The 144,179-nt window shown below is 38.5% G+C and overlaps 2 protein-coding genes and 1 long non-coding RNA gene across 11 annotated transcripts in view; 1 reads left to right on the top strand and 2 right to left on the bottom strand.

The window, feature by feature from the left end:
• Positions 1-73,430, bottom strand: part of CABLES1 (Cdk5 and Abl enzyme substrate 1) — a 76,283-nt gene extending 2,853 nt beyond the window's left edge. Inside the window, exons 1-10 of one of the 3 annotated variants that reach the window (XR_014026006.1) lie at positions 72,587-73,430; positions 46,458-46,529; positions 34,550-34,642; positions 31,097-31,174; positions 21,773-21,875; positions 21,312-21,468; positions 20,532-20,635; positions 14,303-14,409; positions 10,154-10,361; positions 7,789-9,382 (exon numbers count right to left, since the gene is read on the bottom strand). Coding sequence is in view for 2 of the 3 variants with exons in the window: in XM_081324438.1 (XP_081180564.1) it covers positions 9,242-9,382; positions 10,154-10,361; positions 14,303-14,409; positions 20,532-20,635; positions 21,312-21,468; positions 21,773-21,875; positions 31,097-31,174; positions 34,550-34,642; positions 46,458-46,529; positions 72,587-73,272 (1,749 nt within the window). In the remaining variant the exon portion in view is untranslated. Of the gene's footprint in view, positions 1-7,285; positions 9,383-10,153; positions 10,362-14,302; positions 14,410-20,531; positions 20,636-21,311; positions 21,469-21,772; positions 21,876-31,096; positions 31,175-34,549; positions 34,643-46,457; positions 46,530-72,586 lie in introns of those variants that run through there. The other 2 variants (XM_081324438.1, XM_081324439.1) reach the window with 2 other exon arrangements.
• Positions 73,431-75,257: 1,827 nt separating this feature from the next.
• On the top strand, positions 75,258-76,567 carry LOC308666002. The gene is made up of 3 exons (XR_014026007.1): positions 75,258-75,327; positions 75,988-76,057; positions 76,557-76,567. It is a non-coding gene; the product is annotated as an uncharacterized lncRNA (long non-coding RNA).
• Positions 76,568-84,200: 7,633 nt separating this feature from the next.
• RBBP8 (RB binding protein 8, endonuclease) lies at positions 84,201-136,367 on the bottom strand. 7 transcript variants are annotated; one of them, XR_014025844.1, is made up of 19 exons: positions 124,717-124,982; positions 122,478-122,696; positions 117,202-117,244; positions 114,481-114,576; positions 108,209-108,321; positions 107,263-107,338; positions 105,768-105,925; positions 103,107-103,157; positions 100,245-100,330; positions 98,691-98,770; positions 97,365-98,178; positions 96,999-97,122; positions 95,509-95,597; positions 91,719-91,833; positions 90,492-90,644; positions 90,178-90,247; positions 89,540-89,636; positions 87,528-87,683; positions 84,201-84,734 (listed from the first exon to the last, which is right to left on the bottom strand). XR_014025844.1 is itself a non-coding variant. In XM_081322997.1 (19 exons), the coding sequence occupies exons 2-19, from the start codon at positions 122,587-122,589 to the stop codon at positions 84,637-84,639; spliced, it is 2,517 nt and encodes an 838-aa protein (XP_081179123.1). In that variant the 5' UTR covers positions 122,590-122,696; positions 136,209-136,367; the 3' UTR covers positions 84,201-84,636. The 7 variants fall into 7 exon arrangements, 6 of the variants coding, with proteins under 6 accessions (XP_081179123.1, XP_081179122.1, XP_081179124.1 ...); XM_081322997.1 differs by lacking the exon at positions 124,717-124,982 and adding an exon at positions 136,209-136,367 and having other exon boundaries at positions 87,528-87,669; XM_081322996.1 differs by having other exon boundaries at positions 87,528-87,669.
• Between the last annotated feature and the right edge of the window lie 7,812 nt (positions 136,368-144,179).

The following is a 144,179-nucleotide window of genomic DNA, read 5'->3' as shown; positions in this document are numbered from 1 at the left end:
GTCTGCAGCATTGCTTCATTTGAATGCAGGCTCTTTCCATAACAAATATTGGTTTTGAATCTCTCTTATCCCAAAATATTTTTGCTGAGCAAAAATGCTCATCATCTGGGTAAGGGGCTTGTTATGGGGCTTTAAGATAAAAATAGTCTTCAACTTACAACAATTCATTTAGTAACCATTCAGTTACAACAACACTGAAAAAAGTGACTTATGACCGTTTTTCACACTTACGACATCACACCATCCACAAGGTCACCCAATCAAACTTCAGATGTTTGGCAACTGAGTGATATTTATCACAGTTGCAGTGTCCTGGAGTCATGTGATCACCTTTTGCAATCTTCTGACAAGCAAAATCAATGGGGAAGCAAGATTCACTTAACAACTGCATTGCTAACACAACAGTTACAGTGATTCACTTAATAAATGTGGCAAGAAAAGTCATAAAATAGGGCAAAACTCACTTAACAACTGTCTTGCTTAGCAGCAGGAAATTTGGGCTCAAATAGTAGTTGTAAGCTGACCTTTATGTTACTGCCATTTTTCAAATCCTCAACAGGACTGAATCATTTGCTTTATTTATTCAAAGCAAAAAAAACCACACCAAAAAAAAAAACAAAAATACACACTACATCACCCCAAAAGTGAAATAATTCAGCCAATACTATGATACTTTTATGCAATCTTGTTGCTAGAATTTGTCAATTTAGAAAGAGAGACAAAAGTCACAACGTTAACCTCATTAATATCTCAGAAAAACCTCATTTTGCAGGTCTCTGAATCTGAATATTACATTCAGAATAAAAATGCTGTTTAGCTACAGTTAGGCTAATACCTGGTCTAGAACTATGACTCCCAAATGAGCAAAATCATATGACTGTGTTTCTTCCTAGAAGGCAAACATTTGAGACATGATAAATACTGCATGTATTCTGATGGAATTCATAATAGAAGTCCTCTATGCAAAAGTTTTTAAGCCTCTCCCCATCAAACATGTAAAAAATCTCTACACCAGAGTTTCTCAGCCTTGGCAGTTTGAACAGAAATGGACTTCAACTCCCAAAATTCCTCAGCCAGTATGCACTTTTGGGAATTCTGGAAATTGAAGTCCACATATCTTCAAGTTGCCACAGTTGAAGAACACTGCTTTATACTCACATCTGTAGATCTGTAGGGACCCTTACCCAGATGAAAAACAGTAGATGGTCTACTGCCTTCCTCAAACTTGAGGCTTATTCAATTGGTATGTATACATAAATATACTGAAACGTTAGACATTAAGCTGTTATGTTACTCCCTTTAGTCCTAGGATGCACTGTCTAAAAACTATAGGACTACATGTGTCTTCCAAAGCCTTGGGTGTGACCAAAGTAGACTTTGCTCAACAACTGAGATTCCAGTCCTGATTGGTTCACTTGTAGATTATTACAGGATAATAAATAAATCAAGGTTCACTTGTAGATTATTACAGGATAATAAATAATAACATTATTCAATATTATTCATGCTGAATTTAAATAACCTTAAATTTAATTGTTTTCTCTCAACCATACCATGTCAATTCCCATCCACTTTTGGGGCTTTGCCTTCTCTCAGAATATTAAGATGCCTCAAAGGTTCTGTGCCATTCCACTACAATCCATGCTGATCTAGGGTGAAGTCTCTGCCAATGGAAGTTTCTAATTAAACTACTGTTGCAATTAAGTCTGGAAATGTGTGCAGGCAAAGTATAAGTTCTTTGCATTCTGTTATGGCCTAAATTATTTGTAATTTAATGTATCATTATAGACATTTTCAATATTATGAGATACAACCACGCAGTATTTGGTTCAAAAGCAAAAACTGATTCAATATGCTTAGTTTTTTCTATTGAGAATATAGTGAAAATTATTAAGAAAAAAGTTTTAATAAGAATTTATTCTTGCCAATGAGTTTGTTGTATTACATATTTTGGACTTTCAATGTTAATGTATTTTCTAAATATACCTTCTTAGTAAAAACAATTGTTTTTGAAGGACAGCTTTATGAAATTGTACTTAACTTCCTCTACATCCTTCAATTTCTCAAAGAAACTCTGTGCAAAATCAATTCACCTACAGTAAATACCTATGAAAGCCTATTTCATGAAAGATTTTTTTAAAAATAATTTTCTAGCAGTCCTAATTATTAGTATTATTTAGAACACATCAGCATTTTTTCCTATAGGTAAACATTAGAAAACATCCAAAATGTAAATGAATAATTCTGAGTCCTTTTAATGAAAAGAAGTGACTATTTTAGATAGCTGAATGGAGTTTCCTAATCCAGTGACGGAACAGCTTTGTCTTGGACTTCTACATCATTAATCAAAATAAGGATTGCCTTAATTAATTATGAAAGATTTTTCTTTGCAAGGATTATCTTCCATACTAAAAAAAACATGGTCTCTCATAATAAAAAAAAGATTTGGATTTTGAAAATTGTGACCTTTGGATTTTCTCATAGTATTATGAGATGTAGGTAATTGTTTTGGCAACAACTTCAAGGAACATACTGCTCTTATTCACATGGCTGAAATTCTAATACTGAAAGAACCTGCTGTGGAAATGATGATCCACTATTCCTTAAATAGTAGATTTAAATCTCCTGAGAATACACTGGATATAAAAATTCTATACACTCATTAAAATGGCAGATTTTTGAAATGTAAACATATCAAACCAAGATATGAATGAACCTTTATTGTCGAAGTACAACCATGTATACAATGAGATTGGCTGAGCCTCCCTTCGTGCCCCCACCCCCAACTTACAGTGACACAAACCCTCCCATCTTATTACACCATGTGAGCTAATTGCACAACACACTGGCCTCGCAAGTCAATCATGCATAAAGTTTATAAAATTATTTCCCATTCAAAAGTCCAGCCCATGGATAAAAGCTGTTCTTCAGCCTGTTGGTACGGCTGGCTATACTCCTATATCTCCTACCTGATGGTAGGAGAGTAAAGAGATACTGTCCAGGGTGTGAATCATCCCTAAGAATTTTCCTCACTCTTCCAAGGCAGCAAGCCCTGGCGATGTCATCCAGTGGTGTCAGGGTACAGCCCACAATATCTTGTGCTGTGCTCACCACCCTCTGTAATGCTTTCCTATCCGCAGCTGTCAGACCAGCATACCAAACCACAATACAGTACAAGAGGACGCTCTCTATAGTAGAGCGGTAAAAGAGGGTCATTAGCCGTTGTTCTACCCTGTTCTTCTGCAAGACCCTGAGAAAGTGAAGTCTCTGTTGGGCCTTTCTGGCCACCTGGGTTGTATTAACTTTCCAGGTAAGATCTTCGCAGAGATAGACTCCCAGAAATTTAAAGGAGGAAACTCTCTCCACACAGTCCTCCCCGATGTAAAGTGGGGCAGGTTCCTCCTTTTTCCTCCGGAAGTCTAGCACCATCTCTTTCGTCTTGCCAATGTTCAGGTGCAAGTTGTTGTTGCAACACCATATGGATAGTTTTTGTACCTCCCCCCTGTATGCTGTCTCATCTCCACCTGTAATAAGACCCACTACGGTGGTATCATCTGCGAACTTAAATATCGCAGTAGATGGGTTGGATGATACAGTCATGTGTGTACAGTGAGTACAGGTAGGGGCTAAACACGCAGCCCTGTGGCGACCTGGTGCAAAGCTTCAGGGGGGTGGATAAAGCAGACCCAACCCTCACTGTTTGTAACCGGTCCCTGAGAAAGTCTTGAATCCAATCGCAGATGGAGGGGGAAAATTTCAAGTCAGTCAGCTTTTCAATGAGAGTGCTTGGCAAAATGGTGTTGAAAGCCGAGCTATAATCAAAAAGACATCCTGACATAGCTTCCAGGTTTCTCAAGATGACTTGCTACAGAGTGTAAAGCAGTAGCTATGGCATCGTCTGTCGACCTGTTCCCACTGTAAGCAAATTGATGTTTATCGAAATCCAGTGGGAGGCATGTCCTGAGATGTTGGAGAACCAGTCTTTCAAAGCATTTCATGACTACAGATGTTAATGCAACAGGTCTGTAGTCATTCAGGCACTCGGAACTGCAGTTTTCTTTGGGACTGGGACAATGGTAGCTGCTTTCAAGCATGATGGTACACATGCCGTTTGCAAGATGTTAAAAATCCTTGTCAGGACCCCTGGTAATTGGTCGGCACAGTTCTTAACCACTATCCCCAGCACCCCATCTGGCCCTGCAGCTTTGCTGGGATTCACAGCCTTCAATACAGTTCTCACTTGGTCTTCAAATAGGGTGAGTTGCTGAAAATCAGAAGGCTGGCCAGCAGAGGCTACGGGTTCTGGTCTTTTCACCTTGTAGCGAGCAAAGAAGATATTCAGCTCCTCTGCCAACGAGGCATTGGTGTTAACCGTGCTCCTTGTACTGCCCTTGTGGTTGGTTAAGTGCTGCAGTCCCTGCCACACTTGCCTCGGATTGTTGTCTGCTAGGTGGTTCTCCACCTTGTATTTATATTGCTGTTTCGCCATCCTAATGCCTCTTCTGAGATTTGCCCTGGCCTCTCTGTATGTGTCCCTGTCCCCTTGCCTTAAAGGCAGAATCCCGGGCTTTCAGGAGTGTTTGCACCTCTGCAGTCATCCAGGGATTGCAGTTCCTGTAAACTCTAATGCACTTTTCTGTTGTTACACTATCAGTGCATGTTTTAATATAAGAGAGTACAGCACCTGTGTATGCATTCAGGTCTTGATCTTCGAATACACTCCAGTCAGTGGTTTCAAAGCAGTCCTGGAACTGACTGAGAGCACCCATTGGCCAGGTTTTGACCCTTTTCGTGACTGCCTGAGTTCTTTTCCTGAGAGGGACATACTTTGGGCACAACAGGAGTGAAAGATGGTTGGATGTACCCAGGTGGGGGAGAGGGAATGCTCTGTATAAATCTCTTTAGAGTTCTTTCCACCTTTAATATAACATATACATTTAAAAACTCAATTGAAAAACAAACTGAAAACTTTGAGGAAAAATAACAATAAAAAATGTACAATAATATGATTGCATAAAAATACTTTGTTGAAGCACCTCTTGATTTTATGACCCTATTCAGGGAAGAAGCCTATCAGCATGGCACATTTTGCCTTGGAAATCTTTGCCCACTCTTCATTGCAAGTGCTCCAAATTTGTCAGATTACGAGAGCTTCTCCAGTGCACAGGCCCTCCTCAGACCAACCCACAGATTGGTCCAGGCTCTGGCTGGGTCAATTCAAACCCTTTCTGGTGAAGCCATTCTTGTGTTGATTTAGAGGAATACTTTGGGTCATTGTCCTGTTGAAATGTGAAAGTCCTTTTCATCTTCAACCTTCTAGCAAAGGCCTGAAGGTTTGTGCCAAATTAGACTAATATTTGGATTTATTCATAATTCCCTCCACCTTGACTAAAGCTTCAGCTCCAGCTGAAGAAAAGCATCCCCCAAGTATAATGCTGCCACTACTATGTTTCACTATGGGTATGGTGTACTTTTGGTGATGTGCAGTGTTGTTTTTGCACCAAAACTTCTTTTTGGAATTATGGCCAAAAAGTTCAACTTTGGTCTCATCAGACCATAACACACTTCCCCACAAGCTTTTGCCTCTAGTTTTTTTCCAAACTGTAGCCAGAATTCAATGTTTAAGAAAAGGCTTCCATCTTGCCACCCTACCCCATTGCCCAGACATATGAAGAATACAGGAGATTGTTGTCACATGTAGTACACAACCCATACTTGCAGAAATTCCTGCAGCTCCTTTAATGTTGCTGTAGGCTTCTTGACAACTTGACTAGTTTTCTTGGTTGTTTTTCATCAGTTTTGGAAGGACATTTAATTCTTGGCAATGTCACTGTTGTGCTATTTTCTCCACTTGTTGGTAACTGTCTTCACTGTGTTCCACGGTATATTCAATGTTTTTTGTTTGGGGGCGGGGAATTGTACCCTTCTCCTGACTGATACCTTCCAACAATGAGATCTCTTTGTAGACCATGGCTTTTGCTGTAAAAGGCAACTGAGTAAATCCTACTCACACAGCTGGAACTTTATATGGGCTTGATCAGTGTCACTTTAATTGATGGCAGGTTTGAATTATTTAACATCAGTTTGTGTGTGGTTGATTAATTCTGAACACAGCCACATCACCATTTACAAGAGTAGTGCAGCCACATTATTCTAGTTTTTGTTATTTTTCCCTCAAAAAGATTTCAGTTTGTTTTTCAATTGTATTGTACAGCTTATATGTTATATTAAAGGTGGAAAGAACTCTTTCTAATCACCTTTGGAAGTTTCTTGTTAACTATTTATCAATTATTATGAACCTTTGGATGATACGTTTCACAGCATATTGAATTCCTATATTGCATTTTCAAAAAAAAAAGACTTGTTAAATTTTGAAGAATTTTGTGAGATGGGGCAAAAAAAAGAGAAAGTTCTTTATTATTTGAAGAGACTAAAAGATCAAAATTGTTAGAAGTAAAAATAAGGAATATAAAGTTGATTTATTTGACCAAGTTAAAATATATTATTATTTTTGTTAACCCTTATTGAACCTTTGCTGACATCAGGACTGAAATGATAATGTTTCATGGATTTGTTTATAGAGGAGATGGGTTATGGCAGGGGTGTCAAACTGCCAGCCCGTGGGCCGGTTGCATCATACAGATGCGATGCCCACCCCAGCTGCAGCAATGCGAAAAAGTCACGATACATTGCAACATGTCATGTGACGCGGTGAGTTTGACACCCATGGGCTATGGGAAGAAGAAATCATTTGTTGCATTTTGAGAGAAGATGATAAAGTTATACTCTTCTATGTTTTCAGTTTGTTTAGTTTTTTTACTGTTGTAATTATAATCTTTAATTAAATTACTATAGAAATTACTAATTGCACTGAAAAAAAGGTACAGAGTAGAATACCATAAGGTCCAGATTTGCTTCTAGTACTCTTGAATATTTGCACAAGGACTGGGACTGAGATGGAAAAAAATACTTATCAAATAGGTAGGTGGCACAAAATTGGGTGAGATAGATAATAACCTTGAAGACAGAAGCAAAAAGCAAAGCAATCTTGATAGAGCAGGGGTGTCAAGCTGCCGGCCCATGGACTGGATGCGTCACACAGAAACTGTGCCCACCCCAGCTCCAGAAAGGGGAAAAAAGTCATGATATGTCGCAAGATGTCACATGACACGGCGAGTGTGACACCCCTGGATTAGAGGAATGAAAATGACAATGAAATTTACAAGAAAAATGCAAAATTCTTAAGAAAAACATGCAAAAGCACATGAGACCTACTTTGGTAAAAATATTACTGTAAGAAAGATGTTAGAATTGTAATTAATCATAAGCAGTAGTATAATCATCAATGACATGACTATGAAAAATGTAGGTTCCATCAACTGAAGTATAGTTTCTGAATCACATAATATGGTTTGCTCAGACTCCACTCTAGTAGTAGATCTCATATATGGTGGCAATGTCCCATTAATCAAAGAAAATAAAATAAAAGTCTACTATTGTTAAGTCTGAAGCCTTAGATTCTATTTTTTCAATATCTGAAATTTAAGGCAATAGATTTTTGTTCTTATAGTATTTTCACTTCCACTTTTCTTAATCCTAATGCTAATGACTAATAAAAAGAGGAACGAGAATAAAACAGTCGTTCAATTAATCTGCATTCCATGACAAACAATAAACACTTGATTTTATTTTAATTATTGAGCCAGTCATAGTCTGTACCAAGTGAATCAGCACTGGAAAAAGTGGGACATGAGCATAAACTATATATATAAATAGTAATTTAATTACCTGATGTTTGTTCTATAGCATGTTATGAAGTCCATCCAGCTGTCATCTTGCAGATCTGTGTGTGTGTGTGTGTGTGTGTATGAGAGAGAGAATCTATACATACATACATTTATTTAGAAAACAGAATACATGGAAATTGAGCAGTTTGTCTAGGACAAGTCTGCTTTTTTTCAGCTTACATGTTGTATTTTATGAACATGCGGTTTATAAATTTTTTTAAGATTTCAGAGCAGTATGAAAAAGTGGCAATTTTAATGGCCCCTAATTTAAATTTGATTTTATACAGTCATTTCTAATGAAAACAATAATTGTTCAACAATAAAAAAATCTTACATTAGGTATCTTACTATGAGGGCCCAAGGCTGCTGCTGAATATGCCCTCAGCGGTACAACTTGGTTTTAGAAAACACTGCTTAAACATAGAGCATCATCAATGTAACTTGGAATGCACTCTAACATAGAGTACAAATTACCAACATTACCAAGTGCAAATCTAACCATCTACATGTAGGGGAAAGTGCAGTGATTATAAATTTGCATGTGGCCTAAAACAAAATCCTCATATAACAGCATCTTTGTTTTGAATGTCTGAATGGCATCACATACAAAGGTGAAAACATAAGATCAGTTATTTGTTTCTTGTACATGTAGCTTTTTTAAAGTACTATGAACTTGAAAAAAAAGTTAGTGTTGGGGTAATCAAATAATCAGGAATTGCAAAATACTATCTGAGCTTACTCTAATGAAGCCATGTGTCTCTCTTCCAGTAGTTTTCGTAAAGCAAACAGAAAAAAGTTGTCCTCTGGTCTTTAGTAAACAATATCACTGCAATGATTCAAGGCTGCCATTGGGTTCCAAATCTGTCCAATATTTTATACACAACTGAACAGTCTACCCACCCACCAGGAAAAGTGCACTTTCAATAACAGTTACAAAAATAGATTGGCACATTGTTGACACAGTGACAATATCAATCACAACCCATCATTGGTTTTGGATCCATTCGTTAGGTGGACATCAGTTCTAGTAGGAAAAGCATCCAGTTCCAAGTGGGTCAACAGGATCATTTTTTTAAAAGAAAAAGTGTAAAAGAAAGGTGCTAATACTCCTCGTTCTTTCGTGAATTATTTGGGCAACCCAGTGAAGTTCTCTTTTGGTCCACAAAGAATTGTATGAATGTTCCACCCACTGTCCACTCACATGCGAACTCATTCAACATTTGCACTTAGTAGTTAAACAGTTTATCTAGCCTGAGAAGTCTTAAGGAATTCACTGTTTTATTTCTACTATCTGGTTGAAAAGCTGCATTGAAAAGAGAAGAAAGGGCACTGGGGTATCTGCATCCCATTTTTTTTCTTCTTTTTTTGCATTTTCAGTAGTAACTTGCTGCTCTTCTGAGCAAAATAGACAATCGTTTTTAAACCCCTCCCCCTTCTTGGAAGGGTAGCCTGTGCTAGGAATTCTGGATCAAACGTCTGTAATGTGGCATCACTTCGTGTTCAGGTAGATGAAGAGCAAATTCCAAGGCCACTAACACCGGGAACTCAAAGGCAATCAACTCTCGCCTATTCAAGCGGAACTTTTCTTCCAGTTTCTGTAACATAGCCAACAATTACAGCTTAGTACCTTAGGATACTAATTGTTATAAAGTACTTACAATAAGTTCCCTAAATTTATTTATACATTAAAATAGTATCTGCCCAACTGGTTTGAGCAGTCAGGGTTGGCACACTCCAGTTTCCATCAATTCAACAATACCACACCAGGACCCTAGAAGTGCATGTTATCCATAGCAGCACATGTCCTCTGGAATCGGCTTCCTCCCAAGATTTGAAAAGCCCCACCCCATGGGTATTTTAAAGGGCCCCGAAGACATGAAAGTTTGCCCAGGATGTTTGGTAAGGATGTTTGACCTTTCTTTCTTTTCCTTCTTGCATGCTCTGTCATCTCTACTCTTTTGTTATGTGTTCATTTTGGTTTTGCACAAATTTATAAACCACCCAGAGTTTCTGGGAGTTGTAGAGCATGCCAATTTAATGATTAGTATTAGTATTAGTATTAGTATTATCAAATACTAAATACTAAATACTGAAGCAGTAGGCGTGAGCTTAAATGGACTCCAGAAGATGGTAGAGGACAGGAAGGCCTGGAGGAACGTTGTCCATAGGGTCGCGATGGGTCGGACACGACTTCGCAACTAACAACAACATTATCAAAATAGAATTTTTGGATCATTTTAATTGTTTTTTCAAGCAAAGGTATTACCTGATGTAATGACCACAGAAGAAAACACAACCCCTTCATCAGAGACATACTTCTTCAGTTTTACGTTTTATGGCAAAAACTAGCGGCCAGAGATACTTACATCTATAAGATGCCTGACTTCATGCTTTTTGATGTCACTGCCAATTTTGGCAGCTAGTAGGACGCATGCTCCAGCACAGAGCTTTCTGTTTTGTTTGTTGAGTTTTCCCTTGAGAGCAAGCTTTTCAAAATAGACAAAGGCCATAGCCACAGTAGGCTCCTCAAACCCACACTCTTCTTGAGCTAGTTTGCGCATTTCTCGCTTCAAGCTGAAAGAGGAAAGGAAGTAGTTATGTTGCCAAAGAAAACTGAAGATAATAACAATGTCTGTAATTTAGAAAGCTTGCCTAAATATACATAGCTGAAATGTTTGTAGTATTATGTTGCACATTATTCTTAGTACATGTAATTATTTATGCCTTCTGAATTTCTGAACATTGAAATGTCCATGTTTGAAATCATAACTATTTACACAGTAATATGCCTGGTATCTTCAAATTTAATTGTGCTGGACAAGGCAAGATTCTAGGTAAGGTAACTAACATAGCAAGGGATTGAATTGCTTAAAAGACTATTTGGCAAGTAGAAATTCTAGTCTAACAGCTCTTTCTTATTCTTGCTGTTCCTACTCTACCTTCCAGAATAGGGTTTCACTGTTCTCTCCAGGCTGAAGGCCACACCTAGCCTTTGGGTCGCATGCTGTGAATCTCCTTGGAAAATATGTGAGGGCCAAGGCAAGAAGTGCTCTTGTTATACTTTCCCCAGTGCAACTGCAAAACTGTAAAAAGGAGGTATATAAATGTATGTGATATGCTGAAACCATTCCAGCTGGTTAACTGGAACTTGGATATAGTCCATGTATTTCCTCAACTATATATAGTGGATTTCTTATAGCTGTTCCTATCATCTAAATGGAGAATGGCCTTTCTAGTAACCAAGTACCGTATATACTTGAGTATAAGCCGACTCGAGTATAAGCCGAGACCCCCAATTTCACTCCCAAAAACTGGGAAAAGTTGTTGACTCGAGTATAAGCCGATCCGCCGTTCTGCAAGCCTCCGCCGCGGAAAGAAGCAGGCAGGCAGGGCGCGGAGGAACGGAGACCTGCCGACGTTTGGGGAGGTTTGGGCGCCTCCCCAAACGTCGGCAGGTCTCCGTTCCTCCGCGCAGACCTGCCGACGTTTGGGGAGGTTTGGGCGCCTCCCCAAACCTCCCCAAACGTCGGCAGGTCTGCGCGGAGGAACGGAGACCTGGGGAGGTTTGGGGAGGCGCCCAAACCTCCCAAAATGTCGGCAGGTCTGCGCGGAGGAACGGAGACCTGGGGAGGTTTGGGGAGGTGCCCAAACCTCCCCAAACGTCGGCAGGAGGAACGGAGACCTGCCGACGTTTGGGGAGGTTTGGGGAGGCGCCCAAACCTCCCCAAACGTCGGCAGGTCTGCGCGGAGGAACGGAGACCTGGGGAGGTTTGGGGAGGCGCCCAAACCTCCCCAAACGTCGGCAGGAGGAACGGAGACCTGCCGACGTTTGGGGAGGTTTGGGGAGGCGCCCAAACCTCCCCAAACGTCGGCAGGTCTGCGCGGAGGAACGGAGACCTGGGGAGGTTTGGGGAGGCGCCCAAACCTCCCCATACGTCGGCAGGAGGAACGGAGACCTGCCGACGTTTGGGGAGGTTTGGGGAGGCGCCCAAACCTCCCCAAACGTCGGCAGGTCTGCGCGGAGGAACGGAGACCTGGGGAGGTTTGGGGAGGCGCCCAAACCTCCCCAAACGTCAGCAGGAGGAACGGAGACCTGCCGACGTTTGGGGAGGTTTGGGGAGGCGCCCAAACCTCCCCAAACGTCGGCAGGTCTGCGCGGAGGAACGGAGACCTGGGGAGGTTTGGGGAGGCGCCCAAACCTCCCCAAACGTCGGCAGGAGGAACGGAGACCTGCCGACGTTTGGGGAGGTTTGGGGAGGCGCCCAAACCTCCCCAAACGTCGGCAGGTCTCCGTTCCTCCGCGCCCTGCCTGCCTGCTTCTTTCCGCTGCGGAAAGAAGCAGGCAGGCAGGGCGCGGAGGAACGGAGACCTGCCGACGTTTGGGGAGGTTTGGGGAGGTGCGCGCGCACCTCCCCAAACCTCCCCAAACTTCGGCAGGTCTCGGACGGCGGTGGCTTGGGAGAGGTGCGCGTGATCCCGGAAGCACCAAAGCCTCGGCCGCGCACAAGTCCTCGGTAAGTTTTTTTGTTGACTGGAGTATAAGCCGAAGTGGAATTTTTCAGCCCAAAAAGTGGGCTGAAAAATTCGGCTTATACTCCAGTATATACGGTAATCAAAATTTGAAACCAGTGATTAAACTTGATTAGTGCTAATCAAAAATGATAAATCATTTTGAGATCTATCCAACCTATGAATCCACCCACCTCTTTCTATGTTTCTGTTGAACAATTCTTACAGGGATTTTTCTCCTATTCTGTTTAAATACTTCTCTGTTCTCCTTTAGTCTAAAGAATCACATCTGTACATTTGCCTAACTATAAGTCTATGAATGCTTCTTTTTCAATCTACATTAGTATTGATTGACTTTATGTTTTTTTCTCCATGTGATTTTCTTGGTAAAAACACAGAAGTGATTTATCATTGCTGTCAACTATGCAGTATGAAATGATACCCTTGCCAATATCACTAAAGTGACCATCTATCTCTGCATCTTCCTATATCAATGCTGCCCAACGTAGGTGTGTAATTAATTTACCTGGGCAGCTGAGATGACCTGCACACCTTGGGTGACTCTGCTAGGAATAACAGCACACACTCCCAACATTCTTCACTTATCCCTCTGAGGAACACTATCAACACAATGAGGCAGCACAGCAGGGGGAGGATGTTAAAAGTAGGGATATTTTAAAAAAGAAAAGTAACAGTGGGATTTGCATGTCAACAAAAAATGAAAAGAAAGCAAGAAATGCACTTTATATCTCGCCTTTATTATTTTTTATAAATAACTCAAGGCAGTGAACATACCTAATACTCTTTCCTTCTCCTATTTTCCCTCTCTGAGGTGGGTGGGGCTGAGAAAGACTGACTATCTCAGTCACCCAGCTAATTTTCAGGCCTAAAGTGGGACTAGAACTCATGGTGTCCAGCCTGGTACCTTAATCACTAAACCAAACTGGCTCTCTACATTTTATATTTCCTGCAATGCTCTTTTTGATCTTTTGCAATTCCCTTTCTTCCCCTCTTACCTCTTTTACCTGCCCAGCAGGCCTTAAAAAAGGCTCCTGCCTGAAATCTGAACTAGCCCTAAGCAAAGGCTTTTGAAAAGAGGCAAAGGGTCACATGCTGCTGAAAGTAGTCATGGTAATCTATTCTTATACATGTTTATATAGGGAAAAATATTTTTTCTATAACCTTTCCTCTGTTAGGTGTGTTTGCGTGCACACATGCACTTGTGGGTGTTTACAGATACAGATGTATATGTACATGTACAGTATATGTATATGTACATGTACATACACACATATATACACATATGCAACATGGAAAGTCTTTGCATAATACTACAAACAACTGAAGACAATCTGCCAATTATCTTGCCTATACATGTCAACTGAAAAGATTATTTACATCTTCACTTTTTCAAACTTAAAATTGTACAGTACAGAAAGTGCTGTAAAATATACTAAAGTAAATTGGTCACAAAAATATTCAGGAGAAACATTCACAGGAAAACATGGGTTTTTGTCAGAGATGAACACCGAAAAAACCCCCAGAAGCTGTGAATTCACATAGAACGACGACAGAATGAACTTAAATTGAGAAAAATGAACAATGGGAAAAATTATATCTGACCTATTTGACAATCCCTAAGCAGTCTTTAATAAAATGCAATTAGGATAAATTGTTCCATCAATTCATCCTGTTAATGAATGTCAATTTTTTGTCTGTCACTCAACTATCCAATAGGAATTTTTTTCTATTTTGTTTACTGCCTTTACAAAAGTCCTCACCTCCCTTATGACTTTCCTTTCAGTATTTATTGTTAATTATTAAAACATTGCAAATCAATAATATCTACTTAGGCCCATGTGCTTCCTATCTTATTTACTCAACATCCTGATCAGGAAGCAGCTGATGGTTTAGTGTCCTTAAAGGTCACTTTGCAGAAAACCTCCTGTTAATGTTTTACCTCCCTATACCAAATGTATCAAAGGGTAGTTCCCTGGGGTTATTACCTTCTTATTTTACTGAGTGTCAACTTGATGTGAGGAAACTTTTCCTTGAAAGTCTCATTCATATCTTTCTTAAGGTCCGATGGCTTCACATAATCAATGACTGTAGTCTGTAATATATGTACAAATACATTACTAATTACAAACAAGATTTAATATCCATTTGGTAGTAGAATCTCTGCCTCTCTCTTTTCCTCTCTTTTTTCAAAAATTACCATAGTAATTATTTTCTAATGCATATCCGTTTCATCACAGAACAATAAAGCAGTTAGTGGCATTTTAAAATCAGTATAAATATCATTGCATAGGCTTTCATAAGCTCAAGATTTCTTATCAATATCCACAAAACAGTGTACATGTGGATGCAGGCATGCATGGACACACACATACACAAATACATTACTAATTACTTTTTCACAATTGGCTGGGCCAAAAAGCAAGGGGCAGCAGTAGGTTTGCATGTAGGCTACTCTGAGTTTTATTGCTGGGAACAATTCTTCAGAGACGTGCCCAGAAGAATTTTTGCAAGGTGTGAAGGTTTTGCTCAAGCCAATCTGGAAGCTGACTATTTACAGTAGCCACAGTGCACTTTGAATGTAAAGTTACTCGTGTACACTCCAGATTGAGTGGTTACAAGACCCTACTGAAGTATTATGTAGTTGAGGATTTATAGGATCTAGTTTATAATTATACTTTAAGCAATTGAATAGATGCCCATAGCGATCAGGCCTATTCCTTGATGCTTCTCTATCACAGCTCATAAGATTTACCAAGAATGGTGGCATGTTAGCTACATATACCTTTAGGAACCCAATTACTCAGACTAGAGGCAAGCAACCTTGTTTATAGACAGAGAAGTCATATTTTTTTAATATGAGATTCCTCAAAGAATCTCATAGTAGCCAGTAATACTGTGTTGTTATGAAAGTGGCAGGGATTCTTGGGAGAAATTTTAGTACAAAACAGATGCATTAAACCTAACAGAGGTTTAGCAAAAGTACTTTATTATTTTCCAAAAAAAAAGCCCCTTACTTCTGTGCTACTGAAAAGGGGTAATTCTGGTATATTTTAATAGCATGATCTTGGATAGTTTAGGAAAACTTTCTACCCCAGGAGGAACTCATTTAATAATTTTTAATACTCAGAGTACTAAATAAAAATAACAATACAAAAATTTGCAATACAATTTACTTCTAACTACATAATTTATGTTTTACAACATCAGAACAATCATTGGCAGGCTAGCAGCAGTCATGGTGCATAAAAATTCCTATCATTGAATGTGTTATTGCTTGAAGCATTATCTCCACACACCCTCCCTCCCTCTCACCCCCCCCCTCACCCCCCCCTCACCCCCTATCTCACAATTTGAGAGAGTTAAGGTCTGCTTTAAGAAGTTGCCAATTTGCAGCTGGTATGTTACATACATTCTGTAAGCCATGGGTTGCTAACCTCTCATCCAAATCCATTTCTAAATCTATCAGCTTCAACCCTGATTATAGTTTTAAATACTACAAGTTATGTATAACAGTAGAGACGGGAATTGGTAGTCTATTGGGAATCATATTCCATGTTGCAGAAGCACCTTATTTATTAATTACTGGGGGTCCCTATTTCAATGATACTAGTCCTACCTGCAGGATTTATAGTGACTTTGGTTCTGCCACATTACTCCTACACAACTAGAGAAGCCACTGAGAACCATGATTTGGATTGTGATGCCATTACTATGTTCATCAGTTCTATCTCTTCACTTTGTCTTAAGAGAAATTCACTGGTGAATACACTGGTGGGCTGGATATAGATCAATACATTGAGTCTGAATCTGACAACTGCTATATACAAATATTATACAAATAGCTCTCAAGTTTGAGAATTAGTGAGAAGGCCTGTATTTTTATTCCTCTAAAGAAACAAGCTTGTACTTTAGGGTCCTCCTTGATCTCAGATAATCAAGAGAGATACATGTATCTTCAATGGTGCTTAGGTTCAGGTTGTCCACTAACAATTATGGGTTATAGTTAATTCTCATATAAATTCTGTCTGTCTGTCTGTCTGTCTGTCTGTCTGTCTGTCTATCTATCTATCTATCTATCTATCTATCTATCTATCTATCTATCTATCTATCTATCTATCACATTCTCCAAACCGAGTGCTCCATTCTCACAATCATTTGGAAAGTTTCTAGTGTTCCCAGATTGAGAAGAGTATGTGAGAAGAGACATACTATTCGGAGAAGAAATGCTGCATGCAAGTTGGAGAATGAGGCCTTCTAAGAACTGGGCTCCTGCCATTCTCCAAATAGTGCAGCCAGTCTTGCAAGATCTGGGGGAACTGGAAGATTTCCAAAGAACCAGAAGAATGCATGTGATCTGGAGAAAGAATGATCAGTGAGGGGAAGAAACCTTAGCATGGCCAACAGATGCCTTGTATACAGTATGTTTAGGCTGGGTGCACTTCGTCAGCAGCAGGAGGAAAACTGTGGAGGTCAGCGGGGCATAGCACAGCCTGCTGAGTGCAGAACAGCAAGGAAACTGGGGCTTTGCACAATGGTGCTGGGGCACCAGGTTGTGATGTGAGGCTTGAGGCAGCATTTATCAGTGGCAGCTGTAACGTTGGAACTGAAGTAGAAGCCACAGATGTAGTGGCAGCTGGCTGAGACTGCTGAAGGCCATGGTCCTCTGCTTCAGCTGTAGTCCCAGTGCTGTGGCTGCCAAGTGCCACTGTGCAGGGCAGCCAAAAGATACAGTCCTGGGGTGATAAGGGGGAGTTGTAGCGCCCCTGCAGTCAATTTGATAAATAACACATGTTACTACATCTGTGATTATTGCCCTTATATTATTGGGAGAAAGAGCAAAACAGAGTTGCCAGAGATTCTTTATGAAGCGCTGAAGTATGCAAAACTTCTCAGACTACAGCTGTAAATTGTATTAATCTTTAAAATATAAAGGGCAAAAAAATATCAAATGACCTGCCTAGTTTTTCATCCCTAAACAGTGTTGAATGTGGTAGACTGTTTACTTTTGAAGACATGAAATATGTTGTTAGCACTTAAATGAAGAACAGCTGGCCAGAGTCCATTGGAACTGGTGGCTATTTATCCTGGCAAACATTCAACTGTTCAGCCAGACATAGCGAGCAGACTAATCCCCTTCAGTGGAATGGAGAAATACTGTAATATGAGGTGCTCCCCGAATGGAGAAATAATATGAGGTGCTCCCCTGCAGCTCAATTTAAGTCCTTTTGAATTTCTGCTGTAACTCACTATTGAGACAAGTCACCACGGAAAATTTCTTGACTATGAAAGCAATTCTAAGTAACTCCTGAGTAAGTTGGAAACAACCTGAAGCAAAATCAAATGCTGGATGTAGTTTCCTAATTTTTTTCAATAATGTTCAAGCTGGAAAAAGATGAAACACAAACTGTAATTTAAAAAAGCATCCTATATGTAAGCTACGTGCAGAGGCTTCTAGATCTGCACAACTATTTCTTTATTTTCCGAATTAATCAACATCAAAGCATTCAGACATGCTATGGTGCAAGAAATTTGTCTATAAATACCATCCTTATATTTAGGTAAGCCTGAAATAAAGTGATGCTACTTTAAAAGCTCCATTAATTTTAGTGCTGGGATTTCTTAAAGCAGTGAGATCTTTTTTCAAGCTTATGTGACATCTAAAATGGTCAGCCTACTTTAACGGATTGCTCAGTGATATTGCCCTTGCATGAAGTCTGAAAAGCTTCCAAATTTCTTTCAGAGTTTTCACTCCTCCATGGCACTTTAGAAAGACAGAATAACGCAATGTATTAATTTTCAAAAAATCATTTTATCCCAAGCAGAAGCCTTTCAGGACTGTTTGCCTGTGTCAGTTCTTGGGTACCTCATCATCTTAAATGCTGTTGTATAATTTAGTGCCAGGTAAAGCTACTTCAGGAGAAATCCAATGTCATTTATTGATACACCTTCCATTCTGTTCTTCCTTCTTCAGAATCCTGAAGAAATGTCCTTCCTCAACATTTGTTGGAAACATTCTGTTGTGATTCAGGGTCAGCCTGTGGGTCCGGCAGCCGGGTCGGATGACTCGGATGACTCAGACGAGGGGGAGGAGGAGGGTGTTGAAGACGAACTTGCTGATGATGGCTTGGAGGCTTCGCAGAGCCCCCAGCCAGGCCCCTCTTCTCAGCTGCGCGAGCCCGACAGTGCGGATGATGATGACCCACAGCTGGCCCTGTTCAAGGACGCCCGACGCAGGAGGCAGTCAAGCAGGAGCAAGCAGAGAAAGGCTGTGGGACTCCTCGGAAGGAGGCACAGGGAGGCCACGCCCTGAACTCTAATAAAGGGAGTGTTTGGGGAAGGGCTGGTTGCTGAAAGCAACCGCTCCGTTTGAGGATCAAAGTTCCGGTATCTTGTTTCATGTTTTGTTGCTTGTTTGTATAATAAATCTTGGCAGACGTTTTCCAGCCTCAGACGCTCTCCAGCCTCTGCCGTTTGTACAGGGGTTGCCTTTCTGCAAGGCCGGTAGCAGGCTGGTACAGAACACATTCTCAATCTACAAGAGTAGATTTGGAAGCAGGGGAAGATGGAGCTGCAGGAGGTAACGTAAATTGTATTCTTCCCCGTGCATCTGACAAACTATTCTGTAATGGAATGGATAGAATGGACTACACTGGAATATAACCTTCTGCCAGATTGTAAACAGATGTATTTCTCAGTACACAAGCTGACAAATACATAACTTTGCCCAAAAATTCTGTTTTTAACCTAGACATAGATTGGTTTAGCTAGCAGCAACTACAATCTATTTTCCTGCTCCTCAAACCCCACGCATAGAGATTTCATATTCCTTGAGAAACAAGTAGGAGAGAAAGAAAACACAGTTTGCATCTGTTGTTTCCCTTTTAAACCACTGTTGAAATGATACATCCCGGAGTGCTATATTCTTAGTATGACTAGTGGAAATACTTTATATAATTTCCCTTCCAAAGTATGCTCCATAAACCTATGCAGTGCCATCAAGGAACATTTCTTTGAATAAATCCAAATGCCTCAAATTTTAAAATTTTGTGGGGTTTTTTTGCCAAATTCTCAGTCCTGATTTTGTTAGACTGCCAACATAATTCTACTCCTCAGACTAGGAACAAAAACTATGAAAACAAGAGTGCAAGAGTGGGATGCTTGAGTACATTGTACAAAAGATGGTTTTCACCACTATTTCAGACCATTCTGTATATTCTACTTCGATCCACCCCATGTATGTATGTATGTTTCTGTCCTCACCCATGAAAGAGAACAATTTTATAAGGCTGCAGCTGCCAAGCTGTAATGACATAAGCCTGCCAACAAATGACTGCTTAATTACAAACCAGATTTCAGCACACAGGGAACAAACTGTTCCATGCTGACACAAGGGCCACTCTCAGTTCAGCACCCTTCCGAAATGTATCAATTAAAATAACTGTAGTCTCCTCAATGTTGCAGATTATTTTGGCTGTTATACAGTGAGCAGAATCCATTGTCATGCTAGTCAAAACCTCCTTGTGCAAGATTTTTTTTTCTCCTCATCCCTGCAGCTTTCTTTCACATATACACCCTCAAGGTCTGCTCCTGATGGCTGACAACTAGAAAGCCAAACAATTTGAGTTAGTTTTATAACTAACTGCTTATACAAATAGATCTACACATAATGCATGTAATAGTAGCTACAATGGAACGACTCATTATCACAATTAGGCCTATGTACACTGTTGGATGTCCAGCTTGTAACTATATGGTATGATTTGCTGGAATATCACATGAACCGGCTCTCAATATCAGCATTTTGATTGTTTTTCTTTTAAAGAATGGTGAGTTATAACTCTTGGCAGCAGCAGAATTTTCTGAAATCTAAATGGATGCTGAAATATGAAATATTACAAGATGCCGATAAACAGAAAAGCAGTATCTCAAGAGTAATAGAGGGCATATAAGAAAACAGGAGAGCAGCTATGCCATAAAAATGTATTAAGTCACACTTGATGTTGCTGAAGCATGAAGAAAAATCAAGTGATATTTCACTGTCCTTTTCTTTCATTGTGAGCACAGTTCTACAAGTGCTATTCCAATTTCAATACAATCATAATAATTTGTTATCCACAGACATAATAGTAATCAAGCCACATAAAAGTCAGAAGTATAACCAATTATTATAACTGAAATGTAACTATCTGTCACGTTATTGAGTATTATACTCACCATATAGGAAGGAAATATCAGTACCCGCTTGTGCTTTCCACATGGCCACTGAGGATCATCTAGAAGATCAGGGTTGTACTCAGTATAATCTCCCAAGTCACTGCCTATGAAGATTATTAATAAAAGGAAGCAACTGCATGAGACCTAAAACAGCAGCAGTCAAATGGATAGTCAAATTATATAATATTGTCTGCCTTCATTTTTGTATCTGAAATCTTTAATACTAAATGGGGTGAGCTAGGGTATAAAGCTGATATAGTTTCCAATAACAATTTAGAAAAGAGCTGAAGTAGATCAGTGGATATAGGTACAAGAAATGTTAAGTAAAAAAATCACATGATGTAAATCGGAAAAAGAAGGCTTCCTAAATGATAAACCATGAATTTCATATCAGCTCTATTATTAGATCAATGTAGAGGCTAACAAAACTAAGATATTTTTTCACATCATGTTTGAGGAAAATAAACTTACTGGAGACTGTATAATATTAGTGAAATGCTTGATCTACAAATAGCTTTGCTACAATAAGTGAGCATCTAGAATGAGCAAAGTTGCTTAGACACAAAATGCGTTAGCTTTTGGCCATATGCTAAAGCAAGGCGTCCCATCAATATCAACAGCTCTTGCAAGATTCATGAATGATATCATGATTTGATTTCATACTATAACAGAGGAAAAACACAATGCATGAGGTATGTAGAATGTACTCAAAGTAGCTTTGTGACATAAGTTCATAAATGGCCAATTAGATCATGTGTGCACATACTATTAATAGGCTACCTGTATCAATGCTCCCTTGGGTGCTATTAGCTCTTCCCAATGAAAGGCTACGATGGCTTGCATTACGAAATTGTGAAAAGGATGAGGTCGAGTCTATCGTGTTTCTCCGTGCCCCCAATGCATTGGTTGGAAAGAGAAACTGGGTATAAGAAACAGTCTAATCAAGAAGAAAAGAAAAAATATTCAAGTTGAGAGAACACATCATAGAAGATGAACAGGAAGCTATTTATAGAAACATACTTCTACACAATTCAGCTTGACTATATCGATAGTTAGCAGTAAATTCCATTAAATGCAGTGAAGCTTACTCCCTCTGGAAGAGGATTAATGATTTTAGCATAAATTAACAAATGAACTGAATAATCTAATGTTGTTTAGTAATAACCACTCATTTCTCCAAAGATGATAATTTGAATGTAGTTTATAATTTCAGAGATTATATTTTGAAGAAGTACCCATACCTTTCCATTAGCTCCTAATTCCACACCTTCAAGGCCAACTATATCTTTCAAGCAAACACCTGCAGTAGAATGACATTGCCTTCCACCTTCTGTTTTCATATCTCTGTGAAATAAAATCAGCAATGAATATAGTTTTTAGAATTATGTGGAAATGCTGAATTTGAAAATGACCCTGTTTGTTACTTCTATAGTTTTGTGCAAGAGAAAAATGAGGGAAATAAAGAATGCAATAAAATATCTTCAAATTCATGTAAAATTTCAGTCAAGGTCAGGAAATGTTTGGAAGAAATATATAATCTATTAATTCACAACAGCCATTCATAACGTCTGCTATCTCCAGATGACAACATGGAGTTAAAATAAATACTTGTAGCTCTTTGCTACTATATCTTGGTCATTTTGTTTTTTGCTACCAAGTTATAGTAATTTTAGTGGGTTAAATAGATTACATTTTGTGCAAGTTATAGATAGAAATGCAAAAGAAACAAACAACAGCAAAAATTCAGTAATATATTTACATATCTGGAATATTTTTACTAAATGTTTCACTATATACTTGAAAATGGAAAATGATTTATTTTTACAGTAAAAATAAAAAAACCTTTAAAAAACCCCAAAGAAATCCTGTTACATATCAATACCACAACCATGAATTCTTCTAAAAATTGTTATGAATTTAGGAACTATATTGTGTGGATGTAGGTCTATTCACAAATATTTTCCATTTAACTGAAGAAATAGCAAACACTCTTATAAAAATTTCCTTTGTGCCTACAGATATTTCCCTTTACTGGAATAAATGGGGATATTTAATTTTTTTAATTTTAATTCCATTTATATCCCGCCCTTCTCCGAAGACTCAGGGCGGCTTTACAAACTTAGCAGTAGCCTTCATTCTATGTATATGCCTCCTTATTAGGGCTTTCACACACACACCAAGCGGCATTATTACAAAGTCAGCTTAATTGCCCCCAACAATCTGGGTCCTCATTTTGCCTACCTCGGAAGGATGGAAGGCTGAGTCAACCTTGAGCCTGGTGGGATGTGAACCTGCAGTAATTGCAGGCAGCTGGTGTTACTTACTTAAGGAGGCATTAGCCCACTGCTCCACCAAGGCTCATATCTATACATGAGCATCTACAAAGGACAGGGAAACAAATGACTAGAATGCCAACTCCACCTCTTCATGCAACATTGTGATGCAAGTATGAAAGGCCAGAGCTTGTGCTGAGACATCAAAGCACATGACCATTTTGCTATATTGTTGCTGGCTGATGACACCTATGTATCTATAGCCAGAGGAGCATATATTGATTGGGTTCACAGATCAGGCTAAACCATGGTGTGAATTATTTTATTTTGCTTAGTGTTCTGTGCAAATTCAATTAAATGCCCAGAATCATTTGCTATGAGATGGGCAGCAAATAAATTCAATATATAAATAAGGTTAAAAGTCATGATTTACTGTTTTCTATATGTAAAGCCAGCTTACTGATAAAGCAAACTTTACATTAGCATAAATCAAGCCACTGAATGACAGCCTTGGTGGAGCAGTGGGCTAATGCCTCCTTAAGTAAGTAACACCAGCTGCCTGCAATTAGTGCAGGTTCGCATCCCACCAGGCTCAAGGTTGACTCAGCCTTCCATCCTTCTGAGGTAGGTAAAATGAGGACCCAGATTGTTGGGGGCAATTAAGCTGACTTTGTAATAATGCCGCTTGGGGGGTGTATGAAAGCCCTAATAAGCAGGCATATACATAGAATGAAGGCTACTGCTAAGCTTGTAAGCCGCCCTGAGTCTTTGGAGAAGGGCAGGATATAAATGGAATTAAAATAAATAAATAAATAAAATATGATGAAAAAAAGAACTTAATTAAAGGGAATTGGGTGTTTTTTGGTTAGTTAAGGCCTCCTTAACCTTAGTTTTGTGTTACAAAACAGCTTCATTAGGTAACTAATGCCCATGGATAGACCCTTCCCTTGAAAATCACATTTTAAATGTTCTACTGTCATCAGATTTTATGGTATACTTGAAAAATAGCTCTTGATCTAAACCATTTTGTCATTATTGTGATAAAAGATCCTGGCAATTACTGTTGGAGGAAAAACCACACACAAGGGAATAGTAAACACTTCTTTTCGCTGTCTAATAAAAATGTCCCCCTTCTGAGACTACTTCATACCTCATTCATTTCATTTGACTAAAATACCACATGTTTTGTCCTTGTTCCCTAAATTACTTTTAGGAGGCCATAGTGTTACTTTCATTTGTTGTTGTTAGTTGCGAAGTCGTGTCCGACCCATCGCGACCCTATGGACAATGTTCCTCCAGGCCTTCCTGTCCTCTACCATCTTCTGGAGACCATTTAAGCTCACGCCTACTGCTTCAGTGACTCCATCCAGCCACCTCATTCTCTGTCGTCCCCTTCTTCTATTGCCCTCAATCTTTCCCAGCATTAGGCTCTTCTCCAGTGAGTCCTTCCTTCTCATTAGATGGCCAAAGTATTTGAGTTTTAGCTTCAGGATCTGGCCTTCTAAAGAGCAGTCAGGGTTGATCTCCTCTAGGACTGACCGGTTTGATCGCCTTGCAGTCCAAGGGACTCGCAGGAGTCTTCTCCAGCACCATAGTTCAAAGGCTTCAATTCTTTGGCGCTCAGCCTTTCTTATGGTCCAGCTTTCACTGCCATACATTGCAACTGGGAAGACCATAGCCTTGACTATACGCACTTTTGTTGACAGGGTGATGTCTCTGCTTTTTAGTGTGCTGTCTAGATTTGCCATGGCTTTCCTCCCAAGGAGCAAGCGTCTTTTTATTTCTTGGCTACAGTCCCCATCTGCAGTGATCTTGGAGCCCAGGAAAATAAAATCTGTCACTACCTCCATTTCTTCCCCATCTATTTGCCAGGAATTGAGAGGGCCAGATGCCATGATCTTGGTTTTCTTAATGTTTAGTTTCAACCCAAGTTTTGCACTCTCCTTCTTCACTCGCAACAAGAGGCTCTTTAGTTCCTCTTCACTTTCTGCCATTAGAGTGGTATCATCTGCATATCTTAGGTTGTTGATGTTTCTTCCGGCAATCTTAATTCCAACTTTTGATTCATCTAGCCCTGCCTTTCTCATGATGTGCTCTGCATATAAGTTAAATAGGCAAGGCGACAGTATACAGCCTTGCCGGACTCCTTTCCCAATTTTGAACCAATCAGTGGTTCCGTGTCCAGTTCTCACTGTTGCTTCTTGGCCTGCATATAGGTTTCTCAAGAGACAAATAAGATGGTCTGGTATGCCCATCTCTTTAAGGACTTGCCAGAGTTTGTTATGATCCACACAATCAAAGGCTTTAGCATAGTCAATGAAGCAGAAGTAGATGTTTTTCTGGAACTCTCTAGCTTTCTCCATGATCCAGCGTATGTTAGCAATTTGATCTCTAGTTCCTCTGCCTCTTCGAAATCCTGCCTGTACTTCTGGTAGTTCTCGATCCACATACTGCTGGAGTCTAGCTTGTAGAATTTTAAGCATAACTTTACTAGCATGAGAAATGAGTGCAATGGTGCGATAGTTTGAACATTCTTTGGCACTGCCTTTCTTTGGAATTGGAATGTAAACTGATCTTTTCCAATCCTGTGGCCACTGTTGAGTTTTCCAAATTTGCTGGCAAATTGAGTGAAGCACTTTTACTGCATCGTCTTTTAAGATTTTGAATAGCTCAGCTGGAATACTGTCACCTCCACTAGCTTTGTTGTTGCTCAGCTTTTCTAAGGCCCACTTCACTTCACATTCTAGGATGTCTGGCTCGAGCTCAGTGACCACCTCATTGTGATTATCAGGGACATTAAGCTCATTCTTGTATAGTTCTTCTGTGTAATTTTGCCACCTCTTCTTAATCTCTTCTGCCTCTGTTAGGTCCCTGCCATTTTGGTCCTTTATCATGCCCATTTTTGCATGAAACGTTCCCTTCATCTCTCCAATTTTCTTGAAAAGATCTCTGGTCCTCCCTATTCTATTGTTTTTTTCTATTTCTTTGCATTGTTCATTTAAGAAGGCATTCTTATCTCTTCTAGCTATTCTTTGGAATTCTGCATTTAATTGGGCGTATCTTTCTTTTTCTCCCTTGCCTTTCGCTTCCCTCCTTTCCTCAGCTATTTGCAAAGCTTCCTCAGACAGCCATTTTGCTTTCTTGCATTTCTTTTTCTTTGGGATGGTTTTGGTTGCTACCTGTTGTACAATGTTGCGAACCTCTGTCCATAGTTCTTCAGGCACTCTGTCTATCAGATCTAATTCCTTAAATCTATTTGTCACCTCTACTGTATATTCAACAGGGATATGATTTAATTCATACCTGACTGGCCTAGCGCTTTTCCCTACTTTCTTTAATTTAAGCCTAAACTTTGCAACAAGAAGCTCATGGTCTGAGCCACAGTCAGCTCCTGGTCTTGTTTTTACTGACTGTATAGAGCTTCTCCATCTTTGGCTGCAGAGCATATAGTCAATCTGATTTCTGTGTTGACCGTCTGGTGATGTCCATGTGTAAAGCCGTCTCTTGGGTTGTTGGAAAAGAGTGTTTGCTATGACCATCGTATTCTCTTGACAAAATTCTATCAGCCTGTGCCCTGCTTCATTTTGTACTCCAAGGCCAAACTTGCCTGTTATTCCAGTTATCTTTTGGCTTCCTACTTTAGCATTCCAATCTCCCATGATGATAAGGACATCATTTTTGGGTGTTAGTTCTATAAGGTGCTGTAGGGCTTCATAGAACCGGTCAATTTCATCCTCTTCAGCACTGGTGGTTGGGGCATAGACTTGGACTACTGTGATATTGAATGGTTTGCCTTGGATTCGAACTGAGATCATTCTGTCATTTTGAGGGTTGTATCCCAGTATTGCTTTTCCTACTTTTTTATTGACTATGAAGGCTACTCCATTTCTTCTGAGGGATTCTTGCCCGCAGTAGTATACCTGATGGTCGTCTGAATTAAATTCACCCATTCCTGTCCATTTTAGTTCGCTGATACCTAAGATGTCGATGTTTAGTCTTGTCATCTCTTGTTTGACCACGTCCAGCTTTCCTTGATTCATGGATCTTACATTCCAGGTTCCTATGGAGAAAGAATCTTTACAGCATCGGACTTTCCTTTCACCACCAGACATATCCACAGCTGAGCGTCCTTTCGGCTTTGGCCCAGTCGCTTCATTCTTTCTGGCGCTACTAGTACTAGCCCTCTGCTCTTCCCCAGTAGCATATTGGACGCCTTCCAACCTGAGGGGCTCATCTTCCGGCGTCATATCGTTTTGCCTTTTGGTACTGTCCATAGGGTTTTCATGGCAAAGATACTGGAGTGGGTTGCCATTTCCTTCTCCAGTGGATCACGTTTTGTCAGAACTCTCTGCTATGACCTTTCCGTCTTGGGTGGCCCTTCACGGCATAGCTCATAGCTTCATTGAATTACGCAAGCCCCTTCGCCACGACAAGGCAGTAATCCATGAAGGGGGTTACTTTCATATCTCTTAGTATAAACAAACATTATTAGGCATTCATGGTAGAAATTCTAGATAACATTAACATTAAAACAACCATATACTTGAAACCATGTGAAATAACTCATAATTTTACTTATCACACAAAAAACACTGCCCTGAAAGTTCAAAAAGTTAACCAAGTAAATACAACAGAAGGAAATCACAAGACAGTAACAACTTATCTGGAAGAAGTTAAGAATTTATTATTCATTATTTATTTATTCTCCAGTTGTACAGTATTTTCTGAAGAGTGACTTCTTAAAGAAAAATTCATTTTGTGAAAAATGTATAAAACACCTTGTTTCTAACAGAATACCTGGTGACTGGATTGCTGGACATTAATGTTTCTCTTAATTTTGTATCATTTGAACTCAGGGAGAAACACTGCATCACATTTATTTTCATTTTGATTAAAATATACTTCATGTTAAGGTGTGTCCATTTAGCTTTCGTTTTTAATTGTTTAATTGTGAAACAGTGGTACAAACCTGTATTTATATTTTATCTTTTCTTGAATTAGATGTAACATGCTTGCAACAGGAATCACTTATGAGAACATTAAATATTCTTTAATAAACACTGCTGAGTCAAAAGTCAAGGCCTGGTTCATCATTCTAATAGTCTTCCTCTCATTGCCAATATTTTTAGAGTTTCTGAAATTCTTTAGTATGTTCTGTTTTCTCTCTATTTTATCAAGATTCTTCTTCATAACATGAATTCAGATTATCAGTGATCTATTTACAAACAACATCACAACATCAAACAGCCAGCCAGAATTATTACTAAGATGTTAGGGCAAGAATGCCAGTTCATCATAAGGGAATGTTTCCTATACAATATAGTATGGTGTGGTTTTCTATCTTGATGACTAGAAATAGAGAAGGCTTGAAGAGCAAATTGGAGAAGGAAGAGCAGTGGTGGCTAAAAATGCAATACAAGTGCAAGGCAATAAAATTGTTCAAACGTATGTTTTATTCTATCATCTAGATACAGGGTTGGAAAATCAGGTGCATTTTTCAGTTCAATCCTTCAATTTATCTCTTTACTTATACAAGAAAGTTCATGTTTATAAATATGTTCTTTCTCTTATATACAGTGGTACCTCGATACCCATTGTTAATTGGTTCTGAAAAGCGCGATGAGTAGTAAAAATGAGTGCCAAACAAACCACATGACTTACCATATGACCAGTTATTTTGGCCAGGAAGGACTTTCTGTCTGTCTCTTTTCCTATGTCAGTGACCTTTTCAGAATGGCTGACTTCCTGTCCATTCTCTGCAGCCTTCCCCCTTTTCCTATTGCAGTGTGTCAAGTACCAAACAACAACAAGTACCAGAACAACAATTTCTCATCAAAATGCATCTATACCAGATTCAATGAGTTTTGAAGCAATCAAGTACCAAGGTACCACTCTACTATTCAAAGTTAAATTCAACTGCTTGTCTTCCATGGATTGTGTGATTTCAACGTATTATTTTTAAGATAACAATAACCAATAAACTTCTAGATTAGAGAGAACACATCAGTGTGATGTGAAGAAAAAACACTGTTCAAAAACATGGATTAGCATTCAGAATGAATCAGTCCATAGTAAAAAACGAATCAGTATTTTTGTGTTTCCCTTGGCCATGGCGAGTTGATCATGGTGAGTTGTCCCATTGTGTGCAAAGACAGCATTACATGAAAGCTATCTTTGCACACAATGGGACAACTCACCATGATCAACTCGCCATGGCCAATTTGCCGTGGGGCAACTTGCCACAGGACAATTCAACAAATATAAAAGTTACATTAATTTCAAGAGAACTGTGGTCAATAATAATATAATAAAAAATCAATCCATAAATATAAGAGTTACAATATTTTTGATGAAAACATAAGTTGCCATAATAAAAGTAACTAAATGAAACAATTAATACAGCTTCGAATTGTCCTGTGGCGAGTTGTCCCATGGTAAATGCCATGATGGGTGCCTAAAATGTGATCACATGACTGTGGAGAAGCTTGAATCTGGGTCATTAGTGCTGAGGGCCTGAGAAGGTCTGTGGTACTTTCAACAGTTGCTAAGCGACCAGTCTTAAGTTGAGGACTACCTATATAAGTACATTATTATGTCCTTTTCTGTTGCAGGATTGAGAAGCATCATTCTTCTAAAGCTAGTAGTTGCTCTGAGAGATTATTATCATTAATGATCAATCTTCTAAAGCAAAGAAATCTTAAATTACTCCTCTAAAATCTTCAGTCCTAATAATTATTAGCTTCTACTTTCTTTCCTGGTTAATAGTTTTTTCACTGTAATAATTAGCAATTAAATGCAAAGAAGCAGTTAACAGTACTTACAATTTGACCTGAAGATGATTTGCAGTCAGAATAACTTCCCTTTTAATATGCATCATACAAGTACCTAATTCCTGTACCTTTAACTGCACCTTTTACTTATCAATTGTTTGGCTTTATTTATTATTTATTTTATTTAATATATTTATTTGCCACCCATCTCATTTTGAAGCAACTCTGGGCAGTTTACAGCAGTAAAAGCATTAAAATAATAAAGTATAAATATTTTTAAAACAATAAAAATGGAAATTACAATGAAAAATGGAATTATAGTTAAAAGAGAAAACAGGATGTTGGGGTGGGTGGGGAAGTGGGATCACTTCTCAAGTCATGAACCACCTCTAGTGTGAAGCTCTCCCGTGGGGGCCCCTATCCATCTGGCAGAGCCAGGTGTTCAGGCCCTTCCAGAAAGTCAGAAGAGTGGGAGGTGATCTCACCTCAGAGGTTAAGTTATTCCAAAGGGCAGAAGCCACGGCAGAGAAGGCTCTTCTCCTCAACCCCGCCAGCTGGAATTCCTTGAGTGATGGGGCCCACAGCATGCTTCCTCTGCTGGCGGGCGTAGGTTAGGCCAGTCCCAGTGGGGTGAGACGGTTGATATCTACTTTTCCATGGAGCATATGCTAACTCAACACAGAACCAGCTGCTCTTTTCAACAACTGTATCAACGTTCACAGGATAGCCATTCATGTTATACCAGCACTGATTAGACTTTCATTTTTAATCTACTTTATCTTACAAAAAAGAGAGCAATTATTGTCAAATTGCAGTTCTAATTAATTTGGCTTCAAAATCTTTAGGAAACAGAGGCTATTACTGAGCTTCTTGTTAATCTTTATTCATCCTTTGTGCTACAGCATATTTGGTTTTAGAAGAAAAAGGAAAAATAATAAAATGCCCGAAGAACATCTGTTCTATATTTACATGTTTATTAAAGTATGTTTAATATAGAGAATACTTTTACCCTGAAATATAACCCCTTGTTGAATTGTTCTTAATGTTCTTCTACTGAAGAGTGAGAAGAGAACTGTGACAAGGACATTTCTAATCTTTCCACATCACTATTTCTTGCTTGATTATAATGGGTCCCTTTCTATCTAAGGAGGCAAATCCCAAATGCTGCAAAGTAATTATATCTGTAAATGTTTTCCATCAAAAACAAACTTTATTTATATATTTATTCAAATTTATAGGCTGCCTGACTCTCAAATTACTCTGGATGTCTTACAGCTAAAAACCAACTAATTAAAAAAAATACAACTAGAAGACCAAAGACAAAGAACCAAACTCACAAAACCAAACCAAACTGGAGTTCCAGAAGGCCTGGGAAAACAAGCAGGTCTTCAACAATTTTCAGCTGAACAGAGATTGTTATTAAGTTAAGGTATCCTTTTCCTGAAATGACAGCTGTGGCATCCATATTGCAAGTCACACTTAATGTATGCTCAAAAAAAAAACTATGAAAAGGTATACATACCCAACATGGCTACAATCCCGATATGGCAGCACTGAAAATATGCTGCAGAAGGATCTTCTGCCACTAATAAGGACTATTCTAGAAGGCAAACAAGATAAAGGATATGATCTAGAGTAGAATATCCAGCAATTCAGAATGGTCTCATAAACCTACTTCTCACTCTTCTTTTTCTTTCATGTTACCTTGCTACTATTCCTGTCTTTGCTCTATGTATTTTACATGCCATTCCTTCCTCCAGGTTTCCCCAAAGTAAAATCCTGTGAGGTAGGTTAGCCTTAGGGATAGCTCAAATCACCAAGTGAGCTTCCAAGGCTGGGGATGATTGTGAACTTGGCCCTCACAGGATCTGATACAACACTTTTAATTCCTGCATGATCACAATGCCTGTCTATTATTTTGCTGTGGGCAAAGAATTTTCAAATGTCAAAATCCATCTTCCCCTGCTCATTTAATAACATCAGATGCAAGTCCAAGCATCTGAATTTGTAAAATACAAGTACAGCTCATCATCTCCTTTTGGAAGGGGCAGCCAGTCCTTTGAAAGAGTGTAGCATTAATCATATCATTAGTGGGAGAAAGGGAGGCCTGTTCTCTGTATTTCAAACAAGCACAACCAATGCAGAACAGAATACTGTAAACATTATTAACACTGAGCTTTAAAAATGCTATGTCTAAGGAACAATGAAAGTACAGACTGGGCAGGAGATAAGAAAGATAAGAAAGTAAGGAGTTGGCCCTGGGTCAGGTCACCATAAAAGTTTCAGCAAACCCCCCAATCCAGCTGTCATATTTTTGTCTCTCTCATTATGTTTAAATATCTGACAAGATACTCCACAGGAAGCTACTAATGTGACAGCTGATTGTCTTTTTTTAAAGCAAAATGCTGTGCCAGAGATGTTTGAGAAAGAAATGATTTTTTTCTGCCTGTGTTCATAAAGATAACAATAGGTAAATCCTGCTGAGCAGATGACAGTACAGATATTTAACAGCTACCAAATCTAACATCAAACAGATGGCTTCACTATTTTGTGTTTTCATTCAAAAAATAAAAGTACTACAATTTAGAAGAGACATTAAACTTACAACAATAGTCTGATATTCCAACCTGTTCAAACTATGCAATCTAGTATCAAAGTATGCAATGAAATTTTGCAAAGTTTCTAACTGAGAACACAGGTGGCACTGTAGTAAATTACTACACAGAATGACTGCTACATTAGATGCTAATCTCTTAGGAATGTTCATTTAATCCATAGGAATTGTACTTCATGAAGCATTAACACTGAACTTTCATTCACCCTTTAGTTAACTTGTTATTACTCTGCACTGGTGATCATGAACTACATATTTTAATTGCAAGAAGAGTAGAAAAAGCATAAAGCAAAATGCAAGGAGAGCAATCAAGAGACTGGTCATATGTTCATGACTATGATCATCACATCTGGACTGCAAAAACCTGTGCAGTGATTGGATGAGAATAAAGAGTAAGAATCTCCCTACTACCTACTGTTGGCACTATGCTTACTCATAACAAAGTTCAATATCTAATTGAAGTTAGCAAAAGAAACCCAAGGTATTACACTAGCCTTACTTATTAGAAGCAGTTGACCACAGGAAAGGATTTTAAAGAATCTTCATCTAAGTTCTTTAAAGGGACACATACAATAGAAATACCGCTGTGAATGTGGTAGTAGGGACTAGGAAAATCAAATAGTAGGGAAGGAGAAATAGTTCACTATAAGAAACTCTGGCAATCAAAACCAACCCTGCTGGACTAGACATGAAAACAATCTTTCTTCGTAGAAACCAGCCTGCCTGTTATTATATAACAAATATTCTAATCTCATTGTGAAATAATGCTTCTAAATTAAAGACCTTCTGTTGTTAGTCATGTACTGAAGTCTATCTTGCAGCAAACTGGCAATACAAATGGATAAAATAAGGAAGCAGATTTCATAAATACAATTCCTTATTTCTAAGGATTTGGAAGTCACTGCTGATTGACTTCAAGCCACTCAATTATTCAGAGATATTTTAGCATTGAAACCAAATGTTTGTAAGACATCTTCCCCTCTTGTATGCCCAGTATGCATTTGTACACCATCAAATAAGTTAGGTGGTCATTTATCCTATCAATTTCACAATTTCTCAAGCACAAAATAAGAGACACACATTCTTTACACAATTATTCCAGGCACAGTGTGCTCACGTTTTGTTTCCTTTCTATACTTAAAAGATCCTAGTCTTCAACTCCAATAAGTTGCTATTGCTCAATCATTGAAATCAGCAGTAAGCTTCAAGACAACTGTTGACTACTCACTACTGCATAGAAGAGTCCCACTGCCTGTTATACTTCCTGGTTCAACTGTAAAACACAGGATTTTATTACTTCTGTTTTTATTATGTTTGTAGACCACGCAAACTTATCAAGCTGTTGTTGAGAATAATGATGCCTATCATTTTGTACTCCTGTAAATATCTCTTATTAGCTAGATACCTAGGGCTATCAAAACAGTTTGATTTCATGCAAAGATTTAATTTTCATATTACTATGAATCAAGCTTGTTCATGTACAGAAGAGATTTGCACAGCTACAACCTTCGGTAAATAGGTTGTACTGATAAAGACTAACAAGCATTTATAGTTGTTGAAACTGCATGAAGAGACCTCAGTATCTGTTGCAGATATTTGCCGCAAATAAGTCTCCAGCTCACTTGTTCTATGGATGGAATACAGTACAGAAGATTTTAAACCATTACTCTCAGGTTAGTATTCTGCGATTGTATTGGGTTAGTGTTCCTCAAGTCCCCAACCAACACAGGAATGGTCATGATGGTTGAAAATGTTATATTTTGTGCTTCAATACATATGGATAGACAGGCACATAAAATGTATATTATTTATAATTTAGATTTCTATAAGTTGACCCACTCAGCATGGATTATGGGCAATATACTATTAAAACCAATGCAATAACTAAAACACAAGTGAGCTAATATGAAATAGAGCTACATAGAACAAGGCAAACAATGTACTATAAGCAAGGCAGATTATACATACAATGAGCGCAAAACCAACCTGTCTGGGTGCTTGGGGAAAATGCCATTTTCAAAAGATTATCTAAAGATTAGCAGGGTCGTGTCGGCCAAAATCTCTGGGGCAATGTTATTCCAGAAGGCAATGTTCATAACAGAGAAAGCATGCTTTCTAATTCATAGGAGCAAGCACCGCAACAACAATTTTTTAAACTCAACTTGCTGATCAGCTTACATAAATAATTCTCCATCAATTTGCCTGAGGATTTTATTTGCAGAGTTCTTCCATATGAAAAATGTACAGTTCTGAATTTAGAATCATGTTTCTATATATCCCTCCCCCAAAATAAATAATCTGTTCTCATTTCCTCTATTCATGTGTTATTCCAATTATATGGCATTTTTTCCTGCAAAATACCTGCCACTTCTCGTATCATTCTGCCGCATGTTCTTGATGAAATGAATCTTCTTAAAGTTCTTTGGTCTGGGTGAGCCTGACAGAGTCCGGCATCTAAAAAATAATGATGTTGAAAAAATTAAATTCTTTCTGTACAGCTGAAACTCTTAGCACACACAAAAAAGAATGCAATTATTCAAGTTACCCCTTCCATATAAATTTATAGCAATAACAGAAATAAAAAAACTTACATTAAAAACATAAAACAATGTATTTAAAAATGAAATATACTGTAAACTTCTTGGATTATGCTGTAGCTGTCATTAAGAAAGCTGATTACAAAAGAACACAGCATTTTTTTTCTCTCACAAGAATTTTCTGATTATGCATCTTAAAGTATGTGTTATCATTTCTAGGTTTGAAAATATTTGGGGGTGAGTGAAATTCTCGCTCATATAAATAACTCTAGACACATGAGATTTTCCAAATATTGTTTCTGCCTCCTTTTTTTGTTTTTCCTTGGCCAACAATATCTCAGAAATGCAATAGAGTTGATATCTTAGGGGGTATGATGATATAAAGAATACTAATTGTAACATTCATTTTAAAACCAAGGTAACAGCAAAAAAGTGCTTTCTTTTAAAGAAAACGTTATACAATATGTTGCTTATTAGTGAATAACCACCCATCCAAAGCTGTTCTTTGTATTTATATATAGCAGAAGAGCCAGCGCTTGTCCGAGGATGTCTCCGTGGTCATTTGGCCGGCATGACTAGACACCTATGGCGCATGGAACGCTGTTACCTTCCCACCGTAGTGGTCCCTATTTTTCTACTTGCATTTTTACGTGCTTTCGAACTGCTAGGTTGGCAGAAGCTGGGATGAGTAACAGGCGCTCACTCTGCTACGCAGCACTCGGGATTCGACCCGCCAAACTGCCAACCTTCTGATCGACAAGCTCAGCGTCCTAACCCACTGAGCCACCGCGTATATATATATACTACCACACACTTCTCCCAGAAGAACGAAGCTGAAGCCACCAGCCTGAGGATGACGGATGAGATTTCGTCGAAACGTTGCTCTTATACCTTCAATTCTACGTGGGAAAAAACCCGAATGACCAAAGATCTACATACAAACACCCGTGAAAACCTCAGAAAACACACACACATATATATATATACACACACACACACATATATGTATATGTATATATATGTACGTACAGGGAGTGCAGAATTATTAGGCAAGTTGTATTTGTGAGGATTAATTTTATTATTGAACAACAACCATGTTCTCAATGAACCCAAAAAACTCATTAATATCAAAGCTGAATATTTTTGGAAGTAGTTTTTAGTTTGTTTTTAGTTATAGCTATTTTAGGGGGATATCTGTGTGTGCAGGTGACTATTACTGTGCATAATTATTAGGCAACTTAACAAAAAACAAATATATACCCATTTCAATTATTTATTTTTACCAGTGAAACCAATATAACATCTCAACATTCACAAATATACATTTCTGACATTCAAAAACATAACAAAAACAAATCAGTGACCAATATAGCCACCTTTCTTTGCAAGGACACTCAAAAGCCTGCCATCCATGGATTCTGTCAGTGTTTTGATCTGTTCACCATCAACATTGCGTGCAGCAGCAACCACAGCCTCCCAGACACTGTTCAGAGAGGTGTACTGTTTTCCCTCCTTGTAAATCTCACATTTGATGATGGATCACAGGTTCTCAATGGGGTTCAGATCAGGTGAACAAGGAGGCCATGTCATTAGATTTCCTTCTTTTATACCCTTTCTTGCCAGCCACGCTGTGGAGTACTTGGACGCGTGTGATGGAGCATTGTCCTGCATGAAAATCATGTTTTTCTTGAAGGATGCAGACTTCTTCCTGTACCACTGCTTGAAGAAGGTGTCTTCCAGAAACTGGCAGTAGGACTGGGAGTTGAGCTTGACTCCATCCTCAACCCAAAAAGGCCCCACAAGCTCATCTTTGATGATACCAGCCCAAACCAGTACTCCACCTCCACCTTGCTGGCGTCTGAGTCGGACTGGAGCTCTCTGCCCTTTACCAATCCAGCCACGGGCCCATCCATCTGGCCCATCAAGACTCACTCTCATTTCATCAGTCCATAAAACCTTAGAAAAATCAGTCTTGAGATATTTCTTGGCCCAGTCTTGACGTTTCAGCTTGTGTGTCTTGTTCAGTGGTGGTCGTCTTTCAGCCTTTCTTACCTTGGCCATGTCTCTGAGTATTGCACACCTTGTGCTTTTGGGCACTCCAGTGATGTTGCAGCTCTGAAATATGGCCAAACTGGTGGCAAGTGGCATCTTGGCAGCTGCACGCTTGACTTTTCTCAGTTCATGGGCAGTTATTTTGCGCCTTGGTTTCTCCACACGCTTCTTGCGACCCTGTTGACTATTTTGAATGAAACGCTTGATTGTTCGATGATCACGCTTCAGAAGCTTTGCAATTTTAAGAGTGCTGCATCCCTCTGCAAGATATCTCACTATTTTTGACTTTTCTGAGCCTGTCAAGTCCTTCTTTTGACCCATTTTGCCAAAGGAAAGGAAGTTGCCTAATAATTATGCACACCTGATACAGGGTGTTGATGTCATTAGACCACACCCCTTCTCATTACAGAGATGCACATCACCTAATATGCTTAATTGGTAGTAGGCTTTCGAGCCTATACAGCTTGGAGTAAGACAACATGCATAAAGAGGATGATGTGGTCAAAACACTCATTTGCCTAATAATTCTGCACTCCCTGTATATATATACACACACACACACACACACACACACACACACACACACACACACACACACACATATATGTATATGTATCTATATATATGTATCTATATCTATCTATCTATCTATCTATCTATCTATCTATCTATCTATCTATCTATCTATACACACACACCGTATTTTCCGGCGTATAAGACGACTTTTGAACCCCTGAAAATCTTCTCAAAACTTGGGGGGTCGTCTTATACGCCCAGTCGTCTTATACGCCGGAAAAAAATCAGCTATCGGGCGGGAGCCGGCAGGACTGCCCTGCGCACGCGCTCCCCAGCTGTTAAGGAGCACTCCTTAGCAGCCGGGGAGTGCGCGCGTGTGCAGGACTGTCCTGCCGGCTCCCGCTCGACGCTCTTCCCTCTTCAGGCAGCATCCCCGAGGACTCCTTAGGAGCCGGGGGGAGCGAGCGAGCGGGAGAGCCAGCCAGCGAGCGAGCGCGCAGGCAGGCGGGCGAGCAGTACCTGCTTTCGCGCCGTGCCGGAATTTCTCCCGCGCCGGCCTCCCAGATGCCCCTCGCGCAAGCTCCGAATGCTGCCGCGCGCCGCAAAGGAAATAGCGCGGCTTCGTCTCTTTCGCGCTGTCTTGCGAACGGGAGACCCAGCCAGCGAGCGAGCGCGCAGGCAGGTGGGCGAGCAGCACCTGCTTTCGCGCCACGCCGGAATTTCTCCTGCGCTCGCGCGCCGGCCTCCCAGATGCCCCTCGCGCAAGCTCCGGATGCTGCCGCGCGCTGCAAGGGAAATAGCGCGGCTTCGTCTCTTTCGCGCTGTCTTGCGAACGGGAGAGCCAGCCAGCGAGCGAGCGCGCAGGCAGGCGGGCGAGCAGCACCTGCTTTCGCGCCGTGCCGGAATTTCTCCCGCGCTCGCGCGCCGGCCTCCCAGATGCTCCTCGCGCAAGCTCCGGATGCTGCCGCGCGCCGCCCGCCGAAAGGGAAATAGCGCGGCTTCGTCTCTTTCGCGCTGTCTTGCGGGCGCCGCTGCCGCCGCCCCTCAACATGCACCCCCCCCTCCGCAAGAGGGTGTCATTTGTCGTGGAAAAAAAATTGGAAGGGGAGAAAGCGCCCGACGTACGTGTGGGCTATAGGTAACCCAACCCTAGACCGTGGCAGCAGACGGCGTTGGGATAGGGGAGGCGAGGCCTCTTCTTCCTTCCCTCTGAAGAGGCAGCCCCAGCTGTTCTTCCACCGGGCTTACTCCGTTTGCTGAATCTTTGTAGTTACTTAAGTAAGTACTAGGCATTTTTAATAGGTCGCATCCTTTCTTTTCTCCACGTATTGGCACCTCGCCTTTCTACGCTCTTACCTCTCTGGCGCTGTGTTTGAATACACCTACATGCTGCACGCACCGGTAACTTTAACAAGCCAAGATGACGTCAAAATGATTGTACCACTGATACGACAAAATCATTGTACCATTGATATGAGGGTTTGGTCATTAGCATTCCTCCACATGCCTCCCTTTCCCCGACCCGTGAATCCTTTGCAAACACACATGATAACCATCAAAATCCCTTTTCAGGGCAAACCATATTATGAATTCTCTTTCCGCCCCCCCCCCCAGCATTTTCTTACATGAGAGATTATAAATTAGTCCTAAGGAGTGCTCGTTAACAGCTGGGGAGCGCGCGCCTGCGCAGGACTGCCCTGCTGGCTCCCGCCAGACGCTCTTCCCTCTTGAGGCAGCATCGCTCCCCGGCTCCTAAGGAGTCCTCGGGGATGCTGCCTCAAGAGGGAAGAGCATCGGGCGGGAGCCGGCAGGACAGTCCTGCACACGCGCGCACTCCCCAGCTGCTAAGGAGTGCTCCGTAACAGTTGGGGAGCACGCGCGTGCGCAGGACTGCCCTGCCGGCTCCCGCCAGACGCCAGCCTGCCCTGCTTCCTCCACAGTGAGAGGGGAGGGTTTCGCTGGTTTTCCGGCGTATAAGACGAAAAATCTTGAAAATCATTTCAAAAGTTGGGGGGTCGTCTTATACGCCCAGTTGTCTTATACGCCGGAAAATACGGTATTTGTTTTCGTAGATTTTCACGGGTATAGGTATGTAGGTCTTGGCGTATTCAGGTCTTTTCCCGTGTAGGATTGAGGGTGTCTTGGCAAAGTTTCGACGATACAAATCAGCCAACTAATCCCCTAACAATAACCCCATCAACCAATCATGATGTAACATCACAGGCAACCAATCCGCTTACAGCACAGGATGTTACAAATCAGCCAACTAATCCCCTAACCCTAACCCCATCAACCAATCATGATGTAACATCACAGCCAACCAATCCGCTTACAGCAACAAAGCCTGCACCCCACACATCCCCACCAGTATTTATACAAAGATGGCAGCTCCGATCACGCTTCGCTCGCACAAGCACGAAACCGAAGACACTAGCCTGAAGATGACGAGTGGGACCTCATCGAAACATCGCCAAGACACCCTCAATCCTACACGGGAAAAGACCCGAATACGCCAAGACCTACGTGTGTGTGTGTTTGTGTGTGTGTATGTGTGTTTGTGTGTGTGTGTGTGTGTATGTAATTTTTTTGGGGGGGGATTGTCCCATGTTTAGGGCCTAGCAAGGTATTCTAAATACTTAACAAACACTTAACATATGTATATGTATATATGTGTGTGTGTGTGTGTATTAGCAATTTATATATATATATATATATATATATATATATATATATATATATATATATATATATATATATATATATATATATATATATATATATATATATATATATATATATATATATATATATATATATATATATATATATATATATATATATATATATATATATATATATATTCAAATTGCTAATAAAGAATTTGGGAGGCTGAGATGATCATTTCGAACTTCTTATGTTCTCATCAGTCAGTCATACCCTTTATCTGAGATTCGAACCTGGGCTGATTATATATTAGGCAGTTGTTTTAACTTCCTGAGCCACAGGTTCTTTCTCTCTTTTATTAGCTAGAAGGCAAGGGAAATATGTGTTAAGAATTTGTCAAGGCTTTTTGAATGCACCTTGCTATGCTAATTAACTCTTGAGTCAGGCCAAAGCAGGAAAGAAAGAGTTAATTAGCAAGGTGCTAATTAGTAAAAACAATATTCTTGGAAGTGGGATTGTTAATTTCTGGACAGACTAGTTTATTTTTGTAGGATGAAAAGGAAATGTCTTTCAGAGGAAAGAAAGACTCCTATCTTAAGAACAGGAAATTACAGACCTAAAATAATTAAAGACAAGCATGGACAACTAAAATTAGCTATTTTCCTATCAACATTCCAAATGGCAATACTTTAACTCAAAATGCTCTGGGTGTTCTATATTGAGGAGTTGGGGAAGGGAGAAAACAGCTATGGGAAATGTTATAGGACTTATGGGACTCTGCTCAGAGTAACATTTTGTGAGATGGGTAGCTATATAAATTTGATAAATAAATAGTTGAAATTTATGCAATACTTACGGTAACTTTTTATATTTTATAAAATGTAATACTTCTAAATATATTGTGTTTATTTAAACAATAATAAGCATTATTGATGTGGATTTTTACACATCTATATTTTTATACAAATGGAGCTACAAACTGCTGAACTGTAAGAAAAGTAGTTAGCATTTATTTTTGTCTATTTAAGAGAAACTGGAAACTATTTTGCTGTTTTTCAGTAAAAAGAAAAAAGTTTAAGTGAAAAGACTAATATTACTGCATTTTAATACATATAATTTGGCACTGATGTGGATATTAGTCCTACGTTCATGCATTTGAACCACAACTGATCACAAGATACACAAAACAACATATAAACTGCATATCCCTTCTGGAGACTTTATACTGCTAATTATGCTTATTTCCATAATTCTAACTTGCTCTCCTTGTTAACATCTTCTTATTGCTTTTGGCAATCGCAATGGGTTCCAATTAAAAGATGCCTCACTGTGAACAAAACACTACTGGAAATATTGCCTTAAATAAATGATATGAAATATTAAACACTATTTCTTTTGCCAACTATACATGTATTTGAATAATGTATAATGATATTTTTAATATTGTGAACGTGCAGTCACATACATTCTTGTAATTGTGCACTAATACTGTATTTTACTATTAGGAAAGTGGTACATTTTGTCATTTGTTTCTGTTTTAGAAGACAGAAAAGACGAACCTTTTCAGTTCAGTTTAAAAAATAATGAATTCATAAACTTAAGCCCATAAAGATGATACAGGGAGTTACATAACAATAGTTATATATTTTTCAAAATACAGGAACTAAGAGAAGAGGCCATTTCAAATTTTTCAACTGATGATTCTTTTTGCCTTTTATTTTGAAACAATGGAAGCAAGAGTTACTATGGCAGATTCCATAATTAAAGTCCCCACGTCCAAAGCAATACTAAAAAAAATAGAAGAGGCATTAAACTCAAGGATTTCTCCAATTTTTCTTCACTTCAGAGAATGCCCCCCCCCCCAAAAAAAAATCTGGTTCCTGATAGGAAGAGATGTGCTAACTAGCTACCAGTGATCAGCAGTTTCCTCTGAAAAATTTTAGACCTTAGTCTTTAGATCATCAAATAAAACTTCTGCTGGATACCAAATCACAACTTTAACCCCAAGACAGATTACAATAAATTTTAAATAATAAGATACAGAGCACTCAAGCCTTTCTTTTAAATGTGCTCGGTTTATTTTACCAATCCAGATTCTCTACCACTGATGGCAAGTTATGTCAAAAAGAGCTTTTTAGTTAAAGCATCTTCAGACCATGAAATCAATTCTTTATGTGTATCTAGAACAGACATGTCAAACACAAGGCCCGGGGGCCAGATTCGGCCCGCGAAGTGGTTTCATGTGGCCCGCAAAGCCATCCTGGAAACAGTGAGGGAACGGCCCCCACTGCCTTGGCCCTGGCCCAGAGACCCTCCTTCTGCCAGAGACCCTCAGATCTGTCCCACTCCTGCCCAGGTCCCCATAGGCACCCTTGATGCGAACGATGTAGAGCTGGCCATGCCCACCCAGTAGGCCATATGCACTTTAGCCACGCCCACCCAGTAGGCCATGCCCACCCAGGCCACACCCACCCGGCCCCCTGAGGGCACCGCTATGCTGATGCGGCCCTCAATGAAATTGAGTTTGACACCCCTGATCTAGAACAATGAGGCACACTTTGCTTGTTTTCTTTTCTTTTCCCTTCCCAATAAAAGTGAAGTGACTATGCATACACATCCATACAGAGACAGCCAGGAACAGCAGTGTTCTCAAGCACCCCTTTCTGAATAAAGCAGAACTCTATTAACTATGATTAATCTCCTGCCCTAGTTTACATAGTGTTTGGCTGAAATGCTGCACAATAGACTTGTGACGTAGAGCACAAATTCTATAAGTACACACACATTGGGGACAGATTAGTAGTAGTCCTTCTCTTTTCCAATAATATTTGATTATAAAAATTATCTTTGTTTCTGGATCTGTTAATAATTTTAGGTTTCTGCTTTCAAGTGATATGGACAAAAGTCATTAAAATAGTTTTAGAATTATTGGCCAGGGAAGTGTCTAAATTGCACTTTAAGAACTGTTTCTAATATCTCATGCAATTCTATTTCCCTCAAATTCTTTTTTCCATGAAGGCCTTGGAAAAGATATTCAGATGGTGGGATAAATTTTTATCTATAAAGATAAGAATCAAGCAAGCCATGGTATTTCCTGTGATATTCTATGAAAACAACAGCAGGATAGGAAAATAGTGATTGACACGTTTGAATTTTGGTATTGGAGAAGCTTTCTTGGAGTACTGTGGATAATCAAGAAAGTAAACAAATTGATCATCAAACAAATCAACCCAATGTTCCTACTTGAGGCACAGATGATCAGAATCAAATTATTCTAGTTGGACACATTACGCAAAAACCTAGTTCTCTAGAAAAGGCTCAAGTGCTGGGAAAGATGAAAAGAAAGAGAAAAGGATGACCAGAAACAAGATGGAGGGACTCCGTTACTACGATGATTGGTTCACTGTTAAAAGACCAGGGTAGGGATAGATTGCCATAAAGAAAATCCATGTTGTTGCTAAGAGTAGCCAACAACTTGATGGCACATAATCATTCAATCCACCCATCAATCAATCAATCAATCAATCAATCAATCAATCAATCAATCACACCATATTCTTGGTAAATAAAGAAAATTTGGAAAAAATATTTAAAGGCTCTGACATATTTATATCTGCAAAGATCAGTATTATGCAGATAATAAGTTTCTCTTTGATACTCTATGGAAGTGACAGTTGGACTTTGAAGAAGCAAGATAGGAAGAGTATTGATGTTTTTGAACTTTGAAGTTGGAGAAAATTCTGGAGAGTATTATAGACAGCCAACAAAAGAAATAAAATAAAAAACAGAATGGATCATAGAATCACCCCAGAGTTTACCACTCAAGGCTTAAACTCTTACACTTTATAATGCTTGTTGCATAAACAGTCTAGGAGAAAAAAAACCCCTGAGAAATAAGCATTCAGAGTAATTCAAAGAGACTCTGCCTTAATTAACTCACTATGAATGAGGACTAGAAATTCCTTTTACAGTTTCCAAAGTCATGTCTTTACTCCAGACTGTGTTAAATATACCTCACTGAAAACGGTACAATTTTTGTTCCCTTGATGTTGCTGAGTTGCAAAGCATTTGACATAATATAACAACATGCTAAATAAACAAAAACTGACAGGCATGTAACAGATAGGAACAATCTTCTTCTATGAGCGCTTTGTGAGTTTCTAGAGCTCATTTCCTTATGTTTTTTTTTCTTCCCCTGGAGTTAGCATAAGAAAGAGATGAGACAAAGCACTTTTCTCTTGCTGTACAAATTATAGGTGCTTTAAAAGAAAGTAGCCTGAAAATTGCTTTTGAACAGTATTTATATGGAAGCTGTATAAAACATGATTAAACGAGCAAAACAAAAACAACCCAGTTAGTAAAGGAGATGCTTAGTACTTCACATGTTCTTCGTTTATATTTTGGTAATAAGTACAAGGTGTGATGTAGTACAGCTGGCTTCAAATTGAAGTTGGAGTAAGGAGAGAATATGTAAGTATTTAATTGCAAAATGCTTGACACATTTTTTTTTGTAAATAGGATAAGCTTTTTTCCCCCTTAAACCCTAGAAAGAATCTGGAAACAATTAACATGTTACAAAAATGGGGATTTATAGAAACTTGACAACAAAAACCAAAGTGCTTTAATTATAAAGAAAATCTAATTGACATGGTCTATGTAAATGTTAGGTTCTATCTTATGAGATTTTAGGGATTTTTTTCTGAAAGGTACTTCTTAATGCTATGTAAGCTACTTGTACTTGCAATATAGAAATTGGGCAAAAATATCTTATTTATTTAATTAATTAAACATAGAGGCCACCTGACTCCAGATGATTTGGGACATTTTTCAATTAAAAATTAGAACGTAACATAAAACTGAGCCAAAAAAATAATCACATACATCTAGAAAACATACATGAAAAAACAACAACAGGGGCTTAACAAACACCTTAGCTCTAAGCTTGAGACACCAACCACGTCTTCAAGGACTTCTGGATTACCTTTAGAGTGGAGCCATTATGAAATAACTGTGTAAATCAATCAATAAATATTTTGGGGCATTTAAAAGCATTTGACAAAGCGTCCACTAAAAACTTTTACATTGACTTAGCTGTCATGGGATAAAACACAAAATCGTCTTAGGGTTCTTAGTTAAAGAACTGCAAAGAGGAAAAATAAATGAATTATTTTTACACTGGAGGAAAGTAAAGGATAGGGTTTCAACTTTACTAGAAGTATGCTAATTATCTAGAATTAGGAACAAACAATGAGTTGGTTAAGTCTACTGATGAAATAAAATTGTTTTAAGATGATTAAAACCAAGAGACAGCAAAGCATTCAAAAACTTTGTTTTGCAATCTAAAAAACATATATATATATATATATATATATATATATATATATATATATATATATATATATATATATATATATATATATATATATATATATATATATATATATATATATATATATATATATATATATATCATATATATATCAATCATATATATATCATATATATAACATAACATATATATAACATATATAACACATACATACATATACATACATACACACACACACACACATATACACACACATACACACATACATACATACATACATACATACATACATACATCAGGGCAAAATACCTCCAGGCCCTCAATTTCTAAATATGGTTAACCCATGCATTTGCAAGGCTAAAGGGCAAACAATATCCCAGCAAAGTAGATAAAATTTATTGCAGCAAGCAATTTTCCTAAAATCAGCTTCCTTGCGTTCACATGGGTGGTCAATTTGTGATTCTGTGGATGTATGAGCACAAAACCCTTTCTTTCCAGAGGTCCCGGAATCTCTTCTGATTATGAAGTTTAACATACATGGGCCAGTTCCCACCAGAAAGAGGTGGGAAATGCTAGGACAGCTGTAAGTCATAAAAGGCTATCCACTCCTGTGCAATAAAAACTAGTTTAACTTTTTCTTAATCTTCTCCAAAAACTTTCTTACATTTTTCCTAACCCCTGAAATGAAGGCAGTAATGACAGAAGGTTCTTAGTTTACCTCATCTCCAGAACATACAGCCCAACAAGATTTGCCTACTCTTATTTTTTATTTGATTTGGTGCCCAGTGACTACCATTTGTATTTTTTGGTGCCGGTTCTGAATTAGTACATCTCTTTTATATTTGTGATTTTTTTGCTTTTAGCTAATCTGAGGCTTTTTTTGAAGAAAAAGGATATAAACTACATCTCTAAAGTTCATGATAATGGGTAGTGCCACTCATTCCTTTTATCATACAATTAAGAACTCAGATATGCCTGCCTTGAGCTTTTCCATTTAATCGTCTTGCATAAGAATACTAAAATATGTCTAGTACCAGAATGAATTCTGAGAAACATCACACAATTAAGGATTTTGTTCTCATACTATAGTAAGTTACTGCACAGATCACATATATTACATAATATGTGAATGACAAAATAACATATACAGTATAAATCAGAAATAACTCACCTCCTTAAGGGAGCATTTTCCTCAATGTCTTCCAAAGTCTCCAGTGAAGATCTCTGGGAAATTAGCCGACGTCTCTCAAGGGAAAAAGAAAGAAAATAAATTTTCGAACCTTATGCAAATTGGGGAGTTTGAAATAGCAATAGCTAAATGGACATAAAGCGGCAGATATGCTGTTAAAATACTAATAAAACAATACTTTTTATTCAAACTGGTTCTCCTAATTCCTCTATTTTAAAATGGTTATACTTCAACCTATTTCAATATAAAATCATAGTATTTTTTAAAAGAAATTCTAAGTTGATATTATTTAGAGATAAACCATTCTAGAATGTTCCTACAATAGGATACATACAAATTATACAATCATGTTACGGATCTTATAAAAAAAATGCAAGCAGACTGGCTGATAGAAAAATTTGTTCTTCAAAAAAATCTCCTGTTTACAACCTGCCAATCAAAAGAAGCTTTGTGTCCGCACTCTCTCCTCTTCTCTGCTTTTGGATCCTCAACCTAACTGATTTACATGGTTATGATTCTGGTTTAAAGTCTTGGCTGGAGGGATGTATTGTTTTGTGCATTAATCAGTACAGTTAGTGAGCACCATTGGGAGCATCAATTTGGTTGTTAAGTGAAGTGGTCGCTAAGGGAAATCACAATTGTGTTTACAATCTAATGTCAGTTTTCTGTTGCTTTACAAACCTGTGAAGGTCGTAAATGGGAGGATTGGTTACTTTTCCATTACCACTGTACAAAATAATTGATAAACAACATATTTGTTAAGTGAGAACTTGCTATTTCTGTTTCTATTTCACAGATCACACTAAACCAGCACATTTGAGTTTAATAAGCAATAGATAAGAAACATACAACCTCCTTCTAATTGGGAAAACAAGGCAGAATTAAGCACTGAAACTCAATTATATATTATGCAAAATTAAGACTTAAAATGTTGAATTTTTCTTCAATTTTCTGCTCATGAAAAAGGAGCAAAAACATGGATTGGATGTATCTACATAATGGCAGTCATGTTCTGGCATATTAAATCAGCATCTGGATTTATTTTGCATGGAAATGAGGTAATTCACAAACATATAAGGGAAAGAATAAAAAAAGAAGGAGGTACAACCACATTAATGCAAATTTTTGAAACAGTCCAATGGAGCTAAAGCACACAGATGGGAAAGAGTAGCCGAAATCTTTCATTTAGACCAGAAAATAATTTGCTATCTGAATGCAGTTGTTATGGAAATGGAATTCCATGCAATTTTTGCTCAAACTACATTTGGGTACACTGGTTCATTCTCAATGCAGAATTGTATAACACTGTATGAAAACTACTTTCTGGAAATATTACCAATATTTTTTATTTCATTATAATCCATTAATATCCAATGGGAGATAAAAATATACAACAATAATGGAAATGCATTTAATTGATTAGCTGTCTGACCGTATAAAGAAGCTATCAAACTGATACAGAAATAACATCACTCATGGAGTCAATCCCAATCTGGTCTAAGTAATTATCCTCATCAAAATGGCCTTTGATACAAAAATTAGTCTTGGTAGCGATATGCAGATTCACACTCTATAAGAAGTAAAAAATTCTTTTGGGGGAGAGGTCCCAATATCTTTTAATTTCTAAATAAGTGTTTAAGTAAACGGTCCTTTCTATAGAATAATCTGTAATTGTAATCAAATAGGATACAATATGTGTGATGTCTTCAACACCTGGTGCATCATAGACAATCTGTCTTCAAATAAAACTTTTCATACAGTATCTTACCATGGTATCTAGTTGTTCCCAAAAAACCTCTAGAGAAAAAGCTGTTGTTGGGTTATGTAAGTTGTTAAATACGCTTCTATCTGGGAGGTGATTTGTGTTGAGCCAGTCACTTCAAGGACATTTAAGGAAGGTAGTATCATCTTGGGCAGCAACATCTAAGACCTTTGGCTTTAAGCTTTCTCAGTCTTGTCTGATTGGACTGAGAAGTAGTCAGCAAAACCATATTGTGAGATGGCATTTGAAAGTTGGACAGTCCAAATACAAGGAGACCTATTAAGTGCCTTTGAAACACAACTAGAGCAATTTATCTGGATTCATAAATAAAGTCTTCAGCCAGGAGTTGAATAATTTTAACTACCAAATGATTTTGTATAGGGGATATATCCAACTCTGCCCTTACTGCTCGAATTGATTTGGATCTGTATACCCCTAAAGTATCTTTCAGAAAAATGGAATGTATCACTTCTGATAAGAGAATATTTATATACCCTTACAGTTCTCCAGCACTGTAATCACTGAAAGTATGTTGCTATTGCATATCATTTATGATTGGAATTAGAGAACCAGGATGGACTAAAATATGTAAAAGCCAAGCACACTGTTCCTTGCTAATGTTGAGAAATCAATAAATTATTAAAAAAAAAAAATAAACTGATGCTCTAACAGAGATTCTATTACCTTTGCAATAATTGTTTGCCTAAGGCCCCAGGAGAATAAGACTAAATTTTACTGAATTAGCCACTGCTAATCTTGCTCTTCTTAAAAGTCTTATTAAATTTTACATGTTAGAAAAAACTGGTGATGTTTTATTTTGAACTATATCTAATCTCAGTTTCTTCCTTGCAGTTTCCAATGATTCTAAACTTGAAAAGCAACAGACATAATGTGCGGCCCATTCCCAAATACCAACAAGTAGACAATATGCCAGTCTCAGCTACACCATAAGCTGCAGATGATGTTATGCCAACAGCCAGATTTTTCCCCATAAATTATTCATGTTTGGTTGCTAATATATATTGCTGCTATTTCCTGATTTGCTCATTATAAAAGTATTTTTGAGAGACATCCAGAACTAGAAATTAACTGCTCTTGTTTTAATAAAAAAATTAGTGAAAAGTAAGAATGTTATTGAAAGGCAATCTAGGATATCCTGGTTCTTTACAAAATGATTACATTGTAGGAAATTTACCCCAAATTTTACATAATACGATATTACAAAATTTTTGCTCTCATTCACACAACTTTGTCTTAATCTTTGCTCAAAGCTGAACTATTTGCTAAAGTTTCTATTTATTCTCTCAGGCAATCAACCTTCAGCTCCCTATTGATGCAAAACATCCTATAATCCAAGCTTACCAACTTTATCATACAATATGTCAAAATCACAAATACATAGCAAACTTTCTCCTTCACTCTATGTAAGTTAAAGCCATAAATTCTTACTTTCTCTGAGTGTGGGTTATCCAACCAGTTGACAACTCACTAGTTCACAAATGATAGCTTTCATGTAATTAATTTCAGATATAACAATTCGCCTTTCATCTTGCACTGGGATCTAGATTCTGACCTGTTTCCCTCACCATGTATTCCATTCAACAGCCTTAAGCAGAATAGAAATAAAGAATTACTTGATTTCTATAGTACATGAAAGGGCAAGAGATCATTACAATGTATTACAAAAACATCAATTGAATAATTTTTACAAGATAGACATGAGAACATAAACAAAAACATCACAATTTACAAGGACATGCCTATAAATAACAGTTTCATCTGTGCATTTGACATATCAGGACTTAGGTCATGACCAGTTCTGTAGAGACCTCAATTTTTTGAAAGAAATATATTTCCTTTAGTAAAATAATTTAATTTTTGACTTGCAATTTTAAAAGTATTAAAAAATTGTGCTATACATACTTGTCCTTAAAGAGCAAGCACAACTGAATAGTATGGCAACTTAACAGTATTGTCAGATTACTTATTTTATCTGGGCACCTATATAAATATCTACTTCCACTTAATGATTTGTAGACTGCCTAATCAAACAAGCAAATCAAAATTCTGTAGATGTTGCTAACAGTAAATTCAAACTCCTAATTAAACTATGCCTATTTTAGGGAAGTGTTGATTGTTCAGTAATCATTTAAAACTATACAAAGGTCAAACTGAAGCAGCAGAGTAAGTGGAACTGCTTTTATTTTTCTGGGGGGGTTTTGTTGCCAGTACAAAATGCTGACTCAGGAATTCTGGGAGTTGAAGTCCATGAGTCATAAAAGAGCCGAGGTTGCCTACCCCTGGTTTAGGCCCTCCAAAAATCTATCTCAGTAATTCTATAAAACCTGTCTAATAAATGTTGCAGAATTATTCTTATATAAATAAGTTGACCAGAAATGTCAATGGGACAAAAAAGAATTTCAAGTCAATCACATGTCTCCACATAGGCTACAATATTAAAAGCAAGATGCAACATGATGGAAGATGATAAAAAGAAAGATTATGTGTGAAAGACAGACGATGAACATTAATCCCTTTTCAAATACCATCAGTTTTAAAAAAGTGAGCATAAAGTTTATATATTTATCACCAGTACATAAGTCATAGGTGTTCTGGTATACAATAAAGAGGACTTTTTATTTCATTTAATTATAATGACAATAATTTGTCCTAAAACAATATGCCAGTAATACAGGAGATAACATCAAGGATGTGTGTACCAAGCCAACATTTCATCAAAACATGCATTGTTATGGTACAATACAAGTTCTGCCCCTTCTTTATTTGCATTTGACATTTTGATGCCAACACCCATCAATATGGAAAAGAGGTTACTCTTGTCTGTTTTGTTCCAACTGAATCTATTCCACCCAGTCGCTCTGAGATGTTGCAACCATTATTCTCTTTGCTAATATTTCCTCATATCTTTTTTTAACTAGTGTTATAGGTGTGTGTGTGTGTGTGTGTGTATATACACATATACAGTATATGTATGTATATGCATGTATAATACATACATACACACATAGACATTTATTGAGTATATTAACCTTAATAACTAACAGTCAATCTGCAAAGGCTTCTTTTCAGATTATAACTTCCCAAGAAACTAACTGGGAAGGGAACTTGGAAGTCTTCTAGTCCAGGGCTTTTCAACCAGTGGTACGGGTACCACCTGTGGTACATTGGTACTTGGCAGGTGGTATGCGACCATCCTAGAAAAGTGGTACCAGGGGAGGGGAATGAGCTACACCGGTGGAAGCAGCGCACAAGCCTGAGTGAGAGATGGCTGGAGCTGCAGGGCTGTCAGGGCTCAGTGGAAGCGCCAGGATCAGTGCCAGGCTCCTGCTGGAGCTCGGCGCTGATCCTGGTGCTTCTGCTGAGCCCAGAAGAAGCACCGATCAGCTGGAATGTTGCAGCATCTCCAGGGTCTTGTGATTTACATTCAGATGCTTGGCAACTGATTCATATTTATGACTGTCACAGTGTCCCAGGGTACATGTGAAGTGACCAAAACCTGCTGCAACCATCCAGCAGACGGGGGGAATAAAACACCACCCCACCCCACCCCCATTGCCAATCCTCAACAAAAATGCTCACAACAATGAAAACCTCAGACAGGAGGAAGAGCACCGCCAGGCAGGTGTCTTGCTCAGCTGTGGCTTGGGGGGCACTTTTTCAGTGCCACTGTAACTTCAAACAGTCACTAAGCAAACTGTTGTAAGTGAAGGACTACCTGTACTTCATCACTTTTTTCCTTTTTTATTTTTTTGGGGGTCATCAATTTTTTGACACCTTGCTAGGCGACGTGGTACTTGGATGTTGCCATATCCTAAAAGTGGTACAATGGGTGAAAAGGTTGAAAAGCCCTGTTCTAGTCCAACCCCCCGCTCAAGCAGGAAACCTTACACCATTTCAGACAAATGGTTGTCCTCTTTTTAAAAAACATCTTTTTGAAATTGTGTTATAACATTTATTTACAAAAAACAGTGGCAAGAAAATACCCAATGGTGTTACACTTAAAAAAAAAGATTAAGCTTCAAAAGAGAATGAAAAAATGGATAGCTCCATCTAAGATAGCAATTAGGTGCCAGAGAAAATCTGATTTGTAGAAAACATGTGAGGCATGATTTTGAGACAACATAAACTTGAATCCTAATCTCACTATATCTAGTTACTGCCTGTGCCTAGAAATCTGGTCAATTAGATTTCATCCTACACCCAGAAGAGATTACCACAGACATTGGGTTCGGACTTAATGTTTCCTTGACTTTCTTTCCCCAGAGCTAGCCACCGCTCCCATGAAAGATTCAAAAGCACAGAAGCTTCCAGGTATCTTCTCCCGCAAAAATTTTTCCTCAGGAGAAGGGAGTTCTTCACACTCAAGAATTTAGTCAACTCTCTTGGCTAATCTTCTAGGGGGGAACTTACTAGATAAGGCTTCAAGATGGCTAAACACTCTGGATTGCAACTCTGACTGGTTAATAACTGACCCCTGAATAGAATTGTTATAAAATACTGCTTTCACTGATATCTTGACAACTGAAAATGCATTGTATTACAAAATCTATATATTAAGATAAGAACTATATAAGATTTGGTGGTTTTGATTTTGAGATTGGCTGGTTCGATAAAGCTAACTACAGAGAGTGTGATATTGGCGAAAGATTATTTGACCGGGGGAGGGGGAAGAGACAAAATGGATATTGCATATTTATCTAAAAGGGACAGGAAACCACGCCAAATATTCCCATCTGAAAGATCTAGCCTGGAACATCAGAGATCTGCAGGAGTAATACTCCAAAACGAGACAAGTACTTTTCAGGAAGAACAGTACACAATGCTACAACAGATTCAAAGACAATAATTTCAAACCACAATAAGATCAAAAACAATTTTTTTTAATCCCATTTATATCCCGCCCTTCTCCGAAGACTCAGGGCGGCTTACAATCTAAGAAGCACAAATCAATGTGCTTAGCAATAGCCTTCATTCTATGTATATGCCTGCTTATTAGGGCTTTCGGGGCCCCCAAGCGGCATTTTTACAAAGTCAGCTTATTGCCCCCAACAATCTGGGTCCTCATTTTACCTACCTTGGAAGGATGGAAGGCTGAGTCAACCTTGAGCCTGGTGGGACTCGAACCTGCACTAATTGCAGGCAGCTGGTGTTACTTAAGGAGGCATTAGCCCACTGCTCCACCAAGGCTCTTTTGATGACATAAATGAGCACATCTTCAATCTAAACTTACAATTAAAACGTTCTCAGAAAACAGTGATAAAGAGTGAACAAACAAATCAGATAACAAAACACAAAGTAGAAGAAAGTGACTTAAATAGGGAAGCTACAAATGAAGAGAACTATAACTTAACACAAACAGAAAAAAATCTACAAGATTTTACTACAACAATGAAAATGGAAAAGATATTTTATCCGACAGGACTTCAAAACAAATTCGAGGATAAGAAAGAAGATTTAACAAAAATGGATTATAGAGCTGCCAGGAAAATCATCAAAGACTGGGAGGCAAAAAGCGTACATCCTACTCAACCTATCCTTCACTCTCCCAACAACACCCACAAAAGTACAGGAACTTCCTCGCAAGCGGAATATACTAACTTGGAAAGCTATATGGCAAATGAAGAAGACTAAAGTTAGACTTAAGAGATCTGATTCGACTTATCAGATGGAGTACTACATGATTAAATATTTGTTTGAATATGACTAAAAGAATAGATAATTTTGGATATAAAGGGGCCCTACAGTAAGAGATATAAGTAGTATAGTATTTTTATAACATATAAAATGTTAAAATACTGGGATGATGTATGTAAATTTAGACATTTAAAGGTAATTAAATTTGAGAGAATTATGACTAAGAAGAATGATTTGAATACTGAGGGGAAAGTAAGCTTAAATAAGATTTTTGAAAACAGGACATCTAGTGACTCAACAAGATGACTTTTACAAATATAGTTGAAATACAAGCCGTTCAGAAAAGATGTTATATGTGGATGTTATAGGACATATAAGTAGTATGGTATCTTTATAATACATGAAATATGAAAATATTGGGATGGGATATGTAAATGAAAAGTTTGGATATTTAGGCAATTAATTTTGAGCAAACTATGATTGATAAGAATGGTTTGAATACTGAGGGGAAATTAAGTTTAAATAAGAATTTTGAAAACAGGACACATAGTGACCTAACAAGATGACTTTTACAAATACAATTGAAACATAATTTAATTAAAAAAGATGTTATATATGGATGTCATTATCTGTACAAACACAAAAAAATGTTTATATACAACCTTGTATATATTGAAAATAGTATTATATTTATCTAAATAGTATTATATTTATCTACTGCTAAGCTTGTAAGCCGCCCTGAGTCTTCGGAGAAGGGCGGGATATAAATGGAAAATAAAAAAAATAAATAAATAATGTTGACAAAGGAGAATACCATTGGAAGAAGGGATGATCAAGGAAACATACTATTAATATATTGATTATGGAATTATAGAAATTGTTTTTTCAAATATATGAACCCAGACAACACGCTGCTTACTAAGCACTAAAGATTGTTATTGCAAAAAACCAATAAAATATATTTTTTTAAAAAAAGAATTTAGTCAACTGACCAACCTGTTCTAAGAAGCTGAATTCAAAATTCCAAAGTTATTCACACTTTCCCTGTTATCCATCAAATTAATCCACAGGCCTTATGTCTGAAATTCTCTGCTTCAGTGATGATTCATCTGATATTTTACCAGTTACTTTTTGTTCAAGAGAAACAGCCATATCCCTTGCATTCTGCACCTGTTCTTCCCTCCCCATCCCCCACTCTGGCTTTGGTGGTTGGATAAGAGAAGTACTAGATGGAACGAATTCTGGATTCTACACATAAGAGGGGACATCTACAATTCACTGAATAGAGGTCATATGTGTCCAACAATTCCATCTGAATTTCCCACATATACCTTGTCCCCATGAACTGCTGCTGCTATCAATAGACAATGACTCCCAGGATGAAGAAGACTCTTTGCTTCATGCTACAGTAGAGCCTCCAGTGATGGTTGCTGAATAACAGGAGAGGAGGGTATACCTTCCATATCTCTCCAGCTTTTTCTGTCATTTTATTTATTATTTATTTATATTCCACCCTTAATAATTTTTCTAAATAGCTCAAGGTGGAGAACATACCCATTATTCCTTCCTCTTTCCTATTGCCCTGCAGGAGAAAGGGAGAAGGGATTCTGTGTCCATTTCCTTAAGTGGTCTTTGCAGGTGGGAGGGGGGATGATTCTGAAGGTGGGTGTGCATGAATGAAAGTAGACTTGGCCTTGGGAATGAGGAAGGAACCAATGAATTGCTAAGAGGAACTTTCGGAATGCTTAGTCCTAAGAAAGCATGAAAAAGAAATTGAAAATAACCGTGCCCTGGTTTCATTTGGTGTAAGATGGGGCAGAAAGTAATCCTGACAGTCTTTCAAGATTCTCTTAATTTACCTTATAATAATAACGAATTTTCCTGAAATTCCTACTATGCCTGCTTCTTGACCCTGCCTTCTTCAAAGGGCTAAGACACGCAACAATTTGCCCATCTGACCAAGCAATCACTGAGAAAGTAAACCTTCCAATGTACTCCTTCCTTCACCATGTTCTTGGAACAGAATGGAGCACTTCTCAGGATGGAACAACAAACAGACTTCTCAAAATTCTACTTCTATTTAAATGTTTACCTAGAACCAGGCTGTGTGTGATTTTATTATTGTTACTGCCAAGCAATTGGAAATCTTTCCTCCTATGACTACAAATTACCATCCACCACCATTTCTGCCCACCAAGATCTGATATCAATTCATGTATTAGAATCAACTCCCGTTCCTCGCCCCAGCTCCTGCCAACCTAGCAATTTGAAAGTATTCAAATACAAGTAGATAATTAGGTATGGCTTCAATGGAAAGGTTACTACATTCCATACTTTCTTGCTGGCCACATGATAGAAGCATCTCTCACACAACGCAGCTAAGAACTGGAGATGAACACCACCACCCTGAGTCGGTCACAATTGGACCTAACCCTAAACCTTTATTAGCATTCTAACATCTAACAATTTTACAAAATATTAGGGGGGAGGGCAGGAAAAAGCAAATCCCTACCCAAATCACACAAATGATATCCCCATTAAATTTAATTTACTATATAAACTGTTAACATAAATTAAAGGAATTCTGATTATATTTTTATAGCAGTTTCAGGAAGCCTTGTGAAAACAAGTTATGCATACTGTAATGCAGAAAGTGACTATATTGCTTCATTCATAATAGATGGCATAGATCTAACACCAAGTGGCTGTTCTTTCAATTGAAAATAAAAAATGTAGCATTTTATATAATAATAATAATAATAATAATAATAATAATAATAATAATAATAATAATAATAATAATAATAATAATAATAGTAATAGTAATAGTAGAGTTGGAAGGGACCTTGGAGGTCATCTAGTCCAACCCCCCTGCTCAGGCAGGAAACCCTATACCATTTCAGACAAATGGCTGGCCAGTCTCTTCTTAAAAACTTCCAGTGTTGGAGCATTCACCACTTCTGGAGGCAGGTTGTTCCACTGGTTAGTTTTTCTTTCAGTTTAGCGTGGAGGCTCTGGAGGCTCGGTAGAGTAGGAGGGCTGAACACATGATTTCTGCCTGAACAGCACAGATTACAGGTGAGTAATCTGACTTTGTAGACTAGTGATTTGTGTACAGATAGGACAGTTTCCCAGTTTGAAAAGAGTGTTGCGAAAGACAGCTGCAAAACAAGTGTTGCATTGAACTAAGTTAGACATGCTGAGATGAAAGGAATCTCAGATGCACTTGCTCTGAATGTACCACCACTATTTTTGATTTTGTTATATGATTTGCGCACTGTTAGGTGTGCAGGCCGCTACTACTTCTTATTCTTAAGGCTCTCTCACACACAATATGTGTGTGTATGTGTGTATGTGTGTATGTGTGTATGTGTATGTGTATATACATACTTACGAAAAGTTAGAAGTACGAAGAGCAAGAATACTAAGTGACATACCTTTCCTATGCCAATGTCGAGACCAAAATATAAGACCAAATTGTTTCAAATTGAAATTCCACATCAATACCACTTCAACCAAACGCATTCTAAGAAGAACAGAAATGGCATTACTAAGAAATGAACTCCACAATAAAAGATTTCAATTAGACCAAACAAACAAGGACCTACTAACATTACATCTCAAACTCAGCAACATTATTCACCCAATACTATGGGACAAAGTGAAACAACTGGCGGTTTGGAGAGCAGAAACAGAGACCATCTATAAAAACAACAGACATTCAAAGAAACTCAAACAATTAGAGAACTACAACAACCAAACAACCACACCACAACAACATCTACAAGAAGTAGTGCATAACATCTCCCACAGAAGACTAACAACAGCAGAAACAAACGTCCTAGCAAAAGGTTTCAACTTCGCTGTTGCACCAAAGAAAATTCCCACAGAAACCATCATATGTGGAGTGGAAACCAGCTTAACTAAACTCAATACAGACGAAGCAGACCAAGTCAGACATGAAGTCACCCACATCCTATGCACAAGCAAACCACCCAAAAGCAACCTAACAAAAGAAGAACAAGCAGCATTGCAAAACCTAAGAAAAGACAACAGCATAATCATACTACCAGCAGATAAAGGCAATGCTACAGTGGTAATGGACACATCGGACTATGAAGAGAAACTGTCCAACTTACTCAAAGAAACTACATACAAACCTATATATACAGATCCCACAACCTATCTAGAAAAGACCACCAAGAAAAAGATAAAATCAACTTCTATAAGCCAAGAAATCCAACAAACAATCATTCCTAGGGAGAAGTCATCCAGATGCCCAAAACTATATGGCCTCCCCAAAATACACAAAGATGGAATCCCACTAAGACCCATAGTAAGTTCTATAGGCTCACCACTACAAAACTTAGCTAAATACCTAGCAAAACAATTACAACCTCTAGCAGAAATGGCAGCTTCATATGTCCAAAACTCATACCACTTTATAGAATTAGTGAAAAATCTACAGATAGACCAAAAAGACTTGCTAGTCAGCTTCGATGTGGTATCACTATTCACCCAGGTGCCAGTCCAAGAAGCTCTATCAACAATAAGAAGCAAATACCAACCACCAAACCATATTATAGAACTAGCAGAACACTGCTTATCAAACACATACTTCATACACAGAGGCCAGAGATACAAACAAATAGAAGGTGCACCAATGGGATCCCCTCTATCACCAGTTATCGCCAACCTTTTCATGGAAGAATTTGAAACTAACGCTCTAGAAAAGACTACAAACAAACCAAAACTGTGGCTCAGATATGTGGATGACACCTTCGTGATCTGGCCCCACGGAAGAAAGGAGCTAGAAAACTTCCTAACACACCTGAATAGCCTACATCCCAAAATAAAATTCACCATGGAGATTGAAACAAACAACCAGTTACCTTTCCTGGATGTACTTATATACAAAAAACAAAATGGAACTCTAGGACACACAGTCTACCGAAAGAAAACACACACCAACCGTTACCTCAATGCGCAATCACATCATCACCCAGCACAAATAAATTCAGTAGCCAAAACACTAATAACAAGAACCAGACGCCTTGCAGATGAAACACATATACAAACAGAACTACACACCCTGACAGACATATTGACAGCAAACAAGTTCCAAAAAAACAAAATCACCAATATAATTCAGCAGCGGACTCCGAAACAGAAAAACATCCAAGAAGAAGAACAGAACAACGGACGAGCCATCTTGCCCTACATAAAAGGAACAACCGACAAAATCAGTAAAGTACTACGCAAACATAACATCAAAACCGCATTTAACACTGACAGAAAGATATCAACCATCCTGAGAAATCCCAAAGACAAAATAGAACTGGAAAACCAGGGCATATACCAAATCCCATGCGCCTCCTGTCCAGCAACATACATCGGACAGACTAACAGAAGAATAGAGGTACGTGTAGAAGAACATAAGAACTCGGTACAGAAGAAAAATCGAACATCTTCACTAGTACAACACATAAACACTACAGGACACAACATCAATTTTGAAGGTACAAAAACAATCGCCAAAATAGAACATCTCAATAGCAGAATAATCAGAGAAGCCATTGAAATAGAAAAACACCCAGACAGTATGAACAAGCGAGACGACACCTCCCGCCTACATGCCATTTGGAAACCAGCATTGATAGACAAACGAATTTCAGCAAACAAGGATTTAAAAAACCAACAAACAACCCCAAATGCCACCAGCCCCAGCAAGACTCATCCACACCCAGAACAAAAACTCTCCCACACAGAAGACAGAACAAGTCAAGCAAAAGTGCTATCACCCAAGCAGAAGAACGCACACACGAACCTGACTGACCCATACCAGAGATGCATGGCGGGTCCTCGAACTCGGAGCCAAGCCAAAGCTTTGGAGGCCACTACACAGCCCACTCCTCAAGACACCAAATCACAACACTCAGGATATTACGACACAACAAAAAACCCCACCCATTCAGAACACACCCCACCCAATCAGAAGACAGCCACGCCTCCAACCAATCGGAAGACAACCACACATCCACCCAATCAGAAGACAGACACGCCTCCACTCAATCAGAAGACAACCACGCCTCCACCCAGTCGGATGACACCCCCACCCAATCAGAAAGCAGCCACGCCTCCACCCAGTCGGAACACAGCCCCACCAGCAGTTGGAAGGAAAGGAACAGACAGACCACGCATTGCTCCTGAAAGCAGCAGGAGGAATACTCCGGCCTGATGATGACGGATGGGATTTCGTCGAAACGTCGCCACAACTTTCTGAAGATGAAAGGAACGCGGGAAGAAACCCGAGACTCTAGACCTACACATACAGACACCCGCGAGAATCTACGAAAACAAATATCATACCTCTACGGGGAGGACATCTACCAACTAACCAGGACTTACGAAAAGTTAGAAGTACGAAGAGCAAGAATACTAAGTGACATACCTTTCCTATGCCAATGTCGAGACCAAAATATAAGACCAAATTGTTTCAAATTGAAATTCCACATCAATACCACTTCAACCAAACGCATTCTAAGAAGAACAGAAATGGCATTACTAAGAAATGAACTCCACAATAAAAGATTTCAATTAGACCAAACAAACAAGGACCTACTAACATTACATCTCAAACTCAGCAACATTATTCACCCAATACTATGGGACAAAGTGAAACAACTGGCGGTTTGGAGAGCAGAAACAGAGACCATCTATAAAAACAACAGACATTCAAAGAAACTCAAACAATTAGAGAACTACAACAACCAAACAACCACACCACAACAACATCTACAAGAAGTAGTGCATAACATCTCCCACAGAAGACTAACAACAGCAGAAACAAACGTCCTAGCAAAAGGTTTCAACTTCGCTGTTGCACCAAAGAAAATTCCCACAGAAACCATCATATGTGGAGTGGAAACCAGCTTAACTAAACTCAATACAGACGAAGCAGACCAAGTCAGACATGAAGTCACCCACATCCTATGCACAAGCAAACCACCCAAAAGCAACCTAACAAAAGAAGAACAAGCAGCATTGCAAAACCTAAGAAAAGACAACAGCATAATCATACTACCAGCAGATAAAGGCAATGCTACAGTGGTAATGGACACATCGGACTATGAAGAGAAACTGTCCAACTTACTCAAAGAAACTACATACAAACCTATATATACAGATCCCACAACCTATCTAGAAAAGACCACCAAGAAAAAGATAAAATCAACTTCTATAAGCCAAGAAATCCAACAAACAATCATTCCTAGGGAGAAGTCATCCAGATGCCCAAAACTATATGGCCTCCCCAAAATACACAAAGATGGAATCCCACTAAGACCCATAGTAAGTTCTATAGGCTCACCACTACAAAACTTAGCTAAATACCTAGCAAAACAATTACAACCTCTAGCAGAAATGGCAGCTTCATATGTCCAAAACTCATACCACTTTATAGAATTAGTGAAAAATCTACAGATAGACCAAAAAGACTTGCTAGTCAGCTTCGATGTGGTATCACTATTCACCCAGGTGCCAGTCCAAGAAGCTCTATCAACAATAAGAAGCAAATACCAACCACCAAACCATATTATAGAACTAGCAGAACACTGCTTATCAAACACATACTTCATACACAGAGGCCAGAGATACAAACAAATAGAAGGTGCACCAATGGGATCCCCTCTATCACCAGTTATCGCCAACCTTTTCATGGAAGAATTTGAAACTAACGCTCTAGAAAAGACTACAAACAAACCAAAACTGTGGCTCAGATATGTGGATGACACCTTCGTGATCTGGCCCCACGGAAGAAAGGAGCTAGAAAACTTCCTAACACACCTGAATAGCCTACATCCCAAAATAAAATTCACCATGGAGATTGAAACAAACAACCAGTTACCTTTCCTGGATGTACTTATATACAAAAAACAAAATGGAACTCTAGGACACACAGTCTACCGAAAGAAAACACACACCAACCGTTACCTCAATGCGCAATCACATCATCACCCAGCACAAATAAATTCAGTAGCCAAAACACTAATAACAAGAACCAGACGCCTTGCAGATGAAACACATATACAAACAGAACTACACACCCTGACAGACATATTGACAGCAAACAAGTTCCAAAAAAACAAAATCACCAATATAATTCAGCAGCGGACTCCGAAACAGAAAAACATCCAAGAAGAAGAACAGAACAACGGACGAGCCATCTTGCCCTACATAAAAGGAACAACCGACAAAATCAGTAAAGTACTACGCAAACATAACATCAAAACCGCATTTAACACTGACAGAAAGATATCAACCATCCTGAGAAATCCCAAAGACAAAATAGAACTGGAAAACCAGGGCATATACCAAATCCCATGCGCCTCCTGTCCAGCAACATACATCGGACAGACTAACAGAAGAATAGAGGTACGTGTAGAAGAACATAAGAACTCGGTACAGAAGAAAAATCGAACATCTTCACTAGTACAACACATAAACACTACAGGACACAACATCAATTTTGAAGGTACAAAAACAATCGCCAAAATAGAACATCTCAATAGCAGAATAATCAGAGAAGCCATTGAAATAGAAAAACACCCAGACAGTATGAACAAGCGAGACGACACCTCCCGCCTACATGCCATTTGGAAACCAGCATTGATAGACAAACGAATTTCAGCAAACAAGGATTTAAAAAACCAACAAACAACCCCAAATGCCACCAGCCCCAGCAAGACTCATCCACACCCAGAACAAAAACTCTCCCACACAGAAGACAGAACAAGTCAAGCAAAAGTGCTATCACCCAAGCAGAAGAACGCACACACGAACCTGACTGACCCATACCAGAGATGCATGGCGGGTCCTCGAACTCGGAGCCAAGCCAAAGCTTTGGAGGCCACTACACAGCCCACTCCTCAAGACACCAAATCACAACACTCAGGATATTACGACACAACAAAAAACCCCACCCATTCAGAACACACCCCACCCAATCAGAAGACAGCCACGCCTCCAACCAATCGGAAGACAACCACACATCCACCCAATCAGAAGACAGACACGCCTCCACTCAATCAGAAGACAACCACGCCTCCACCCAGTCGGATGACACCCCCACCCAATCAGAAAGCAGCCACGCCTCCACCCAGTCGGAACACAGCCCCACCAGCAGTTGGAAGGAAAGGAACAGACAGACCACGCATTGCTCCTGAAAGCAGCAGGAGGAATACTCCGGCCTGATGATGACGGATGGGATTTCGTCGAAACGTCGCCACAACTTTCTGAAGATGAAAGGAACGCGGGAAGAAACCCGAGACTCTAGACCTACATATATATATATATATATATATATATATATATATATATATATATATATATATATATATATATATATATATATGTAAATTACTAACAAAGAATTAAGGGAGACTGAAATGCATTTCAGTCTCCCTTAATTCTTTGTTAGTAATTTACACAAATATATGAACTATCCGGTGTGACTACAGCCTGTTCGATGGCCTTCAAGATAGGCTGAAAACAGGAAATAAAGATTTGCCCCATGTTTGGGGCCTAGCAAGGTAATCTAAATAGTTAACATTTGACATACATACATATATATATACATATATACACACACACACACATATACATATATACATATATATATATATATATATATATATATATATATATATATATATATATATATATATATATATATATATATATATGACTGAGTAACACTAGTTTAAACAAAAGATTTACTCATTCAGGTGTGAACTTTTGCCATCTGTAAATGTGAAAGGAGTACATAAATTCTGTATAACTGCAGGTAAATATGCTTTAATGAAACTGCTTGATGAAAGACATTAGTTCAGCTCAGTGAGTCAGCACACACACACACACACAAGCCTATATTCAGGGAGTTGAAGTCCATAAATAATTCTCAAGATTAAGAAATTTTTAAGCATATGCATAACATATTCACTAATATCTGCATAACAAAATACAAATAGTTCAATGAGTATGTTTATTGATCAATTTTATTGATCAATTTTAAAGCAGAATTTGCAACAAAATCGTGCAATGAGTTTCAGTCGGTCAGATAGCTAGTACCCAAGTGCTTTCAGTGTCTTCCATTTTTCCCTATCTTATTTTTCAAGGATTTTTTCTTTACTAACAAATAAGCAGCTGCTATCACCCATATTTTGATCTGATTATGTGCCATCACCTTGGTGTTCATTCTTAATGACTACATAGATTTTCTTAATGCAATTTTAGAAGAGATATTCTCCAATGTCTCGTGCCAACACTGCAAACCAAAGTAGCAGTGAAATGCAAAATTGTGGACCCCACCAAGAACAAGAAGATTCCCCAATGTCTCTCATACATCAGATGTCTCTTCTAACATGGTGCCTTATGCAATATCTGCAATTAGTGATCCACAAGTTTGCCGGGTGAGCAAATCTGATCAACATGGCAAATGCAGCAAATAAAAAATGAGACTACTAGTTTCTGATATCACATTAACAATCAGAGACAAAGTTGTATTTACTTTTAAGTGCCTTCAAAGTACAGCATCATTGATAAGATCTTGGTCTTCCCCAACCTGAGAATTTTGATTATGCAATGTAAGCTACATATTCTAATTGGTTACTCAAATCAATGAGAAGAATTTTCACTGAGCTTTTCTTAAACCAGGTCCTGGTTTATATAATAATGTCATACAGTTAAAAAAGTAAATAAAACTAACTTTATATTGTGACTGATATTGGGATGAAACTGTAAACTAAAATAGTAAGAAGGTTCACAGTGCAAAAATAACTACATCAAGTTACCAAATAATACATTAGGCTACATCATTTAGTTTTAGGGAATTGTGCCCTGAAAAATAAATAAATAAATAAAAATATAAATATAAATGTGTGTGTGTGTGTGTATAAACTTAGTTGAACAAATGAAACTAAAAGACACTCGTCAACAGTAGTTCCTAATCTGTGTGTGTGTGTGTGTGTGTGTGTGTGTGTATAATTATACAATCTATAATTTATAAACTATTCCATAATTTCAAAGTGTATCACATGAGAACATGCAGTAGCCAAAATAAACAAATACATCAATTCTGCTTTCGACTGGCATAACTGGTTCTGTCAGAAGACTTTTTCCAGGAGGAGAAGCTGCTGTATATTTATTCAGTTAATCTCTTCTATATGTAATCAGAAATGTGAGAGATTCCTGTAGAGTAATACCGTAATTAATTTGTATCATTTTTTTCACTTTGGAAAAATGCCTTGAAGCTGAATTCTAACCATATTTATACAGAATTTGTATCATAGTAAATTCAAATTATATTTCTACCAAAATGAGGTAGCACATACATAAAGCAATACACAATTACATCACAATGTGTGGAAAATAAATAAAAATTAAATGGAGAGAAGATAGCTTCTGTACATACTGCATTTCAGTTTCTTATTCTTAAGGCTCATTTCAGTTTCTTTACTTTGAAAAGAACAACTAAAATGATGCGTATCAAAACACTAAAAAAAGGAGCATCCTCCAGATTATGCAAGCCAAATTGTAGCATTTTGTGTCACTGCAATTAGTATTTAGCAGATAATTTTTGAATACATAAAACACTACATTTTTTGATATAAAATAAATCCTATCAGAAAAATGAATATAACATGAATATAATGGCAATGACTTAATACTAAGTTGCAGACTCCTATGAAAGTAATTTTGTTTTGTTTTATAATTATATTGCTCAATTTTAAAGCAGAATTTGCAACAAAATCATGCAGCGAGAGTTTCAGTCAGTCAGATAGCTACCCAAGCACTTTCAGTGTCTTCCATTTCTGCCTTATTTTTCAAGGATTTTTTCCTTGCAGCTATCACACATGATATTTTGATCCGATTATGTGTCATCACATCGGTGTTGATTCTTATTTACATAGATTTTCTTAATGCTGTTTTAGAAGAGATATTCTCCAGTGCCTCATGCCAACACTGCAAACCAAAATAGCAGTGAAATGCAAAATTGTGGACCCCACCAACAAGGTCAATTGTGACTCCTACAAATCAATGTTGACTCTTTGCCATTCAATGATGGATTGAGATGACAGATCTGTTCACATGAAATTCACAAATTGTCCCTTAGAATTTTATTTTATTTTTATTTATTTTAATTCCATTTATATCCCGCCCTTCTCCGAAGACTCAGGGCGGCTTACAAGCTTAGCAGTAGCCTTCATTCTATGTATATGCCTGCTTATTAGGGCTTTCATACACCCCCCCAAGCGGCATTATTACAAAGTCAGCTTAATTGCCCCCAACAATCTGGGTCCTCATTTTACCTACCTCGGAAGGATGGAAGGCTGAGTCAACCTTGAGCCTGGTGGGATGCGAACCTGCACTAATTGCAGGCAGCTGGTGTTACTTAAGGAGGCATTAGCCCACTGCTCCACCAAGTCCCTAGAATGACTAGATTAGCAAAGAAAAATAATAATTCTAAAATATGATTTGGCATTTATTGAAAAATATGTAATGCTATTTTCATAGCTATATGGACAATTTACAGGAGAACTGAGATGGAGAACATCTCATTTATATATGAGTTTTATATTCTGTCTGTGAACAGATTAATAATTTGAATACTATTTAACATTTAACTGATGTAGTATATTTTATAGAGGGGAAAAGATCTGACATATCTAATTCAGTTGGTCATGTAGTTCAAAAGGGCAAGAATTGCTTATTTATATGCTATATTTCCATAAAATTAATCAGAATCTTAATACTATTAAAAATGAAAAATCACTAGAAGTAGGATTCAACCAATTAAACATTCAAAAGACGTATCTCCTGAGATTTCTGCAAAGCTGGCAAATGATGGATGAGCTTTAGTGAGATGTCACCATGATTCCTTTCCTCTCATCTGGTGCCTTCCACATATTTTGGATCATAATTTCCCATCAGTAGAAATGTTTTACCTCTGGCAAACAACTAGTGGTAAAGTATACAATTGGCTTGTCACATAATATCACTCTGCATAAGATAACAACATTCTTAAATTAGGCTCAAATTAAATATTTGAAGCAGAGAAAATATGGCACATAACAGTGAGTTGCATCCATCGTATAATTGTGGGGCTCTCTGGTAAACCCTGAGAATTATTTTACACAAGGAGAGAATATAAATCTTTTAATAAATAAATTCATTTTCAAGGCTTTAAACTAAATGCCAAATGACTGCCAGGGCATTATTATAAATAGACGAAATAAATCTGGAAGGACTTATCAGCTGTGTTTACACAACATGCTAAATCCAAATTAAGAAAATGTAATTGTTATTTTGACGGAACATGTTATACCCAACAAATAAACCATATTATGGATTAGCATGCACCTTGGTTTTCAAAACAATGGCTCAGTTCCAAAACACAATGAAGCAAAAATTATTCAATTTTATTTTAATTTGCTATGAGCATGAACTTAGCTCTATTTTGTTTTAAAAAGAGATAATTAAAGCCTTTATGCACCAAAAGGGTAAACAAAAACAAAAACAAGGTAGAATTGGTAATATGGAAGGAGTAGGATATCACAAACAAATGTTAAATTTGAATTAGGGAAATTAAACTTCTGTGCTACTATTAACATGATTTGGTGGATGAAGGCTATTACATGCTTTCTCTTTCATCTCACAGGGGTTTTTGCTGTAAATGCTATATTCTTGAAAGAAAGATGAAGACTATTGTGATATCGGTTATTTCACATTAACGAATACATTCATTAAACTTTTCTCATGTTGTGTAGCCCAGAAGTCCCCAATTTTTGGGCACCAGGGACCAGTTTCCTGGAGAGAGGTTTTTCCGCAGACCAGAGGGTGCATGGTTTTGTGTGCTGCCTACATCTCACAGATGGGGCTTTGCTTGTTTGTGCGGAATGCCATGGCCCAGTACTGGTCCATAGACCGGGGGTTGGGGACCCCTGGTATAGCCTACAGCCTACCACTGCTCATTTTATAATAAAAACTACCTTTCTCCTAGAACAGACATGTCAAACACAAGGCCCGGGGGCCAGATCCGGCCCGCAAAGTGGTTTCATGTGGCCCACAAAGCCATCCTGGAAACAGTGAGGGAACGGCCCCCACTGCCTTGGCCCTGGCCCAGAGACCCTCCTCCTGCCAGAGACCCTCAGATCTGTCCCACTCCTGCCCAGGCCCCCATAGGCACCCTTGATGCGAACGATGTAGAGCTGGCCATGCCCACCCAGTAGGCCATACGCACTTTAGCCACACCCACCCAGTAGGCCACGCCTACCCAGGCCACACCCACCCGGCCCCCTGAGGGCAACCGCAATGCTGATGCGGCCTTCAATGAAATTGAGTTTGACACCCCTGTCCTAGAATCTGGTCACATTTTTTTTTCTTTTCTTTAGAAGTAGAAATATTTACATGGCTATATTTTCTCATCAATAAATTATGTTTCTCTGTGGGACAAAGAGAGCCAGTTTGGTGTAGCGGTTAAGACATCAGCCTAGAAACCAGGGGACCATCCCTGCCTTAGGCATAAAGTCAACTAGGTAACCTTGGGCCAGTCAGTGTCTTGCAGCCCAAGGATATAGGCAATGGCAAACCAATTCTTAAAACCCTTGCCAAGAAAACTGCAGTCACTTGTCTGTGCAGCCACCAGACATTAACACACGAACAATAAAAAGGAGAGAAACCTAATATAAATATATAAATCCTTATCCAAGCAATCTGACATTGTAGCAAATAAATACATATTTACCTTTATAAACATCTATCTTGTTTCTGACATGCATTTTTTAAATCCTAACCAGATCAATCAGATTACTTAATATCCTGGGGCAAATATAAATCTGAGATTTCAACTGTAGCAACCAAGTGCTTGTCTTCTGCCAATTATTTTTGTTAAGATCAATCAAGTTTAAAGCACTTGGGGGAAAATTTACAGATTGTTGCTCTTATTTATTCACCAATCACTGAAGACTTTCTTTAATGTTTTAAAATAGGTAAGATAAAGACGCTTTGAATTAAATTCAGCTCTTGGATATGGCATTTGTGTAAGTTTCTTCACATTGTTCCATTTCTACTACCAAGTCTATTCAGTCTTCTTCCAAATCATTTTTCTTGATTCCCTCATCCAGCCAACAGACTAGGAATTCCCAAATGGTCCTTAATCCAAGCCAATCAGGGCCAACCCTCCTAAGTTCCAAGATAAATAAAATGTTTACTCTTTAAACCAGTGCTTCTCAACCTTGGCAGCTTTTAAGATATGTGAACTTCAACTCCCAGAATTCCCCAGTCATCATGGTTGAGAAACACTGTTTTAAACAAATAGGCTGTAGCAGCTTCCCATTAAATCAAGATCAATACTGAAAAACAACAGAATGCAAGTGATGGGGTAATGCATCAGGTCATAAATAACATATGATAACAGCAGAGAATAAATGAAGGGATTAAGATTTCAGATACTAAGATCAACACTCAACAGAAAAACATACAAAAGATTAAATATGAGTGCTATTTTAATTGGCAGTCTACCAGTTTTAACTTCAGAAAGGTAACGAAGATTTGCTTCTCATTAATTTCACTATGATTTCTTGAAATTATGATGCCATTAAAAATGAAAATTATAGATCCCCCAAATAATGGTTTATCCCAGGGGTAGGCAACCTCGGCTCTTTTATGACTCATGGACTTCAGCTCCCAGAATTCCTCAGTCAGCTGACTGAGGAATTCTGGGAGTTGAAGTCCATGAGTCATAAAAGAGCCGAGGTTGCCTACCCCTGGGATAAACCATTATGACAGTTTACAAGTAGCATCCGAAGAGAAAAGGAGAGAGAAGAATAAATGAAAATTTCCAAGCTACTTCTTTATGTCCATAGTAAGAGTTGAGCAGCCTAGCTTCTTCCCTTATAGTTCTATTTGTCACCAAACTTAACAACTGGAACAGAATAGAAAAGGAGAATCTGATCAAGGTGCAGAAATAGCTTTACATTTTAATTGATGGTTTCATTACTGTATGTAGTTTCAGCATTAATAACATCTAAGTGCTTTTCTAAACAGTTACAACTTACAAACATCATTTAGTGACCATTTGAAGTTATGACAGCACTGAAAAAAATGACTGATGACTAATTTTCACTTATGATTGTTGCAGCATCCCCATGGATGCTTGCTTGATCAAAAATTCAGGTGCTTGGAAACTGGCATGTATTTATGACACTTGCACTGTCCCAGGGTCATGTGATCACCATTTGTAACCTTCCCAGCCAGCTTCCAACAAGTCAATGGGAGAAACCCAGATTTCCTTAACGACTCTATGATTCACTTAACAACTGTAATGATTCACTAAACAACTGTGACAAAAAGGCTGTAAAATGGGGTAAAGGTAAAGGTCACCCCACACATGCGTGCTAGTCGTTTCCAACTCTAGGGGGCCGGTGCTCATCTCCGTTTCAAAGCCGAAGAGCCAGCATTTGTCCAAGGACGCCTCCGTGGTCATGTGGCCAGCATGACTATACGCCAAAGGCGCACGGAACGCTGTTACCTTCCCACTGTAGTGGTCCCTATTTTTCTACTTGCATTTTTACGTACTTTCGAACTGCTAGGTTGGCAGAAGCTGGGACGAGTAACAGGCGCTCACTCTGCTACGCGGCACTCGGGATTCAATCTTCTGATCGACAAGCTCAGCGTCCTAACCCACTGAGCTGCGTCCCTTTAAAATGCGGTACAACTTAACAACTGCCTTGTTTAGCAACAGAGGTTTTGGCCTCAATTGTGGTCATATATCAAGGATTATCTGTAGTGAGTGGTATTTCAGAGGTTGAAATTGGCAAAAATTGAGTCCTCTATTAACCTAAAAGTTGGTTGTATTTATTGGTTGTATTTGGGCATTATGGTTTAATCTCTTCTTAATTTTTGTATTTCAGTATTTTAGTATTTATTGCCCTGTTCACCGCCCTGAGTCCTTCGGGAGAAGGGCGGTATACAAATTAAATTAAATAAATAAATACATAAATAAATAAATAAAATAAAAGGCAGGTTTAGAAATTATTGTCCCAAACTTCACAATAAGAAAATGATACAAGTCCTGATTTCAAGATTAGTGCCAAGATTTGGTTAGTTGTCTTCAAATCAATAATGAAACTCATCATACTCATTTTACTTTACAGGAAAATCAAATACATTTATTCAAACTCTACCAAAGCTGCACTAGAGTATTTTGTCACATTGTAAATTACCTTTCAGGGTTCTAAATGTTTTAAGATGAAACTCTTAAAATAAGTCAACATTTGCTCTAGGAAGATGGGACAAGTCTTTTGAGATATATGAAGCAGTCTTGTTGCTGTCAGACTGAGTCACAATATTGTGCAACTTCAGGGATTTGTTATTGGCCCATCTGTCAAAGTAGAAACTATTGGCATCTTCCATCTCCAATCTTTCTCAAGCCTACTCTGGAGGAACTCTGCACACAGCATGAGAGTAACCAAAGAGAAGTCTCACTGTGCAACCAAAAGTCCATTCATGTAATATAGTGGGCAAGATTAGTTCTAAATTTAACATGGAAGCCTACAAATTAATATTTATATGCTGCCTGCAGTTATGCTAAATTTTGTACAGAAAATAAAATTGTCTAGTACTTTAGAGGGTTTACAAAATAGGATGCTGTACATTGCAACCAATTCTACACTTAGAGAAAACAATATTAAGAGGCATTTTATACTTGTATTCTTGAGCTTATCAGGCCTAAAATATCTTCTCCCCTTCAGAATTCTGTACTAAATAAATTTATTTAAAGAGGAATGGGTGCATAGTAGATAAAAGGCAGATTCCTTCATGTGGAACTCAACTCCTGGCAAAGTCATGCCATGCTCTAGCAATCCTCTTAGTTACAGTACAAAGGAGGTTGCCACTGCATTCTTCTAATGTGTTTTAACTCCTTAGCCTGTCTTTTAGCTTTGAGATTTCCTAAGTCTCTTATCCACCTACTAACCAAGCCCTATTCATTTTAGCTTCTGAGCCCAGACAGGTGCAACAAGTCACCTGTGAACCAGGACAGTGTTTAGACTTCTAATTCAACTTACAGATATGTACTGGTGGAAAAATCAAATTACAACAGTATCAATGCATAACAACTAATTCCTCTTATATGATATTTGCACATGATCCCTTTTTTCATTGAAGTTCAACTCAAATCCTTTTTTGCTAAATATTAGAGCCACAAAGTACAGAAGATTCTTTGAACATGAAGAAAATATTTTCTTCTCATCACCCTGTTAAAACTGACTCCTCTACCTACATGTTGGAGTAAGTGGAAACAATTTGGAGATGCCTCAAACCCTGTCATTTCTCATGACAGCTGTTCAAAGCCTTTTTGGAATTAAGCGGCACATAAATTGCAGTAATACATACATAACTGGTCAAAATTGAGAACTGCCTATAGCTTTCTCCTGAGCTCCTAATGTAACAGTTACCAGCCCAGGAACACCTTAAATATGAGGTGGGCACGTGCAGAGTGACACACATCTCAGAAATGAGATTACCGAAAAGCTTCAGGGTAAGATTTAAACCCTAGTTTGTTTCCTTCTGGGTTTATTTTTTTCCTCTTGAAGATACCCAACCCCCATTCGGGGCCCTTTTGGATGCCACTTACCTGGACCTCTGCAGCTCAAAAGCGCTGGCGCCCACCGGGCCTTGCTCGACGCAGCAATAGTTCTGCGGGGCGGTTCTGGCGAAGGAGACGGGCAGGATTCCCTGAGTGAAAGAGTTGAGGCGACCCCTTGCACAGGGGGTCCCAGAGGAGCCCGGGAGGGCGGCGGCGGCAATGGACACCTGCACGCTAGCAAAGGCATCTTCGTCCTCGTCCTCCTCCTGCTCGTCGTCTTCGCCCTGCTGCGGCTGGCCAGCCGCTCCCAGGGGGCTCATGAGCTTGACGTTGCTGCTGCCGTTGCCGCCGCTGGCATAAGCTCCGTACTGTTGCGGGGCGGGCGGCTGGAAAGCGCTCAGGTTGCCCCGACGAGTCCGCGTGCTACCGCCGCTGCTGATACCGCAGGCTGCAGCAGAAGCAGTCCTTGCAGCGGCTGCCGCGCCGTCGTCGCTTTCTTCGCCGCCCTCCTCGCCCTGCAACACCGGCCGGCCGTCCAGTGAGATATTCGTTAGGAAGGAGAGAGCAGCCTGCCTGCGCCGCGGGTCCATGCGCGGCGGCGGCGGCGGCTTCCTTAAGCAGGGCTCCAGCTGCTGGTGGAATGTACTGCCGTCGCCGCTAATACCACCGGGGCTGCTGCTGCTGGTGGCGGCGGCGGCGGCAGGAGGAGCCGCCGCCGCTGCCGCCGCCGCCATTGTCTGTGGCACTCACTCGCTCGCTCGCCCGCCCACCCTCCGTCCCTCCCTCAGAGCGGGCAAGAATGAGACTTCGAGCGGCAGGCGCGACCTCCCCGGCGGCGAGCGGAGGGTTAGCAGCAAGCTGAGGCGAGGCGAGGGAGCGCCAGCTGCGCGAAGCAGGGGACTTTTGGCTTGCATGGCATGTCTTCCGCCTCCCCCCCCCCCCGCTGCCTGCATGGATAGAGCGCCCGAGTTATGCACCCCCCCCTCCTCCCGCTCTTCCTTTCCTCCCCTCCTCTGGCTCCTGCCTTTCTTCTCTCCTTGGCCAAAGTTATTAGCGTTTATAGGTGCACTCGGCCCGCCAAGCGCTCGGCGTAAAAACACGGCAATCACGTGTGGGAAATAGCTTGGGAGAAAAACAAAAGCTCGGCCAGGAGGAGGAGGAGGAGGATAGAGGGAGGAGGAAGGAGAAATGGGGGGGGGGAGAGAAGAGGAGGAGGAGAAGAGGAGGAAACTAGGTTTAAGGAAGCTCCTCCAGTGTTTTTTCTTCTACTTTTTTTTCCTCCCCAATCTGCTTAGTGGGAGGGGAAGCGAGGAAGGTGGAGTTCCGCTTGTGTTGCACGGCACATGGTCATGAGGAGCTTATAAATAGGGCCATCTCCTAGAAGTTGATGGGCTTTAAAAATTGGTGAATCTCCTTCGGGCTGTCGGTCGGTTTTTAACGACTGTGCCCTTCCAAGACGTTGTGAACATAACATGTTCTACTTTTTCCTGCCTGAGCCGGCTAAACTTGCATTTCACTCCCAATTTGACCATGAAACTAGGACTGGCTGAAGTCCCTCGGTTTCGAAATTCTTTTCCTTGTTCTTCAGGGATATCTTCAGAATAAAATATGTCCATTAAAGACTCCAGATATACTGTGGTCATTCTGTGAGCCCTCCGGTTGTATTGGACCTCAACTCTGATTGTAATTAGTGCCTGGAAATTATGGACACTGAAATCCAATCCAGGTGAAGGGGACCCGTGTAGGGAAAGTTGCTTGGTGGAAGACTTCTGAATGCTTGTGAGCTTATTTCCCTCCATTTATATTAAATGTGTAGAAGAAATTAGTCTAAATACACAACACTTCAAAATAAATTTCCAGCGTGGCAGCTGTGGAATAGCATGGCAGCAAAACAAGACTTGTATTTGCATTTTATAAAGAGCAGGAAAAGTGAACTCTGAAATACAAAAGGAGCAAATTATTTTTCAAGCATTTCCTCTCAGTTGTATCTAGGAGATGTATAATGTACTATATGCTGTTAGAAAAACCCAACTTTGGCCGTTTTGTTTTCCAAATGTTATTCTGATTTAGCACAACAAGAAGTCATGTTTTGCAGGTAGGAAATTAGACCAGCCATCTGACTCAATAAAAGACTGCTTCCTATATTTTCCTGCAGGGCTTGTGGATTCCTCTTGGAAAGATGATTATAGATAGATCGCTTGATGCCTTTATAATTACAGACCTTTGGTGTACATGGCAAATTATTGCATGGTTAAGAGAATATGCAGTGATGTAATATCAATTCCCTTCCTTTATAAAAGAAGCAACTCAGGATATAAAATATTTATTTCACTTGTCTTGCATCCTCACTAATCATGTTTCAATTTCTTTCAGACTGAGGGAGGATTTGGCAGTTCTAGGCAAACTGCCACATGTGTGGTAGCTTATTGTGTGCTTCAGAGATTCCTACTTGCTTCTCTTCTGCCTCCTACACCCTCCAGTAGATAGCTTCCAGCTAATGGATTGAGTTCTAAACAAAAATGCACAGTGGAAAAGTACATCCCTGTTACTGCATATTCAAGATATCTAGGGTGAAGAAAAGACAGGATGAGAATTTCTGCTAAGCTTGTCAAGATGTTTTGGTATTTAGCATGCACCCAAAACACTATGTAGTTTTTGTAAATAAGACCTCCAGTCTTATTTAAAATATTTCTGCAGTATAAAATGAAAACTGTAAAACTGATTCAGTTGATGAGAAATTACTGATTTTGCATTGTGCTGGTCATGGATTTTTACTCTTAGATAACAAGGTATTATAAAGCTATTACTAACAAGACTATACATTCTCCACATCTACATGTCATCATAACCACAGGCTTTGTGTTAATCAGTTTCTCACTTCTCCAAAATGTTTCTGTTGCCATCACAACAGTCCACAGCTATAACTGTTTCTAGCTGAGTCTGGGCAGCTATAACAGCTAACCTGAAATGATTTGTGAACTTAACAGTTAAGCCTTTGCTGCTGCTTTGCCACACTTCTAATGCTTTTGATGATTTCACAATATCTTTTGAATAGAAATGCATATACTTAATATTCATGATTATAATAACACATATTTGTATTCTGGCAAATAAGATTATCTTTTTAATCAGCAATAATGTTTCCATAGCTGTGGTCTTAGGAGCAAAATAATATGCATCTCTTGTTGAACTAACATATTTAAACTTATTCATTTACATGTCTTATCTGTCTAGGAAATTCAAAATAATGCTTTGGGTTAATAATGAAGTGAATAACTGAGCTGCTTCTAAAATCTTAATATGCAATCTGAGTAGAATACTACTAAATTAGTTAGGAAAAAAGATATACATAGAACTTATTAACTCTGAAAAAGAAAGAAATCTTTAGATGCCTGGCATTGATCATTAAAATCCCATAGTTCACCACATTCAATCCCTTGTTTCTCCAGAAAAGCTTCTGCATAAAAGGTGGAGAGACGCTAACATTAAATGATCTAAATACAGCTCTTCTATTTCAGGGTAAGACAGCTTTCTATCAAAAAATGAGTAGGAGAAAATTATTTCATCAAGTAAATTGTACTAGATAGTTAGTACAAGATTTTTCAGTTGCAAAGCTGCAAAGAAGCCTTTGAATTACCTTTATAAATTTTGCATTGGCAAGTGCTTAACAATAATCATCCATAAAGAAATATTTAAACACTTTCATTATTTTTTAAATGTAAAACCTATTAAAAACAGCTGGGGTTATTTTATCTAGAATATATCTGGATGAATAACCATGTCTTAAGCTATTGTATGGGTATAAATGGGATCAGAGGCACTTATCCAGAAAGAGAATTCCACAAATTGGGAGGGGGGGAGGACACATTAAGTATGGCAATAACTACTACCGGTATGAGTTGACCCCATGGTTAGAATTCTGTATAGGGCCTAAGCTGATGAAATTAATCCAAAAGATCAGTGATGTTGATGGGAGATTTTAAGTCTTTGAGACCTAAGGTTTGAATTTTGCCTTTAGCTCACAGGTAACCAGTGCGGTGATTTAAAGACTGATGGAATGAAATCTCATTTAGCAGAGATTTATATTGTCGTGACCCAGGAAACAGACAATGACTGAATGTGAAGAAGCTGCTCCAACAGAACTTGTGGAATGTTGACCTCAGGAAAAACAAACTCAATCATATGAGACAAATCAAACAGGAGAAATTAGATGATTATGATGACATAAGGTCTACCAGCCCCCACAACCAGCAAGCAGAGAGGGAAAGGAGCACACATTTCTGTGACGTTCCTTGCCAAGCTGAAAATGCATCTCTGGATTAGAGGCAGCTAGCTGCATCCTGATTTAAGAAGCAGCCCTGATCCATGATCCCTTGGAAGCAACTATCTAACCTTTAGCATTTGTGTGATACTTGCATGTGGATTCTGCTCGTGAAATTCTGACCTGGATCTTGGAACTCTGGACTGGATTTGGACTATTCTTCAGTGTGCTCCTGTTAAAGAAAACCCACTAAGCAAACTTCATTCAGAGATTCTGTTTTGGCTTGCATTCCTTATCTGCTGTTATTTTTTGGCCTTCAGTAAATTACTATTTCCCATAGCAGTATTTGAGTGAGTGTTTAATTGGAACTAGAAGCAGGACAATTATCAACCAAGCTGCTCTTCCACTGATATAAGATCTTATCATTAGAAAGTTTTTCTATTATCTTATGTATGAAATGTATCAACATATCATGTATGAACTATATCAAAAATCTTCATGACAAAACTAGAAATGTACTCATGACAGCTTATGCAAGAAAGTTGTTCTTCATGGTTGCTGGCTGCCTTTCAAGAACTGCAGTCATATGTACACTCCCTGTTGCATCATCCAAATCTTACATAAATAACTGATGAAACCTTGGACAAAAAGTGCTCTGTATGGAACATACTACCCATTTGAATGTGAGCACATTCAAATCTGTGTTCTTGTGAGCACTGATTTTTCTATTATATTAGACAAAATGAAAACAATTATAGAAAGCTTACCCTAAAAGACAGTTATTAAAATTGTCAATTTTCTTCTACATCAGCTAAACATTAACATCAAACTCCATATTACCTCTTACAAAAGAGATGAAATTATCACGTTCTGTTAGAAGTATTGCACATTATAAACATAAAATTAAGTATAGCACCATTTTAGCCATTTAGTCCTCGACTTACAACTGTTGTAACTGTTCGAAGTTACAATGGCACTGAAAAAAGTGACTTAAGACTATTTTTCACACTTATAACTGTTGCAGCATCCCATGATCATGTACTCAAAATTCAAACACTTGGCAACAGGCTCATACCGTGTTTCCTGGAAAGTAAGACTCGATCTTATTTATTTGTTTATTTTTGCCTCCAAAAGAGGCACCAGGTCTTATTTTCGGGGGATGTATTTTCCACAGTCTCACCTCACGGTGACGGCACCAACAGCCCCGATCAGCCAGCCCACTTCTGTGTCAGCTCACTGCCACTCGTTATGCATCACCCCAGCCTCCATTTCTATGGAAGGGGCCTTCAGGAAATGCTTCTGCAGCTAAGAATGGAGCTCTGGATTGATGCACATGGCGCCCCTTGGCCTCCATTTTGCCATCAGAGGCCTTCCAGAAAGGCCTCTACAGCCAAGAACCGAGTTCCAGATTGATGGAAGGCCTCTGATGGTGAAATGGAGACCGGGAGGCACCATATGCGTCAATCTGGAGCTCCATTCTCAGCTGCAAAGGGATTTCCTGAAGGCCTCTGATGGTGAAATGGAAGCTGGGGGTAACACACACATGTGAGCGGCAATGAGCAGCTGCAGAAGAAGTGGGCCAGTGAGACAAGGCAAGTGTCGGGGCATGGGAGGCCTGGCTGCAACAGTAAGCGAGTGTGGGGCACGTGGGGTAGCTCCACCCTCACTCTCGCCCTAGTTTGAGTTTTAGGTATGTGCCTCGCCCCAAAACTAGGTCATATTTTTGGGGTAGGACTTATATTAGCCCACCCCCCAAAATCAAGCTAGGTCTTATTTTTGGAGTAGGTCTTATTTTCGGGGGAACGCGGTACTTATGACGTGATTGCCATTTGTGACCTCCTGGCTTCCCATTGATTTTGCTTGTCAGAAGCCATCACTGAAGGTCAGAAATGGTGAACATGTGTCCATGGGATCCCATAACATAATTCCAAGCTAGTTGCCAAGGAACAGATCACATGACTGCAGTCCTATGAACTACTTCCACAATACAAGGATTGATATTAAGCCGCCTTCTTCAGCAATGTCATCACTTTGAATAGCTGCTGAACAAGAACTATTTGTATTGTAATTTGGACTTGAGGAAAGCTCATAAGCTCATTCAGCTGATTAACTAGTTTGCTAAATCACCCATACAATCCTACGAAACTGGCTGTGGCCTATCACATTCACACTTTAAATTGTTTACTTTATTCTAACTTAGACTTCAGGCAGAATTGATCTGCAATTAGCATGATGTAAACTAAACTTCATTGACTATGCTAAAGCCTTTGATTGTGTGGATCATAACAAACTGTGGCAAGTCCTTATAGAGATGGGCATACCAGACCATCTTATTTGTCTCTTGAGAAATCTATATGCGGGCCAAGAAGCAACAGTGAGAACTGGACACGGAACCACTGATTGGTTCAAAATTGGGAAAGGAGTCCGGCAAGGCTGTATACTGTCGCCTTGCCTATTTAACTTATATGCAGAGCACATCATGAGAAAGGCAGGGCTAGATGAATCAAAAGTTGAAATTAAGATTGCCGGAAGAAACATCAACAACCTAAGATATGCAGATGATACCACTCTAATGGCAGAAAGTGAAGAAGAACTAAAGAGCCTCTTGTTGCGGGTGAAGAAGGAGAGTGCAAAAGTTGGGTTGAAACTAAACATTAAGAAAACCAAGATCATGGCATCTGGCCCTCTCAATTCCTGGCAAATAGATGGGGAAGAAATTGAGATAGTGACAGATTTTATTTTCCTGGGCTCCAAGATCACTGCAGATGGGGACTGTAGCCAAGAAATTAAAAGACGCTTGCTCCTTGGGAGGAAAGCCATGGCAAATCTTGACAGCACACTAAAAAGCACAGACATCACCCTGTCAACAAAAGTGCGTATAGTCAAGGCTATGGTCTTCCCAGTTGCAATGTATGGCAGTGAAAGCTGGACCATAAGAAAGGCTGAGCGCCAAAGAATTGAAGCCTTTGAACTATGGTGCTGGAGAAGACTCCTGCGAGTTCCTTGGACTGCAAGGCGATCAAACTGGTCAGTCCTAGAGGAGATCAACCCTGACTGCTCTTTAGAAGGCCAGATCCTGAAGCTAAAACTCAAATACTTTGGCCACCTAATGAGAAGGAAGGACTCACTGGAGAAGAGCCTAATGCTGGGAAAGATTGAGGGCAATAGAAGAAGGGGACGACAGAGAATGAGGTGGCTGGATGGAGTCACTGAAGCAGTAGGCGTGAGCCTAGATGGACTCCAGAAGATGGTAGAGGACAGGAAGGCCTGGAGGAACATTGTCCATAGGGTCGCGATGGGTCGGACACGACTTCGCAACTAACTAACTAAAACTAAACGTAGGCCTGGATTCTGAGAACCCAGAACATTACAGATATCAATACTGGATTTCAGTTTCCTGATTCTGTAACTTACCCTGAAGCACACATTAGTTTTGTAACCAGTTTATTCAAAAAAATATAATTATTTTGAATAGCTTTTTTGTTAGATTTACTGTATATCCTTTCTTTCCTTCAGAAGCTTTAGGCAATGTACATAGCATGCCTGTTCCAGTTTTATTCCATAACAATTCCCTGAAATAGGTTGGGCTTAGGGCGTGATTTACCTAGTGAGCATCATAACTGATGATCTGGAGACGTGAGTCTCCCTACTCCAACACCTTGACCTCTATACTACACTGGTTTTTATAGCATATAACCACAGGAAATACCATTTGTAGTGAGTCACAGCCTGTGATTATTTATATTAGCAAACTAGGCAACCTGTGACCCATTGGGTCATTGTTTCAAAGGTATTTCCTTAGCAGATTCCTCAGTTCCTTCAACAACGGCAGAGCTTCTACCCTACTGTCATCATTGGAAAGAGTGGGAGGGAGATATTCAGAGATGCATCTACTTTGAAAATAGCCCATGTTGAACTGTATAGCACAAACACAAGTGCTTTACGACATTTTGTAATGTCATAAATGTTTTATTATTTTTATATCATAAAATGATTTGTAAAATTTGCCAAACTTCAATTCTAAGGGAGTCACGGATTCCAGATTTTGAGTGCATTCTGTAAGTTAGCCCATTTGAGGTACTTTGGTTCCAAAATTGTCACCCTACGATGCACTCTTTCACCCATTAAGAAGTTACAGACATGAGAGTTTTAGTAGTATATAAATAAACCACATTACAGCTAATGTCGTGAGAGCTCAGCTTCTGTTTTAGCTGCTATAAACCAAGGCTAATTATGTGCTATCAAGTTGTTTTGGACTCCTAGCAACCATATAGATAGATTTTCTCCATAACGGTATATCCCTCTGTTCTTTCAAGACTCCCAAGGATGCATTCTTTATTACAATACTGCAACCAAGCTGCACAATCTAGACACCTCCTGTCTCCAATATCATTTGTCTGGCCAATTTGATCCTGCAAGATTGACCCTTTGATATCATTTATTGGGACTTCAGAAGTATACCTTTTCTGTAGCAGAACCTGCCTTTTGGAATGAATTTCTTCCTAAGTTCTGAATTCAGCCCCCTCTGTTCTCCTTAGAAGTTTCACGAAGACTTGGACCTTTAGCAAGGGAGACATTCCTCTCTTTGGTCCATCTGGTCTGTCATGTTTGCCATCTTTTATTGATTTTATTGTAATTTGATTGTTGTAAGCTATGCGTGTTTATGATGGTAGTGATGATGATGACATGCGGGGAATCAAATTTTTATTCAAGCAAAAATTGATTTATGTTTAGCTTTTAAGTGTTTCCTTTCGTTCTGCTGCCTTTGCCCTTTCGCTTATTAGGTTTGCTGGGCTGAACAGTGGCAATAAGAAAATAGTGAATGAGAATACCTTTCCCAGTTCATAGTGAAAGTTTAATAATTGTCATCAAGCTATCCTGCCTTAAACTATTAAGTGTGCATTAGAAACAGGATGGTGAACAAGCAGAAATGACATTTTTTATATTCAGAATAAACATTTAAATTGATTCCCTATGTATATGTGAAAGAAAATTCACAATCAAGGCAGGCTTCAATTTGTACCCTACTTTTTAATGCTGAAACACCCGTGCTTCTTATGTAATTCTTGCTGTCATTTTTTTTAGTTCAGGTTACCTGTACATTATTGTAAATCATTTGGTAGGCAGATTGGATGAGGACAGATGGTGATATTGTCTCCTTCTCCTCTTTAAGTGAGAAGTAATAGAATTATTGTGAGCCACAAATACCAGGCTGTATTTTCTGCTTCATGAACCACTAATTGCTCAGTCAATGAAGTACTTCCAAGCTAAATCTGGAATAAGAAAAATAAGCATTTAAAAATTTCTTTTTAGGACATAGAAAACAACTGATAGGTGGTTTTATCCCTGTGAAAAATTATGAAAGGTGGATTCCAATGTAAGTCCCAGTTCCCTCACTTAGCCAAAACTATTAAAAATGGCATTTTCTATGAAAGCAGCAGAATGTAGCAATCATTGACTCAAAAAGCTTTCATATTAGTATGGAGTCAATAGGAAAAGATTCCCAGCACGGATCTGTGTGGGTACTAGTGGGTAAAAACAAATCAAACTCTTCATTAAATTTCTTTTCAGAGCAGATTGGAAAAGGATACCATTCACTAGAACATAAAAGGAAGAAATGCTTGTGAGATAGAATTTTATGGAACAAAAAGGCAAATTTGCCTTGGGAGGTATAAAAGGGGAGTGTATGTGTTATTTTTCTTGTAGATATAACAAAGGACTATATGCAATCTGGACTGTTTTCTCTTAAGAGTCCTGAAGTTCCTTTCAAACCACTAACAGTTCCACTTTAAGACATCTTATAATGCCTCCCTTTTTTGACTGCCCAGACATTCAATATCCCCAGCCTCCCTCTTTAATAAACATGTTGGGCTTAGTCAGTGCTTTTTTTGTGAAAGAAAAAGGTGCCGGAACTCACACAAGTCATACAACCTGCCTTGCCTACCCTACAAGGTTCCATCCAAAAAAGGTGCCAGAACTCCGTTTTGAGCGTTCTATGAGAAAAAAAGCCCTGGGCTTAGTTCCTGTTTTGGGGCTATACTCAGTCTAATTCTCTTTATTGCTTTGTACAGTTTAAACAATTGTTCTGTCGGTCCTGATCTATATATCAGGCTAGTCATAAAGAATTCTGTTTATAGACTTTATGTGATTTTCAGTAATGTACCATCTTTTGGTATAACCACAGTTTTTTATTTCTTTTGGAGTTTTTAACTGATTTAGAAGTGGCTGACTACTAAGTTGTGATGTGTGTTTATTTCCTTTGGTGTTGAAAGTTGGAATTGTAATGCTTTAAATTAAAAAGGGATATTTTATCTTTTTGTTTAATTAAAATGTCTTCTGAGATTGCATGGAAGGACTGAATTCTTCAGTCACACATCTCTATGCCAGGAATTGACACTCTATACATTTCAACCTTTGAATTTTCACCTTTTAATTGCCAGAAAGACAACAACTTATGAAAGTCTTATTATGCACAGGTGGTGGCAGCAAAAATCACTAAACCACTATCCCAAAGCTGGAGATGGGAAGATCAGGAGATTTTTTGAAAGAGTATATGTGAAATATCCCACCTTCTAGTCAGTAAGTTTAACCATTTGCTATAGTCTCTAACAGGCTAACCTCCTCAAATGTGAAGATGTGCCCTCATATAAATAAAGGCCAATTCTGAAAGGGGCCCAAAGGAGTAGATGGTCTAAATTTGTAGATCCAGCAATACAAATACCGGTAGAAGTAAATATGTAGAAGCTCAGGATAGTGAATTAACCATAACTATGATCAGAGCGTTAATAGGAGACCCTTATTCTTTTTCTTTTTGCTCTGATATGGACTAAGTGGGGCAATTCTTTTAAACTGTAGTTTACCAGTGCTGATGTTAAAACGGCAGAGTAATGGAGATTCCTAGCAGATGAGGATGCTGAATGTGCTTGAGGCTGAGAGGATGCTATGAATCCAAGAAACAAGTTAGGGATTCTGGATAGAAATGAGAAAAACTTGGCAGTGTCAATAAGAGGCTTGTCTGTATCCTTTGCTAAGGCAAAAGAGGTAAAGATTGTGGCCAAGACGGGGGTAGATTTGCCATCACAAATTAGTATTTGCAAAATGGAGCCTACAAGGTGATTTGCATCCTAAATTCCCTTACATGTAGCACAGGTGATACAAAGTAAATAAAATAAATTATGATAAAGTGGAATACTTTTGAAAAAAAGAACAATTGTGTAGGAACAAAGAAGTTTCAAGAACCAGTATGCAATTGCTGTTGTAATCAAAAGAAACTGCAAGGATTCTGGGAGTACCATACAAAGTCATACACGTAAGAGCTCTTGCCAAAAAATTCTATAAGCTATAACAGATTCTAGATGGGCATGAATAGAATAAAATATATGATAGGACTGATGTAAAAAGTCATAATTAAGAAAGTACACTTTATTGTATTTTTTCAAAAATTATTACAAAAAACAAATGGTTACACTTTTTTAAATTATCAAGTGCAAAATAGAAGCACCCTACAAGGTTCCATCTAAAGTTCATGGAACTATTCTAGACCTGAAATAAGCAGTTGCAACTTTGCTTGGTCCAAAGAAATCACACTAATTTACACCAAGCTTAATTGCAGGGAGCTAAATGTAGACCTCCAAAAGATCAGAAATACACACAAGGTGCAAAATCCATCAAGACACAAAAATGTATCTACAAATATATTCTTTACATTAAATAGTTGCATTCAGAGGCTATCATTTTCAAATAGAACAAGGGAAGATAATTCCCAGGTCTCTTTATTATTTATCTTTCAAATAAATTCATATAAATATGAATTCGAGTTTTAAAAATTATTTCCCAGTTATGTCTTTTGTTCTTTGCCTTTTGGAGAAAACATCACATTATAAGGCTGCCTTCTTTTGGGACGTGGACAAGGAGCAAACTCTTCTTTTATATAACCTAAAAAAACAAAGACAACAAATGTCCACACTATGGTTTTGGTAAAAAAAACACAGTTAAATTGTAGTGACCTGATTTTCTGCCAATTTCAATATATAATCATAAAGAAAGCTTTATTAAAAACCCAATTACATAGTATAGCTTTATACAGAAAAATAAAAAAATAAATTAGTAAAATGTCAAAGTAATTTGTTAGATAAACATTTTAAATTTATTTTAAAAGTTTGATCTAAAAGACTGGGATAAAGGTGTTTTGACTTTCATTCAGAACTTTTATTGCAAAACATCTGAGTTCACAGCTATGAAGCAAGTAGAGTGAGGTGCTATTTGTTAATTTATAAGCTTAATTGTCATGAGACGATTGATATTTTGAGATGTTAAAGGTAACTTTCTATGTGCAAATAGACATTTTATGCCACATTTTCTGCAGACTTTTCCAGAAATTTAATAAAGTTTGCTTTCTACAGCATGGTGTTTTGAAAAATGAAATTTAAATGGGAAGATTGCCTATGCAATTTTTACTTTATACATGGATTTACTAGATTGCTATAGATAAATTATCAACATTTCGATTCAGCTGTGCCTCAGTAATAGGGAGATAATGCTGGTTTGACCAATAGGTTTAAGTTAAGGATTGCCAAAAGAATGTGAATACTCAAAAACTAAAGTATAAAAAAATGGCTATTATTATTACTACTGTAATGAAGATTAGTGATATCCTATTAACACACTGTAAGATTATGAATAAAATTCATGGCAATCAATAGGCATAATATCATTTGTTGTTGTAGCTTAAGGTTGCCCTTTCTATATCTCTAAATAGCAATTATTAGGTATTATAATAGTTTCAAATAAGCTGTCATATAAACTATGAAACAAAAAATACAGTGTTTCCTCTCCACCAGGTCCTATTCATAACCAACAATGGACAAAACCAAAATACTCTAACCTGCATAGACACCATGATTGTGCAGAATGACTCAGTCAAGCTGCCTTTGGGCAAATGGAAAAAAATATTCTTTCTGTCCATCAGATCTACTCTCCCTGCCACTAATTGAAGTGCTGTTCAGGCAGGAAATACGTCCTTCAGATTACCAACCTTTAAAAGGTAGCCAGTGAGCTGGCCATCATTGTAAAATTGGAACAGAATTATCCTTGTTTATTGGAGTTAAATTTGTGATGAAATAGCCAGGGACTTGCAGTGGTTCTTCCTTGACTATTTCCTGCCTGAAAAAAGAGGGAGTGTAGTCTCTAGAAGGAGAGGATGGTGACAGTTTTCTTCTGTATGACCTCGGGGTAAGCAAAGCTTTCTTTTTTATTTACAGTAGATTCCCCAGGAAGGTAAAGGGCACCACAGGACCCCCCCCTCTCAATTGGTGAATCACCTCCCAGTGGTTGAGCATAGCCCCCTTTTGTGCCACCATTCTCAAGTCATGGATCTGGTTGTGAACTGTAAAAGATGCACAGACAAGTCTATCATGTGCTCTGTTGCTCTCTTAGGTATTTGTCACAACTTCTGGGACGTCTCTCTCTATTACCAAAACTCAGACCATGGTGGAAGGAACAGCCATGGCCCTGCTTCCCGAGGCTGTTGGTTTTTGGTTTGCTTCAGTGCTCGCTCCATTCATTCTTTGTGCAGGGCTGATGGGAGCTGCCTGAAGGTAGAGTAAGATACCATGTGTGAAGGTCCTGGGCTGGGAAAAGCTAATAATTATGAATAGTGACTCCCACTCGTAAAATACTTGAATTTGCAACAAATCTGTTTCAATGGGTGTTTACACATCTTTAAATCATCTGGATTTTATGATGGCTTATTCTTTCAGATTCCTCCCAAAGAACCTGAACAACCATTAAGACATGAGCTTAGATATGCTGGTATGCATTTCCCTTGCTCCTCTCTTGGAATTCACACATCCCTTTTTCTGATACCACTACATCAGTAGTTCTTTGGTTCTCTTGCTGCTGTCTCTTAATGAAACTGAGGGAGATCTGCCTGCTTATGCTAGTCTGGAGTAAATGAGTACTGCTGTGCTATCTTCCCAACCTTATGACGTTAGTCTTCAGAGAATGACTGCCAAAGGCCTACCTGGTGTTTAGTCTGTGTAAGTCGGCCCAATAGATGCCACACAAAAGTCTTTTCCTGGATGTCACAATTGCTGCTGCCCACTGTTTCATTCAGATGTGAGAGGAAGATGCCAAGAAGCCTCCTAATCTGCCATGTATAGCTACTGGCTGCCAGTCCCTGCAGTTGGTACTACCTGAAGCCTCATTTGTCATGGAGCCAAGGATTCCGTGTGATGTCCTGATCTGCCATGGATCTCTTGGCTTCTCTGTTTGCCAAAGTATTCTGAGAAAAGTCTTTGTATTCATGGATTATTCACCCCAATTTTACTGCTTTCTCCCAGTCTCTTTAATTTCCAGATGACATTTGGTTTGCAGTGTCTGATTGTTACGTTACCTAGCAGGGATACTGTTTGAGGAACTGTATTTCACTGCCACCTGTACCTCCAGTCGTTTTTTGTCACCTTCTTAACAAGTCCTTAAAATGGAGCTGATAGATATGCCGCTGATCCTTCCTAAAGGCCAGAACTAAAGATCCAAAGGGGGAGATTGTCTTGGAATAGGGAGAGGTTCTGCTTTCTACCTAGATGTTCAGTCAAGCCATTTCCGTGACTTCCATTTTCTGCTTCTTAAAGCAACCACCCTTTGTTGTTTCGAGTCAGATTCCTGCATTGCTTTTGGAAACAAAACTTACTTCTCCCATTTTTGTATAGTATTGCTTTATATAATTACCTCTTTCAACACACATTTGTGTGGAAGGGAATCCAACTTCCCAGAAATGTTCTGGTGTTTCAGGAGGAATATAACGAGATCGATGTCTAGAACAGGTAGCTAGTTTTTTCTCTCTTTCTTCTTCTGGTAAACCTGCATAATACTAAAATACAATAACTAGAAATAAGTAACAAATCAAGAATATTTTAGTAGTAAAACATGGATACCCAACAAAATGCAATACCTATCAATGTATTTCTGAATCTCTTACTTGTGCTGTTTGCATATTATGTTTTAGGTACAAAATTAATCCCACACTTTTGGGTTAATGTATTTTCCAAATTAGCAATTCCTCAAGCAATAGAAAGCTGCCTTTACAATACTTATATTCTTAATGGTATATTGTAGCATATTTTTTTCTTCTTTCTAAACTCTTTCTAAAACTTTGAAAACAACATTCAAAAAAGAAGTGCTAATCCAGACAAAAGTCAATTAAGCATCACTTCTCCTGTATTGTTTATTTTGATTTAGAATTCTTCTGCCTCTCACATTATCACTTTGGTATCATGACATGCTGACATTACAACATACATCTATGAAAACATTAATTTTGGACTGTTTATACTGAACAATTTTTTTAAATAAATGCTTTAGATGTTTTGTCCATATGTTTAACGTTTTTAGAGCAGTGAGAAAAGTTCCTTTTTTTATTATAACAGTTAGCACTAACAATCACTTGCCAAAATGTAACAAGAACCAAGTTCCTGGAGAGGAAAAACCTTGCCTGTGCAGGGACAGGAAATTAAAACTGTTCACACACAGACCTTGGCAAAAAACAAAACAAAACAAAACAAAACACAAAGCTGCTTTTATGTCCTGTTTCTTTCTTCATTCAAGACTCCAGATTCTGCATGTTTTAGAGCACAGAATTAAGCTTCATCATGGGCTAAAATGCTGTACATTAAACAGCAAACACTAGCAACAATCTTATTTACTAAAGTAAGTTTCTTATTTTAAAGATTCCATTTCAGAAAAATATTGAGGATTTTTTAAGATGGTTGAAACATTTAAAATTGAATCATTACCGAATTTTTGAAAGACATGGTACAGTATAACACTGATATATAACCTCAAAACAAGTTGTACAGAATATTAATAAATGAATTTCATGTACACTCTCATATGGAAGTAATTTATCTCTTATTATTTAAGGTAGCCATAGAAACAAATATACTCAAATGAGAATAGCAATATATACATTTTTCATATATAATGTTCTCCCCAATAATGAAATTGTATAATTATTATATGAATAGTCGCTCTTAAGCCCAATTCTGAAAGACCTCAAGGGCCACAAGGAAGACTTCTGAAGTGAAAACAAAGGAACTACAGCAGTGGTGCCAGAAATCAGAAGAGCAAGTTGAGGAATCTTCTGTGATTGGGAACACTCACAAGAATTTTCCATGGTAAATTCAGTAATATGTTTCTAAAAATTGGAAAAACTCAATTGGAACACTGTTGGTGGTTTGTTCACACAGGCTGGTTGCTCCCTACCTTACACATAATTTTTTTGGGGGGGTAGTTATCATATTGGTCCCTTAACTGTTCCCACTAAGCCGTACGGTGGTTCATTTATTTTTGATTTGACATGCAATCCCATTCTAGGAAAAAAAATCGATAGATTATAAGTCAATGTGAATATATTTAATTTTGAAAGGTTGAATCTGGGTCAGTCATCAGGACCAGAGATTTACTTTTCGGAGCTTTTGGACTCATGCTGGAGCCCATCTTCAGGGAACTTCTCTCTAGTGGAATATGTGCTTTGGGCTATTCCCTAATCAAAGGGAAGCCAGATTCACTTAACAAGTGTGTCATTAATTTAACAACTGCGATGATTCACTTAACTCTGACAAGAAAATTTGTAAAATGGGGCAAAACTCACTTAACAATTGTCTTGCTCAGCAATGGAAATTTTGGGCTCAATTGTGGTCATAAGTCAAGGACTACCTGTATAAGATCCACTGTATACTTACTATTTCACATTCTTTACAAGTGTGGCCAGGTAATTTTCTTCTTTCTTCTTTTTTCCGCACAACTTCAATGTGAGGAAAATCCAGTACAAGATTTGTTCTGCAATGTAAGCAGAGAAAGACAAGAATCTAAACTTTATGTTGCTAAAAAATTACATAAGCTATCCATGGGACAAAATTTGATTTTGTCCCTAACTATAAATATACACAATACAGACAACAATCATGACAACACTCTAGCAGTTATAATATTTCTGAATATATTTCCAGTTTTATATTTATGTATTTGGTTGCCATAATACAAATAACGAAAAGAAAAAAGGACACAATTAGAATAGCTAAAGTTCTATTGATATCAGAATGACTTCCCTATATTAGCCAAACTTTGGCAGACTACTGAACATATTTTTTGGGGAAGAGAAATTCCAAAATTAAAAATATGTCTTAGAGAGGTATTTTATTTGTGTGAAATTAAAAAAATAACCCTTCAAAATATTTTATATTTTTTATTTGATTATTTTTAGGAATATTTTCAAAGTTGATTAAATTCTTTAAAACTAAACTTTAATTTTGCCATATTATCATCTGTGGGAAAATGTAACTAATATTTATATTCTGAGGAAACTTGATTCCATAAATACCTTTCACCACTTTTAAAATATGTTTCCACAAAAGCCTTCTGCTTCATTTTATTTTGCTTGTCTCCTTCCCCTGAAAACATATAGATTAAGCCATAAACAATACTGGAAAAAATACGATATAATTATAAATGTAACTGAAGTAAAATGATTACAGAAAACTAGATTTATAACCATTTGTAACAATGAATACATTTTCTCTGAGTATCAAAGTTAGTTTTTTAAAGCAATGTTTTTATGTGCATTCAGAATAAAGAAATTATTTGTCTTCAGCCACAGATAGTGAATTATAGATAGTCTAATAACAAATAAAATACTTTGTATGGGTTTTTTTTCTTTTCCTTCTTCCTCAGAAGAATTCTTATGGTCACATTCTGGAAGATTGTCATCTTCTAAACAGGATTCATATTCTTCGTAAGTTGTCTGATCAAATATTTCTGTTAAGGTATCCTTTTCTCTTTTTACTTCTTCTACAAATACAAGTAACAATAAGTATTAGCAATCGACATGACTATCTAGGCCCAATAAACATGAAGATATTAGTTTTTAGTAGGATATAAACACATTTCCATCTGAGTTTTCCTCTTTAAAAATGGGTGAAAGTTATATATTAGTTCTAAGAGACTCGTAGCATTGTTTTAAAGGGATAGCTTTAACTATCGGTTTGATTCTATTACTTTATTAAACATGTAAAAAAAATCCCTCTGTGGGGGAGATGGGCAGTTTTAAAATGTGATAAACAAATAAATGAATAAATATTTTAACTGCATTTAATGTCACCAGACTAGATGCAAACGAAAATGATGTGGACAGATTACTATCTCATATACACATACTCAGTTTGTTAAAGCTAATGTTTTTTCCCCAAAATCCAAATTAATGTGTGTACTAATAGTGCAAGAGAGAATTTAAAAGTAATCCTCCAGTTATGATAGGAATCGGGACTGCTATGCCCATGTCTTCAGTTCTTGCAGCCAGCCACAGTCCATTTATATTTGAAAACCCTTTTTACTCCATAGACTTGTGGTTACTCATCCCTCCTCACCCAGCACTTATGGTCCTGTGTTCCTACAGCTGGTTTATAGAACTCCACCTGGGTTGCTGCTAAGTTGGCTTCTGTTGCTTCTTTGCAGACTCTGGTCAGGTTCGCCCTCCCCTTTCCCAATCCTTTGGTTCTGTCTCATTTAGTCTTGCTTACTGAAGGGTTGCTCCAAAGGCTGCCATTTTTTCCTAAGATTGCCACTGAGTTGCTTGCTTTGGACTTTCCTCGTTTTGCTAGTCTTACTGGCTTAATTCCTCTGTCATCACACCTAAACATGCTCTGTGTTTCTTATCTGTTTAATGGGATGCTCTCCAATGAAATAGTGGGCTATTCACGCACTATCATCATTCCCTATCAACTGTGATCCTGATGCAATTGCTGTTTTGATGCATCTATGGAGTGGAATCACAAATCCAAGGAGTAGAGGTACATTAATATGATCTATCTTCTTAATGCCTCTATTATCTGAATAATAAAAAATATTAAACAAAAATAAACTTACCTGGACTGCTTACTTCTTTCTGTCTTTGCTTTTTCATTCTTAATAGAATACTATCACTGATATACGTATGGTCCATGTCCAGGGTCTCTGACCCAATTCTTGTTTGAGTTCCTTCCTTTTAATTAACAAAATTAAAGATAGCAATGATATACAAAATTAAAATATCACTCCTAAAATTCAACTATATTTTTATAAATATTCAATAACTCTAAATCAACATTTTAAAAACAAATATACTTTTCATCTTTTTAGCTTCTAGAACAATCCCAAATCTTTTGGAGGTGCATCATACAAAACAAATATTATACTTTTCATCTTTTTAGCTTGTAGAACAATTCCAAATCTTTTGGAGGTGCATCATACAAAGCAGCTGCATACTGTGCAAATTCTGATCAAAGCCTCAATAATATTTGTGTTTTCCAAAGCTTGGAAATTCATACAGTTTTTCATAAGTTAAAGAAATATAAGCATGATTTGGAGTTTCTAAGCAGATAAACTTCATTGAGCACTTCTATAAATGAAGACAATTATATCAATTTTGTTAGAATTGATACAGGAATGGAATTATATTTTCATGGAAATTCAAAGAAGCAGAAAAACAAAGAAGAGCAACAAAGATCATTAGGAGACTGGAGGCTAAAACATATAAGGAACGACTGCTGGAATTGGGTATGTCTAGGTTAATGAAAGGAAGGACTAGGGATGGCATGAGAGCAGTGTTCCAATATCTCAGGGGCTGCCACAAAGAAGAAGGAGTCAAGCTATTCTCCAAAGCGCCCAAAGGCAGGACAAGAAGCAACGGATGGAAACTAATCAAGGAGAGAAGCAACCTAGAACTAAGGAGAAACTTCCTGACAGTTAGAACAATTAACCAGTGGAACAACCTGCCTCCAGAAGCTGTGAATGCTCCAACACTGGAAGTTTTTAAGAAGAGACTGGACAGTCATTTGTCTGAAATGGTATAGGGTTTCCTGCCTGAGCAGGGGGTTGGACTAGATGACCTCCAAGGTCCCTTCCAACTTTACTATTATGATTATGATACTTTGGGCAATTTCATTATACAAAATAAAATTTAAGTTAAATTTTGAATTACTCTACATTATGCTTATATCTTAAATATTTATCCATAATTATAATGTGTAGGTATGCACAATTCAGTTTGTACCTATCTGCAATTGATTGAATAAGAGATTCTGAAGTATCTCTTCTCATTTACAAAGCCAAAGTACTTTTAACATGAATGTAATCCTCCAAGAGTGATTAGGATTGCATATATATTGATGATCTATATAAGTAAGATAGATATGCAAACATTTGCTGCCAAAAAACCTGCTTGGATACAGTATTATTATTATTATTATTTCAAGTTAAGGATGACATTACTAGTGGTATGTCAGAATGAAGATATTCGTCATACAATTCTCTAAAACAAGGAGTTCCTACATTCAGTCTTTCATATAAATATCACAAGCAGATTATAAGTGAAAATCCATAAGGGAGGTTTCTAAAGTATCAATGTTTCCAAAGATATATTTTGAAAACTTTTCATGTTTTTAATGGATTATAATATCCATAGTGGTAAATGAGAAAATATAAAAAAGGAGATAATACTTTTGGTGAGAACAAAGAAGATATATTAAAGGAGACTTTTTGGATGAGAAGTTGGAATATCATTTTGTTGGTAGATAATCATCAAGTAGTCCTTGACTTATGACTGTAATAGAGCCCACAATTACAATTGTTTTTTTTTATTTAAAAAGTTTTACAATACATTTTGACTTTAATCCCCCCCTCCCCCACCCCCACCCAACCCTCCCTATCCCTTCCCCCCATTCCCTCCTCCCCCCCTCGACTTCCCAGAGCTAAATACAGGGTATAAAATCAAAAAACAAACATAAGCACCCCTATGTTATCAGCAATAAACTATTAATTCTATCTCCCTCTAGCTCATGTAAAATGAATACAAACAATATTAATATTACAAATAAAGTAAAAAAGAGAAAGAGAAAAACAGAAAAAGAGCTTTACTCAGAATAGATTTTCTTAATCCCAGTCCTTATTCATATTAATTTCAAAAAAAAGAAAGAAAAAAAAAGAAAAAAAAACTTTCACCTACTATTTACATTCTCCAACCTTTCTCTAATTTCTAAACAAATTACAATTGTAAGTCATGCTGGTAGTTAAGGGGGTCATCATGTGACTGACCTAACCTCACAACTTTTTTGTGGTGTGGTGGTGGTGGTTAAGGATTTTTCTAGCAAAAAAACCCAACCTAAATCAGGTCACGTGACCACAGAATGCCACAAACATGCAACTTCATGTTTTAGTCATATCTCAGTTGAACTACTGCAACATGCTCTACATGGGGCTGCCCTTGAAGAGTATTTGGAAATAACAACTGATACAGAATTCAGCAGCATGGACAGTTCTGGAGGCCTCCTGGGTGGCACATGTGACACCGCTATGTGGCTACTAGTTTGCTCCTGGGTCCAATGCAAGCTGTTGGTAATCGTCTTTAAAGCCCTTTATTTATTTATTTATTTATTATTTAAACTTGTATACCGCCCTATTCCCGTAGGACTCAGGGCGGTTTACAGGGAAAAATTAAAAATACATACATACAAAGTTACAATCGATTAAAACTAAAATTAAATTAAGTCCCTGAATTTAAACTAAAACCCCATTAATAAATAATTAAAACCCCTCAGTCTGGGCCAGACAGCTCAAAAAGCCAAGTTTTCAAATCCCTGCGAAATGAGCGAAGGTCGGGGGCAGTCCTAAGCTCCGTGGGAAGATGGTTCCAAAGGGCCGGCGCGCCCACAGAGAACGCCCTTCCCCTGGGGATAACCCGCCGGCATTCCTTGACCGGTGGTACCCTAAGAAGGCCCTCCCTGTGGGAGCGCACGGGACGATGGGAAGTTGATGCCGGCAGCAGGTGTTCCCTTAGATAATCTGGACCCAAGCCATTGAGAGCTTTATAGGTCATTACCAGCATGGTCCAGGGTACCTGAGGAACTATCTTACCCTATCTAACCTGCCCTGCTTGTTCAGTGGAAAGAGCCTATTGCAGATCCCATTGGCTAAAAAATTTCGGCTGGTGGAGTCCAGGAGAAGAGCTTTTTCTGCTGCCCTCTTATCACAGGTGAGATCTGCCCCCACACGCCCGGCCTTCCAGAAGAGTCTAAAAACTTGGCTCTGCCACTTGGCCTGAGGGTGGCTGATGTGACAGATACGATTCTCACCTCCAAGGTGCCCATCAACCTGGTTCTTAACTTGTAATCTTTTATTCTAATTTTAATTGGGTTTTTTTAGCACTTTTAACTTTGTTATTATATTGCAAGCCGCCCAGAGTCACTGCATTAGTGAGATGGGTGGCATAGAAATTTAACAAACAAGTAAATGTGGGCCAGTTGCTGAACACCCAAAGTGCAATCTGATGACTACATTGTGGTGGGGGGAGAGGAACTCTGAATCGAGTTGTAAGTCCCTTTGGGGAGGTCCATTGTAACTGTGAATGGTCATTAAGTGAGGATTAACTGTACATGTTTAGAGATTTTAATAACATGAACCGGTTTCTGTGCTATAAGAAGTACTATTTCAATGTGAAATTATGTTTAGGAATTAGCTGTAAAGCTTTGCATTATCAATAATTAAATGTACATCATTTTTATTTAGTCTAAAATTTACTTTCAAGAAAAAATGATACTGTTTCTTTTTATTTCATTCTTAATAGATCAAGAGTCTAATTTATTCAAGTGTGTTCAGTGAGCAAAACTTTAAAATTCCTTACTTTTGTGTCAATCAGAGTGACGTCCATTTTGTACTGAGAAAGGTCAGCTCCTGGATCTATACTCCATACATTTTCCAAAGGTGTTTTATCTGGAAATCAAAAGTTTTAAGTGTCATGACTGTCTATAGTAACAAAATTCCACACATACAGTAGATATAAAATACAAATCATAGCCTGTATAATTATAACTTCAGGTGTCATAAAAGTAAAAACCTATACACGACAATATGCAAGTAGTAAATTAAGAGAATATGCAAGAATGAATGAACCTTTATTATCAAAAGTACAACATGTGTACAGTGAGATTGGCTGAGCCTCCCTTTGTGCCCCCCCCCACAACTCACAGTGACAACAAACCCACCATCTTGTTACACCATGTGAGCTAATTGCGAGCTAATTGCACAACACACCGGCCTCGCAAGTCAATCATACATAAGAGTTATTTCCCGTTCAGGAGCCTGACAGCCCATGGATAGAAGCTCTTCTTCAGCCTGTTGGTCCGGCTGGCTATACTCCTATATCTCCTACCCAATGGTAGGAGAGTAAAGAGGTACCGACCAGGGTGTTAGTCGTCCCTGAGAATTTTCCTTGCTCTTCCAAGGCAGCGAGCCCTGGCGATGTCATCCAGTGGTGTCAGGGGACAGCCCACAATGTCTTGTGCTGTGCTCACCACCCTCTGTAATGCTTTCCTATCCGCGGCTGTCAGGCCAGCATACCAAACCACAATACAGTGCGAGAGGACGCTCTCTATAGTAGCTCTCATTAGCTGTTGTTCTACCCTGTTCTTCTGCAAGACCCTGAGGAAGTGGAGTCTCTGTTGGGCCTTTCTGGCCACCTGGGTTGTATTGACTTTCCAGGTAAGATCTTCACAGAGGTAGACTCCCAGGAATTTAAAGGAGACTCTCCACACAGCCCCCCCCAATGTAAAGTGGGGCAGGTTCCTCTCTTTTCCTCCTGAAGTCTAGCACCATCTCCTTTGTCTTTATTTATTTATTATTTATTTATTAGTTGAATTTATATACCACCCTATTCCCGAAGGACTCAGGGCGGTTCACAGAGCAGTTAAAACAATACAAAAAGAAAATAAAATGGAATTAAATTAGTACAAGCCCACAATTATGATAATGCCAGCAATAATACCAGAGTGTATTGTATTACATTACATTACAATACCAGAGAGAATAATGCTAGATAGCCAGTTTGGTGTAGCGGTTAAGGAATCAAGCTAGAAACTGGGAGAACCTGAGATCTAGTCCCGCCTTGGACATGAAACCAGCTGGGTGACCTTGGGTGAGTGACTTTCTCTCAGCCCTAGGAAAGAGTAATGGCAAACTATTTCTGAAAAACCTTGCCAAGAAAATTGCAGGGACCTATCCAGGCAGACTCCGAGGATCAGATCAGTACAGAACAGAACAGAAGAAAAAAAAACGAGCAAAGGAGTTAGCCTGTGGTAGTCCTATTCATTTATAAATTTATGAGTAAAAAGATACCTTGCTCAAGTTGTGTGATTTTTGTCACCCTGCAAGGATTTGGCTGAAGTACTGATGCTGGCTCACCCATTCCATGTCCTGATCTTATTCTCTTGCATATTGGTTCATGATCACCAGCGGTCTCCTGCCAAAACAATTGAAAATAAACAACATACCAGTACAGGTTTTTAGTATAGAATTACTATCTGCCTATGCTTATTTTCAGTTGCATTTATCTTTTGACCGTCAAACCTATATGCAGAAACAAAAGTACTCTCCCTATGTATCTTGCAAAAGCTCTACAGGAAGAAATTAATAGAGTTTCTCAAAAAAAATCATTTCAGATAATGGTGAATTATAAAATAAATGCCTTAGTCACATACTTACTTTTATACTGTCATCATTTTGCAAAGATGGATTAGAAAATTTAGCAATTTCCTCTTTTACTTCATGCTCTTTCACTGGGGACATTCTGGTAAGAGATTTTAGTATTGCTTCTTGTATGCAGGGATTCTCTTGTGAATCTTTGTTCATTATGGAATTGCTATTGGTGGTTTTAGAAGAATCATCTTTCACTAGAGGTTGAAAAACATCGTGGAGAGTTGCCTGCCTCATCTTTATCTTGGAAGTTTCAGCAATTATTTTTTCACAGTGAAAATCAGAGAAGCGGTCAGAAAGATCCAAAGGTTTATCAGTCGTGTTATCTCTGGCAATAGGAGAAACATCTGCATGGGATGGAAAAGCATTTTCCTTTTCACAGCGGATTACATGGTTGCTCTTCTCGTCATTTTTTTTCCTTCTGGAACATCTGTTCCCTAACAGTTTCTGTGATGCAAGGAAGCCACCTTTGATGACGTCACTTTTATCCAGATGTGTATTGGTCACACATGATATGGGTTCCTCTGAATTCTGTTTCAAAGCCACTTGCCTACCCACTGAAGCTTGATTGAGAACTGTTGCTATTTCACTCCCAAGGCTCATAAAAGAAATGTCTTCAGATTTCGATCTCACTTTCTCAGATCTTAAAATGGAAGAATTATTGATGGATCTGTTTTTCAGATTTGATTTTTTCTCAGCTGCTAAAACAGATGGGGAGAAAACTAAGCTATTTTTAATATTAGCAGACGCCCCGAAAACAGGAGAAGGTAACTTGGAATCCCATGTTGTAGGTGGAGAAGGATCCTCAGATGGACTGGAAAATCTAAATGGAATTAAGTTTTATAAATAAATAAGTTTAAAGGAAATTACAAAACAAGACTCATTTTGCTTGCAAGTATGTTTAATGATTTTGGTATATCTATTATTTATAACATGTTCCCATAGAAAATTATTTAGGCTGATTACATTTTAAAAAGTTAAAATCTTTGAAATGTATGAGCATTTATGAGCAAGAATTAAAAGGATTAAAATTAATAATACAACAGGTTCATATGTTGAACAGCAGACTCAGGTACTTAGGGAATCATGAAAAAGCTGTTAAAGACACATTAACAACATTATAGAAACATATAAGTAGCAGGCAATCTTCTGTAGGAAAGGAATTTTTAAAACCGGATATTGTCTTTAAGAATAATATGCTCCTAGTAGTTACCCACTTATCACATGTAACAGGCTAAATTATTTATAGGAATATATCCAAATATAATCCTAAAGTATCAGTAAATACATGGGAGAATATGATCTTTCCATTCTTAAAAAAAAAGGAAGACTCACTCTAAATTGTCACTATTACTTTTATAATACCCTTGAACCAATTGTTTTCTTGCAGCTCCAAGTGGTTTCCTGTGAGGTTCCTATGGAACAAAAAAATGATTTCAGCAATAATTCTAATATTGTACAATATAATTTTCTAATATTGATTCACTTAAGAAAGTGAATATAACTGAACAAAGAATATTATTAATTCAAAATCTTAAGACCATTCCAACAAACTGGTTGAAAGACGACAATCATCCCAAACAGTGTACAACGCACAGAATTATCATATGTGCATATATAGTTTGTTTTAAAAATTTTAACTCTCAGTGAGATTTGTGGGATGGAAAATGGAGAATAAAGTACATATAGAACCTTGAATATTGAAAATTTGAGTGAACTGTATATGATATCTAACTGTTCCTTGGCTTCCTAACCAAGTATTTTGCAGTGCTCAACTTATGACCAAAATTGCACTCAAAATTTCCATGGCTAAGCAAGACAGATGTTAAGTGAATTTTGCCCCACTTTACAATCTCTCTTGCCACAGTTGTTAAGTGAATCACCACAGTTGTTAAGATGGTTGTTAAGTGAATCTGGCTTCCCCATTGACTTTACTTGTCAGAAGGCTGCAAAAGATGATCACATGATCCCAGGACACTGCAACCATCATAAATACATGCCAGTTGCCAAGTGTCCAAATTTTGATCATGTGATCACGTGGGTGCTGCAACAGTTGTTAAGTAATGGTCATAAGTCACTTTTTTCCTGTGCCATTGTAACTTCAAACAGTTACTAAACAAAGGGTTATAAATTGAGGATTACCTGATAACTTGGTTTTAAAAATGTATTTATACCAAATTTTCAAATGCAAATAAATTTATTTGTGTATTACTAAGGAATTAGTACATGAATGAAACTTTTGTTGAGTAGTACTTTTGAATATTAGCCTATCTGCCTCTGTGAATTGTTCTGCATATAGTTAAAATATATTTGAAGAACTTGGTCAGTTGTTGATACTACTAGTATTAAAAATACTCAGCATGCCTTCTCAAACGTAGTTCTGAGAGCACAGGACTTCTTATACGATGTTCACGCTTATTAAAAAATGAATTATGTTCCAAAACTATAACTAAGGAACTACTGTAAAACAATAAAGTTATATTTATTCAGGAAAGAATTGCATATAGCAGTGCAAAAAGATTGGTATCTATTCCTTCATGCTTATTTCTAGGAATTTGCTTTCTAGCAAATTGAGGCCAAACATTCCTGTAATTTTGTTTAAAAAATTATGGAGATGTAGGAATGATGTAATCATTTCACTTGGTATAATGAAAATGTACAGGTAGACTGCAATTTTTAGAATCTACATTCTTATTTAGCTTTTTGGGAAAAGATCAGAAGAATCTATTATAAATTACACAAGTCTGATTGCTTTATGTACTGTGCTTAACAGCTGGTGTTATGTTTTGTAAGTCATTAGATGAAATAAGAAAAAGGAACAAAGCTCTTCTGTATGAAAATTAATCTCTCACAATACACTTTGTGATAGATCATAAAAATAGTACTTACATGTTCATCACATTCAAGTGTTTCTGCAACAACTGCCTTGAAATTAAAATGCATTGTATCGGGACATTCTTCTTTCACTTCTTTGCCTGTACCAATGGAAAAGGAAATCAGCAAAAATACATAAGATAAATATTTTCCCATTCTTGGTAATGGTCTTTTCAATCTTTTATAGACTGAATTAAGACTTAAGTTTTGCATCTTCTATCTAAAGAATAAGATAAAATCTACTGGTTAGATTGGTACAATCTTGTGCCAAATCATTTACAAGCTGTTGGACACTGAAATATTCTTCTTACTAATAGCCTGATTCAGAAATGACCATTTTGGTTACTTAGGGTTTTGCATCTCTTATTAGTCATAATCTGTATTATAAGGTCAACATCTAGTAATAAGCATATTTCAATTTCACTAGTCCTGGTAGAGAGCAATTATCACATTTTTTCATGGACCTACCAAGTGTTAGATTCAGCTCATTCTTTAAGCCTCTAACCTGCTTTGCTTTCATTAGACATACAAAACTAGTTGTCATAAACAGGAAGCTACTAGTTTTTGTGGTTTATTAGATCAAAACTTTTGCTGCATTTTGATTGGTTTTATTATCTACTGTACAGTAGTATACTCTCAATATTGAAAATCAATATCATGTCAATATTGAAAATGAACTCTATGACTATTTAATATTTTCTTATCAATGCTGTCAATACATTTTCTTCAAATTTTTGGTAGTCCATATTTAGGTTATATATAGGTCAAAATAGTATGTGGAATATTGATGAAATTAAGAGAAAATGAGAAATAAGTAATGGTTCTGAATCAAAGTGGCTTTATCCTATGAAATGGAATTGAATCTATTAATACATGCATGGAAGTACAGATGTGGAATGGAATTGAATGTATGAATATGTACAGACATGTGTAAGGTTAATTATGAATGAAAAGTACTAAAACATATAAGGTACAGAATGCTATAATAAAGATTATGGGTGAGTATCAAAGTACTAATTTGTAGATTGGTGATGATAACTGGTTTCCATTCTACTGAATGGTGAAAAAATTATTTTAGGAGCCATAAAGAAACAATAGAAATGAAACAAGTTACAGAAAAATGGTTAAACTATTCAGAGAACCAGAAATGAATGACGGTGGGGATTGTTGGGGTATACCTGTGTAGAAAAGGCTATTTCAAATACCGTATGTCATATAAACTTATTTATGAGCACATAAGGCAAAGGAAGGAATTTGTATCTAAAAGCATGATTGATGTAATTGTTTTTGATGAAATATTGAATCAGTGATGGATATACATGGATATATAAAGATGATGAGAGATTCTGAATATAGGACAGATTATTTCTTAGTAGTGTCAAATGTGACCTTGAGAAAATGGACATTGAAGAAAAGGAACAAAGTGAAAAGAGGTAAACCATGTTATAGTGAGCTAGATTTAGCTATATTTCCTTTCCCTTTCTTTTACCTCACAACTTTAGTTCCTTTTGTTGCTTATTTCTTACTTCTTCTGTCCTTTGAATAACATTACTTACTATGAAAGGGAACACCATCATATGCATCTATGTATTTATGTGTGTGTGTCTATGTATTGCAGAAATAGTTCCTTTAATATATAGATATTAAAAGGAAATGTTAAAAGAATTGTTATTGGAATGTTTGCAAAATTATGTTTTTCAATGCTACTTGAAAAGTGAAGAATCTGAAAAGCTGAAAAATGCTTTATAACAATGCCATCACTCTTGTTGCTAAGCACAAATTACCAAGCTGACCTTAAGTGACTAACCAAAGAAATCAGTATTTATTAAAGCTACCTCCTGTTTTTCAGCCAAGCTGGCTCCCAAAGTGCTAAAAACAAAGAACTAAAATAAATATACAAGCAGTAAAAAATAGAAAAACACATATTAAAAGGAGGCAGGGACAAAATATTCAGGCTTTTGATCCCTGCATGTTGCTTTGCTGATGTAATAATTTGCTGGGGTTCTTTATTGCTTCTTGAAGACTGGTGGGATGTCTTGAAGAAAAATATTTTTAAATAATTCATGGCACATATAAAAAACTTGCCTGAGTAGCTCTAATTTGGCCTCATCATCAAGATTATATTCACCACAACTTCTGTTACAAACTTCCAACTTAACCAAATATGTATATCCTCATAACATATCTATATCCAATTTTCTGAGTGTCAAAAAACCTCTAGAACACACTGAATACTGTTCTAATATGTTTAAAAACTTATTAGAAACATTAGAAAACTTTTTCTATTGCAATATACATAGAACCTGAAATTTTAAATTTTAACTTATATTTCTTAACCAAAAATCAATTACACTAAACTACACTAAAATAGTATTGGCTGGATCAATATTAAAACATATGCATATTAAATTTCTGTCGCAGTTTTTTCTAACTTAGCATCCCCACAGATATAATAGCATGTCATAAATTCTTAGCAACATAGTTTTTCTGACTGCAAATTATAGTAATTACATTCCAGTAAAAGCTGAATCTTGATTCTACTTAATTTTAATTTGTTGATAAAAATCTTAAAAGTTATACCAGAAAATAAGCTTCCAATATTATGCAGCTGAATGCTCAAGCTAGACAAGCTTGTGGCAGATAAACAGCTAAGCTAAGAATAATTAACTTACATAAAGATATACTATAATTGCATTACTGTTCCATCTGCTTTCTTCAAAAATATTTCGGAATGAACTATTTGAACATCTGCTTCTTTTCTAACTAAAAAAAATTATAAGAGATCTCTTTAAACAATTCATTTCTTTGTTATTAAATAATAGGGTTGATACTAATTGTTATTAAATATTAAATAATGCTAAAATTGGTGATATTTACCTGAATCTGGGGACAACTGTGGATCACATGTATCTGCCACCAATATTTCTTCTTCAGAACAAACATGATTTTGAGTGGATGACAATGGAATATTTCCAAGTTCCACAAAGAAAAAAATAAAATAAAATACAGAATTTGTATTTAAATATTTATAGAAAACTTTTTTTAAAAATCTGACATGCTTAGATCCCAAATGGTTTTGGTTTCTGGTTAACTGCCCTGCTTTTTTTCTTCATATATTTTGTTTTCTTTTGATTTCTATCTATAAGCTACCCAGAGCTGGTATGAAGTTAGGCAGCCTCAGTGTTGGAATGATAAATAGATAAATAAAAGCTGAGTAGGCCTGGATACATAAATCCTTTTTCTCTGAGAGAGTCTGAGTAGTTTTTGTATGTAAACAAGTCAGCAAAATAGCTGAGTAAGAACTAGATGTATTGATTCAAATTTCAATAAAGCACAAATTCAGTATGTACTTTATAAACAATTTACGTTATGCTTCAATAATACAACGTAACTACCAACCTACTATTCAAAATCCCCCACAAAATATTTTTGTATTAATTACTGAAAATTCTATGCAACAATCTGAACATCTGTGGATTTCCATTAAAGTGGTGCTCTTTGTCTTGACTGGCTTTTAGATGTCAGAGGTAAGCAGATGGCTGTAGATTTTAATTGGTTTCAATATTTTGATTAGCCATTAAACTGTGTTGTAAAAAAGTTACTTTCTGTTCATAATACTAGGGAAAAAATGCATTTATTTAGAAGTACCTGAAGTATGCAAGCCTAAACAATGGAGAACCTTTAAGGTTTGAGGACCTGGGTACTAAACAAAAGATACTGACCAAAGAACAGCTTAGTGTTATTTGGTAGTCTAAATTAGGCAGGTATATAATGAAATCTAGAATATAGCATATAAAAATTAAATAAAATATTCTGCTTTTGTCAATGGTTAACCAGATGCTTTCAAGAACACAAAACCTTAGATCACAAGGTAGGTTTACTTTCTTATAGATTTTACCCTTATAGATTTTTTTTAAAAAACTTGAAGTTAAACTATTTCAACCCCACTATATATTTAAAAAACTAAATTATAAACTAGCATATTTGAACAGAAACTGGAATATCCAAAAGAATTCTATGCAGTTTAAAAGGCAAAGAAGTGACTGTTGTACGTAAGAGCTGTAATACTGAATGTATGTGTCCAAGTTATGATTTTCAAATACATAACTATATTTTAAGTATTTAAGAAAAAGTAGCATTGTTTAAAAATAAAAGCATTCCAAAAATTTCATCTTGTAGTACAACTATACACATAATAGGAGAATTGCTTTTATTATTTTCAATTTGTATTTTTATCTCTAGCTGTATGAATAATAGCCTGGCTTAAAGGCTTAGGCATTATTTATTTATCAAATTTACACATTGCCCATCTCACTATCCATGTTTCTGGGTGGTTTACTGAGACAAATGATAAAACTATATAAGACAAATATAACTAAAAACATTTAAAACAGAGTGAAAAATAAAATAAGAGTTTAAAAGATAAGTTAAAAAATGAGTAAGATAAAAAAGCTGAAGGGAGTACCCTGAAGCCAACAGCCAACCCCAAGGTTATGTGCCACTCCTTGAACTCAATGCCAGTTGGCAGAGCCAGGTCTTCACACACTTCTGGAAGGCATAAAAAAGTGCAGGCCAACATTATCTCTGGGGACATGATCTTCCATATGGAAAGGGCAAGGGCAATGGCAGAGAAGACTCTTTTCCTTGAATCTACCAGTCAAAATTCTTTAACCAACAGGGTCCATAACATACCTTTCCTGCCTGCCTGGGTGGGATGGGTCAATGCAATTGGAAAAAAGATGGTTCCTCAGGTAACTTGGTCCCATGCCATGAAGGGCTTTAAAGGTGATAACACCTTGAATTCAATCCAGAAGCACACTGGTACCCAATGTAGCTCACACAGCAGACCTTGGAGCTGCAGCTTCTGGATACTCTTCAAGAGTAGCCCCATTTAAAGCACATTGTAATAGTTCATAAAGGAGATGACCAAGATATGAGTGAATGAGAGAAGGGCCTCCCAATCCAGGAAGGGCTGTAACTGGCCCTCCTAGCCACCATTGCTACCTGCTCCTTGAGTAAATATTTAAAACATGCTTATTCATTAAATAGCACCTATTAAAATCACAATTTTAAATAACTCTCTCTCTGTGTCCGTCTCTGTCTGTATGCTTGTGTGTCTATGACTAAAAGATTTTAAACAAGTTTATCAGCTATATTTTCTTTTGTTCTAATTTAAACTTGGATATCATAAAATTAAAATCCTTCTATTGTCCACAAGGTGGTGATGTAATGCTTAAAGTGGAGCAACTAAAATTAAGAACTTGTTTTTTATGCCGCATAACATTTTTGAAGATACATTTGTATTATTTCAATGAAACAGCTGCTTAAACTACTGAAAATATTGCTTAACTGAGCTACTTATATTCACATGTCTACATTCTGATGATTTTAGTTTGCTAGTATTGAAAACAAGGGTTAAATACTGAGCTGATTTAACGGGGAAAAAGGAGCACAAAAAAACTACTGTTCTTTGTTACCTTTGAAATTAAAATTATTCCCAACTACTTTAGGGGAAGAATTAATTATTAAAAACTATACCATATGTTGTTCCTTTCTTTTCCATATCTGTACACTTTTGTTCTGTATACCGGACATGCCTATTCTCTCGTTTACGCCGCATTCGATTAACCATTGAAAGTGACAGTGACTGAACTGGTGAATCTGGAATAACGTCTTCCATATGTTCCTCTTGCTCCCTAAGAAAACCATAGAAGAACAATATGAATAAAGGCTAAATACATCAACCTCCCCCATTCTCTCGTTTTCCTGGAGACCGACTCAATGAAAGTCTGTTATCAAATAACCACTGAATGGTTATCTCCATATCCTTTTTTCTTCTCTTACCTGAACTGGGGAAGGAGAGTAGTAAACAGAGATGAAATTAAGGAAGAAGAGAGCTCCTATGCCTGGGGAAATTACCGAGAAAGAGGGATGAAAAAGCACTATGAATTAAATAATGATAATAATCAGAAAGTCCATAATAGCTGGAAATGATCAGAAAAGTAACTTCAGGGAAAAAAACAGCAGTAAAGGTGGAAAACAGAAATGTTTCAGCCTTTCCAGCCTTCAAAGATAACAATCTGGAAGAAGCATAGAGCAACTGATAAAACTTGGAAGAAAATACTGGTTAAAAAAAAAGCAGTATGGCAGCAGTATGCATATAAATGATTATAAAGATTGTAAATTATGCAAGTTTAAAAGCATTAACTAGAAATGACAAGAGGTCATTTCCCAACTTCATTTAGAATTGTAGATAAGAATTGCAGATACCTTATCTAGTAAATACAGTTTGGTATTGCTATGATCATCTCCACTATATTCCCAATCCAAATATTTTTTTTATTGAAAAGTTTTACAATACATTTTTTTAAACAAAACAAAACCCCTCCCAACCCCCTCCCCTCTCCCCAACCCCTCCCTCCTTTCCCCCTCCCCCCTCCCCGACTTCCCAGAGCTAAATACAGGGTTTAAAAATGCAAACAATCATAATCTACCTTATGCAAACAACAATAAACTATTAAATCTATCGCACTTTAACTCTTATAAAAACAATCCAAATATTTTATAGTACTAAAGATTGAACTAAATGTAAAGGAAATTCTGTCAGCAAGGTGCTAACCTTTTAAAAAAAATTTATTCATTGAACTCCTATTTTTCTCTTAACTGAAAAACACAGCAGATTTTTGAATATTTTGAACATGAAGTTCAGAGATGAAGGGTTTTTTTTTAAAAAAAATGAAGTACTGAGCAGTATTTTACAAAAGTAGAACTTCTTTTTTGCTTAGGAGAATGAGTGTCTCATGTTGCAGTGAGTGTGGGTACTTGCCTCTATTGGTCAAGTTATAGAGTTCTGCTTATGTCATTAACATGTCTTTTTTCCAGCACACACAAAAAAGTTTATAATTGTCTATACCTGAGCTTGACTAATAATAACTGAAACAGATATATCCATGTATTTTCTTGATATGATACACAAGTTCTCTTTCATTTCTTTTGAGATAATTTTGTCTTTTACATTTATAAAGACACTTACTCAATTTTTTGCAGCATTTTGTGAAGCTTTTCGGAAATCTTTTTATTTTCATCCTGTAAGTTGTTTCTTTCATTCACTGAAATAAAATGAAAGCATTATAATTTTCTGCTGTTTTTTTATCTTCCTCTGTCCTTTTTCACAAACTATATATATAAAATCACTACGATAACACTAAATGGATTTACAGTACATAATGTAAATGGAATATTTCATACAATACTTTATAAATCAATTACATTCATCATAAGGTTTGGCAATAAATCTTTTATTTTACCTTTTTCATCACATCAGAATATTCCTTAATTGTTAAGAATTAGAACTGTTGAGCACTCCCATGACACAGCTTCAGAATTTGAAACAAACTTATATCTTAATACAAATCTGATGTGAGCAAATGTATCCACTGAATCAAGTCTAAATGAAGTGTTCTTGGTAATTTAGTTTAACATCAAGTAAAATCTTTTTGAATTTTGTCTCAAACAAATAAAAGCTTTCCATCTTACTATATTAATAACTTTGAAAAGTTGTTGAAGTATATTTCATGAATCCTCCAAAATATATGGCGTTAATAGTGCAATCCCTCACATCTCTTTTTGAAGCATACCAGGTTAACTGTGAAGTCCTTGGTGCTCTCTGGGCTTAGTTCTTTTCTTGAAGATGTTTCATTACCCAACTAGTAACATCATCAATGCTAGTTATCCTAGTTGGTTAATAAAATGTCAGCAAGAAAACAATCAAACTCAGAGACCATCAAGGATCCCACAGTCCAACCCTGAGCTATAAATATTCTCTTCTACTGGTATATTAAATTAAGTTAAATTGAGCTTACTACTGGGTAAGTGGTTTTATGAAGAAATCTCCTATGGGATTATCTCTGATTGAATAATGACACAAATCCCAAAATGCAAAAACAATGGCATTATGACAAAAGGATGATAAAACTCACTCAGTTCAGTGATTAACTTAAGGTTCTGTTGCCGAATATTTTCAAATTCCTGTTGTTTCTTCTTCATATGCTCTTCAGTTACTGCACAACGATCACACAATCCTGCCCTTAACCTATGTAATTAGAAGGTGTATTTTCTCCATCTGTTTTTGGTTCAATATAAATTTTGAAAGTACTAGATAAGTCAGCGCACTCTAAAGATGGGCTTATGATAAATTATAAAGATTTGGCTAATAGGATATGCAAACATTAAGGCTGAAATCATAAGCATACTTACAAGATATTAAGACTTATTGAACATTGCAGGATTTCCTTGCAAGTAATCATTCAATAATTGCTTTGTAGTAGTAACTGAAATACTTATAAATATTGAAGCATGTTTCTGGGTTAACTCCAGTTTGTGATCATTGAGTGAAGAAAATACTATTTGTGAGAGAAAAACATTTCTTCTCACATACGTTCTTATTTTACAGTTCTTGAATATTCTCCAGAAAATTCATAGCTGGATATTATTGAAAAAAATTCCTTACAAAGCCATTATCTGGTCCAATATGGCATATTCAGACATGAACCTTCAATATAAATGCTATCTTCAATAGCTCAGTTCTAATGTTATTCTGCAGGAAAACAAATACCTTAAGTATAGAATGCAAAGCAAAAACATTAAATTATATTTTTATGTTCTGAAAACTTTAAAAGTTTTATTTAATAAAAAATTATAGGCTTATGACATTAGAAATCTGAAATGACCTATGTGATGTTATAAAAATGTTGTAAAAAGACCTATTTTTGGTTTCGCCCAGAGTTCAACAAACATTATTGATAAGCAATATTTTAAAGGAACTAGTGACAAATTTACAACAATGGAAATTTCTGATCTAGTAATATAGCAAGAAGCAATTATTCTAATAGTAGTTTTTTTTAAAGGAAGCCTTTTAAAAAGTTCTGCTTCTCTTATGCAAGCAGAAAGTGCGTTCACATAGCATGCATGCCCGTTTATTTTGGCAAACTCTGGGTGCCCAGCATAAGAACAAGTACATCACTACCTATTTCTCTCTTCACTGTAGCTGGCCAGTCAGTCCTTACCCACGAGGGAGCTAATCTTTACATACTGATACAAATAGAGCGTTCAAGAGATCCATGAGTGGCCAAATTGCTATGGCAGGAGCAATTCTAGTTGTGCCTGCTACTATTGACTTCATGCTTAGAGAATAGGAGCTTTTAATTATTTAACTTCTTTATCTGGGTTCATGGAGAGCAAGGCTAAGTGAAGCAGGATTCCAGATTCTGCTATAAAGTTTCTCTGTTAACTACCAGCTTAAGCCTAGAGGGGTTTCGAATGATACACTAAGTTTATCTTTATTATGTGTCATGCAAATTCTGCCAATAGCATTCTAACATTCATAAGCTTGTTATTAGATTTTGGGTTTGTTTGCTTGCACCCTGAACAAAAGGGCAAACTTAAAGCAAAAGTTTCATCTGTATTTCAACTTATTAGCCTGCCATGATTAACTAAATATGGTCGCTCTGTTAGTTCAGTAAGGCCATAACTAAAAATAATGACATGACTATATATAGATACGCCCAATTGAATGCAGAATTCCAGAGAATAGCTAGAAGAGATAAGAATGCCTTCTTAAATGAACAGTGCAAAGAAATAGAAGAAAACAATAGAATAGGGAGGACCAGAGATCTTTTCAAGAAAATTGGAGAGATGAAGGGAACGTTTAATGCAAAAATGGGCATGATAAAGGACCAAAATGGCAGGGACCTAACAGAGGCAGAAGAGATTAAGAAGAGGTGGCAAAATTACACAGAAGAACTATACAAGAATGAGCTTAACGTCCCTGATAATCACAATGAGGTGGTCACTGACCTCGAGCCAGACATCCTAGAATGTGAAGTGAAGTGGGCCTTAGAAAAGCTGAGCAACAACAAAGCTAGTGGAGGTGACAGTATTCCAGCTGAGCTATTCAAAATCTTAAAAGACAATGCAGTAAAAGTGCTACACTCAATTTGCCAGCAAATTTGGAAAACTCAACAGTGGCCACAGGATTGGAAAAGATCAGTTTACATTCCAATTCCAAAAAAAGGCAATGCCAAAGAATGTTCAAACTATCGCACCATTGCACTCATTTCTCATGCTAGCAAAGTCATGCTTAAAATCCTACAAGCTAGACTTCAGCAGTATGTGGATCGAGAACTACCAGAAGTACAGGCAGGATTTCGAAGAGGCAGAGGAACTAGAGATCAAATTGCCAACATACGCTGGATCATGGAGAAAGCTAGAGAGTTCCAGAAAAACATCTACTTCTGCTTCATTGACTATGCTAAAGCCTTTGATTGTGTGGATCATAACAAACTGTGGCAAGTTCTTAAAGAGATGGGAGTACCAGACCATCTTATTTGTCTCTTGAGAAACCTATATGCGGGTCAAGAAGCAACAGTGAGAACTGGACACGGAACCACTGATTGGTTCAAAATTGGGAAAGGAGTCCGGCAAGGCTGTATACTGTCGCCCTGCCTATTTAACTTATATGCAGAGCACATCATGAGAAAGGCAGGGCTAGATGAATCAAAAGTTGGAATTAAGATTGCCGGAAGAAATATCAACAACCTAAGATACGCAGATGATACCACTCTAATGGCAGAAAGTGAAGAAGAACTAAAGAGCCTCTTGTTGCAGGTGAAGAAGGAGAGTGCAAAACTTGGGTTGAAACTTAACATTAAGAAAACCAAGATCATGGCATGTGGCCCTCTCAATTCCTGGCAAATAGATGGGGAAGAAATGGAGGTAGTGACAGATTTTATTTTCCTGGGCTCCAAGATCACTGCAGATGGGGACTGTAGCCAAGAAATTAAAAGACGCTTGCTCCTTGGGAGGAAAGCCATGGCAAATCTAGACAGCACACTAAAAAGCAGAGACATCACCCTGTCAACAAAAGTGCGTATAGTCAAGGCTATGGTCTTCCCAGTTGCAATGTATGGCTGTGAAAGTTGGACCATAAGAAAGGCTGAGCGCCAAAGAATTGAGGCCTTTGAACTATGGTGCTGGAGAAGACTCCTGCGAGTCCCTTGGACTGCAAGGCGATCAAACCGGTCAGTCCTAGAGGAGATCAATCCTGACTGCTCTTTAGAAGGCCAGATCCTGAAGCTAAAACTCAAATACTTTGGCCACCTAATGAGAAGGAAGGACTCACTGGAGAAGAGCCTAATGCTGGGAAAGATCGAGGGCAATAGAAGAAGGGGACGACAGAGAATGAGGTGGCTGGATGGAGTCACTGAAGCAGTAGGCGTGAGCTTAAATGGACTCCAGAAGATGGTAGAGGACAGGAAGGCCTGGAGGAATGTTGTCCATAGGGTCGCGATGGGTCGGACACGACTTCGCAGCTAACAACAACAACAATATAGTCTATAGACCATATATATATATATATAGTCTATAGACCATATATATATATATATATATATATATATATATATATATATATATATATATATATATATATATACATATATACATATATACATATATACATATATATATATATATATATATATATATATATTACACATACACATGTATGTATGTGTATATATATATATATATGTATGTGTATATATATATATATATATATGTATGTGTATATATATATATATATGTATGTATGTGTATATATATATATATATGTATGTGTATATATATATATATGTATGTGTGTATATATATATATATATATATATATATATATATATATATATATATATATATATATATATATATATATATATATATATATGTAGATCTAGAGTCTCGGGTTTCTTCCCGCGTTCCTTTCATCTCCAGAAAGTTGTGGCGACGTTTCGACGAAATCCCATCCGTCATCATCAGGCCGGAGTGTTTCTCCTGCTGCTACCAGGAGCAATACGCATATTTAATTTAATTTAATTTAATAACATTTATATACCGCCCTTCTCCCTGAGGACTCAGGGCGGTTCACAGGGCAGAATAAAATAGCAAATACAAACATTAAAAAAGATTAAACAATTGCCCTAGTTAAAAACAATATAAATACAACGCTAAAAACCCCCAGAAAAATTAAAAAGCGAAAGATAAAACAACCCCAACACCCCCCCCTCAGGCTAGGCCGGCTTGTACAAACAAAAATGTCTAGGCCGGCTTGTACAAACAAAAATGAGCATATATATGGCTCAGTGGGTTAGAACGCTGAGCTTGTCGATCAGAAGGTCGGCAGTTTGGCGGGTTGAATCCCAAGTGCCGCGTAACAGAGTGAGCGCCTGTTACTCGTCCCAGGTTCTGCCAACCTAGCAGTTCGAAAGCACGTAAAAATGCAAGTAGAAAAATAGGGACCAGTACGGTGGGAAGGTAACAGCGTTCCGTGTGCCTTTGGCATCTAGTCATGCTGGCCACATGACCACGGAGACATCCTCGGGACAAACGCTGGCTCTTCGGCTTTGAAACGGAGATGAGCACCGGCCCCTAGAGTCGGAAAAGACTAGCACGCATGTGCAGGGGAACCTTTACCTTCATATATATATATATATAGGGGGGGAATTAAAGCATACCAGAAAATATTAAAAAGTAACATGGTATTATAGACCCATAGTTGATCGGGATGTCAGAGGTCATTCTAGTCCAACCCTGAGGTAGATTCCCATTTCCCACTTTAAGTCATTTCTGCTGCAGGCTAAATATACCCAGTTCATTCCAGGGCTTAGTCTTCAATTCCCTTTTGCCATCTCAGTGATCTTCACCTGAACTTGCACCAATTTATAAGTCATTTTTAAACTGTGAAGTCCTGAAGTGAACATAATATTCCAAATGGAGCCTAAGCAAGGCACAGTAGAATAGGATAATTACTTCCTATGATCTGAACTCTATATTCCTGTTCATATATCTTAACATAGCATTTACCTTTCTAGCTGCTCCATTAATGTTGACTTATATTCAGTGCATGATCTGTTGGAGTGCTCTGATTTTTTACACATGCTACTGGTAAACCATGTCTTTCCCATCTTATGCTATCCATCCTTCCCCTTCCTATGTTAGATTTAATTTCACACAGTTCATTTCAGACCACTGTTTAAGTAAATATGTATCTTTTTGAAACTTTATTTACTTTAGCCAGTCCTAGTTCTGCATCAGCACCATCACTTCAACTTCTTCATCAAAGATATTAAGGCTGAACAACACAGGGCTCAGGAAAGAGGCCTGTAGCATTTCATGTATATTTGGACTTTCTGCATCCAATTACATCAACAAATACAAAATAATCTTCTGCATTTTGTTTAAAAATCCCATTACACCCAATGGAATTTAGTATGCACTTTTAGGAGTACAGCTCAAACATTTATTTTAAACTATTGGTTAATCTTCATTTTTATTCCATATAATAAGCATATGCAGACAGAAGCAAACATGTGGTTTTGGTGTCAGAATTCTTGCTGTCCAATCAACTTTAAATCTACCTAATATTGCAGAACAAGATTTTCTCTCCAAAAGATACATTCACATTCACTATACAGTGTAATTTATATACACATCTCTGACAAAAATGTGCCAAATATCTTAGAACTAAGACTCAATTTTTCTGGATACATCATTATGATTAATTGAGCTACCTAGTACTGAAGTATGTACTTCTCACAGGAAATCATAACAGATGTGATGTTTGACACCAGGCATGATAAATATTAGAAACAGAGATTTGGGAGGTTTCAGTAGAATTTAACATTTGGTGGAAGTATAAATTTATTCCTCTTCTTTCCCTGAATTTCTACAGAAATACAGGGGGGGAAAAGACAAGCAAGAAATACCTGTTTTAAAAATTTCTTTCGAATCTAGACAGATTGTTTTTCTACAAGGATAGAGTAAAATGTGAAATTGCAAAAAAGCGCTTGCAATTTCTTATAGCCAGAGAACTTTGCTTCATAACAGAAACAAAGGAGTAGATTACAAAATATAAAAGAATTATACTACAAAGAAGTGAGAAAAATATGAAGAGTCTAATCTTTTTTGGAAATTATTATATGCCAATAAATACGGCATGAAATCTCTCCCATTTGTTTCCTATAAATTCTGAGTTGTGTTAAACATTAAATCTATATTAAAGATAATTTTTAAAAATACTAAGTAATCATTGATTATCTACTGAATAAAATCTGTAACTAAATTAGGATTATTCCTTTAAACTTGTACTAAAGAAAAAGTAGCTGAATTCTGTAAGCAAAAAGAAATAATTCTTACTTACCGATCTTCTAAAACTGTAATAGTATCTTGCAATGATTTTTGTTGTTCTCTAAGCTGCTGGTTTTTTACATAGAACTCATCAAGCCTTGCTGCATCTCTGTATATAAAGGAAAATTAATTTTTAAACTGAGAATGTATGGGTTTAGGCAGGGCTTTTTTTGTCATAGAATGCTCACAACGGAGTTCCGGCACCTTTTTTGGATGGAACTTTGTAGGGTAGGCAAGGCGGGTTGTATGACATGTGTGAGTTCCAGCACCTTTTTCTTTTACAAAAAAGCACTGGGGTTAGGTATAGTTTTATTAAGGAGAAATCCTGTTACTTCAAAGTTAACAAATATCTATGAGTACTAGCATTTGGACTGAATACAAGTTCTGTCTTACAAAACTGATAGCTTTAAATGGTAATAAAGAACAAGTTTCATCCACAACGTATTACAGATGACGTAAATGTAGCTGCACTGGGTCTCTACTATAAACAACCTGAAAGAAAAAATGGAAATTCTTATATAATACTGTAGGGAAGAATAAAATGATAGCAAAAATACTTTTTCTCTATTATGTGTGTCTATCAAGGGAACCATGCACAGGTATCTAGCCTTAATGAATTAGTCAGCTATGCTGACTCAGGGATTCTGGGAGTTGTCTACCCCTGGACTAGGGGAATCACACTGGAAATAGAGAAACAATGCGGTCTGGGACAAACCAAACAAAAAGGCTTGTTGTTCAGTTGCTAAGTCATATCCAGCTCTCTGCGACCCCATGGCCCTTAGCACACCAGGCCCCCGTGTCCTCCAGTGTCTCCCCAAGTTTACCCAAACTCATGCCCATATGTTGATGACACTATCTAATCATCTCATCCTCTGATGTTCCCTTCTCCTTTTGCCTTCAATCTTTCCCAACATCAGGAACTTTTCCAATGAGTCTTCTCTTCTCATTTGGTGGCCAAAGTATTTGAGCTTCAGCTTCAGCATCTGTCCTTCCAAGGAACAGTCAGGGTTGATTTACATTAGGATTGACTGATTTGATCTCCTTGCTGTCCAAGGGACTCTCAACAATCTTCTCCAACACCACAAAGCAAAATAAAATGGTAGTATATATTTAAAGGGACGCAGTGTGGCTCAGTGGGTTAGGACGCTGAGCCTGTCGATCAGAAGGTCAGCAGTTTGGCGGGTCGAATCCCGAGTGCCACGTAACAGAGTGAGCGCCTCTTACTCGTCCCAGCTTCTGCCAACCTAGCAGTTCGAAAGCACGTAAAAATGCAAGTAGAAAAATAGGGACCACTATGGTTGGAAGGTAACAGCGCTCCGTGCGCCTTTGGCGTCTAGTCATGCCAGCCACATGACCATGGAGACGTCCTCGGACAAGCGCTGGCTCTTTGTCTTTGAAACGGAGATGAGCACCGGCCCCTAGAGTCGGAAACGACTAGCACGCATGTGCGGGGGAACCTTTACCTTTATTTAAGCATTAAAATGTATTTGGCTCAGTTATGGAAACAGCAGGTTTGTGAGATGTGTTTGAATATTAATAGTATAGCAGGTTTGTTTCTAACAAGAAAACAACTGAATATGCTGTATATCTTGTGGCAGCTCTCTTTTTAACTAATTCAAAGACTAAAACAATACCTAATATAAATTAACATATGCAAAAAAGAATTTTACTAGCAAAACTGGCAACAAAAAAAGCAAATATTTAAGTGACTGATGAAGTTAGGGCATACTCCAGATTTAAAGACAATACACATTAGTACGAAACACCTTTCTTTAGATCAATGAAACTGCTGCATCTTTTGTGCAAAACTATACAGATGCTTTGTAAGATGTTCCCAGCTAACTTGGTATGTGCAATCAGCAGCATCCTAGGCACATTTACTTGAAAGATTCTCATTGTTTTAAAAGATGTTGTTCTCAATATAACAATTTCAGCCCCAACATTTTCCACATACAGTCGACTTACACCCACAATTGAGCCCAAAATTTATGTTGTTAAGTAAGACATTTGTTAAGTGAGTTTTGCCTCATTTTACAACCTTTCTTGCCTCAGTTGTTAAGTGAATTGCTGCAGTTGATAAGTTAGTAACCTGGTTAAGTGAATCTGGCTTCCCCATTGACTTTGTTTGTCAGAAGGTTGTAAAAGGTGATCACATGACCTTAGGACAAAGCAACAGTCATAAATATGAACCAGTCACCAAGCATCTGAATTTTGATCACTTGATCATGGGGATACTGCAATGGTCGTAAATGTGGAAAATGGTCACAAGTATCTTTTTTCAGTGCCGTTGTAATTTTGAACGGTCACTAAATGAGCAGTTGTTGAGGACTACCTGTACATTAAATAGGGTTTAATTTCCAACTTATTTGGTATAGTGTTTAAGATACTTGCCTAGAAACCAGGAGACTGTGAGTTCTAGGTCTCCCTTATGCATGAAAGATGGATGATTTGGGGCCTGGAAGTCTTTCAACCCAGCCCACCTTAAGGGCTGCTGTTGTAGGTAAAATAGGAATATTAAGCATGTTTGCCACTTTGAGTTATGCATCAAAAGGTCAAGATAAAAGTATAACAATAACTACAACAACTTGCAGGAATTAAGAAGGTAATAGTTATAAAGGTTTTTCTTGCAAAACTTACATCTCTCAATTTGATATATAGTAACTGGCCACGAATAAAGTGGCCATCTCAACTATTACCATCTAATTAAGAATAGTATTTTGCTCAAGGTACTTACAGACACCTTTCTGTTTTCAGTTTAGAGATCTTTGACAATAATCCTAAGAAAAGAAGACAGGATACAATTAATTCTTTGTTTAAAATTTCTATAATCTGATAAATTAAAGAAGATCTTTCATTCAGAGGTACAGTATAGAAACTGGGATTGCCAACTAATTGCCCATGTACTCTCTGGAAGTATAAGAAAATGTTATTTAAATATTTATTTAATTATGGTTTGATTTTCATGTCAGTTATTCAGTTCTCAGAGCAGATAACAGCAAAATAAAATAAAGTATTTTAAAAAGGTAAATTAGAAACTAAAACAGACAAAAAGTTACTCTTCTAACTTTAGCTACAGACCAATTATTTTTTCTAAAAGTCTACAATTTTCCAGATACGGTAGTTAGAATACCTGTACAAAGTTTGTCACTAAAAACTTTATAGGATAGAATCACAAACTCAAGCTAAGGATGATATGTCAAACTAATAGCTGAAATTTAGTCCAAGAATAAATTGTCAACCACAGAAGCTCTTACAGCATGGAAGGCATATACTCTGTACTCCTATAGGGTGAAATCAGCCACAGCATATAGACTTCAGAGATAGTCCTATAAAATAGATTCAGTTGGCTATCACAGCAAACATATACCAAAAGCTCTTTTCCACTTCTAGAAGATAGTTAAAAATCATACCAGTTGTAACTTCTACCTTGGTTGTTTTCTACTAAAACAAGGGTAATGGCAATTTATATGCTTAGTGTGAACTAACAGCTGATGGTAAAGAATTGAAAACATTATTTGTTTCTTGACTGAAAAGTAGCAAAGAGGGAGACTGTTGGCAAAGTAAAGAGATTAGTCTATAGAGAAAAGCAACTGCCAACTTAAATAATGACAACAAAGGTCAGAATAGTTAAAAAACATTGGTCTTTCCAGTGATAATCTATAGCTGTGCAATCTGGAAACAATTTATCTTTGTACTATATTATGGATTTGGAAATGGTTACAAAAAATGTCTTGGACTGCCAGACCAAATCTTGGAACAATAATGACTGACTGTTCTTTAGAAGTGTTGATAAGCAAGCAGAAACTGATCTCCAGTTGGCATAGGAAAAAGAAAAGGATAGACTATAAAGAATTATTATGCTTGCTAAAGTTACGGAAAGTAGAAGAGGAGTACAACATAGATGGTAGATGGACAAGTTCGAATACATTCTTGGAATGATTTTGAAATAGCTACAGGCTATTATCAGAGTCAGATCACGATAGCAAGAATTTGTCCATATAATCTCCATGAGTCAAAACTGACTACATGGAACTTCAGTGCTAGAGAGTATTTGCATATAAAAAAGATAAAGAATAGAAATATATTTATATATTTCAGAAAGGAGAGGAAAATGATGCATGCACATATATTCTTAAGTAAAAATGTGTAAGATTTCAGGTCTATTAAACAGTCCCATTCAACTGAAAACTGATTTTCCTCCACTTTAGTCTATTAAGCCAATTTCAGCAATAATTTGTAGTAATCTGTAATTATTATAACCAGTTATTGTATAACTATATAATATAAGAAAGAAAAGTAGTGAAGCAAGATTAATTGTGACCAGGACATTATTCTTTGTAAAAATGGTACTGGCATGGATTCTTGATAGCCAAAGCTGTTTCAGTTCTCAACAGTAGGAAGAAATCAGAATGAGATAGAATTTTATCCCTGATTATACAAAGTTACTTAACACAGTAGCTTAGTAATGTAAGTTATTACTGAATGCAATAAATAATTACAATTCTGTAAATATTTCAAAATTCAGTTTTCTATTTAGAAAACAGTAGTCATGTTAATGTTGAATGTCACAGTCACATACTGGAAAGTTACTGATAACTACTTCAGAAGAAAATATAAGTTTAAAAACCATGCATCTCAAATCAGCCAGTCAGCCAGATAACAACTAGATATCAGGATCAAAATTTCTAAAAATCATTCCATTTTATTCCTTTTCAACACCCATCGGAAAGAATGAATCTGTAATACAGTGAAGCTCCCGTTTCGGAGAGTATTTAGAAATGTGATATTTTTGTTGTTGTTAGTTGCGAAGTCGTGTCCGACCCATCGCGACCCTATGGACAATGTTCCTCCAGGCCTTCCTGTCCTCTACCATCTTCTGGAGTCCATTTAAGCTCACGCCTACTGCTTCAAAATGTGATATTAGCAACCTGAATTGTCACTAAACAAACATTGCTTATAAGCTGTAATTAAAGTGATCAAATTTCATCTAAACCAGAAATGTTTCCGGAGGAATTTTCAAACATTAAATTTTTTTTTATTTTTTTTTTATTTTATTAGACTTATATACTGCCCTTCTCCCGTAGGACTCAGGGCGGTTCACAAGGTTTTTTTAATTAGAATTTTGGCATTCACTTTATGATCTACAAACTGAAAACAACTTAAAATGACAAAAAGTGGTTTTCATAGAACTAGAATCATTATCATTTCCTTTCATTAATACAGTTATAATTAATCACTCTTGTGATATTTATATCTAAGGAAGAGTAATCCAAGTGGGTTGAAGATGAAATGACTTTTTATTGCTCCTATGCATCTTCTAAGAAAATGCACCACAACGCAGCTACAGAGCATGTTCTATATTTTTACAAGAGCTGAAATTCCCATTAACGTGTTTAGAACAAGTTTATAATAATTAGTAAATTTCCATAAGCTCATTATGTAAACATTATTAAAATAAATTAAATTATAGTCTAGAGTAGGTTGCAAAGTGGATTCAGATTAAATTATTTGGATTATTTATGGAGCAAGGTTTCAGTAACTGACTAGTCCTCATTTACTGACTGCAATTGTATTTAGCAACTCTATTATTAAGCAACCTGTTGTAAATGAAAAATCACCATGCTGTGGTTAGGAAGAGAATCACCTGCAGTTGTTAAGTATGAGATCATGTGACTGCAACTTGCAAATTCCTGTTGGCTTTCCCATTGACTTGCTTCCTGGAAGCCAGCCATGAAGATCACAAATGGCAATCATGTGACCATGCAACACTACAACTGCTATACATGCACAACAATTCCCAAGTGTCCAAATCACAACTATGTGGCCCTGGGACACGGCAACAGCTGAAGCTTTGAGGATCAGTTGTGTATCTCCTTTTTCAGTATCATAACTTTGAACAGTCACTGAATGAACAGTTGGTATGCAAGGACTACTTGCATTTAGTTTAGTCAGCTACACTCATTTCAAGAGATTTATTTTTTGCAGACAGGTATATGATTGTAAACAATGTGCAAAGGTGCTAAGGTGGTTGGGGAAAAAGGAGTACTGTAGTTGCTTATCCTTCCCTATCAGTTCTTCTATGTAAGTCTTTCACCTAATTTTTCCCCATTTAGGGGCTTAATTCTGATCTCCAAAGATAAAATAAAGAAAGGCCACACATGCCACAAGTTGCAGAAAGAGCTTTCTTGCCCATCAAACATGCCCTTATAATCTTTTCATTATATTAGCACATATTTGCTTTCGGAATGACTGTTTTGATCAAGTTCATTTGTTTCAAATCAAAACTGAGAGAAAAATGTAATTTTTACAAATAAATGTGCATTTTAAGCCAAAGCAACTAACATTAAGCATAGTATAATGTCTACTTGATCACATTTATCTCAGCCATATTTATTAAAAATCAGATAATTAAAAAAGACATAAAATATGGCTTTATACGACAAACATAACCAAAAAACAAAACTCACTGATTATAGACTCTTATTTTATAAAGCATATTTTGCTGACATCTAAAATTAAAAATCATGAGTCAGTTTTAATTCTTATTTATAGACTTCAGAAACATAGTCCAGACAAGTCTGTGTTTGCCTTATATATCACCATATGCTTCTACTGTACAATCACCATCTTTTGAAAAAACAATCCTTTGGGCATGTTTTTTGATAAAATCATACATATTCTAAATTTGCCATGCATTACACAGAACACACTAACAAAGTTTCAGAATATTAAAAAAAATCCACTTTATCTGTTTGTACTGACACACCTAGTCTTCATTAAATTTCCAAAGTGAGACCTTTTTCTTAGTATATGTAATGTTTTTGATTATAGCTCCTATCTATTTTGAAATTTTACCTGCATTTTTCCCAATGTTTAAAATTTAATACTTAGTTTTCTATTATGTGGCTCCATGACATGTAGATACTCCTTAGGCTGCCAAATCTTATACTGGTGATACTTCAACGTGTACTCTGCTGACAGCATCCCAGAATTATAAAACTCAAGTCGTGGAATAAATTAAATCTTATAAATGTATTTAATTAATAGTCTATAGCAGCATTTCCCAACCTTAGGAACTGGCTGGGAACCTTAGGAACTGGCTGGGGAATTCTGGGAGTTGAAGTCCACGCATCTTCAAGTTCCTAAGGTTGGGAAACGCTGGTCTATAGAAAGTAATCAATATTCCAGATAGGTTTTAAACCTATTAAAAGTTTTAAAAAATAAGATACCGGTAATAGTTTTGTTTCACACCAGGCATTTTGTAATCATTGGTCCAAATGTCAACCAGATATTTCAGCAGACATCTATATCTAAGTAAATTTTAATTGTTATGTCATATATCTAGCTTTAATTATTTCATGAGACAGACTTTTAGATATTATTCTGTCTCCTTGATCCTAATCTTCTTAGCTAATGATATCAGTTTCACTACTAGTGGATTGCTGTAACAAGTTCTTAATATCTCATGGTACTTTTCTAGGGTAATAAGCTAGATAAAATAGCATAAGTTTTCTTTTTGATTCTTGGCATCTGACAGCATCTTTTGTTGATCTATTTAGATAGAACTTGGAGAGTTCTCTAAGCATACAGGAATATCCTAGTTAAAAATTCTATCATTACACATCTCTGATTGTGTAAGACTGACTACTGAACATAATGGGCTTTGCTTCTGATTTAAATGATATTACAGGATTATATTCAAACACCTACCAACAAACATTCAAATAAGACCAACACACTTTCACTTGAAATGATAACACATACCTATTCATCTTGACTGCCACTGTGATATGATCTGACCAAATGTTATATACGTGGCGAAAGTCAATGAAAAACTCAGTATATTAAAATGTGAATCCCAACCACATGAACTCAGTAAGGATTCTTAAAATTAAAAAAACAATTTTATCTTAGGAATTACATTATTTTTCAGCTAATTTGCTAATTTAGAAATAACCCATGGCTGTCAATATTAATTTGCCAAATACAAAATACAAACAGCAGCCATACCTTTCACTTCTTTATCATGACATTCTTTCAATTTGGACCATAGTTCCTTGAAATAGTCAACTGCAGGTTCTGTAGAATTGGGACTTCCACAATTTCCTCCAGAAGCACTCATTTTATCTGTTTATAGTTTTTCAATTTTTTTTCTGAGTTCTTGATGTCTGGCTGTTCTTCAGGTTCACATTACAGTTAGGGAGCGTTTTTTTCCAGACAACTGGATTCCTGCAATGACAGATACAATGTTTACAATATAGTTATTAAATGATAGTTATTGTAATTAATCTATATCATTATCTTTATATCTTCATTAATCATTGATTTTTTTAAAAAATAACAATACAGAAGCCATTAGAAAGCTGACTTTGCCCTCAAAAGACAAGTTTTTCCTGAAGAAATAAACAAAAGCCATAAGTGGCTGTTGCAAGAAGAAACATAAGAGAATTAAGGTTTTATAAATTATTATGCTGTGATAAAATTAATTATATTTTTCTGCTAGCTATAGATTGCATCTTGCCAAGTGCATTAAAGATAGCCCTTGTTTAGTGATTAACTTGTTTAGCGACAGATCAGAATTATAATGGTGATCAGTCTCCTCATTTACAACCTTTGCAGGTCTGTAAAGCAAAGGAAAGCTGAAGTAAGATCATAAGCATAGACATGGTTTCACTTAGTGACTTTGTTTAACAACCAAGTTGCCAGTTGCAATTGTGGTTGATAAATAATGAACTCACAGAGAAATGAAATGCAGAAAGTATCATAGTGACTAATGTCCAGGAGGCATGGCACAAATTAAAATTTTCAAGGCAGCTGAAACACATACTGCTTCTACAATACTTATATAATTGTGTGCATGGTTTTTTCCTCATTATTCCCTACATCTGAATGCCTTAGGATTGAATTGGGCAACTTGCAACCTGTTGATCATATGTAGTCCTTGGCTCCAAAACTGCAGTCTGCATAGATCAGGGGTAGGCAACCTTGGCTCTTTTATGACGCATGGACTTCAACTCCCAGAATTCCTGAGCCAGCACGGCTGGCTCAGGAGTTCTGGGAGTTGAAGTGCATGCGTCATAAAAGAGCCAAGGTTGCCTACCTCGGGTATAGATTATCTTGCCTGCTCTTCTTACCAGCAAGTAGCTGGCTGGAAGATCAGACTGCTTGCCTATCACAAAAAGAAAGAAATAGAAGCAAGCTAACCAGCACAGGGGAAAGTCTTCACTTTGACCTTGGTGGCAGTCGTTGTTCTAAAACAGGGGTCTTCAAACTTGGCCCTTTTATGACTTGTGGACTTCAACTCCCAGAATTCCTCAGCCAGCAAAGCCAGCAAAGCTGGCTGAGGAATTCTGGGAGTTGAAGTCCACAAGTCATAAAAGGGCCAAGTTTGAAGACCCCTGTTCTAAAAGTTGTGCCCGTCTTGATGATAACGCATTTCCTGAGCTAAGCACGTAACAGTTTACTCTCGATTCGTTTTAGCCGAATCCCTAAGGACTGCTCAGAGTGACTTCCAATAGTCTCTTCCTTTTACTATATTTCCTTTTACTATCCCCGAGACTCGACGCCTTCCACAAACATCCGACGGAGGTAATTTCGCCTCCAGGGGGAACTCTTTTAAGCAGAGCGGGATCGCTTTCAATTTAATACCCGCCACGCAGCGGTTAAAGAGTTCTCCAGACCACCCGACACAAGCGAACACGCCTCCTGGAGAGGGCAGGCTATTTCGCCAGAGTTTGAAAAGGGCGGCTTTTTCAAAAAGGCCCAAGGGGGAAAAAACAACAACAAACCAAGATATTAGCCCGGGCGCAAGACTGCGCGCGGTCCCTGCCTCCCACGGAAAGGAAAACCTGCGTTTGGGCTGCCCGAAGAGGAGACGGTGGAGCCCTTTGGTTTTAACCAGGGAGGTGCGTTGGGCGCCGAACGGGGGCTCGGTGGGACGTTTTGCCTCAAGACGGGGAAAGCCCTAGGTCAGGGGTAGGCAACCTCGGCTCTTTTATGACTCATGGACTTCAACTCCCAGAATTCCTGAGCCAGCCTGGCTGGCTCAGGAATTCTGGGAGTTGAAGTCCATGAGTCATAAGAGAGCCGAGGTTGCCTACCCCTGCCCTAGGTCCTAGGAGGAGCGCCTCCCTGCGACCGCGAACAACGGCGAGGGGAGCCGGGAAGGGGGAATCCGCTCCTTGGAAGAGGAGAAAAGGCAGCGGCCGCTCGCAGCTGCACAAAAAGGCGGGCCGTGACGCGGGGTTACCTGGCGGCGTTGGTTCCTTTCATCGAAGGGCAGGGCAGGGCAGGCGAGCGAAGAAAGATACTTCTCTCTTTTTTTTTTCTTTTCAGCGGCGTTTGCTCGTTCTCGACCCACCGGGCCTGAGGCGGGAGAGCCAACAACTAGGTCGCGGGGGCTTCCGGAAGAAGCGGGCTGCCCCTGCTGGCCGGAGGCTGTTTTGGCGGCTGACTAAAAGGAGACAATTTTCCCTCCTTTTCTTGTCAGGAAGAAGTCCAGCTTGGCGGGCCCCGGCCTTCAATTGTGGAGTCGCGGGAGGAAGAGGCGAAGAAAGGGCAAGAAGCGAGAGCGAGTCCCAGGGCGCGTGCAGAGTTCTCTCTCCACCCTTCCCCGAGAATGCCTTGCGGAGAGAAACTTTGGAGCCGGTTCAAGCTTGAAGAGCAGATGGGAAGCTCCTGAGCTCTGAACGCCCACTAGAGGCCTTTTGTGTGCGTTTTCATATGAGCATCTGATCTTCAAATTCTGCCTTTGCTTTTAGAATCAAATAATTGTTTCTGTTTTACTTTTAAAAAAAACAGAAAAGGGCCCGAAATGACTTTCTTAACTCAAAGAAGTAGTGGAAGATTGGAAGATTGTGGAGAGATCTGGCCCGTGGAATTGCTAAGGGCCGGACACGACTACATGGATATCATCATCGAACCAGCTTAGCAAACTAGTTGTATCAATCGCCCTCAAAAGAAATGAATCTCTAGAATGGCTGCTGTGTGCGGAAATACAGAAGAGAAGGCAACAGTTTCAAGGAAAGGGAAGAGAGAAAATAGCGAAAGAATATAGAAATGTAGATTTCCCTGGCAAAGCACATTGGCTACAAAACGTTAAGGAATACTGTACAATATTGGGCTTAACTGCCTTCCAAATACACTTTTTGATGTGATGATTGTTTAATCCTGCCCTCCAGCACAGCTGTTCCAAGTAACGAATAAATTCAAAGGCTTAGGGTGCATTAATAGCCTTGAAATTAAACAGAAAGATCAAATTGTCATTTCTTAGAAACTAAAGTGCTTTCTTATTTGCTTAGAAATGAGTTTTCCTTGCTATAGGCTATAAGAGAAAAAAGCTGTTTACAGGCCTGAGTAATAATGCACAGGTATCTAGCCTTAATGAATCAGTGTTCTAAGCTGGATAGAGAAAATAAGATGACTTATATAGAATAGGAGAAGCACATTGGAAATAGAGAAACAATGCGGTCTGGGACAAACCACACACAATGTGCTAAGTGCTGAACATAAGCCTATTTGGAAAGTCACAAGTAGAGGAGACCTCAAGGCATCTCCAAAGTGCAATTGGGAATAGGATAGAGAGCAGATTCATTGTACTCCTACAAGAGTTCTTCCATCCATCAACTTGTATATATAGAGCACAGGTTGGCAACCTGCGGCTCCGGAGCCGCATGCGGCTCTTTGAGCCGTCTCTTGCGGCTCCCAGCCGCCCGGTGCGCGCGCACCTCTTCCAACGGGCAGTGGTGCGCGCACACCTCTCCAAATGGAGAGTGGCACCGCCCGTTTGGAGAGGTGCACGCGCACCTCCCCGAATGGGCGGAGTTGCGCGCGCACCTCCCCAAACCTTTGGGGAGGTGCGCGCGTACCTCCGCGCGAAGGGGCAGCGGTGCCGCTCTTTGAGGAAGCTGCCGCGGCCCGTCTCTGAAGCTGCCGAAAGCGGAAGCTTAGCAGACGGGCCGCGGCAGCTTCCTCAAAGAGCGGCGCCCCTGCCCATTCCGAGAGGTGCGCGCGCACCTCTCCGAACGACCGGAGTTGCGCGCGCACCTCCCCAAACCTTTGGGGAGGTGCGCGCGTACCTCCGCGCGAAGGGGCAGCGGTGCCGCTCTTTGAGGAAGCTGCCGCGGCCCGTCTCTGAAGCTGCCGAAAGCGGAAGCTTAGCAGACGGGCCGCGGCAGCTTCCTCAAAGAGCGGCGCCCCTGCCCATTCCGAGAGGTGCGCGCGCACCTCTCCGAACGACCGGAGTTGCGCGCGCACCTCCCCAAACCTTTGGGGAGGTGCGCGCGTACCTCCGCGCGAAGGGGCAGCGGTGCCGCTCTTTGAGGAAGCTGCCGCGGCCCGTCTCTGAAGCTGCCGAAAGCGGCAGCTTAGCAGACGGGCCGCGGCAGCTTCCTCAAAGAGCGGCGCCCCTGCCCATTCCGAGAGGTGCGCGCGCACCTCTCCGAACGACCGGAGTTGCGCGCGCACCTCCCCAAACCTTTGGGGAGGTGCGCGCGTACCTCCGCGCGAAGGGGCAGCGGTGCCGCTCTTTGAGGAAGCTGCCGCGGCCCGTCTCTGAAGCTGCCGAAAGCGGCAGCTTAGCAGACGGGCCGCGGCAGCTTCCTCAAAGAGCGGCGCCCCTGCCCATTCCGAGAGGTGCGCGCGCACCTCTCCGAACGACCGGAGTTGCGCGCGCACCTCCCCAAACCTTTGGGGAGGTGCGCGCGTACCTCCGCGCGAAGGGGCAGCGGTGCCGCTCTTTGAGGAAGCTGCCGCTTTCGGCAGCTTCCTCAAAGAGCGGCGCCGCTGCCCCTTCGCACGGAGGTACGCGCGCACCTCCCCAAAGGTTTGGGGAGGTGCGCGCGCAACTCCGGTCGTTCGGAGAGGTGCGCGCGCACCTCTCGGAATGGGCAGGGGCGCCTCTCTTTTTGAGGAAGCTGAGACGGGCCGCGGCAGCTTCCTCAAAGAGCGGCACCGCTGCCCCTTCGCACGGAGGTACGCGCGCACCTCCCCAAAGGTTTGGGGAGGTGCGCGCGCAACTCCGGTCGTTCGGAGAGGTGCGCGCGCACCTCTCGGAATGGGCAGGGGCGCCTCTCTTTTTGAGGAAGCTGAGACGGGCCGCGGCAGCTTCCTCAAAGAGCGGCACCGCTGCCCATTCGCGCGGAGGTACGCGCGCACCTCCGGTCGTTCGGAGAGGTGCGCGCGCACCTCTCGGAATGGGCAGGGTCGCCGCTCTTTGAGGAAGCTGCCACGGCCCGTCTGCAAAGCTGCCGAAAGCGGCAGCTTTGCAGACGGGCCGTCGCCGTCGGGCAACCGGGAACCGGTTCCATCTCATTTTTAAAAAAATGGCAGCCGCGTGCGTCCGCGCATGCGCAAAAAACCTTTTTGCGCATGCGCGTGCATGGACACACGCACGCGGCTCCCTCTTTTTTTAATTTGTGATGGAACCGGTTCCCAGTGGCTCTTTTTCTTTTTTAGGTTGCCGACCCCTGATATAGAGCAAATTTTGAAGATTTATAAGTGTTTAGCTACTACCTTCATTACTATGGAGGATACAGAGCAAAAAAGGAAACATGGAATATTTATTCTTGGCTATCTTGGAGAGGTATTTTAATTATAATGTAATAGTTGTTTAACATGCTCAGATATTTTTACATGTAATCTATTATTTATTCCATTTATGTAAATTGGATTGGTTTAAATTTTGTTTACTAGAGTGGTCAGATTTTTGGTGAGACATGAACAAAACAGGCCTCTTCTGCTAATCTTCCACAGTTTCCGGTCAATAAAATTACAGGTAGTCATAAACTTAGTACAATTTAGACCACAATTTCTGTTGCTAAGCAAGGTGGTTAAGTGAGCTGTGCCTGATTTTATGACCTTTTTGCTGTGGTTTTTAAGCAGATGACTGCAGATGTTAAGTGAAATAGAATTCTTTATTGGCCAAGTGTGGTTGGACACACAAGAAATTTGTCTCCGATGCATTAGCTCTCTGTACATACAAGTAATAGTGATAATCATGATGATAAACAACATGAAATACATTCATCATAAACTTTAAAATACAATACTTCATCATAAATCACAAGATGCAACACTTAGTGATAGTCATAGAATACTAGCTAAGCAAACAACATAAATCATACTAGGATACTAAAAACAATATAAATGGTAAGATACAAGCAACAAAGTTATAGTCATAAGAATATGATAGGTAGAAAAGATGAGTATCATAGTAATACAGTTTTACTAAGTAGTTTGACAGTGTTGTAGGAATTAGTTATTAAGCAGAGTGACAATGACAATCACATAATCCCAGGATGTTGCAGCTGTTGTAAATTCATGCTGCCACGCACCCAAAATCTGATCACATGACCCTGGGGATGCTTCAACAGTTGTAAGTACAAGGTTTAACTTTTTTCAGTGCTGTAACTTTGACAGGGCGCTTAAATGAATGGTTGTAAGTTGAGGACTACTTGTATAACTAACTACACATCATGGATAATAGCTATTGGTAGCTGTATGCTCCCATGAATTCCCTTTATAGCCATTTTAAGATGGTAACCATAACCTAGGTGGTAGTTAAGTTACTGTGCACAATATATACCATATAAAGATATACTTTCATATTCTGATCCCGAATCTTACATTACAGTATTTGGCTTTAGTCGCTGTCCCCAGATCTAGCATTCTGAGAGCTAAAAAGTTAATAAGACAGTCACCTTATCAACTTGCTCACAATGTAAAACAATATAATTTCTCTGCTCTACAATACACAACATGTAAAACATACTTTCAGTGAAATTATTAGCTTGCCACACCACTCCTCCTCAAGTCGCTTTCTTCTATCCCTCTAAGCTATATTTAAAAAAGGAAAACTATTTTTATCAATATATTTCTGTAATGAAATTGAAAAGAGTTGTAAATGTAAACATTTGTTGCATATGTAAATTTACTTTCATTGCAGGATCTTATTTAAAAATATCTGTAAAAGATTGCAATTATCATGTTTAGATTCGATTTTCCATAGAATAAACTTAATAGTTACACTAAAGATTGGCTGTAGAAAAGTAAATAATCCTTTCCCAAATTTAGATTTCTAGAAATATGTTAATTTATATTATTTCTGCAAATGCGGGGATATAATGTATATCCCACATAGAGTTACATCTGCTTTTGATCAGAAATGAATATACAAACAAAATGAGTTATTTGAATCTACTTAAATGACCACCTGCTTATCTGTAGTTTTCATTGTAGAAACAAAATAGGGAAGTATGAAACATATGCTGTGAACTGTTTGATGTTCACAGTTAATGAGATGACATTTTACACCTAGCGGTGTTGAGTTCTCATGAAAAAAATACTTCTCAATGGATTCAAAGTCGATACTGAAGTATACTACAGCATGTGTCATTTATCTAGGAGGAATAAAATCCATACATAGACAATAAAACTGAAAAGAATTAGTACTATTGTGCTTGTCAAATATTGACAGGAACTCAAAGACATTTTAAAGTACTTAATACATTGATGATAGCAATAGACTTATGTGGCTTAGATATTGCCTTCTTGTTTACATTTACCAGTACTTTTATTACAATACCTTTTTGTTACTTACCAAGGAGACCTGTTTAGTAGGGATTAAAAAAAAATCTAACACTATTATTTCCTGTTATTTCTTTATTGCCATAACAGAATAAACGTAGATCTCTAACTACTTCCTAATGAAAATCACTCAGTAAGTTTATAAATACATTGGGACTAAAATCTACTCTATTTTTTATAAATGTGTCATTGTATGACTTTTATGATACTTGAAATCATACTAAAAATATTTTAGGATCTGAAGTAATTTTAGAATACTGAATACTAAATAATTTTCATATAATTATTTTACTAAATTGTTCTTACCAGAATAAGATCTATTAATAGGCTGTATGAATAATTTTCCACAAGAGAAAGTTACACAAATTGTTTCCAAGTGAAAGTTTTTAGTTAATAGTGCATCAAGTATATACAAATATTTCATTTAAGTTGCAAGATTGTTCACCCAGCTCTGTTTTTTTGTAAATACACTGTTCTCTTGGGAAGGAATCATTTATATGTTTTAAAACAGATCTCCCCCAGGGAAATAAGCTTAAGAGATGACATACAAAAACATACATTATACTGCTGTCAGAGTATACATAGAATGAGTTTTTAACTTCTTATACAGGGATCCAGTTGCTTTCTGTAATAGTTTCTCTACCTCTTCTTTCCATAATAGCTGAACCCAAAATGTTTGGGCTGAAACCTTCATTTTCCAAATGATCAGCTACAACATGTATTATTTGTATGAAATGCTCAACATGTATAAGAACTTTTTCTAGAGCCTATAGTTGTGCACTTTATAGTTCTTAACAGGTTTGCTGAGCAGTATTAGAAAACATTTTTATACCTGTTAAGTATTATGTAATTGGTATTTTAATCAGGTTATGCTTTAGGAATGCTCCTTGAGGCCTCTTCTGTTTTAGTTTTTAAAAATTGATGTAATCAAGTAACTATTAGTCATTTAGACTTGTGATAAAGGTTTTTGTGTGAAATTTCACTGTATATACATATTTAAGGAAAATACTGCATTCCTTGGATTTTTTCAGACAATTATTTTGTGTGAGTCTTCCTGCTAGCTACTGTTTGTTTTCTGTCATAAAGATGTAGGGCATTCCAGAAATCTTAGTCTATTTTTTGTCCAATTTGTTTAACTAATAAGGAATTCACAGTTAAGTGATAGAGTCCATGCTTCCCTCATGCAGAAGGCCTCAATTAAACTTTGACATTTCCAGTTAAAAAGAAAAGAGCTGGTGATATGAGAAGTTCCTCCAGGATGTTGCATTGACACTGCCAATTAGAGTAGCAGTACTAGATTAGACAGATTAGAGGTGCTGTAGTATAAAAACAGTTTCTTATAACCCAGTTCAGATTATGTGATGAAGTAGGCTCAGATATATTATGTCTATAATGTACTTGAATCTAATCATGTAAACATTGAATTGCTAGTGAATGTAATTTTTGAACTGCTAATAATTTAAAACATTTCTAACTTTCCTAGCATTACTAGAAACACTAGTTCTATCAGAACAAGAAAGGGACTGGACATTTTCTTTCAAGAAATAACTTGTCATTACTGTATTCTCATTGAAGAACACAAATAGACTTCTAAGAAATGCCAGGAATTTGAAAATGATTTGAAAATGATTCTAGTGCAAAATGTTCTAATAACCCATGGATTACTGTAGAAAACCTTTAAGGAATCAGAACAAAAAACAAAGTGGATAATCACTGAAATGTTTATTCAGTATATATCTTTTTGTGGAAAGCCTTAAAGTAATTATTAGTCATGGTTTTTTTAAACATGAATCCTGCTATTAACATACAAATTGTCAAAACATCTATTTTTCTATAGTTCTAACTTTTAGAATCTAGAGTCTTTTACCATGTTCTCATATCCTTTTAGTACAGCAGAATTCTATATCAGAATATTTGAGTCATTGTTGTGAAAAATATTGAATACTAATATAAGCCCATATGAAAATATGTCTTCTGGGCAAATCCAAATTGTGTATCTTTCCAAATACTTTGCTTCTTTGAACTATAGCCAAGACTGAGTGGCTGTGCATACTGGCATCTCAGACTAACCAATCTTTTCCATCGTTAACTATGGGGGGTGAGGTGTTACCCCCCGTTGATAGGGCCCGCAACTTGGGCGTCCTCCTGGATTCATGGCTCAGTTTGGAAGATCATATAGGAGCCGTGGCCAGGGGAGCTTTTGCCCAGGTTTGCCTGGTGCGCCAGTTACAGCCCTATCTGGAGCGAGATGCCCTACGCACAGTCACCCATGCGCTCGTGACCTCCCGGCTAGACTACTGCAATGCTCTCTACATGGGGCTGCCCCTGAGGACCACTCGGAGGCTTCAGCTGGTGCAGAATGCAGCCGCGCGAGTTGTGATGGGAGTCTCCCGATACTCCCATGTAACACCTCTTCTCCGCGAGCTGCATTGGCTTCCAGTTGCCCTCCGGGTGAGATTCAAGGTGCTGGTGATGACCTATAAAGCCCTAAATGGTATGGGCCCGGATTATCTGAGGGAGCACCTGCTGCCAGCGTCAATTTCCCATCGTCCTGTGCGCTCCCACAGGGAGGGCCTCCTCAGGGTACTGCCAGTCAAGGATTGCCGATGGGCAATCCCCAGGGGGAGAGCGTTCTCTGTGGGCGCACCTGCCCTATGGAATCAACTGCCAATGGAACTCCGGACTGCCCCTGACCTTCGTTCATTTCGCTGGGACCTAAAAACCTGGCTCTTTGAGCTATCTGGTCTGGACTGAGGGGTTTAATGTTTTTAAATTGTGATTTTAATTTTTTGCGGCTAGACTTAGTTTAATTTTAATTTTATATTGTATTGTTTTTAAATTTTGCCTTGTAAACCGCCCTGAGTCCTTTGGGAGTAGGGCAGTATATAAACCAAATAAATAAATAAATAAATAAATAAATAAATAAATAAATAAATAAATAAATAAATAAATAAATCATAAGTTACATTACAGCTTTCCATGCTGCTCACAATGCAGAATTAACTTTCCTCAAGTTGGTTATTGATGTTTGTACCGTTTAAAATTTCACAACTAGATATACAGTTGGAACGAATATTAAGATGACATTTTGACAGATGAAAATTTCAACCATTCATTCAATTTATGTTTTGTCTTATCATATGGAGTGTCGGTGTTTAAAATTTAAAATTTCCAAACAGCCTGTAAAGGACGTACGGTGTGCATGTAATCATTTTAAAAACATGGTTGTAAAATAAGTAAAAATTCAATCATTAAGAATTTGCTACCATTTATCATGATCTAAAATCTATCAAAGCGCTCTTTGCTTTATCAAAGAGATTCTTAAAACATCTTTATAATTAAGAAATATTGAATCTAAAACTCAAATATTTAATTATAATTTAAATGTAATATTGGAGCATGAAAGAAGGAGTAGTTGTATGCTCACCCCAAGGCTGACAAAGAGGGCTGTAGGATGAATTGAAAGTCCTGCCATTTGACAAGGAAATCTGCAGACAACGTATCCATTGATGTACTGGCACTGAGGTTTGGCAAAAATCCTAAGCCTGTTCTTTTTCCTTACATACCTAAATGTGGGCCCATACCAAATGTTTTTGGTTGATTTTATTCTATACTGTAGTAAGTAGGTTAGAAAAAAATTAATGCCTTCTTCCTGGTCTGACTGCAATGAATATTGGCTTTGACAGTTACCTAGAGGCATTCCTTCCTTCTACAGTACATATGTATACAAAAGGATAGCAGTCAAGCTGAAAAACCCCATAGCAGGGGTGTCAAACTCACAATGTCACGTGATGTGTCAAGACATTTTTGCCATTGCTGGCAACGGGGTGGGCACGGTACATATGTATACAAAAGGGTAGCAGTCAAGCAGAAAAATCCTATAGCAGGTGTGTCAAACTCACAACGTCACGTGACGTGTCAAGACATTTTTGCCATTGCTGGCAACGGGGTGGGCACGGTTTTGCTATGATGCATCCGGCCTGCAGGCCGGCAGTTTGACACCCCTGCCCTATAGTCACTTGTGAGTGAGCTTTTTGGAAGTGCATGAGATTTATAACTGAGTCAAAATGTACAGAATTGCACTATGAATTGTAGATACCAGAGTTTTATTACAAATTAAAAGCACTGAGGAGCAGAAAAATATTTTACCAATTCATATAGCCAACACTGTGGAACAATGTAAGAGAATTTGTTCAGGGTTTGGTTTCGTTGCCTTTTTTCAGAGGTAGAAGAAAATGAGCTGACAAGAATTCAGGATCATACATTTTTTGAACCCATGAATATATTCTTCCATTCCACTGCTAAAAGATGTTATGTGTGCTGATACTGTTTTATCAACAAAATAGATTCCCCAAATCTGCTCATTCTATCATTCCAGAGCAGAAATCATTCCAGAGCAGATCTGGGACAGATAAGAAAAATTTTGTTTCATAAATGGAAACTAACTGATATAATATTGGATGTTCTCCCAAATCAATATTTTTTCTTTTGTTTATTTTAGCAGTAAAATGCCATTTCTAGAATGAAATCAAGTTAAAATTACCTATGAGTAGGATCAATTAAAATCCATGTAGTTATTTGCAATTTTTCATTGTCGTGCAGCACTACTGTGTATTATGAAGACTGAGAAGCAGGTCTTACTATATTCACTTTGGCTTTCACCCAAAATAAATGTGGTTCAAATTTAATAAGATAAATATCTAGTTGGATTAGCATATAAGGTTGCAAACTTATCCATTTGTATTTGGAAGGAGTGCCACTGTATTCGGTAGGAGTAATTTCTATGTCAACATGCATAGGGTTAAGCTGCTAAACTCAATTACTGTTTTGAATAATGGCTTTTAAATTGATGAGGCCACATTGTCTAAAATATTACAAAATGGTTTAACTAGTGGCCTAGTATATTTTTAAAAAATGATTTAAGTATCCAATTCCCTGCTAAATCAATGAGAGCTATTTGGGATTGTCTCAAAGAATAATTAAAAATAGCTGTTTATCAACTTGGATATTTGCAGAGACCAAGGCTATACTTATTTTTTTTATTGAAAAGATTCCATAGAATATTCTGAGCAATTAAGCATTAAAACATTGCCCAATAGACACTGATATTTTTACTTACCTTGTTATTAGAAAGATTCTTAATTGTTTCTTCTAAAATTCACATTACAACAACTTCTCTTAGAAAGAGAAAGCACCACAGTATATTTCTTTTTGTTTTAAATACAGTTGAAAGAGGAATACAAAAGTCACATTTATGTTAAACAAAAGTTATTTTGTCCTAACAGACATGACAAAACCTGTCTTCATTCCTTTCTGTTCAGCTCAGCCAATATACTACTTAGCTTCAGCAAGTTAATCAGTCACCAGACTCTACAGCCTTTGTTTTCAAAGATGTCTAATTCTTACATGACACTACCTGTATATATAAGATCCATACCCTAAACACCTAAAATAAAGGTGGTGCTACATTTTGGTCTATACTTTAGAGCCCAATGTCAGTGTGTACAGCCCCTATTTATAATAGCAGAAGACAAACTGCCCTTCTAGTGGATAATTTGTAAAGTTGTGCTGAATCAAAATTTGTCAGAATTTCTGTCAGAATAAAAATCTGATTTGTTAATTAAAAATTAATTACAAACATGAACTCATGTTGCAAGGACAAACAACTCTTTTATGCATAACATTTCCTTTTTTAATTTTCTGTCCTAAAATTGATTTAGTTACCATCTATTCTACACAAAGAAGATATGACTACAATGTAATGCTTATTCAGTTTGGCATAAGACCAGTTGAACTTCTGAATAAATATGCAAAGAGTTACATTGCAGTACAACAAACAAATTTATACAGTGGATCACTGCATCATAGCAGGCAATGATCAGGCTGCAATTCAGCTATCCATCTTTAAAAACTATTTTCCAATTTTAGAGATGTTTCTACAATCACCTTTGCCTGAAATGTAAATGTTAAATGAAACCTGATGAAAAATCACTCATTGAAGTTACAAACTGATGTAAGCCATAACTATATAACTATATACTGATATAGAAATATTCACCAAAGAAAACACAGAGAGAATAAGTGACACATTTGTACAGCATTCAGAATTAAATTTCAGAAGTAATATAGTATTAAATTGATACTTTCGAAACTTACCTTTTAAAAACTGAAACAGGTTTGTCTGATTCGGTTCTTGATAATCAGTGACATTCATTAAGCTTCCCTAAGTTGATCAACATCAAGCTTATATAGGATGAGAAAGTCACAGTGGACCATGCTACAGAATGCAGAGAAGAGTTCGGCTGCACCTAAGATATATACAATGTGCAATGGATAACCTAATATGTCTTTCATTTAACTGGCTGGGCAGGTTTCTGCATTCTCTGGAACATGGAATCATACCAGAATTTGTTGGCATAACAGTCCTGTCAAACCAGTTCCTTGGTAGAGCAGAAACCTGTTCAACCAGTCGGCATCAAAGGGCAGTTCAACATGCTGCGGCTCAACTCAACTCTGAAGCTTCATAAGTGGTGAATTATTCACGCCTCCGCCAACTCCCAACATAGAATGTTGTAGCCTCCAGCAAAATAATTTACCAAAGGAGTTAGGGAGTGTTGCGTCCATAACCATAACAAATGCACCATTATCCTATTGTTTCAAACTCTGCATTTTGATGCACCTAGATGGAGTGTCTGATGAATAGTTTAAAACAAACCAGAAAGCTTTATTTACATTAAGGAATGTTTAAAGCATTTTTACAAATTGAATACAACCCAAAATCTACTCCTAGATTACATTTTTTGCTAATTGAAAATTAAATGGTGAAAAATAGTCAGACATGAATTATTCCCTTATACATGTTACTGAATTGCTGGCAGCCATAAAATACTATGCTTTTTTATTAAGTGTAATCTGTTGTAGAATATACCAGAGAAGCAGAAAAACTACATGTAAAAGTAAGACATGAAACCTGTTTAAAACATCATTATATGTGGATAGACATCTATCCCTAATTTCCAGTCTACTATAACCTATTGTAAGCTTTTCCGTTAATTACACTTTACAGCCCTACAGAAACCTCCTTAAATACACATTGTAAGGAATTCAATCTCTGATCAAATATGATTTCCTTCCTGACCTAGTGAGTTCATAGTGGCAGTGTAATTCTTCTTAGATCCCCAGAATGTTTAATGCTTCTTTCATAAGGACCTTCCAGATGATTGATTCATTGGCCATAGGAACATGATGGTCAAATCACAGCAACAACTCACTCTGAGACATCTTCCCAAGTCAAGGACAATTGCAGTAGTGCGAGAAAGAAGATCTGGCTTTTTGTCATAAGTGTTTTGAAGGCACCTGTCCAGCCACCTGATTGGTCCACCTGGCTGGCGGGAATTCTTGGGCACCGGGTTGGGCGACACCTGCAAGGCGGGAGAATGGAGCCAGCGGGTTGGCTAGCGCTAGGCAGAGACTGGGGGATATAAGGGCAACCTGGGCAAGCAAGGCCAGTTCGGCCACGTGGAGTGCAATAAAGCAGAGTTACCCTAACCCTGTCTCTGAGTCATCTGTTGCGGCACCCAGACATAACAGTGGTGACGAGGATGGGATCACGGTAGCGCAGCGGAGCAAACAGGGACGTGACAGCGGAAGCGCGCGGAGCGGGAGATTCAAATAGCCGTCAGCGCAACAAGAGCCAAATCCAGCAGCAACGGAATTGCAGGCATAGAAGGCAAGCATGGTGCAAGTTGGCAGTGTAAGGGAATTCGACACGAGGCACCCCGAAGATTGGGAAGAGTACGTCGGCCAAGTCAAAGGCTACCTGTTGGTCAACGGCATAACGGACGACCAGAAAAAGGCAGCAGCGTTACTGACCATCAGCGGAACGGCGGTATACCGGGTAGCCGTGGGGTTATGCCAGCCGGCAACAGTCGCCAGCGTGTCGTATGCAGACCTCACGGGAAAGCTAAGGGAGCACTTCACACCCAAACGATCCGAGCTTTTCTGGAGGAGGATTTTCGAATGCAGGAACCAGAAACAAGGGGAGTCCATAATGGATTTCGTGGCCGCCGTGAGGGAAGCCGCACTCCGATGCAAATACAACAACTTGGAGGTGCGGATCAGGGACCGAGTGGTCCTAGGGCTCCAATACGAGCAATTGCAGAATAGAATTATCGCCAAACCCACAGGAACCCTGCAAGAGGTCCTGGACAAGCTACTAACTTACGAAGCCACCGGACAATGCGACCCCCCCACAACAGCAACAGCGCGGTCGGATCCATACACCAAGGGTCCCTTGTGGACGGTGGGGTGGAGGATTATCAATACAAGACCAACATCAATGAAGTCACCCATCGATTCGGAAGAGCAACCTTGAGAACCAACCGCCCCGACAACACAGACCAGTAGAGAAGACCACCAACGTCCCAGCCGGCCAAATCGCTGAGGGAGGGACCCAACAGGCAAAGGGACTCTGAGTCCAAATGCGGAAGCTGTGGGGGAAATCACCCCCGCACAGGCTGCAGGTTCCGAAACGCGAAATGCAGAAACTGCGGGAAAACCGGCCACATTCAAGTGATTTGCAGAAGCAAACCACGGGAAAATCTCCATGACATCGACGCCTGGGCCCAAGGTAAGGTAACCCCCTGCTATAGTGGCAAAGAGACCTGATGGGAGCAGGCACAAACCCCTAACCGGGGAAGGGTAGAGTCCGTCAACCAGGTGCTAAGCCCCAAATTAAAAATTGATGTCCGCCTGCAGGGCATCCCCTGCAGAATGGAGGTTGACTCGGGAACGGTGGTATCCATAATTTTGGGACAAACTTTAGCACAGATTGAGGAAAGGAGAGGGCGCCACATCCACATCAAACATACGCACATACAATTAGCCGATTTCCAAAGGACACCCATTAGAGTAAGGGGAATAGTCACCATCGAAGTTTGTTTTAAGAGTTTTAAGGGGCCATTAGATCTACTAGTGACAGAGGGACAGAGAGCCAGCTTAATTGGCCTCAATTGGTTTGGGCCATTAGGAATTTGGGTCGGGGGAATTAACTCGGTACAGCATCGAACCCTAGAATCCGTCTGCAATAGTTACGCAGACGTATTCGATGGATCCCTAGGGAAATACAGGGGACCACCAATAAACTTTAATTTAGACCCCACAGTACTCCCCATAAGGATTAAAGCAAGGAGAGTCCCCTTCGCCCTAAAACAAAAAATAGAGACCGAATTGGACAGGCTAGTGGGCCAGGGAGTACTGGAACCTGTAGAAGGGGGACCCTGGGAAACACCTATCGTCACCCCCCTCAAACCCAATGGCGACATAAGAATATGTGCCGACTATAAGGCCACCCTGAACCGGGCTTTAAATCAGCACGCTTACCCTGTCCCGACGGTGAAACAGGTCCTCGCGACCATCCAGAACGGCGCCATCTTTGCTAAATTGGACTTGGCGCAAGTGTACTTGCAATTAACAGTTACCAGGGAAGCAGCCGATGCACAAACGATAGTCACCCACAAGGGGGCGTTCCGAGTCAACAGATTACAATTTGGCATTGCAGCAGCTCCAGGCAAGCCGGCCTGGCCTGAGGGGGGATTGGTGGGGTTTTTTATCATTTTTATTGGGGTTTTTACTATGTATCAATTGTATTTTAATCGGGCATGCATTTAATTATCTTTTAGTTTTTGTAAATTTCTGTGTTTTATTCTTGCCCTGTACACCGCCCTGAGTCCTCCGGGAGAAGGGCGGTATAGAAATATTAATAAATTAAATTAAATTAAATATTCCAAGAGGTCATGGAAAGAACTCTGAAAGGTATACCTGGGGTTTGCCCATACTTTGATGATGTGCTGATAGCAGAGAAAAATGAGGAGGTACTAGCTGATAGGTTAGAAAAGGTACTTGGGAGACTCAGAGCAGTAGGACTCAAACTAAAAAAGGAAAAGTGCTCCATAGGAGTAGCATCCACTGAGTTCTTAGGGTACAGGATTGATGCTCAGGGCATCCACCCAACAGTGGAAAAAATAAAAGCAATTAAATCAGCCCCAACCCCCCAAAATAAAGTGGAATTACAAGCATTTTTGGGTCTAATAAACTTCTATCATTCGTTCCTGCCTCACAAAGCTGCCATAGCAGAACCTTTGCACAGGCTGCTGGACAAAAAAGCCATATGGAATTGGCAGGAACAGCACAAGAGAAGTTTTGAAACACTGAAAGAAATACTATCCAGCAAGTCCACAGTCACTCATTTTATTGAGGGTAAGCCCATATGCTTAGCGTGTGATGCATCACCATATGGGGTGGAGGCAGTAATCAGCCACCTGGATAACGATGGGGAACAAAGACCCATAGCTTACTACTCCAGAACCTTGACCAAGGCAGAACGGAACTATGCACAAATTGATAAAGAGGCGCTAGCAATCGTGGCTGGAGTAAGGAAATTCCACGATTACCTATATGGTAGGAATTTCACCATATTCACGGACCACAAACTGCTTCTGGGGCTGTTCACAACAGATAGACAAACCCCACAAATAATGTCCCCAAGAATGTTGAGATGGTCAATATTCCTCTCAGCATACACATTCACCATCAAATATAAACCAGGGAAAGAGATGGGCCACGCTGATGCATTAAGCAGGCTACCCTTACCAGAAACAGACCCAGACCCAGCACTAGCTAGGCAAATTCTCACTATACAAGAACTCCCTGAATGCCCGCTAACAGCCAAAGACATTGCCAATGCCCGGGATCCAGTACTAAGCAGAGTGGCAACATGGGTCCAAGGGGGGTGGCAAGGGAAAAATCTGGGACCACAATTCCAGGCTTATTTCATTTATTTATTTATTTATTTATTTATTTAATTTGTATACCGCCCTTCTCCCTAGGGACTCAGGGCGGTGAACAGGGCAATACATAAAAACTAGATACAAAAATTAAAATTATTAAAACATGATTAAACAATGCCCATAAATTAATACAAATTTAAAATTAAAGTCATTTATAAAAATCCCACCCCGTCCCATCAGGCCAGGCCAGCTTGTTTAAAGAGATAAGTTTTAAGATCGCGCCGGAAGGAGCGGAGATCGGGCGCCATCCGGAGCTCAACCGGAAGATGGTTCCATAAATCCGGTGCACCCACAGAGAACGCTCTCCCCCTGGGGGCCACCAGTCGGCATTCTTTGACCGGTGGCACCCTGAGGAGGCCCTCTCTGTGGGAGCGTACTGGGCGGAGGGAAGTTGACGCCGGCTGCAGGTGCTCCCCAAGGTATTCTGGACCCATGCCATGAAGGGCTTTGTAGGTCATTACCAACACCTTGAACCTCACCCGGAAGACAACTGGTAACCAATGCAGCTCGCGGAGTAAAGGTGTGACATGGGAGTATCGGGAGACTCCCAGTACAACTCTCGCGGCTGCATTCTGTACCAGTTGGAGCCTCCGAGTGGTCTTCAAGGGTAGCCCCATGTAGAGAGCGTTGCAGTAATCAAGACGAGAGGTCACGAGCGCATGAGTGACCGTACGCAAGGCATCCCGGTCTAGATAGGGCCGCAACTGGCGCACCAGGCGAACCTGGGCGAAGGCCCCCCTAGTCACAGCTACAATATGGTCTTCTAAGGAGAGTTGTGAATCTAGGAGGACTCCCAAATTGCGAGCCCTATCTACAGGAGATAATGACTCACCCCCCATAATGAGGGGTGGGATATCCTGAATATCCCGAGATGCCGGTACGCACAGCCACTCAGTCTTGTCAGGGTTGAGTCGAAGCCTGTTCCTCCCCATCCAGACCCGGACCGCCTCCAGGCACCGGGACATCACTTCGAGGGCATCACTGGGGTGGTTTGGGGTCGAAATGAAAAGTTGGGTATCATCAGCATACTGATGATACCCAACTCCAAAACCACGAATGATCTCACCCAGCGGTTTCATGTAGATGTTGAACAGGAGAGGCGAGAGGACCGACCCCTGAGGAACTCCACAAGTGAGAGGCCTCGCGGTCGACCTCTGCCCCCCTGCCAACACCGACTGCGAGCGTCCCAGGAGATAGGAGGAGAACCACTGAAGAACCGTGCCTCCCACTCCCAATCCCCTGAGACGCCGCAGCAGGATACCATGGTCGATGGTATCGAAAGCCGCTGAGAGGTCTAATAGGACTAGAACAGAGGAATATCCCCTGTCCCGGGCCCTCCAGAGATCATTCACCAGCGCGACCAATGCCGTCTCCGTGCTGTACCCGGGCCTGAAGCCCGATTGGTACGGGTCTAGATAATCCGCTTCATCCAGGACCAGAGGGAGCTGATGCGCCACCACACTCTCAACAACCTTCGCAAGAAAGCGAAGGTTGGAGACCGGACGAAAGTTATTCAAAACAGCCGGGTCCAAGGCAGGCTTCTTGAGGAGAGGTCTCACCACCGCCTCTTTCAAGGCGGTGGGAAAACTACCCTCACTCAGAGAGGCAGATATAACCGCCTGGAACCAGCCTCGTGTCCCCTCCCGGGCTGCATAAACCAGCCAGGAAGGGCACGGGTCCAATAAACATGTGGTGGAGCTCAGCCTCCCCATGATCCTGTCCACTTCCTCATGAGAAGGGACGAGATGTCATCGCACCTAGGATGCCTCTTATGGGGAAACAGGGTGATAGTGCTGGAGAGACTAAGAGATAAGGTCATAAGCGAACTGCACGAAGGGCATCAGGGGATAGTGCGCATGAAAGCCCTGGCTAGGAGTTACCTGTGGTGGCCAGGATTTGAGAAAGCCATAAAGGAGTGGGTAGCAGGGTGCTACCAGTGCCAGAGGTCCAGGTCCGAACAACCCCATGCACCAGTATACAGGTGGGAGGCAACACACAACCCATGGTCCAGAATACACATAGATTACGCAGGGCCATTCCAAGGACAAACATTCTTAGTGGTGGTTGACAGCTACTCTAGATGGTTAGAGGTGGTGCCTGTTAAGAGCACGACATCAGCCAAAACCATACAGGTGCTGAGGGGACTCTGCCACACATGGGTTACCTGACATAATTGTATCTGATAATGGGCCTCAATTCACCTCTACTGAATTTCAGGACTTCCTCAAGGCCAACTTGATTAGGCATGCAGCGATGGCACCCTTCCATCCCTCCAGCAACGGCTTGGCGGAGAGAAACGTGAGATCAACCAAAGAGGCGCTGGGCCGGATAATTGTAGGTGACTGGCCCCAGAGACTGGCCCAGTTCTTGCTGGCACAACACACAACACCGTGCACAGCAACGGGAAAAAGCCCAGCAGAGATGAGGTGGGGTAGGAGACTCACAACCAAAGTAGATAGACTCCACCCGGATAGGGCAACTGTTGAAACAGAACAAGACTCCACCTCCAGATCCTTGAACATCGGGGACTTAGTGTGGGCCAGGAACTATGGCCAGGGGGACAAGTGGACACAGGGAGTGGTTGTGGACAAGCTGGGGCCGTTATCTTACATCGTGGAAGGGGAAGGGGAGCGTCAAGTCAGGAGACACATTGACCAACTGAGAAAAAGGGCCCCAGAGAATACCCCACAGGCACCCACAGAGACGCAGCAACAACAGCAGCAGAGTAACTTACACCTCGAACCACTCCCAGTGCAAACACCCCGGCCTAACACCACGGACACAACCGGACAACCAGAGGCCGGACCACCAAGGGCTCCAACAACAGAACCCAGGTCATCAGAACCAGTCAACGGGGTAGTGCCAAGAGTGCTCACCGAAACCTCGCAGCCAGCGGGTCACCTGCAGAGGGGGGAGCAGCCAGCGTCAACGAGGGTGGATCAAGGAAGGGAGGCCAGGCCAGACAATCCACCGGGTAGATACCCTACCAGGGCAATATTAGACAAAACCCTAGAGGGAAACCTATATGGACTTTCAGATGAAGTTACTGTGGGCAGCCTTGATGATGTAACTCTCATATTGCCATTCTTTGACCTCTCTGAACAATGAGAGTTATGCACAGGTGTGCGGAGGCATAGAATTGAAGACTAGCGTTCCCTGGAGCAGAGAAGCATTGAGACAGAGGCACAGAAGACTGGTTCCTTCTATTCTTTCTCATCCAAGATCTTTCTACAGTTTCATACTGACCCCTTCCCCACAGTGCCATAGTACACATGCTTGG

The sequence above is a fragment of the Vipera berus genome (genome assembly GCF_964194415.1).
Source record: "Vipera berus genome assembly, chromosome: 3".
Lineage (NCBI taxonomy): Eukaryota > Metazoa > Chordata > Lepidosauria > Squamata > Viperidae > Vipera > Vipera berus.
The sequence above is the reverse complement of the archived record's forward strand: the minus strand, read 5'-3'. Positions and strand labels throughout refer to the sequence as shown.

Excerpts from the sequence above, each read along its gene's own strand:
- RBBP8 (XM_081322997.1), bottom strand. The coding sequence starts at position 122,589 with ATGAGTGCTTCTGGAGGAAATTGTGGAAGTCCCAATTCTACAGAACCT. Across the intron at positions 117,245-122,477 it reads TCATGATAAAGAAGTGAAAG|GATTATTGTCAAAGATCTCT; the intron begins GTATGGCTGCTG and ends TTCTTTTCTTAG. Across the intron at positions 103,158-105,767 it reads AAAGAAAGGAACAACATATG|AAGAAATATTGGTGGCAGAT; the intron begins GTATAGTTTTTA and ends TTTGTTCTGAAG.